The following is a 121175-nucleotide window of genomic DNA, read 5'->3' on the forward strand; positions in this document are numbered from 1 at the left end:
AACTAATTAATTGTTGAACCAAACTGCCAGCAAAAAATGAAACCCCACATTAGTGTCACACCTGTGCGCAGATCCTCTCCAATGAGTCATCCGACGGTTGGGCTGGTTGTGCATGCGTCGCGATGCATGCAGGCACAAATCCTAGTGCACGCCCAGCCGTTGGATGCTCATTGGGCACGCCTCTCATTGGAGAGGATCTAGATCCACTACACCTTGCTCGGCTTAGCTCGGCATGCACATGTGTATGTGAAAATAAACCCCAAACCCCCCAGGCACAAGAGAGCATAGTTGCATAATGGTACAAAAGCTTTTTAATTGGTGATAGTAGGTAAATTTTATGACAAGGTACATTGTGTTGTATACTTTTATAGTAATGAAAATAACGTATAAGAGAGATTCAAAACTTATCTGTAACGCTAGCTTAATTATCAATCCAATGTCTTTGTACGAGACTTTTGCCAAGGAACTTGATGATGTTGCAACTGGTACTTTAGTCGTGGGTGAATGTGGGCTGAGTCAAGTCCTTGATATTGTCCTTAATATCACAGACACCTCTATAGTTCAACCGGAAAAAGTGTGAATTGCTCTTTAAGATATAACAGTCCTTGGCTTCTGTGAGTAGTAGTGTACTCCTATTGTGTCCCTTCAAATTCTACAAAGATGTGTTCAGACTCAAACTTTGAAAAGAATACACATACATAAAATAGGAGAGAGCGAGAGGAGAAAAACATTTAGAATATCACTTTAAAGTGTCAGGGATGTCCTCTATTTACAAAGGACAAATATCTCTTGGAAACATCGATCCAAAAGGATCCAAAAGATGTTATAAGGTTATTTATGTAATCCCTTCATATGTTCTAATATAATCTTACTTGTATTAATACTCAGGCTATGAGGGGTAATCTAGTAATTAGTCCATCTAACCTAAACCCTAGTTTCCTATAAATACTAGCTGGAGGCAGCAGTCTAGGTATTCCAAACTAGATAATCAGGGTGTAATGCTTTAAGCAACTTTGTGCTTAAACCCTAAACCCTAACAATCTTAAAGCATTAAAATTTTTGTTTCTCTACGATCAAGATCGGCTTTGGATTTTTGGATTTTCGGATTCACGTTCGGCTTCGAAATTCACAAATCTGGTTTTGGAGATCGATTTTGCAATTCTAGTTTTATTGGCGTTTATCATTCACGGCAAGGTTTTCTCGGTGATCGACTTTGGTGTTTCTTCACTTGTCACGATTCTGCAGTTTTCTTTTATATTGAGAGATCGGCGCAGGTTTTTCTTTGGAGATCGAGTTCTGCTTCGGACGTGGCAATTGCAGATTTTAATCAAGTTCTTCTTGATTATTTTAACCCAAAAGAAATAATCACAATCGAAACCCAAGAGGTTGCAGGTATTGCTACTGACCGAAACCTTTTTGTTCGGAATCTTTAACCAAAGCTTCTTTGAGTACTTTGATTTTTGAAAAAAAAAAAAAAAGGAAGTTGTCAGAGAAGTTTTCTATTAAACAATTGTTTGATTGTTTAATTTGAGAAGAAGACAAAAGCAAGTTGAAAAAGCTTTTATCAAACGATGGTTAGTTGAAAAGGTTTTGTACGTTAGCTTTTGATTTGACAGAAAGTTTTGAAAAAAAAAAAAACAAAGGAGAAAGGGGGTTTTGTAGAATACGGATTTTGCAGAGTCTGTTGGCATAATTTTTTTTTTCTCTCTTGGATTCGGCCATTACCCACGTGCAGCCAACACCCACATCAGCGCCGACACCACTGCAACTCCGCGATCTTTTCCTCCGTCATCTAAATCCAGGGTTCTCCATCTCAGGTGTGACTGTTCCTTGAGCATTTATTTTTTATTTTTTATTTTTTTTGAACTTTTGCTTGGGCATATAAACAAATCACATAAATATGGAGAAACACGCTGTTCCAATTGAGATGATTAAATTGGAAAACTTTAGTGGCTTTGAGTTCAGTTCTTGGAAAAGGAGGACTCAGTTTGGACTGGAGTACCTCAATATTTTCTACACTGTAGTAAATAAGTTTTCTGATTGTACGGACCTAACTGAAGTCCAATGGATAAGTGATGAGGACTTTTGCAAAGACTATCTATTGAACTGCCTATCAGATAGGCTGGCAGAGACCTATAGTAAATAAGAGACTGCAAAAGAGATTTGGGAAAACCTAGAAGCCCAATTCAAAAAGGAGGAGGACCTATCAAAAACTCACTTGGTTGACAAGTTTATGGACTTCAAATTTCAAGAAGATAAGGAGATACTTCCACAAGTAACAGACTTTGAGAACTTGAGAACAAAATTGAACCAAGAAAACATCTCTGTTGTTGATGCATTCTTAGTGGGTGCAATTATCTTTAAATTACCCTCTACCTGGCATTCCTTTAAAACTGAGATGCACAGAAAGAAAACACAAGTGGGGTTGGATGATCTCAAATGGTTCATTAGAACCGAAGATGAGAACAGAGCCAGGAATAACTTGGAGATGGTGAAACAACAACAGGCATCTGCCAATTTGGTTTCACAACCCAAGAAATATCCTAGGCAGTCCAAGCCACCTAAGAAAGAACCCCAACAGTTGGAGGCCAAAAAGACTAATTTTAAAAAGAAGGGCAAGTGCCGCAACTGTGGAAAGTGGGGTCACTATGCATCTGAGTGTAGGGGTCCTAAGAAAGGGAACACTGACATACCACAGAATGAAGTTCACATGCTGGTGGACAAGACTGAGCCTACTAACTTTGTTGCCATGGTTGGCAAGGGTAAGGGGTTGGCCAGTACATCTTCAGATTGGTGGTTAGACTCTGGAGTGACTTGTCATGTTTGCAATAGCAAGGACCTGTTCACTGATGTTGTTCAAGTAGCAGAGACTGTCACTGTTGCAAATGGAGACATCGTGGAAGTGGCTCAGCAAGGGACAGCGAACCTGGTTCTATCATCAGGTAAAATATTAACTTTGAAAAATGTTAAAATCTTTCCTGGTTTTGAAAAGAATTTAATTTTCATTGGAATTTTGCTTGATGCTGGCATGTCTATTACTTTTAGTAGTGGTAGAGTAACATTGTCTGTTAACTCCTTTTATTTTGGATGTGCTTATAATTTGAATGGTATGTTTAGGTTGAGTTTAGCTAATGAGACAATAAACTAGGTTAACCATAATTCACTTGATCCCAAAATACTACATTGTAGGTTAGGACATGTGAACTATAGGAAAATGCTCAAACTAGCTAAAACTCATTGTAAGTACCACGGTCCTTCGGGACGAAGGTTTCCTCAGCCCTTTGTGGTATATGGCGACATAGGGTTTTGGGAGATACATGTGTGTGTGTATGGAATGTGGATAACATTGTCAATGTATAATATCGATAAATGGGGGATTGGGATCATACATTAAAATATGCTAACATAATGAGAAGTCGCCACCTAGGGTTAGGGCCTAGGACCCATTAAGTGTAGCCCTACCCATGGTGAGCGGAATCGGGCTACGTGACTCCATATGGTCAGACCAAAGGTTCGGGTAAGGGGTCAAGTTACGAGTGTGGGAAGGTGTTAGGCACCCACCTCGCCCGGCCGAAACCGATCTCTCTGTGTTAGATGCTACATAAGGACGAATGTTCTCTCTCTCTTATTACGGGGATGGGGATATTATAAACTACATTCAGATGCTATGAATTGAACTAAAGCATAATAAACTACATTATATATATGAAAAATGCGGACTAAAATGATAAAATATGAAAGGACTACATTGGATCAACAAAAATACAATAATTATACATGTATGGTTATATGCCCCTGGATTAGGGGAGATCGACGAATGGACCGACGCTGCTTCTTTCTCGGCAGAGTAACGGCTCTTTTGAGTGATTTGAAAAAGAGTAAACAGACAGAATAATGTCTATAACAAAGGAGTTTCGATGGTTATCCGTGTACAGAAAGGATACCAACGCCAAGGAGCCAAAGCGCTCCATATTCAGAGGGACAATCGAAGGATCTATCTGCCACAAGAAAACTTCAAGCACTCACACACTCATGAGAGAAGGAGGAGAAATGAGGGTGAAAAGGGAGGAAAAGAGGTTAGGAATCACTTGGGGACGGTCTCTCCACCCAAAATTCCTTGGGAAATGTGGGAGGGGACCCTCCTATTTATAGGGAGGGACCCCTTCTCTCTCCTGGTCGGATAAGTCCTCCACGACGCCGTGGAGATGTCCACGGTGCCGTGGGGGACTTTTCCACGGCATCGTGGGTGACGTCAGCAGGCTGATGTCACACCCCCTCATGGCACCGTGGAAATCTGGTACACATCCCCATGGTGTCGTGGGAAGGCATCCACGGCGCCGTGGGAAGAGTCCACGGCGTCGTGGGAGCGCAGTTTCATTTTTCCTTGTTTTTGGGCCTAAAATGGGCTATTTTGTGCTCAGCATGGTTCTTAGTCTTATGGGTCAAGTATCTTTGGGTCTGAAAAGAGGGAGAGTGCGTCGTCCATCGTCCATGTCCCATTGTCATCATTGCCAATTAGGGGGTGACAAAAAATAAGCGTCTACACTCATAATTTACCATTAGACATTTCAATTAGATTTAACAGATATGAAGTGTGTGCTCAAACCAAAATAACTAGAAAATCATTCAGACCGGTTTCTAGGAGCACTCAACTTCTTGAACTTATACATTCTGACATTTATGACTTTAAAAGCTACACAACTAGAGGAGGTCGGAAGTATTTGATAATATTTATAGACTGTTTTTCTAGATATTGTCATTTATACCAGTTAAAATCTAAAGATGAAGCATTTTAAAATTTTAAAATTTTTAAGAATAGGGTAGAAAATCAGTTGAACTTGAAAATTAATAGATTTAGAAGTGATAGGGGAGGAGAATAGAAATTAACAGAGTTCAAGGAATTCTGTGCCTCTGCAGGCATAATCCTTGAAACTACTGCTCCTTACTCACCTAAATCAAATGACATAGCTGAAAGAAAAAACAGGACGTTAACAGAGATGTTAAACTCCATGTTATTGACAGCTGACATGCCCTCTTGTTATTGGGGAGAAGCAGTGCTGACTGCAAATCACATTCTAAATAGACTACCACATTCAAAACTGACTTCTACACCTTATGAACTATGGCATAATCATCCATGTAGATATGACACTCTCAAGGTTTGGGGCTGTATAGCTTATGTTAGGATACAAGACCCAAGGAGACCTAAGGTAGAAACTAGAACAAACACTTATGTATATCTAGGTTGCGTAAGACAAGCACTTTGAGACCGGTTTTTGGATCTATCAACCAATGTGGTGATAGAATCTAGGGATGCTATATTCTTTGAGGATAAATTCCTTAGAGATAAAGGCCTGACCTTGCCTGGTTTGACTGAAGTGGTTACAGAATCACCTTTGGAATCTGAACCAATTGTTTCTGACACTACTCCCATAATGCTCCTTGAATTAGAATCTAGAAGAGTATCTACTAGAGATCGAGTACCCAAGAATTTTGGTGAGGATTTTGTGACCTACCATTTAGAGGCTGATCCATCCACCTATAAGGAAGCGATGAGATCTAGGGACTCACTGTTATGGAAAGAAGCCATTGATGAGGAAATGAGCTCTTTAATGCAGAATGAGACCTGACACCTTGTTGATCTGCCTAAGGGGCCAAGACAATAGGGTGTAAGTGGATACTGAAGAAGAAACTTAATCTGAATGGGTCTATAGCCAGGTATAAAGCACGATTAGTAGCTAAGGGTTATAAACAGGTGAGAGGGATAGATTATTTTGGCATCTACTCCCCGGTGTTCCATTTGGCAACAATAAGGATTCTTCTTGCCATAGCATCTATTGAGCACTATGTTGTGTATCAAATTGATGTAAAAATGACTTTCCTTAATGGAGACCTAACAGAAGAAATCTACATGAACCAACTTGAAGGGTTTGTCATGGAAGGTTCTAAAAAAAGAGTTTATAAATTAAACAAATCTCTCTATGATCTTAAACAAGCACCTAAATTGTGGCATGAGAAGTATGACAAGACAGTAAAGAGCCTTGGTTTTCAAACCAGCAACTTTGATAAGTGCCTTTATTTTTTGTCTGAGTCAAACAAGGTCGTGATTATTTGCTTGTATGTAGACAACATGTTGATTCTAGGTTCTGATCTCTCTGTAGTGAGTGACATTAAAGCAATCTTGTCCAAAGAATTCGACATGAAAGATCTTGGTGTGATTGACACCATTCTTGGGATGAGATTAAGCTTCAGTGAGCAAGGGATCACCCTTAGTCAGACTCATTACATTGAGAAGCTACTTTCTACTTGGGGATACAGTGATTGTAAACCAATTGAGACACCCTATGACTATAACAAATGGTTGAAACCTAATACAGGTGACACCGTGAATCAGTTAGATTATTCTAAACTGATTGATAGTCTCACGTATGCAATGAGTTGCACTAAGCCAAACATAGCCTTTACGGTAGGCATGCTAAGTCATTTCACTAGTAATCCTGAAAAAGAGCACTGGGATGCCCTATCGAGGCTGATGAGATACCTTAAGGGTACTCAAGGTTATGCCCTATGTTATACTGGGCATCCTCCAACTTTGGAAGGATATTCTGATGCATCTTGGTGCTCAGATTTGGGAGACAGCAGATCCACTAGTGGTTATGTATTTACATTAGGAGGAGCAGTTATAGCATGGAAATCCAAGAGACAGACTAGTATTGCTCTGTCATCTATGGAATCAAAACTTTATGCTCTAGCTTCTGCAGGAGATGAAGCAGAGTGGATAAAGGATCTGATCATGGATATTCCATTGAGGAGTTTTAAGTTAAACTCTATATCTATATTCTGTGATAATCAAGCAACAAAGACGATTGTGAATAACTTACTCTTTAATGGTAAGAAGAGACACATCAGGCTGAAACAGGTCATGTTGAATTATAAAATAGAACAAGGGATTATCACTTTGAATGATGTGAGATTAGAAGATAATACGGCAGATGCCCTTACAAAGGGATTGAACAAAGATCGAATATTCAAAACTATGGGGGAGATGGGGTTAAAGACCATTTAGTCAGGTCTTAACCTAAACCAGTATTATTTTGAATTATTCGAATCTCATCTAGCCTTGGTAAGCATTCGGGACAGTTTACATGTTTCAGATAACTTAGTTAGGTTAATAAGTATGGGAGTTTGTGAAACCATTCCAAACTTGATGGTGTAGCAAATTTTCATGTGAAGTCTCCTTATTTTGTTATTCCACAAAGGAATATGAAAAATGTCTGATATATTTCAATGATATTGTGCTAGTCTTTATGTCATTCCAAATTTGATGACATGTCTAAAATAGTATGGTGTACCATTCCAAATTTGATAATACAGCATAAATCTATGACTGATATGACAAACACAGTATTCCAAATGGAAATATGGTATGGTCCTTATGATAGAGACTATATAGGATCGAGTTCTTGTAAAGAAACTTGATGATGATGTTTATTATTTTTTGATTTACCTTCAGCCATATATGAAATATACTAAGTTCTTATTGTTGAACTAGATACTATTGTGCAAATGATTGAATTCATATTATCCTATGAAATTCATATTTGACAAATTACAGAGAATGATGAAGATGGAGGAGAACGGTTGAATCTGGATCTCGATGAAGATGACTTACTTGATGAGTAAAGTCACATGGATTGCAAGGACTTTTCTTTTTGATTATTTTTTTTGATTTAGGCACTTGCATGTGGAACTTCGGATTTATTGTTGGGTTTAGTTTTTTATCTAAAACCCTAGTTTTATTTCTTGAAGGTTTCTTATTGCTTATTTGATTTATTGGATTATTGCTATTCAATTTATTCAATTTATATTGATTCAATTACTGATTGAACAATGGTTTCTATACATGTGTGGTGGATATATGTGGCGGAAAGGAAAAATCGTCACTTGTTAGAAATGGCTAGGGCTTTAATGTTTGCGAGGAATGTCCCATCTCAATATTGGGGGGATGCAGTTCTCATTGCGGCCTATCTCATCAATAGGCTACCCTCAAGGGGTCTTAACTCCCGCAGCCCCGCTGATATTTTACTGGGTAATTCCTCTTTTATTGTGCCTCCCAAGGTGTTTGGTTGTGTGTGTTATGTTAGAGATACCAAATCTCCAGGGAAACTTGAACCTTGGGGGCTCCGTTGTATTTTCTTGGGTTATTCACCAACCCAGAAAGGTAATAAATGCTACCATCCCCCTTCCCGACGTACCATGGTTAGTATGGATGTTATTTTCCATGAATCCCTTTCTTACTATTCTTCGCCACCTCTTCAGGGGGAGAGTTCTAGTGAAGATGTGTCCTTTGAGATTCCTCTACCTAAGGTTCCTCTGGCTGCTGCCCAGCCTTCTTTACCACCCACGGTTGCTGCCCAGCCTCTTTTGGATGCTTCCCATCCTACTTTGGAGACTGTCCAACACCCTCTGGCTGTTCCTCCCTCACCTAATGGGAATCCTTTAAAGGGGGAGACCATAGAAAATAGTGTTGTTAATGTTCCTATCTAGGGAGAGCTGACTCCAGTCCAGAGAACTATTGGTGAATTTCAGAAGAGAATTGACAACTCCAACATGATCACCTATACAAGGGGCAGATCCAACAGAGGGCAGCTGCAACCCACTATAGCACCAGTACCCATCCAATTACCGAATCCAAACACGGATCCTACATCTCCTGGTAATCCCTCTTCTTCCGACCTTCCTATTGCACTTCGCAAAGGTACTAGGACTTGCACTTTACATCCCATATCTCATTTTGTTTCTTATAACTCTCTTTCTCCCTCTTTTCGTGTTTTTGTATCTTCTTTTTCTTCTATCTCGATTCCTAGAAATTGGCAGGAAGCATCTACAGATGGAAAGTGGAAGGCAGCAATGTTGGAAGAAATGAGAGCACTACACAAAAATAATACGTGGGATCTTGTGGCTCTTCCTCCAGGGAAAAAACCAGTGGGATGTAAATGGGTCTTCGTGGTTAAACAGTAGGCTGATGATTCGGTGGATAGGTATAAGACACGTCTGATTGCAAAGGGGATCACTCGGACTTATGGAATTGACTATCAAGGGACCTTTGCACCAGTGGCAAAGCTCAACACCGTCAGGGTGTTATTATCTTGTGCTGCAAATCTTGGGTGGGATCTTCAACAGTTAGAAGTAAAGAATGCCTTCCTCCATGGGGAGCTTGAGGAGGAGGTATATATGGACATTCCACCAAGCTTTTCTGATGATAGGACTAGGGGCAGGGTCTGTAAATTGAAGTGTGCCATTTATGGTTTGAAGCAGTCACCTAGGGCCTGGTTTGGCAGATTTCATAAGGCTATGATTTCAGCAGGTTACAAGCAGAGCAATGCTGATCACACTTTGTTTATCAGACGGCTTGGTGACAAGGTTACTCTTCTCATAGTCTATGTGGATGATATTGTGGTCACTGGTAATGATGATGCTGCAATCAGGGATTTGAAACTTCTTCTTGGCCGTGAGTTTGAGGTCAAAGATCTTGGTCCTCTAAAATATTTTCTAGGGATAGAAGTTGCTCGATTTTTAAAGGGCATCTTTCTTTCTCAAAGAAAAAATGTCCTTGATCTATTGACTGAGACAGGGCTGCTAGGTTGTCATCCTTCAGATACTCCTATGGAAGCTACTACAAAACTTAGGGAGAAAGAGGGTGAGCCTGTTGACAAGGGTGGTTATCAGTGGTTAGTGGACAAACTAATCTACCTTTCCCACACACGACCTGACATAGCAGTTGCTGTAAGTTTGGTGAGCCAGTTCATGCATGGTCCCTATTCCTCTCATATGGATGCGGTTCGTCACATTTTGCGGTATTTGAAGTCTACTCCAGGAAAGGGAATCCTTCTATCTCCCAATGGTCACCTTAAGATTGAAGGGCTGGTTCTACTGACAGGAAGTCTATCTCTGGCTATTGTTCCTTTGTGGGTGGGAACCTTGTCACGTGGCGTAGTAAAAAGCAGAATATTGTGGCAAGGTCCAGTGTTGAAGCCGAGTTTCGTGCCATGGCACACAACATCTGTGAACTTTTGTGGCTTAGAGGATTATTGCAAGATATCGGTGTTGCTGTCCATCTTCCCATGATGCTTTATTGTGACAATAAAGCTACCATTAGCATTGCTCATAACCCTGTCCAGCATGATCGCACTAAACACGTGGAAGTTGACAAACATTTCATCAAGGAGAAGCTTGACGCCGGCCTCATTTGTGTTCCCTTTGTGAAGTCTACTGATCAACTGGCTGATGTACTCACTAAGGGACTGAGTGACAAGCTGTTTCATCCTATCTTAGTCAAGTTGGGCATGCATGAAATATATGCTCCAACTTGAGGGGGAGTGTTAGATATATGGGCCAGAATACCGTGGGGGTATTCTGGACTTTTTTCCTTTATTATTTTGTTAGTTTCTTGCGTGTGGTTTAGTCCCACATTGCTCATGTAATTACGTTCATTCTTTCATTATAGTTATAAATACATATGTGCTTGGGATGAATTAATCATCCAAGCATCGAGTTCTAATTCTGATCCTCTTAACTGAAAACTACTTCCCAAAAAATTAATATATCCAAATTTTCAAATTTCTAGAAATGTCTAGAAACCATAAGATTCAGTTTTTTTTTTTTTTTTTTTGAAAAATTCATCATGATGTTTTTTTTGAATCTTGATCAAATATTTGCTCCTTGTGTAATCACTAATAAAATTCTATGAATCTTAAAAACTACCTGTCCGTTCCTACGATAGTTAAAATGGGAATGATAAGAAAACTTTGCTTCTTATGGCGCGTTTAAAACGGATAAAAAATGTAAATGGAATGGTAAAAAAATATGGTCAAACATTTTGAGAACAGTAATTTACTAGAATTTCAATATATCTGAAATTTCAATTTTTTTCCATACAAGAAAATATGCAATTACAAGGATTGATTCTAATAGAAGTTAAAGATCGATGAAACTCTGTGTGTTGTTCGACAAAAGCGAAGCTATTGATGCCTGAGTCCGGATCCTCTACTTTCACCTGCCCGTACTTCCATGTGCGCCCTACACACAATGGGACGCGCAAAGACTGCTTTACCTCTGCCCGAGCATCTTGCCCGAGTGGGGGTAAGGCGGTCTTTGCGCACCCCGTTATGTGTAGGGCGCACATGGAAGTAGGGGCAGGCGGAAGTAGAGGATGTGGATATATCGATGCCTTTGTTGAAAAGGGAAGGTCTAATAATTAGGAAGTGACCTCGTAGTTGATATCTTCGATCATTATAAGACGTAAGAGTATTTTGAATTTTCTTTTATCCCTAAGTTTAACAGTAGGTACACTCACTTGATATCTAAGTTTTGTAATTAACTTGGCTTCTCCCAAATATGAGTTTGCTCAGGTTGTTAATTTTTCACATTTTGGTGTTAGAGATTTTCTTAAAAAAGAGAAGAAAAAAATGTTCTAGGATTGACTTGCAGATGGTTTGGTGGTTTAGCATGTCTTGTCGATGCATGCTCAGGTTATGGTCAGTTGATCAAGCCCTCTAATCCGCATTTGGTGTAACCCCCTTGGAGCCCACCTAATTTCCTATAAGCCCTTGATAAAGATGTAATTTCCTAATTTTCTATGATTTGGTGGTGTAGCATGTCTTGTCGATGCATGCTTCGGCTTTGGTCAGTTGATTAAGTCCTTTGATCCGCATTTGGTCAAGGTTCATAGCTACTATCACAAATGAGGACATAACCAAACCCTTGTAATAGTCTGTGGTAATCTTCATATAAGTGCATTTGTATATCAAGTGAACCAGCTGTGGGGATTGGGCTTTAATTTTTTGAATAATAATGCATTGCCAGCCACAACTGTAATAATTCTCTGTTTTTCAGGCTTTAAGCACAATAGATCATTAATTAGGGAGTCAACCAAGGCTGGTAGGATGTGAGATGGCCAGTCCTAATGATCCAACAACAAACAATCTTTTAGAGAAATCACATGACAAGAAGATATGCCAATTACTATCAATCTCTTTCTTACACAAATAACAATAGGGATCGAAGGAATAAAGAAACCCCGTAATTTATTTTTCGTATGGGCAACAAGGCAAGTGATCTCTACTTGGTGGTGTTTCCTACGCTCTCTCACAAGGCACCGTGAGATGACGCCTCTGCCCACTGGGTAGATACCCAGATGTACTCACCCATTGGAGAGCATAGTAAACACCATCAAGTACAGATCTTTTTCCCTTTTCGCATTTACAACACCTTCCCCCCCCCCCCCCAACCCCCAAAAAAAAAAAAAAAAACTGTGTAAAATGCCACTTAAAATTCCACTCTTTTAGTAGTGCGTACAGCTGTACCTAAGTGTTCTTGAACTAACCACTTAGCTGCAATCTTAGTACTAAAAGTCCTTGTTTTACTTAAAAAGGCTCTGTTTGTTTTGGCATAAAATTTTACCTCAAAAATTTTCTATGGAAAATTATACATGAAAAAACTTTTATATGTAAGATTTTACTTGTTGAAAATTGTTCCAATATTGAGATTTTTTCCAATTTTACATGTTAGAAAAATTTTCCAAGTAAAATTTTACATCGAAACAAACAGAACCAATAAGGGACCTGAGTTATGAATAATGAGATGTATGTGCCAAATAGTTGTAACCATATAAGTTGAGAATAAAGTCTGCAAACATTAACATTCAATCTACCATTAGACAATCTCACTAACATAAGTATAAAAAGGCCGTACCCAATGCATTTGGCTCCTGTGCACGTTTAGCAGGATCTGGGGAGAGTCAAATGTACGCAGCCTTACCCCTGTTTCCAGACTCACTAATATAAGTATATACAGGATTAATTAGGTGATACAGAGGAATTCTAAAATTTCCAATAAATGATATCCATGGGTCATGCCAAATCGAAATGATATTACCAAAGCTTATTCTTAAAAAAACCAACCTCTAAAATAAAGTAAGGATGTTGACAATGCTATTCCAAATGAGGGACCCTTTCTTGGAGATAAGAGTGGATGGAAGAAACAAATTATGAAGTGAAAAATACCTACCTTTTAAGACCCTTACCCACAACAGATTGGGTTGAGTCAACATACACCAAGCCAACTTGAGGAGAAGTGCCTTATTATCATTGAACAGAAGGTGAGTACATTTCTTGACTTCCAACTTTGGATTCAATTGTGAATTATCTATTCATGGTTAGTCATAATAGCAATTCAAAACTTGTTATACTTTCTTAGGATATTGAGCCGTTTACTTGAACAAAACAATTGGTTGGCAATCTGATGGGCTTGGCCCAGTTCTAAATGTGGACCATACCATACAAGGTTTGCTTGCCAAAGATTTGAATATTTGAGCTGACTTGGGTCAGTGGGTGACACACTGATTTGATGCTGTCAGGTCCACATCTACCCTTGGTATCTGTGTGTGTTCATGAATCACCAAAAACTTCATTAATAAATAGTAAACCCATATCTAAGGGTGTAAATAAATAGCTGACCCGTTTTCGTATCCATATTCATATTCGTTTAGTACTATTTGAATCCGTTCGAAAGCTAAATGGATGCGGATATGGATAGGCTATAGCTATCCGAAAAGCTATATTTAGATGTAAACGGATAAAATATTCAATCCGTATCCGTGTCTGTATCCGTTTAGCACTATCCGAATCCGTTTGAAAGCTAATCAGATACGGATATAACACTATCCGAGCCGAATCTGATCTGTTTACATCCTTACCCATATCAAGCAACGAAAAATTATCCTGTCCAATTCCTTATAGGTCGGTAGTGCGGCAGTGTTAGTGTAGATGTCCGACATGTGGTAGCAAAGATAATACGTACATTGCTAACCAAACAAAAAGAAAAAAAAAAACAAGGCATGTGTTTATATTGAATCGGTTTGGTATGTGTTTATATCTTGTGATTTTTCTAAAAGGATATTGGCTGTTGGACCGTTAGGCTTAAGATCATAATCCTTCATGGCCCCCTTTTGTTTAGACTTTTTCAAGACATTTGTCTTAGATCCTAGGTTATTAAAGACAAATATATGGGCCTCTGAACTAAATGTTGTTCCTCAATGTCACTTCCAACTTTTATCTAAAGTTTAGATTACTGGTGTGTGGAGCATTGATGCATACCATAGGTTATTAGATGATCTTCATATCTTATTATTTGTGATGGTAGTTATGAGGTGATTTCCTAAGCTGTAGCATGGTCGTCTCTATTGGTGTTTTAGTCTCACTTTGTTGCAGTCTATATGAATAATGGTTTTGTGGGGAATTCTCAAGAATAAGAAGTATGGAGTGTTGGAAATGTGTCCATCAAATCCATATTTATATGGATTAAATAAATCAATTTAGATGATTTAATTATGGGTCTTGGTAGCAGTCCTTAGGTTTTAACCTAAAACTGTTCACGCGTGTACATAAAAGTAGAGATTTCAGGGCACAAGTCCGAGTGTACATATGGTGTGTACATTGAATCGGATCATACGAGAATTTCGCATGTACGTTATTGTCAGTTGATTTAGAATGGAATTCTCATCAACAGTGTACGGTCGGTCCCTTGACTTGAGAGGTTCTTATCAGTGTGTTTACACATTGTGAGTTTTGGCACACCATCGGTTGATGTTTGCCTTGATTATATATTGATGTACTGGATTCACAGTGTTTGGCCATATTTGAAAGAGATACCCAATACATAACCCATTGCCCTAATTGGAGAATATTGAAGAGGGAGAAAGTCTATAATTGATTAAACAAAAATCCGGATCTGATGGCATTTTGGAAAATTATTTACAAAGGTTTCAAAGTTTTATGGTTTATGTTGCCTGTTTTTCTTGTATTTTATTTTTCCATTTTTTAATATACATGATTTTTTAGTAAAAATAAAAAGTATTATTAAATACTATCCTTGTGATATTCTAAAATCATACATTAATATCATTAGACATGATTTTTGTAATTGAAATTATGATTGACTCCAATATGGAAATCCAAATCACAATTGGCTCCTAATATTGATTGAGAAATTTTAATGGAAAGAGATTAATCAATTAATAAATACACAATCTCTTATTTACCAGTATTCTCCCATCTTCTCCATATATAGAGAACCTCCATTAGAGCTCTTTCGAATTTGAGTGTGGGAGGTGAGGTGGTTGGTGGTCAATGTTGACAAGAATGGATTGCTACCATGGTGAAGAGAACTGACTATTGAAGGGCTAAGATTGCATGGAGGGTTTGCATTTGTAAACTTTAAGGTAACTTTAATCCCCTCTCCTATGTTGATATGAACTTTTGAATGGCCAACCTTATCGGTAGGATGATCCCCGTCCGGTCTCGCCTACAATTGGATGCCTCATTGAGAGATCTCCATCTAGATCTCCATCTATCTCTCGGATAGGGATCCTCTTCAATGAGGAGATCATCCAATAAGTGCCCAATGAGGCATCCAATGGTTGGGCTACTTGGCACACATCCCGATGCACCTATGCAGCCCAGCCGTTGGATGCCCACGATCCATAATAAACTAATTATGTGCCTCAAGAAAAAGCACTTTTTAATTTGATAAAGAGAAAAGAGAGCAAAACGAAATCCACTGTTTGAAGCTTGTGATTCTGAATATAACGGAGAAAGAAATATGTTTTCCTTCTTTCCATCCTGGAAGCACACATTGATAAGGAAGTTTCGTTAATGGAAATACCTATCCAATCTATTCAATGGGAACACAAAAACAAAAGCAAAAAATTGTTTGAACTTTAAAAAGAAGTTACAGAACTCTGTTAGTACAAGAACAAGTTTCAGACTAGGAGCGTATGTAAAGAATAATTATTCTTCAAATACGTGTAGAGGATCCTGATAATACATTTAAGGGTTGGCGTTCTCTGTGCAGGAGCATGGCTGCTGCATGTGCATGGAAGCCAATGAGACCAGGCACATTGGCATCATAGCAAGCAGGATTTCCCCCATGGGACGAAGCAGTCATTTCGTCCCTCTCTGTGTCCGGTAGCAGAGGGCACGTGGGCCAATGACCACCCTCTTTCGGTTCAATCAATAGAGGACAGAGATGTCATTTTATGGGAAGGAGAGATAGAGAGGGGGGGTGTACTAGACTGCTAGTGAGGAGAAAACATCACATTATTCAATTTTAGGGAAAAAGAAGGCTGTAGGTTGCACCAGACATAGGAAGGATGAAATGACCGTCCTACCCCCTATGAAATGAAAAAATCCCAACCTTGTTGAATGCCCCGCATGTGTCCTCTATTTTGGTTCTGTGTCAATGCAAGGGTCACACAGCCTGGTAGCAATCCCCTCCCTCAACCTCCCTCCTCAATTTCATTATCCATTAATGTAATTTTTCTATGTCATGAGTAAGTTTTAAGTGCAAATTCCAACTTTATTTCTATATGATTAAAGTGCATCCTATCCATTAGCATCCAAACCTAAAAAAACAAAGGCACATATAATTAGGTTTACAAGTGATAACATTGACCAAGTGCATGCGATACTGATGTGGCCCATATAATCAAATGGGAACTATGTATTAATAATGAAGGAAAAAGAACTTAATCCGAAAGTGCACGCTTCGCCTAAAGACATGGCAGCAAAGTGACCGTCCACCCCATAAAACATGCAAATGATGCCCTCACTTGATGTCCATGTGCGTAGGAGCCACGCTCTTGAATAGAGAATACTTCCGCAAATAATGAAGTTCTGAGCACAAATAAAAAGAAATGTCAAGTTAATAGATTCCATATCTTTATTGTGCCCATCGGATGTGACACTGTAGACAGCTTCAGAGTTCATTGGACAAAATGATGGCCCTCCTTGAACAGAACCTTTCTCCGAATGGGAATGCCTCAGATGATATGAGAGCTCCACAGGAGTGGGAGATGAGATAAAAAGACCCTTATAGGTCTTAAAAAGAGTGGTTTCAAAGGAATGAGACGAGAACAAACGAAAAGGAAAGCTCACCCACCCACTGCCTTCCCTTCCCTTCCCTTCCCTGACGAAAGTGTTTTATGTTTGGTGAAGAATTGAAAGAGAGGTGTCACTTCAACAGTCACCAACAACCAGAATTATGATAATATCTCGCGGGAAGAAAAATTAGAAATGAAAGATCCTGCAAATCTTTTCTTTTGCTTTTCGAACTAGTCCACAATGTGAGCTGTGAATTTAATTAGGTGTAGATGACTGTAATCGGCTGTGTTTTTTCTCTCTTTCTTTCCTAGTTTGGATAAGAATATATCCTCGTCAAACTTTTTCTCATCTTTATTTTCCCCTTTCGTAGTAAATTAGTTTTTTGGTATGATTCTTTCATTGTAATTCCATTCCCTTAAGTGCCTTTTTTTTTCTTCCTTTTCACATTAAAGTTATTAATAATATTTCTCAATTGCATAGCCAACTATGGGTACATGGCACTCAAATTGTGAGAGTGAAAGAGTTTAAATTATGTGGAGCCCACCTTCTCATCTCCCTAAGAAGAAGAAGGGTTAGGGTTGGTTGGTATGGAAAATTCTTTGACAACTTTTCATTGATCAACTGTTACTAATCTCAAAACTAAATACACTAATCAGTTATATCACACTGTATAGCTGTCCTAGCTAAACATGACACCTGTCCTAACTAAGTCAATTAGGTGATAGCATGAGAACTCGAAATAGCTGGAACAAGGTGGTGTGAATACGTGTCTAGAAGGGTATTTCACTAACACGCCACCTCAAGCTCAGCGGGGAACGTCTGACAGTGAGCTTGGACTTGAGAAGAGTAAACCTCTGTTTGGACAAACCTTTCGTGAATATATCGGCAATTTGATCAAGAGTAGAGATTAACCGAACATATAGCTAATTTGAAGCCACCATGTCATGAACAAAATGAAAGTCCACTTTGATATGCTTCGTGAGGGCATGAATTGGCCGAGAGATAAGTTGCCCCCACATTGTCGCACCAAATAACGGGAGCAATGGATAGAATTATGCCAAGCTCCTGTAAAAGTGATCCTAAGCACCCCAGTTCTATGGCAACAACCGCCACAACTCGGTATTGAGCCTCTGTGGAGGAACATGAAACAATTCAATGTTTGCGAGAGCGCACCATGATACAATATGATGTCCAGGAAAAACACTGTAACCAATGGTGGATTTGCGATCAGTGGGGCAACCAGCCCAATCATTGTCTGAGTAGGAAGGCAGAAATATAGAAGAGGACGGTCGATAATGCAAGCCATCAGAAAATGAACCTTTAACATAACGAAGGATGTGTTTTACGGTAGACAACTGATGTCAGTCGGTTGGTGCATGAATTAAGCCACTCTATTGACAGTGAAGCTTAGATCCGGACAAGTAATAGTTAAGTACTGGAGGGCACCTTCCACATGGCGATATTCGCTACCATCAGAGAGGGGTTCACCGAATGTGAGGAGCTGTGTACTAGAAGCTATTGGTGTTGAAACCGGTTTAGTAGCCAGCATATTGGTACTTTGTAACAAGTCATGAATATACTTTTGTTGACTAATAAAGAGTTCATCAGTAGAACGTGTAACTTAAGCCCAAAATAATAGTTTAAGTCGCCTAATTCCTTTAACGCAAAATAGGTCAACATAGTTCGAACAAGAGTGGTAATTGCAGATAAGTTATTACCAATAAGCAACAAATCATCAACATACACCAAAAAGAAAATTACCGTAGCACCTTTGCGATAAATGAAGAGTGATGTATCTGTCTTTGAAGCAATGAAGCCATATGAGAGAAGGAAACCGCTTAACTGAGTAAACCAGGCTCTCGACGCCTGTTTGAGGCTATATAAGGATTTGCGATGACAAACAAAATCTGGATAAGACGAATCAACAAATTCTAGTGGTTGTTTCAAGAAAACAATCTCTGTGAGGTTTCCACGTAAAAAATCATTTTGGACTTTGAACTGCTTCAAAAGCTAGTGAAATGTAATAAGCAAAGACATGATAACTCGAATTGTTGTGGGCTGTATAACAAGACTGAAGGTCTCGTTGTAATCAAGGCTTGGCCGTTGATGAAAACCTTTGGCAACCAAACACACTTTATAGCGCGCTACAAAACCATCAACATGACGTTTGAGTTAAAAGACCCATTTGCATCTAACCACGTTTTGAACAAAAGAAGGAGGAACCAAAACCCAGGTTCCATTGTGAATTAACCCATTGAATTCCTCTTGCATTGCCTGTCTCCAATGTTGTGATTTCATTACTTGTGTATAACATGTTGGCTTAGTAACAGAGAGATTAAGTCGGTCTAGGGGATTATGTGAACTAGTACGAGATCTTAATCATTGGATGAATTGAAGACGAAGATGGAACTGAGGTTGTCATAGGAAATATTATGGTGGAGGCTAGTACCAGTGAAGAAGACTCGGGTAGAGAAGACGACAAACCGGGTGAAGAAGATGTTGACCCAAGTAATGAAGTGGACTCGGATTCAGGATCCGATAGGTGTAACCCATTAAATGAATTCAAAGGGGAATTACCCTATTGGGGCCCAACAGGTTGAATAGCTTCAGCAGGTTGAAGAACCAAAGTGGGATCAGAGTTTGATGTAGGAAGAGGTAATGTCTGTGACAGAGGCAAAGGAACACTTTAGTGATTAGAAGAAGAAGCTGGCGAACTACGTAGACATGACGGAAGAGAGCAAGGAAGAATAACTGGAGGACAAGCGTTGAACCACGACGTAAGATTGGAATCATCAGCTGAGGGTGAAGGCCAAAAGGAAGAGTAAGAAGAGAATGGGAAGGTTGCCTCGTAAAAAATCACATGACGGGAACATAGAGAGGATTCATAGACGGATCCAGACATTTATACCCTCTATGGGTTACAGAATATCCTAAGAAAATGTAAGGTTTAGACCGAGGTTCGAGTTTGGGACGAGCATAAGGCCGTAACTACAGAAAGCAAAGACACCCAAAGGTAAACATCAATGAGAAACACATATGACCAGTGGGTTGGTGGAAGATTAGCATGAAACAAAAGTGCTAGATCAGATTCGACGATGTGGCGATGTTTCCTCTTGGCCACACCGTTCTACTCTTGAGTATGCAGGCAAGATATGCGATGAGATATGCAATGAGAACTGAGAAAAGGGTCTAACTTTTGAAACTCTCCTGGCCCCTCCGTCGGTCTAAAGACATTTGATACTACAAGAAAAGAAATTCTCAACAATTAAGATATTTAAAATAGGTAAGATGGAATAAACATCAGATTTCTTGGCATGGGATATAACCAGTTGTACTGACTAAAATCATCATAAAAAAGCACATAGAACCTAAAACCATCAACTGAATTCATAGGGACAGGACTCCAAACATCACAATGTAAAAATTCTAGATTTGTAGAACATATGAAGTCGACAAAGTAAATGGAAGCCTGTGGCTTTTTTAACATTGGCAGACACTACAAGTAGAAGAATGAAGAGATGAGGTCAGAAGCTTAAACGTAGAAACTAGCTGTCGAACCATTTTTATTGCCAGATGTCCAAGACGACAATGCCAGTCAGCAAGAGGTACATGAACAATGAAGAAAGCCTCGGCGAAAACCTTCGATGAAGTAGAGTTAAAAGACTGTGGCATCTCATACAGGCCATTATTACTCCTACTGCAGTAATGAACATGTTTCTTTGTTGATCTTTTTTTTGCTAAAGATCAGCAAATGAATGGAATTAAAATAAGAAAAAAGAAACACAGGAAAAGGGTCCAGGCATACCCGAACAGAAACAAGCACAACGAAGGGGCTAAAGCACCCTACCCACACCACCTCACACTAAGCCAAATCAGCTAACAAAATCTATACTTATACCGCCCTAGAGCATCATTTAGCAGTCGCCCATTTAAAGAGGGGGGGGGGGGGGGAGGATAGAATTCCAATAAGCAGTGGAAGCACTCTTGGCCAAGGATTTGGCCAAGAAATCCGCTACATGATTAGCCTCACGGAAACAATGACTAATCTGCCAAACAATTGAGTTAAAGAAGGGCCAAGTCGCAAGCCACATCTGACGCACCTGCCAGGGGATAAGACCACCTTTAAAAGCCATCTAGACTGCCACAGAATCGCACTCAATCCATAGCCGTGAGACACCCTTCTCCATGGCAAGGCGAATCCCATACAGAATAGCCCAAAATTCTGCCAAAAAATTTGAGGAAATCCCCAAGAAGAACGCCCCAATAGGAATAGCCTCATCATCTCTCAAAATACCTCCAGCTCCAGCCCTGCCTGGATTGCCTAAGGAACACCCGTCCGAGTTCAACTTCACCCAGCCTTCAGGAGGTCTACACCACCATACTTCCCTAACCACTTGTGCAGGCCGAGAAATAATGGGAATATGAAGTGAATGGGCACAGATCAGATCTTGTTGGTTAAGGATCGGCCTCTTAAAAGAAGGAGAAATGTCCTTGATGGAATTTAGAAGTGCATGGAAAGAAGTAGCCCTGGACCTCTCCCTCGCCTCAAACACTTTGCCATTTCGCTCCCCCCAGATTAAGAATGGGATCAGAACCACCCCAACGGCCCAAACATTAGGCAATGGCACCACCTTAGCTTTTAATCCCCACCACGATATAAGCTCCTTAAAGGAAGACACTGCAGGCCAATGCAAGCCAAAAAACCCCAAGAAAAACTTCCACAGAGACACTGCGAACTCGCAGCTTAAAAATAAATGAGAAAGAGACTCAAAATCACAGCGACAAAGGGCACACCTGGAAGCAAGATGAAACCCCTTCAACCACAACACCTCCTTAGTAGGGATTTTACGAAGCATCAATCTCCAAGCAAAAATAGAATGACGAGGGAGTAGGGCTGGATTCCAAACCACCTTTCCCCATAATACGTAAGGGTGCTTTGAGCGAGCAGACTGCCACATAGAATTAGAAGTACAAATACCCAAAAGAGAAGGGCCCCAACAACACTCATCAGCCACGTTGCAGGTAGGAAGGGGCACCTTAAGGATGTCATCAAACAATCTCTTAAGGGAGGCAAAATGAACCTGAGGAATAACCTAAGAATAATCCTTAATAAAATCTTAGACTTTAGCCTTCTTATCTTCAAACCAACTCTATGGCAGCCCTGAAGCCTCAGCAATAGAAGACACCCAAACCAATGGTCTTTCCAAAAATGAATCGAGGAACCATCACCAATAACCCATCTTTCATTGCGCTGCACCACCGACCACACTCTCCTAATCCCCGGCAGAATGGAGGAGGGAGTGGAGGGGGTTTTAAGCAACTTGTTACCATCAACAAACCGGCTATACAAGAAAATACTGACTAAGTTGTTCCCATGCTTTATAGACCACGCTAATTTATAGAGGAGGGCAACATTTACATCACGTAATTTCTTGATGCCTAACCTGCCTTCAGCTTTTGGTCTGCAAACCATATCCCACTTAGCCACCACCAGCTTCCTCGAATCAATGTTTTCAGACCAAATGAAATTACGGATCCATTTCTCCATAATCGAGATCAGAGAAGAAGGCCACCAATAAACTGAGAAGTTGTGGACAGGTATGCTAAGCATGATCGCTTTCACAAGCTCCACCCGACCTGCTAAGGACAGGAGTTTCCCCTTCCATCCTACAAGCCTGCTTTTGAATTTATCCACTAAAGGAAGGACCATAGCTGAAGTAACCCTCCCTTTGAAGATTTCCACCCCCAGGTATTTTGTGGGGAGAGAGCAAAGAGGAACAGACAACACCTCTGAGATTCTACGCCTTCTAGAAGGGATGATAGCTCCACAAAACAATTTGCTCTTTTCAAGATTCATCTTCTGGCCAGAGAAGCTTTGATAGCTATCAAGAAACTCCTTTAACACCCGAACATACCTGAGGGATCCATTACAGAAAATAAAAACATCATCAGCAAACAAGAGGAAGCCAGGAGTTTTAAACTCCCTAGGGCCTTTCAGGGGCAAAATTTGCTACATTTCCACCAATCTTTTCAAACCCCTACACAACACCTCCTCGGCAAGGATGAAGAGAAGAGGGGAGAGGGGGTCACCCTGACGTAGACCCCTTTCCACCCCCAAAGAAACCAACTGGCCCACCATTCACCAAGACCAAGATACGAGTGGAGGAAAGGAGAAATGGGAAGGAAAAAAAATCAAAGAAAATAACATTAACAAAAGCATAACGATTAACAGATAAAAGTTTATGATGAATGTTGGGAACATGAACAATATCACGAAGATGAAATGTATTTGTTGAAGTAGTAATAGTAGACGAAACTATGTTAGAAATTGATAGCCCTTGGCCATTTCCAACAATGATGTGATCGGAGCCATTATAGGGAGAAGCAATTACAAAATTACTGGTGTCTGCAGTTATATGGTTATTAGAACTCGTGTCCAGTAACCAAGAGAAACACAAAGAGGCTGAGGAAAGGATAAGATTAAAAGAAAGAGGATTCATACCAAGGAAAGCATGGTTGAATTACTAGGGACAATGAGTCGCATTGTGACCAGCCTAATTATAGATTTGGCAAGCAACAGAGCAATACGAGCCTAGAGAGCCATGGTGAGAACCAGAATCCTTGTTATCAAAATAATAACCTCATTGTGATAGAGGAAAATCCTATTGATTATAAGAATTCAGAGAAGACCTATAACCTTATTGGTAATAAGAGACCTAAGAACAAAAGTTTTGATCTGAAGAATTTTGTGAATTGCGGTGATTATCGTGATAGCCACAATAGTTACGAGAAAACTGCCAAGTATTCTGAGATGAGGAGTTCGAGCGTTGAAATGAATTACTAAACGCAACAGAGGCCAGGTTGGCTGTAGAAATGGGAGATTCATCAGTGGATTATAAGAAGCTTTCATGGCTAAGTAAAAGTTCAGTGACTCAATGTAGGTAACAGGAGTTGCTTGGAGTCTAATGGAGGTGGCGAAGTCACGGTAATCAGCACCCAAACCGTAAAGGACAACAAGAACTAAATCTTATCGTCGACTGACTGATCAATCGTAACCAATGTATTAGTGAAAGAACATATAGAGATCAAATAGTTGGTGATAGAGTCAAATCCTGTTTGAAGGCAGAATAAGTGATCTTTTAGATCCATCATCCATCACCCTCAGACGCGAAGAAGGAGCAAATGTACAAGCTAAAATAGTCCAAGCCTTTGTAGAAGTAGAAGTACTAACGACATGAGAGAGGCTAGATTTAGACAGAGAGATTCACGACATCAATTATCAAAGACACCAGAAGTTGCAGAGTTGCCGGAGGGCCGTAGAAACATGCCATCCATATAGTCGAGGAGGTTATAGCCATGTAGAAGTAGAAGAAACTGCGATGGCCATAACATATAGTTGGTTGCCGTGAGCTTCAGATGTAGTTGCGGCGATATGTTTGCAGAGAAAGGAGTGCGCGGCGAGGAGGAATCATAGGCTAAAGCAGGAAACGTTGCCATGAAAGAATGAAAAAAGCTCGTTAGAGACTAAAAGCTCTTGATACCATGTGGAGAATTCTTTGACAACCTTTTATTGACCAACTGTCACACACACATATAATATATATATATATATATATACAATACATGAATGAAGCAAGACTAATCTCAAGACTAAATACACTAATTAGTTATAACAAACTGTACAACTGTCGTAGATAAACATGACACTTGTCCTAACTAACTGACTAGGTGATATCGTTGAGAACTCGACACAACTGGAGACAAGTTGCTGTGAATGCGTGAGAAGGATATTTCAATAACAGTTGGGACTCAGAACCTCTCCAACATGTCAACTCCTCCAGCGCACATCCAACGGGTAGGAGCACTTGAGCACACACCTTGAGTGCCTCCAGCCATTGGATGCTCATTGGAGGGGCTAGCACGTTGGAGAGGATCTCTTTCTTGGGTTTAATGGGAGACTAAAGTAGTATCAAGCAGTGTTTCCACTCTACATGGAAGTATTCTCCCAACTGTGGGGATTCCAGTCATTGGGGAGTGTTCTATAAAAAAAAGAAACTTTGGCCATTGTTGGGAAATGCTCTTCTCCCAATAAGAGTTTTAATGATAAAAAAATATTTAAAATGACTAACATTATGATCAAGTATTAGAATTTATACTGATCAAACTCAAGTGAGAAAAACAAGGAGACAAGACTTGGAAGTCACCAAAGCTAAAGAAAGACTTGGAGAAAATTGAAGATCCGAAGAATGAAGTTAGAATATGTTCGTGTGCACCTAGTTTAGAATAGAACATTTTTTTTTGCATCGTGTAAATTTGCATATGTATATGACATCATTGCAAACATGCTACATTACCTAGATAATTCCTAGGTGATGCCAAATATGTCCCAAAATTGATCCAAATAGAGTAGGAGGTCATTAGATAAGAATTAGAAAAAATTAAAGTGAAATAGAGCCAAATTAGGACAATCGGATCCCCTTTCCTAAGATCCGACACATTGAATTTCTTCCCAAGAGTAACCAGTAGGTTCCAAATGTCGAAGCGGCTCGTCGGATTCCTGAAACGGGGAGTCCGGATGGCATATGGCGAGTCTGGATGACCCAGAACCTTCCAATGGCTATCTTAAAGATCCGGCGGGCGGGATGAAGAAAAATCTATTCGTTAGAGATTTTTCTCCACCAACTTTTGAACAATAAAGTGAGTCTATAAAGACAAACCTTGCATACCTTTATGACTATCAACTATCATCCGAACTAGAGCTTTATTGTTAAGAAATAAAATCACTTATAAAGTACTTTTTGTCATTGAGTTCAAGAACCTTATTCTAGTCTTCTTCAAGAGAACTCAAGCATTCAAGTCTCCATACTCGTCAAAGCTATACCACCAAGAGGATTGATCAAGGAGCATTCATTATACATTCAACTCATATCCTATTGCACACTTACAAGGAGTACTTGCCACACTTCTTGTTAGGTAACATCTTACCTTTTATTATTGTAATTGTTCATTGTAATAGTTGAAGACTATTCATGTTACACTTGGACTTTATTTTTAAAATATAAAATGATGTCTTTGATGAGTTTATACTTCTATGTACAAAGATAAAAAATAAAAAAGGATATCTAATAACAACAATTAGAAGTGATCATGGAGGAGAATTTGACAATCTAAAATAATTTAGAAAGTTTTGTGATGATGAGGGTATAACTTAAAACATTTTGGCTCCTAGAACACCTCAATCCAATGAAATTGTTGAAAGGAAGAATAGATCAATTGAAGAAACTGCTAGAACTATGTTAGATGAATATTCATTGCCTAAATACCTTTAGGCCGAAGTGGTTAATACGACTTGCTATGTGTTAAATCGTGTTTTAATTAGAAGATTCTTATAAAAACACTATATGAACTATATCATGGAAAAACATCTAAGGTTGATTATTTTCAAATATTTGGTTGTAAATGTACTATACTTAACACTAAAGATCAAAATGGAAAATTTGATGGAGAATTCGATGAAGGTATATTTCTTTGATACTCTACAAATAGTCGTGTCTATAGAGTATTTAAAAAAAGAACCTTAGTGGTAGAGGAGTCTATGAACGTCAAATTTGATGTATCTCCACCCAAGGATCAGTACAAATCATTAGTTTATGATGCAGAAGATGTAATAATTGAAATAAAGAAAAGAATAGATGATATGTCTTTAGAAGAACCAAATGAACAACCAAAGATCTACCTAAGAAGGATAGACCTTGGAAAGACCATCTCTTAGAACAAGTCACTGGAGACCTTGATAAAGGAGTTCAAACAAGATCTAAGGTTTAAAGTACTGCAACTATGTTGCATTCTTATCCTCTATTGAACCTATGAATGCTAAAGAAGCCTTGAATGATAGCCATTAGATCATAGCTATGCAAGAAGAACTACATCACTTTGAAAGAAATAATGTTTGGGTGTTAGTTCCTAAACCCAAGAACCATACAATCATTGGAATGAAATGGGTGTTTAGGAATAAACTTGATGATGATGGAATCATAGTAAAAAATAAGGCTAGCTAGGTTGGTTGCCCCAACCAACAAGAAGACATGGATTTCGATGAAACCTATGCACCAATTGCAAGATTAGAATCCATGAGGATGCTACTTGACATTTTCATGCCATAAAAATCTCAAACTTTATCAAATAGATGTAAAGATTGCCTTGTTTAATGGTTTCATAATGGAGGAAGTCTATGTTGCACAACCTACCAGTTTTGAAGACTCAAACTTTCCAAACCATGTTTTCAAACTAAAGAAAGCTTTATATGGACTCAAACAAGCTTTTAGAGCTTGGTATGAGAGATTAAGTAAGTTTTTACTTGAAAATGGACACCGCATTGTTTGTAAAACGAAAAGAAAAATACCTAATTATAATATTAATTTATGTTGATGATATCATATTTGGTGCCACTGATGAATCACTATGTCATGAATTTAGTCCTTATATAGGAAATGATTTTGATGGGATAATTGAATTTCTTTCTAGGACTACAAATTAAATAAACTCCAAATGGAATTTTGTTAAGTCATACCAAATATGTCAAGGAACTCTTGAAAAAGTTTGACATTACAACTCAAAATTCCTTTAGCACACCCATGAGCACCTCCTTACAACTCTCTAAGGATGATGAAGGGTTCCTATGGATCCAACTTGCTATCATGGCATGATAGATAGTCTCCTCTACCTAACAGCTAATAGTCTGGACATCATGTTTAGCGTGTGTGCTTGTGCTAGGTTCCAAACAAATCCCATGCAATAACATTTTAGTGCCGTAAAATGAATTTTTAATATCTTAAAGGTACTACAAATGTAAGACTTTAGTATCCTATGAACCAAAGTTTTGATCTCATTAGCTTTTTCGACGCCAACTTTGCCGATTGTCATATTGATCACAAGAGTATAACTGGCACTTGTCACTTCTTGGGATCATGTCTTGTTTCTTGGTTTAGCAAGAAACAAAATTCAAATGCCTTATCCATTACTGAAACCAAATACATTGCGGCGGGCAGGTGTTGTGCGCAAGTCCTTTGGATGAGACAAACCCTCATGGATTATGGAATCAAATTCAAAACCTCTCCAATTCATTGTGACAACACAAGTGCCACCAATCTTTATAAGAACCCAATTCTACACTTTAGAGCTAAACACATTGAGATTAGGCACCACTTATTAATAGATACCACTCAAAGGAGTGAAATTATCCTTGAATACATTGAAACAGACAAATAATTAGTGGACATTTTCATAAAACCATTGAGTGAGGAAAGGTTTTGTACATTGAGGAAAAACTTGGGAATTTGTAACCCATGAGTGATTTTTATGCTCTAGAATGCTAAAATCACCAAAAGTTAGCTCCTATCCCCTTGCAGCCTTTACTTTGCAAAACAGGGGAATGTGGCTCACCTGATTGTGTAGTACAATCTCAACCAGCTCGCTGATTCCGCTTGAGTTTAAGTGAAGGGTTATATTCGGGAAACCTATTTCATGACCCATATTTTTCCTCTCTTTCTATTCTTTTACTCATGTGATTCATTACAATCATGTTATACTAGATCATGTCCATACTATAACTCACATCATACTATGATCATATTCATACTAAATCATTGTGTTATACATATAATGTATATCATTTAAAAATGTAACTTCATTATACATGAACATGCTAGTTGCAATGTGAAATACTATAAAACATGTGCATTATAATAGAATTCCCCTCACCTTTTTGTGTCTCTACTGGACTTTTTTCTCTTTGTTCTCTAAAAGTTGTATTTTCTAATCCTCTACCACTTTCGGATCAAACTGGATCCCTACATAGCCATTAATACTTATTAAGCTCTCTTTAATATTCTTAGAATAGTGGACAAGGTCTCCCACCATTCCTACTTAAAAAACATCTCTAAATAACCCTACTTGGGGCATTTGGGTACTACCGATCGACCCCTAGGTCGAACCTGTAGACTGGTATGGGGAATCTCAACTCGAGAATAGGATCTTTGCTACTCCCCCCCCCCCAATATATAAGATTTCATTATAAATCACTTTAACACTTTAACACCCACCACTGATTGAGAATCACATTCAACCCAAAGCTTTGTCACATCCAGAGACATCGCATGATGGATTCCTGTGAAAAGAGCATCGAACTCTGCAAGAAAATTAGTTGTTGCTCCTATAGAATTTGCAAAGCATCTTATAGGGATCCCCTTATAGTCTCGAAATATTCCACTTGCCCCTGACCACCCAGGATTGCCAAGAGAGAAGCCATCTATGTTTAACTTGAAACATCCCTGATCTGAGAAAGGCCATTTGATCTCAATAATTTAAGATGGGAGGGATTGAACCACCTTCGCATTCAGCTATCTAGAAAGTCGAAACTCAGACACTGACTTCACAGTAAGAGGCACTAAAATGGAGTAATCAACTAATGCCTTCATCACTACCTTGACCACCAACTTATAGGAGTAGCAACGGTTGTCATGCCACCTTCTAGTCTGCTCCATCCAAAGGTGATAAGGAATCGAAATGACCAAAGGTATCCAAGATTTTCGCAGCAAAACAACCTTCGATTTTCTTATCTACCATGAGAGTAATTCCTCAATAGAAGGAAAACCACCCCACTGGATGTCGAACAACATGAACACCTCTTTCCAAACTTTAACATTGAAGTCACACTCCAAGAAAATATGGTTGATGGACTCTTGACTATTTTGATAGAGTTCGCACCTGGAAACCACAAGGACTTGCGCTTCATCACTAAATCATTAGTTGGAAAGCTAACCAGGGCTAGCCGCCACCCTAAAATAGAGATACCCGAGAGGAGACCTTTCAACCACACAATACCAGCCCAACCATAAATTGGAATTTGTTTTCTGATGCCTTCCCACTCTGATTTCATTGAGAAATTACTAGATTCTGAAAGAGACTGGAATCTCTTATCATTCACCGCCACCGAAGAGAGCTTAGTTGCACTAATCTTATCATAAACATCAGCTAGTTGAGGAGAAGAAACCGCTAGTAAGCACCAACACCCATCTTCAATAAATTTTGAAACTGTAGCTATCAAATGACGAGAAATTTGAACTTCATTAGCTAACAAATCCACTATTCTGTTACCCCCAAACCAGAGATCATATTGGAATTTAAAGGAAGATCCATCCCCAATAATCCAATGCTTCGATTCTCGTACAAATGACCAGACCTTTCTCAACCCGGGAAGAATCGAAGAAGAGTTCAGCTTCCTTAGAGACCCATCATTAGTAATGAAGTGGCCTCTCAAGAAAGTTGCAAGAATAGATTTATCAGATTTAATAAACCACCCCAAATTTTCTAATAGAGCCAGATTGATGTCCCTTAAACGACGAATCTCCAATCCTCCTTCTTGCATTGGTTTGTAGAGAGTGTCACTGATGAGGCATAAAACACCCCACCTATCAAAGGCTACCACGTGGCCGACCCGACCTTAGTCCGAGAATTGAGTTGGGCCGAGCACTGAAGCCGAGGCCGAGGCCGAGCTCGCACAAGTCAGCTGGGGCTAAGGCCGAGCTCACACAAGTCAGTCATAAACTCCTGACCGAGCATACACAGGACATCCTAGGCTGAGCTGACTGCCGAGACCGACCTAACAGGCCGACCTCTCAAACCGACCTCCCAGGCCGAGGTGACTGCCAAGACCGACCTACCAGGCCGACATCCTAGGCCGAGCCCTCCTCCACAGAGGCTACCATAGCGCCCCACCGGGGATCGTGGGGCCACGTCAGCACATCCCGAGAATCACGGGATAAGGATCGAGCCACGATCCCAGCGCAATACGAAAGCACAATTTACATGGACTCTTACCTTAATAAGAGTCCGACCCCGAAAATAGCTCTCCACTCCACTCTACGCGAGAGAGCCTTCCAAAAGAAGGACTCCTACCATACTAGGACTCTCCCAACCGCCTCATCTCATCCTCACTCAATAAATACCCAGGTATGGAGCACCATTCATCATCTTGCTTTCTACTACACAGTTACGCTGTCGCATTGGAGACCTGACTTGAGCATCGGAGAGTCCTAGGCCGGAGCCACACTGGCCCTCTTGCGCTCATTGCTTGGTTTTTGCAGGTTCATCCACGGGCGAACCAAGGACCGGAGGTTTTCACACGCAACAGTCCCATTTGATTGTGATGGACTTTGATGTTGTCGCAACCCCAGTACTCCAAATAAAATTATAAATCCACCTTTCCATAAGGGGAGTAGAAGATGATGGCCAAAGAGAAATAGAGAATTATGAATCAGAATGCTGCATATTACAGACTTCCCCAACTCAACTCTCCCTGCAATTGATAAAAGACGACCCTTCTACCCAGCTAACTGATCTTTTACTTTATCAATCAAAGGAATGACAAAATCACGTTTAACCCGGCCTTGGAAAATCTGAACACCCAAGTAACGTGTTGGAAATGTACATTCTGGAATCTTAAGAACCTCCTTGATTCGAATTTTCCTTGCCTACGGAATCGAACCTAGATAAAGTTTACTTTTACCCAAGTTGAAAGGTTGGCCAGAATAATCTTGGTATTTGTCAAGGAAACCCTTCAGGTTCTTAACCCGTCTCAACTCAACATTCATAAAAATGAAAATGAATATCACACATCTGTAGTGTCGACTACAGATTTGTTATGTTCTAGAAATTTAAATATTTCTATTCCTTAAGGAAAACCAAAATTGATGATGGAGTTTGGTGTCTTCCTCAACCGGACTGGTTTAAATTAAATGTTGATGGGTGCTCTCTTGGCAATCCTAGTAAGGCGGGTGTAGGGGGAATAATTAGAGATTCCAATGCTCAGATTGTTTCCTCGTTTCGTCAGTTCCTGAGGGTTTTTTACAAATTTTGTGGCTGAATTTTGTGTTTTAATTATTGGTTTGGAGTAGGCGAAAGACCTTCACATCTCAAAGGTCTAGATTGAGTGTGATTCGATGGCGGTGGTGTTCATGGTTTCTAAGCTTATGATTTTGTGGTTTATTCGGCAAAGGTGGACTGCTCTTCAAAGTTATCTTGACACCTCTAAATGGAAAATCACTCATTGTTATAGAGAGGGTAACCTGGAGGCTGATTTCCTCGCTAAATCAGCGACGAAATTTGAAGTATCATCTCATCTCACTTCTTGGCCTAGTTCGATTGAAGAGGACCTTAGAATGGATGCTCAGGGAAGACCAAGATTTTGGTCTTTTTAAGTTTTTCTGTTGTGTCTAAATTTTTTTTCTTTGTCTGCTAGTGGAGCCTCTGCTCTTGGCATGTCGATGGTGGGGGTCGCTATAGTGGATTTGTTTTTGTTTCTAGGCTTTCCAATATATTTGTAAATTCTTTTTTCTTCTTAATATACATGACCTTTTAGCCAAAAAAATATTTGGAAAATATAAAATGTGGCAACCTTAGAATAGAGTGTCCAAATATGTTCATAGTTATAAACGAGCAACGGTAAAAGTTGGCAATTGTACATATTGAAATTATCATAACAAACACATGAATATAAAAATGTATTAATTAATTTAATCAACTTAAAATGGGTTTGATGGATACATACATCAAATGTAATTAATCAAACACTTTCTTTTGATTCCGTCCAATGCTCGATGATCCAAGGACTTTGACTCACAATACGAAGCACAAATCCTCAAGTATTGACCTCAAATCTCTTCTCTTTCCCTCTCTAGAGTTCCAACTTTTAGAACAAAGTGAAAATGAATGGTCAACTGGTATGAGAAACCGATTGACCGACTCCATAGTTTACTTTATGCTTAGTCAATTGGATGATTACCAGACGATGAATTTCCATCTGGTTGACCAGTAAATAATCAGTTCCACACGGTTCAACTATTGTGAGCTTAACCATGGGGGCATTCGGTCGACCGAAAAATCCGATCATCCTAATTCTTTTTCCACTTGAAAGGTAACTCAATTACATTCAATTCTTGTGTTTTGAGTTTCTTCGAACTCTAACTAAATGGTCCTCTAAAATTCATGTGAATGTATTTCTAGATAAGCATATAACATTCCTATTATTTAAACTTGGCCACGAACCCACATACATAGTGGCAGCAGCCAAGTCCCTACTCTGCCCTAACTTGTTTGGACGTTAGCGAGTCAACCCACAGACCACATTAGCAATGTTTTAGGAATCGGTATTGATCATGTATTGGCCAATTCAAACCAATACCTATCAATTTGTATCGGTCATAATGAACGTTTTGACCTTTAAAGATTAAAGATATTGATACCATATTATATTTTGACTATTTTACCCTTTATTTGTATTTGTGCCATATCAACTACCCCGTATCGGCCAGCATCGATATCGGTGTCGGAGCCCGTGGAGAGCACGTTCAGCAAACAGTAATCTATCGTATTGTGGTTTCTTAATTTCTCGCACGAGAAATTGCCGGTAACCAATGCATAATTATAGCCCTGCATTGATGGCGGCATGGCTTTGTACGGAAAGCCGTCGCCACAAAAATAAAAATGAAAAAAACATATTCATTTTTGTTCATTCTTGTTTTTGCCTTTTTCTGATCTACTGACTACCGGTAAGTAAGGTTAAAAATTCAGGTATTGCATTCGGGGATTTAGGATCGGTCAAACTCGGCTTGGATCATAAAAAATGATAAAATCCAAGTTTTACTGAAACGGGTTTGGATCAGTAAAAAATATTAATAAAATATAAAAAATTGGTACTAAAAAATTCAAAAAAGGTCAAAATCCCTAAATTATTAGTCAAAAAACCCAAAAAATGGCTAATATCGAATTGGATTGTCCAATCCAACCGAGTTGTTTGCTCCAAGGAGCGACCCAGTAAAACCTGGATGGAATGGATTGGTCTAATCTCAGGATCGGCCTCAATCGATACTGATCCAATCCAACTGCAATCGACTGATCCAGTTTGAGATTACGAACCATATAGGTGAGTGATCAATATGGATCCTCTGCTACCAGCTGCTTGTACGGTCGGTGTGTAGCCTTACACATAGGATGTGGATTTCATGTGGACCCCACCCAGGCAGGGTGCTGAGGCAATCATTTCGTCCTTTCTTGTGTGAGGCTACACACCGGTCGGATATAGTTTTAGTGCACAATATCAGAACGGGTATCGTAACACCCAAAACCAATATGATACTGATACGATATCAGCCTGAATCAATTGTATCAGACAAAATTACCACTGAAATTCTTTTAAAAATGAGTTTTCTGACCATTTTACCTCTTGTTCGTACTGTGCTACCGATACGATATCGGTATCAGGGACTAGTAAAATTGATACATATTACCTGATATGGGCGATACAATCCGATACTTAAAACCATGGGTGGCAGAGTATCCCGATCCACTGAGTGATGACTGGTCTTAGCTTTTTATATTTAAAATAAATAATTTTGGATTTGGTTTCCTATTTTTATTTATTGACGAAGATTTTCCCACCAGATGCGAAAGATATCAAAGAAAGGAAAAAAAGACAGAGAGTGTGTTTAGCTATAAAAAGTAGTTTTGTTTTCTCATTAAATTCTCTTCACAGTTCTCACTCATTAACACGCATCACGAACGCCCAGACAAACTCTCTCACTCTCTCTCTCTGTCTCTGTCTCTGTCTCTGTGTCTTATACCCATTGGTCCATGGACTTCTGATGTTTGTAGTTGGCCAAAACTAAAGTGCTTTAATAGTTCTACCCTTTTGAAGAACTCGTGTTGGTGGGTATTCAGAGCTCCATTAGCTTGGATCAAACTTTCTTATCCTTTATCAGAGGTAGGGTTTGTAACTAGATTCTTGGCTTAATTAGGAAAAATTCTGCTCTTTTTACCTGAACCCATATTTTTCATTCCATTTTTTTTTCTAAAACTTCATTCTGTGCAGATAGAGTTGTGTGATTTGTGAAGAACTAAGAAGAATGGCAAGAGAGAAAATCCAGATAAAAAAGATCCATAACACAACAGCGAGGCAAGTTACTTTCTCTAAGAGAAGAAGAGGGCTTTTTAAGAAGGCTGAGGAGCTTTCTATTCTCTGCGATGCTGAACTCGCTCTAATCATTTTCTCCTCAACTGGAAAGCTCTTCGAGTACGGCAGCTCAAGGTTCCTCTCTCTTCTCTCTCTCTCTCTCTCTTAGTAACTAGTAAGAATGCATGTCTCAAATAAGGTGAAACATTTTCTCGCATAGTTTCATCTGAAGGTTTTGAAAGTTCTTCAGGTGATCACTTAGTTGTGCAGATCTTCTTGAAACGAAAGTTTTAAGTCTGAAAAAAAAGAAGAAATAGGAAAGAAGAAACTTGGAGGCACCGAAACCTAGGCTGCATTTAATTTGTTTGGTTCGTAAATAGAAAATCTCATAAGCCCAACACTTATAGATTCTTTTCTTTTCTTGGTAAATCACAACCATTTTTGGACTTCGAAAAAAAAGTGGTGGAGTGGGTTTGGAGACATTATCGTACAAACCCAAGGATTACGGCTTGGTTCCCTAGATAGCTGTTTTGAGTGATTTAGTGACTCAGAAACTTATTGATGGACCGTACAGCGTTTATTTTACATGAAATAAGGGATTTCATGGTAATTTTAAGAAGAATTAATTTCTTATTTTTCAGGATTTTCTCTTGTGTGTTGGCTAAGGATTTAATAGATATGTAATATTTCTTCAAGGGCTACTTAGGTTTTCGCTCTTTGATCTCTGCAAGTACTTGAAATGACCTTGGATGTCAACTTTAAACAAGGGTAGAAGTCTACCAGTAGGGTTTTCAAGATTTCCTTAGCTGAAATCTACTACTTTTCAGGCTTTGAACCTTCGTTGCAGATTCAAAAAACTGAGTTGGGATTGGAAGGAAATTTCATATTAATTGACAAGTTTTGAGGCATCTTCTAAGGCTTTCCGTGGTCCCTTCTTTGCCTGTTTACCTTTCATATTATTACTGCTTCTCTACCAGCTTACATATATTTATGGATATTGATTGCTGCCTTGAATTGGGTGATCTTTGCAAAGTCTGTACACGTCTGTTCATGTAACATGTCAGGGTTTCGGTTTAGTTTATGTGATATGTGAGATTATTCCCAAACATTACCTTTACTTATGATGATGAGATTTTGGGGTGAAGAAGGTAATTAAAGCTACAAAAACTTCTAGGAATAAGTGTTGGAAATATGTGAAGGACCATGCTTAACACTAGATTTAGGAACCCACATAGGATCAAGGATCGATATCTCGGTTTCGGACCTGGTTTCGGTAGATGTGCCGGATCTTTTTTCGAGGTTTCGATACTGGGTTTCAATCTTGGTGTCATTGAGTTGAAACTCAGGGTTGAAACTTGGGTTTCGAAACCGAGACAACTCGAAGATTTCGATTAGTTTCGAAAGAGATTTAGTTTCATGCATAGGATGGGTTGCTTTGGGTAATTTGCATGTGCTATTCTTCAATTTCTTTTCATTACTGGATGTCTTACATCTCTGATTGGAGGTTAACTCTTACTTCTTCATGGAGTATTATCTCTTTAGCAGGAGGGTGGAAATGGTGGTGCTCCTTGGGTAGAGTAGGAAGCTCAACAGGCAATTAGGGTTTTATGTTGATTAACTGTTATTTTGATAAGAACCAGTCTTCTTCTTCTCACCAGACTTTTTTAGTCTAATTTCATATCGATAAATACTTTTACTTTCATGAATATTTGGGGTCAGTAATGGAGAGGAAAAGAAATGGAGGCATAGCCCCATACCGAGAAAGAGAGAGAGAGATTCATTTTTTTTTTTTGGGTAGAGTACATCTTATGCAAAGATGCTAATTAATATTGAAAGGAAATGTTCCAAGAAAAAACATCCCTTTTTTAATTTCATAAATCGTGTAACTTGTCATGAAATTGCCAAAGATTAGAAGAAGCAAGGGCTTCTCCTTGCAATGTAATGCTATTATGTATTTATTTTCCTTCATTTTGGTTAATTTCCATTGTTCCTTTTCCATGCTGCAATGCCATATCTTTGTTGTAATTCTTACATCTTCTCCAATCTCAACAAAATTTTCTTGTCTTGATAAAATAAACATTGTTACATGTTTCATAATACATCATATAGGACCACTGAAATTAGAATAGCTTCTCACATTTTTTAGAAATATTGAGATGCTTAGCCACTGCAAATGAGTCATTGGGTCAGGTGGTGCATGAGATATGGGAAATTTTCAATAAAGAACAACAAGAAATATATATAAAAAAAGTACAGCAAGAAAATATAAGAGACAATCAGATGGTGCAAATGTGCAAAATCCTTGACCTTCACAGGTACACCGAATTCAAGTTAAACCAAACATGAACCAAACCTCCACCAATTGTCGCTCCCGATATCATTGATTGGACTAAGTTTTATCCAAATACTGGATGAGTTTTTAAGCATCATATTGAATGGCGGATTTCACATTGTTATAGGGAAGCAAACCCTATAGCGGACTTCCTGGCAAAGTCAGCTGCTAAATATGAGCTGTCCTCCATGATGATTGGTTTTCCCAACTCAATTGTGCATGACCTGCAGATGGATGCTCAAGGAAGGGCTCGTTTTCGTGCTTCTTAATTTTCTGCTTTTGTTTGCAGGTCAGTTCCTCCTGTTGATGGCATTGCCAAAGGTGGGAGAGGCTGACTTTGCTCTGTGTGTTTGAGTTTCAGGCGGTTGGCCTGTTTCTCTTTTGTATTTTTATTTTTCTTTTAATTCAAATCATCTTTTATGAAGAAAAAAAGCATCATATTGAAGCTTCCTAAGTACAAGAAGTTATATTTGACTAGGATATTAAATAGAGGGTTGGTCATATTTGTAAAAATCATTGAAGAAATAGAGACATCATGTAAATGCTAGGAAGTTTAATGGAACTTTTAAAGTGATAAAAATAAGCACCATTACACACAAACTACCCATTACATTCTAAGCAAGATGCCCATTTATAATGCTTTAAGAAGATGGATACATGATGAATAGTAGCATAACCTGCTCTTATGTTGGATTCCATAATCATCAATTAGTAAGCCAAATTAAAGTGAAAAGGCTGCAAAATAAAGTAACTCATAATTAGTTGCTTGAATACTGTAGCTCTTTTCTACCACATGTCTTTTATAGAAGTATACAAAAATACCATGAAATGATAATTTCATGATTAATAAAATATAAAATTAAAAAATTAATAAATAAACTATGAAATGATAATGACATGACATGGTTAAAAAAATTTGGTTTATCAGCTAACTAGGGCTAGAAGAATTCTAATTGCACATTGTGTCCTTGTGAGTCTTCTGTTCAAGTCTCAGCTGACTAGGGTTTCTCTCTTGTATATGTATTTATCAGTTGCAAAGTAAGTAATAATAAGAATCGTTTTGTGCTAATATGGTATCAGAGCCACAAAAGGCTCAAGCCAATTTAACCCTAGTCGGTCTTATATCCCTCCATTCTTCATCGACCTCTGTGTGTGGTTGTTCTCTCTTCTAGCCCCACCATGACTACGGAAACTACCTCAGTTTCCTCTCCCACAGCCCCCACCTGCTCATCTACTCCCGTCACTCTTTCACCCTCTCTCACTTTGGCTCATCACTTACTCTCTCTCAAATTGACTCCGATGAACTTTCTTTTTTGGGAGGCTCAAATTGTTCCTTTCCTCAAGAGTCAATTTTTTGGCTACGTTGATGGCTCTCTTCCTTGCCCATCTACTGCTTCCGCTGCTGCTTTCTGGCAACAACAAGATGCGACTCTCATGAGTCTTTTTGATCGCTTCTCTCTGCGAAGAAGTTTACCTCTCGTTATCGGCAAATGTACCAGTCATGAGATTTGGGATGCCCTCACAACGGCATTCGGCTCCACCTCCACTACAAGAAACTTGTCTTTGCACCTTGGTCTTCAAAATCTGTTTCACAAACTGACGTACCTATTTCCAAAATTTGCAGCGTGCGAAATTCATGGTTGACGAACTGGCTACTGCCAAAAAACCCTGCAAACTGAGAATTTTAATATCCATTTTTTTCGTGCCCTGCGCCACAACTTCAAAGACATTGTACCAAATTTACTTGCTCGCCCTAAGGGTCTCTCTTATTCAGAATTACATGGTTTACTACTTAGTCACGAGTTCCTGCAGTCTTCCTTCATCAGCAAACTGATGATATCAAAGAACCCTGCCCCTCCAGGTCCTCCCACCGCCATATCGTTAAAACGGGTCTCTCTGTTTGCTCACGATTTTGTTCCCCTCCACTACTGACATTTTGCATTAGAGACAGCCGTTTACCTTATTAATCAAATGTCATCACACATTTCTCAAGGTGTCTCTCCCTTCTAGCTTGTTTACCATTAGTCTCCATACTATTCTATGTTTTCCCATTCTTTTTCTATATAATAAACATAAGATGGACTAACGCTGTTCTCCTTGTGTTTTTTTTCTTGGTTACAGTCCATTCCACACGGGATACCATTGCCTTGATCGCGCAACCAATTGTCTCTACATTACGCGTCATGTCGTTTCTCTGAAACGGCCTTTCCTTTTGCCACCCCGACTCCTACCTACTCTACCCTCCCACCGCATGCCCTCCTTTCCCTGGGCTTTGGTGCCCACTCATGTTTCCAACTCTCTCACGGTCCCTTCCCACTCCCAAGGTGCCCGTACTAGCACTCTCCCCTCTCCCTCATGCAGATTTCGATCCCTCCCTACCCAATCTCTCTTTCTCTCCCTGTCCACCATTGTATCCCACCCCCTTTGTGCTCAACCTCTTTAGGACATTTATGCCCCTCCCCGGGTCCCCTCTTCTCAACCAAATCGGCCCTAGACAGTACTGCCCTTGCCACTCCCACTCTTGTTCACCCAATGCAACTTCGTTCTTGGCCCAACCCCCCTTATGCCCTCACCTCCAACACCCTCCCTATTGCCTCCCTTGAACCCACCTACTTCTCTTAGGCAAACAAACTACCTAAGTGGTGCGACGCCATGATTGAGGAATTTAACGCCCTTATTCATAATGGCACGTGGACTCTTGTACTTCATCGTGATGATATGAGCATGGTAGGTTGTAAATGGGTTTACAAGATAAAGAGGATGGCTGATGGCTCTCTTGAACGCTACAACACCCGCCTTCTTGCAAAGGGTTTTCATCAACAACAGGGCATTGACTACACTGGTACCTTCAGCCCTATTGTCAGACCGATCACCATTCGTACCTTTCTCTCTCTGGCCCTCTCATGGGTGGTCTATCAGGCAGCTTGATGTATACAATGCTTTCTTGCACGATGTACTTAATGAAGAAGTCTATATGGTTCAGCCCTTGACTTTGAGGATCCGAACTGCTCTAACCAGGTTTGCCAAATTCACCGCTCTATCTATGGTCTCAAGCAAGATTTGCGAGCATGGTTCCACAGGCTTTTTACCTTTCTTCTTTAGTTTAGCTTTCATGCATCTCACACTGATCGTTCACTCTCCATCTACAAAAAGGTTACGGATATTATGTATATACTGTTTTATGTTGACAATATTCTTGTTACCAATAATGCTCCCAGACAGCATTGCTCTACTCCACCGTCTTGCCATTGAGTTCTTTATCAAGGACCTGGGCCCTCTAAGCTTTTATCTAGTATCGAGGACTCAAGGTACATCAGTGATCTTCTTAACAAGGTTGGCATGAGTGATTGCTTTTTAGTCCTCACTCCCATGGCTTTAACTACAAAATTGTCTGCCCAAGGGTGTGTGCTCTTTTCCGGTTGTACCAAATAAAGATCAATTGTTGGTGCCCTCCAGTATGTTACGCTCACCCACCTCGACGTGTGATTTACAATTAATCGTGCATATCAATACAAGCATGCCCCCATCGAGGATCACTGGGCTTTGGTCAAGTTTTTTCTTCAATATCTCAAGCATAGTCGTACTTATGATTTACTCATTGAAAAACCACCTCAACTTGCCCTTCAGGCCTTCTCTGATGCGGATTGGGCGGCCTGCAGTGATGATTGCAAATCTACGAGGGGCTATTCCATTTTTGGGGTACCAATCTCATTTCCTAGAATTCTAGAAAACAAAAAATGGTGGCTCGCTCCTCCACGGAGTCCGAGTATAAGGCCCTTGTTGATGCGTCCGCAAAGCTCATCTAGTTGCAAATTCTCTTTCGGAAACTTGGGATTGTCTTCTTTGCCCCTCCCATTCTTTGGTGTGACAACATTGGCGCGACATATTTCTCCGCCTATCCTATTTTTCATGCTCTCTCCAAGCATGTTGAGATTGATTTTCAATTCGTTCATGCCAAGATCGCGAAACGGGAGCTTGCAGTGCAATTTATTTCTACTAAGGACAAGATCATCGATATATTGACCAAGCCTCTTTCCACTGCTCAGTATCAGTTCATGTGCAACAAGTTGAAGATCCGCTCCCTCGGATCTTCCACTTGAGGGGGTTGTATTGACCAAATGTTGAGTTTCCCTATTTTGCATGGAACTCAATATTCGGTTACCATTCTTGAAAGGATTCTGATTGCACATTATCTCCTTGTAAATTTTCCATTCAAGTCTCAGCCGACTAGGGCTTCTCTCTTGTATGTTGTATGTATATCTCAGTTGTAAAGTAAATATTTATAAGAACCGTTTTCTTTTTGTAAGAATTATAATAATCGTTTTATGCTAACAATATATGATGGATGTTTCCTAATTTAATAAACCTAAAGGGGAAAAAATAACAACAAATCAACTGAAAAAACAGCTACAAATTAAGAGGAGACAAGGAGCTACAAAGGCCAGAAGCACGCTAACAATAGAACCAAACAAAGGTCCCAAACACAAGGAAAGATAAAATGATAAATGGCTAAAAGAACCAAGGAAATAAAACTAGGGTCATTGGTGGGGGGGGGGGGGGACTACTGAGGGATATCCTAAGAAGAGCCAACCAATTTACTCCTCTCACTCTCTCTATAAGGGACAAGGTTACAGAAAGCCTTCTGCTGAATCTCAAAGCTTACGGAGGACCAGATTTTCTTACAAGTGCACGAACAGTTTGGCCATCTCCTTATGTTCCTATCCCACAAAATATGATGAATGGCAACACATAACGCTAACCTACCAATAGAATCACAAACGGGCTTCTCTCTGAAATGAGAAAGTACCTAGTCACCTACACCCACTTCTGGAGAAGGATCGGATCGATCAAAGGGAAGGCCAACACTTGGCAAGGATAGCCTCCCATATAGCCTTAGAAAAAAGAACATCTAAAGAATAGATGATTGATGTCTTGTTTAGCACTCCAACAGAAACAACAGTTTAGGAATCTAATTGACCTATATTGGAGGAGGGATTGGGAGGGTAGAGATGAAGTGAGGGCCCTCTAGGCAATGAAACTATGTCGAGGGATAAAGCCCTTACCCCAAATTAGGCTGCATCACGGAACCTTAGGCCTCAGATCTAACCAGATTCTAGGTAGAAGCGGAATCCAATCTACCTAAGGAGCACACATTTCCTATGCATTTTCACTTGCTGCGTAAATTTTATGTACTTAATTCAAGTTTTTTTTTTGAATAGAAATTTATTTCGAGAGAAAAATGAGAACTATACAAGCGCCTAAAAGGGGAAAAGACAAAGGGTCACCCAAACCCAATATAAGGGAAAAACAAAGGCTAGTTAGCGAAGCCGAATCTGAAGGCCCCATAAGGAAACAATGTGATAGTTCTTAACATAGTCTAAAATCAAAGGCTTGAAGATGATTCATCCTTGTCTTGATCTCAAATTCGATAAAACTTCATATCTGGTTGAACATACGAGATGTAGAAGTCTACCTACGTTTATTTTGCTCCCACCAAATATAATAGATAGTAGCACAGAAGGCCATCTTGACAGCAAGGTGGCAAATTGTTTGAATATCCTTTTGATCCACTTCCATTCACCTTCAAAGGAGGAAGATGGATTATGAGGAGTCCAGCATTTTTGAATCACTCCCTTCTAAATATGCATAGAGAAAGGACACCTAAAAAATAGATGATCAATGTCTTTGGTATCATTCTAGCAGAGGCTACAGTTAGGAATCCTTAAGTTCCTATAACAAAGAAACTCTTGAGTAGGCAATTAATGTATAGTTTAGGGCCCTCCAAGCAATGAAGCTGTGCCTTGGTATGTAATGTTGTAACCAAACGAATTTTCAACAAAGAACATTACTACCTTTAAATCTGACCAAATCCCAAGCCAAGGCAGAAGAAAAACAATTTGAGGAAGAGAGAATCCACTGGATAGCATCCCCGCTGCCAAGAGGTCTTCTAGAAATCAACTAAAGCTGGTCCCAAACCTGAGCCAGATCTGAGGAAGCCAGGGGACTTGGAGTCCACACGACATCTAAGATAATAGATGAGACTATAGCCATTCGGTTAGAACCAACATCATATCTAATTTTTTCCCCAAAGAGATAAGAACCCCACATGGGTGCCAATTGTCCAGCCATAACCAAGTAGAAGAGCCATTGTTTATCCGGGTTTTGATTGCCTTTGAGACTAAGGGTCTGATCTTAAGCATCTTCCTCTAGGTCTACGAAGAACCAGAGGCACAAGATATAGTCTAGATAGAGTCTATCTTGAGATATATAGAATATATCCAATTGAGTCAAACAATAGCTTTCTTCTCAGCAATCCTCGCGAGAAGCTTCACAAGGCCAGCCTCATTCAAATCCTTTTACTTGAGACAAACAAACAGGCCTTCCATTACCAAAGACCACAACAAAGGAGAGAGGGGCAACATTGTCTGATTCCCCATCAAAGGAGCAAAAATAACCTACAAGGGAGTCATTTACCAAAACTGACACGTAGATAGTGGAAATGCGAAGGTGAACCCAATGAATATAGGGGGAAAGTTCATTCTATTTAGGATCCTCAGAATATAATCCCATCTCAGAGAATCAAAAGCCTTCTTGATGTCAATTTTCAACATAGCTGATGATGGAGAGTTGGCTCTACCAAAACCCCTAGCTATCTCATTACAAAGTAGTATATTATCTATAATGTTTCTTCCAAGGATGAAAGTTGACCGATTAAGATTGACAAAGTCTCCAACTACACTCTTCAATCTATTGGCCAAAACCTTTGCAATGAATTTGTAAAGGAGATTACTAAGGAAAAGTGATTTGAAATTAATGACCTTTGAGGCACCTTCATGGGTTAATAAAGGATTGGTTTATACACCCAATCTGATTGGGTTTGAGAAAGAAGCTCCTGATGGCTTTAATCAGATCCCCCTTGATATCTTTGGAGGCATTGAAGAAACACATACCGAACCCATGAGGACATGGAGCCTTGAGCACTGGGATTGGACTTCTTTCAAGTGTTGTTAACTGGAATTTAAGAAATATTTGTTTTTGCCTCAAAATTGTGTTTCGTATACTCTATCTAACTTTGGTGTTAGTCTAGTAACATATGGATGCGAAGGGTAGCATGTTTCTTTTTTGATAGTTAATATCAAATTTATTATGAAATGAAAGGAAAAAACTGTACAAACATCAAAGGGAAGTCCCTGACAGCCCTTGAAGGACACCCATAAGCGAAACTCCAATAAGACCTAAACAACCTCTAGAAAAAGCAAGGGGTACTCCTTTGGCAAGCCCCAGGGAAATACTACAATAGCTCTCCTGCCACTCAAAACAAAGGGTGAAACCTACCCTCAGCTGAATACCCAAAACCCTATATCTGAGATCTGCAAGGGTGAACGTTCCATTTCTCCACTAGGTTCAAGTTTTTGAAAGATTTCGGCCTTGAGGGGTGATCTTGACACCGGTTCTCCAAACCCTATTTCTGAATGATCACAGAAATAGGCAGTCTTATTCCAAAAAACTCGTAAGTTCCTTTCTTGCTAGATATGCAATCGTGCTGCAGAATGCAAGTTTAGTAATGCACCCAATGGAGTCCCCCTTGAATGTATTTCCAACTCGCTAGCCTCCAACATAATACTTCTTCCCAGGCCTCTAGAAGGGGAGAACCGCTTCAAAATGTACCCCCAAATTTGGGAGGTGAATGGGTTGTCAAAGCAAAGATGTTCTCTATCCTTCAAACCCGCACAATAGAGACAACAATGGGGCCCAATCTAGATCAATCTCATCCTCAGCTGGTGCTTGGTAGGAAGCGCATCCATCATACATCTCCAGACTCTGAGAGATTGTCACGGGATACATGTTGTGAACCAAATAGAATCAACACATGGCACCTTAGGGTGAAGACTTCTTATAACTATTTGAAAAAAATAGAGAATTGGCATAATTATTAGTCTAATTGATTCTATTTGGACAGTTGGCCGTTTTCTGATGCTTCATGGACTTGGAGAAAGATCCTCAAGATTAGATCTATCGTTGGAGATACAATTTAAAATCTTATTGATGATAGTTTTTTTACCCATTTATGGCTCGACAATTGGCATCTTTGAGGAGTCGTCCTTACGAAGTTTGGGGAGCTGGTTAGATACGATGTAGTTTTAGATAGGCTGGCTTTGATTTCCTCCATTGTCTCTGATGGCTTCTGGTCTCTTGACCCCTTCTGTTGATCTTGCTCGGGTTTTTTATCAGAAGGCCTCCTAGTAGTGGGGATGTTGTTCTATGGGTTCCCAACTCTTCTAAGAAGTTTTCTGCAATTTTTGATTGCAATCTGGTCCGATCCAAAGGTGGCTTGGTTCTTTGGTGGAAGGTTGCATGGTGTAAGCATCATATCCCAAAGCATAGCTTCATTACTTGGTGTGCTTTGACTGGTTGCCTCCCTACTAAGTTTTTCTCCTCCATAGGAATATTAGCATCCAAACTGCTGCCTATATTGGAATGCTATTGAAGATATTGATCATTAATTTTTTCGATGCTCTTTCTCCTTAAGCATTTGGAAAGAGGTGCTTCTGAAATACTGCCCCTCTCATCAGCCTCTTCATTCATTCGAAGGTGAATGGAGGTGGTTCTGTAAGAAATTCAATGACAACTCGATTTATAGGCGGTTTGTCAAGATGGTGTTCCGTGCTATAGTATATCACATATGGTAGGAAAGGAATATGCATAGGTGGAACTCTTCTTCTTGTATTTTCAACCAAATTTGGAGTGCTATTGACTTCGAGATCAAGACCAGAGTCAACTATCTTCAAGTTACTGACTCGGATTGTGATTCATCTCGTCACATTGTGTCTTCTTGTGGTCTTCAGATTCGGCTTCTATAGTTACCTGTTTTTCTCTTTGTTGTGGTGTGCCTTTAATCTTGGCCCCTTGATTCACTTGTGTTCTTGTTTTGGAGCTGGTTTTTCTTCTCCTTGTTCCCAAATGGTGTCTTTGTATAACTCCTCTTTCTTTTAATATATTTTCATTCTCCCTAAAATAAAAAAATAAAGGCCCTTTTGGATAATTTTCTAAAAAGAAATGGTTAAAAGTCATATGATCATGCTTAATTCTTGGAATTGACAAGTAATTTATTCGGCTGTATAATGGTGATTCCTGATATAAGACTATGGGGATTAGGGGGCTCAAACATAAGACTATAACTAAAAAAAAAAAAGAACTATGGCTATAAGTTAATGTTTGTTGAAATCTATGTAAAATAATGGATGGAAAATCATTGTCCTCATTTATAATGGATCTAAATTGTATTTGAATCAATAATACATTTTTTTTTTTTTTTATTGGGTTATATATTACTCTTTTTTTTTTTAATAAAAAATTTATTGAGGATTAAAAAGGAGACAAACAAGCCTAAAGACAGACTAAAGGCAAAGAAAGCTAAAGCTTAAACAGGGGACTGAGTCTTAAAACATAATGGCGCATAATGGCGAGGGCAACAAGTCACTCGCTCACCCAAGAGATAATAAAATAAGGCTACAAGGGATCTGTGAGGGGCACCGAGGGGGTCCTTATCCTATTCAATCGTCGGGGGATCTCAGCATATAAACCAGGCCGATCAAGAGCCACACGGGCCAACAGAGCCTCCTCCTCTGACGAATAGGGAGATGGAAATTTTTGCAACCCCACTCCTAACTCCTTTTTAACCTGATGTTTTTCTACCGCCGCATCTACTGTCTTAACACCAAGATTTGCATTCCTTTGACTTCGAATTCTGCCAATAACTGGAGTTGCCATATGGGAACCCACACGACCACCTCGAAGAGCATTCCTACGATCATCACGATTTTTTTGACCCAACACTTGAGTCCACTTGCCTTGCACCTCCTCTTGGTCAGATTGGTCATAACCCGATCCACGAGACCCGGAACCAGCACTAGACCCGTCCATATTACTTGATTCTAATTCACCTTCATCGGCTCCAAGACCCGCTCCATCAAACCGTGGTGAATTTGAAACCGAAACACCTTTTGAAATATCCCCATTTAATTCTCCCATATCATGCACAGATTGCATAATCCTAGGAGATGGAACATAATCTCCACAATATTGCCTTTCCAAAATAATAGGAGGAGATAATTTCTCTCCAATTATATCCACCAAATTTGAACCCCCTAACACACCACGTCCAGCTGGGGAAGTTGCACCGTTAGGGATAGAGTTCCTACCTAAAATAGGAGATTCTCTAGATGATCTTCTCCCTGAGTTATGCCTGGGTGAACTCGGAAGAGCCGGGTTGATTCCATCTTCCTCAATGTAGTGCGCACCAGGAATAGGAGCAGATTTACCTTTCTGTTGTTGAAGCAGGTCATCGGCCTTTTTTTTTACGGCAAGAAGAAATTTGATGCCCCTACCTACTACAATAACCGCATTGCTGCATATCGTCTTCAAAGACCACTCTCTAAGAAAAAAAGAATTCCCTGGACAAACCAAGCTCATATTGCTCAACTTGAATTTCTTCCACTCGAGAGATTTAATCTCCAGCATCCACTTCCACCAAAACATGAGCAAAATGGCCAAGAAGTCCCTGATGGGTACGACGATAAAGAACCACAGGCCTCCCCACCACTTTGGCAATCGATAGCAACACATTCTCGTGCCAGTATTCAAGAGGCAAAGCAGGAAAACATACCCAGATGAGCTTGGGCTGCACTTGTTTCTCATGAATGTTAAAACCCGGATTCCATCACTGGAATCGAATCGCCTGGTCTTTGAAGCGAACTGGGCTACGTCTCCATACCTCCGCCATGTCCCCTTTGCAAGAGAACTGAAAAATCACAAAACCTTTCCTCAAAGGGCGCGTGAACACCCCTTGTTTCAGATTCCATTTCAATTTCGCCTCCTTCCTCAAGTCATCGAGGGATGCCAAGCGAAAATTGACTCTTCCGATTAGAGCATGATGGAAAAGCATGCGATTCTCTTCATAATCTTTCTGTGGAATCCTGACTCGAGTAATGTTGCCGGCGTGAATCGGCTCAGGGAGAGCATCAATGTCCGGCCAAGCAAAACCCCCTACTGCCTTAGCGTAAGACTGAGGAGGCACATGTTTGTCAATAAATGGGGGAATGTGCGGCCTGGGTATAGAGCATCTTCCATTTGGCCAGGTATTAGGAAATTGTGGAGTTTTGTGGTGGAGAAGGAACGTTGGATCCTGGGGAATGGGGTTCGAATAAACTTTTGGAAGGATAAATGGTGGGGTCCTGTCTCTATTCAAGAAAAAAGTCAGCTAAATGAGGAGTTCTTCAAGAATGATGGAACCAAGGTGAGTGATTTCATCAAGGAGGGAGAATGGAGGGTGCCGCCTGTTTCTTCGGGTGCTTTGTTAGAAGCTTTCCAAGAAATAAAGAAGCTGCCAATTCCTTGTTACTCAGTGGAGGATTCAGTGTGTTGGAGCTTGTCAAAGTCAGGGGAATTCTCGGTGGCGGCAACTTGGGAGGGTATTAGAAGAAGATCGCCTACTGTTCCTTGGGCGAACTTTGTGTGGCATCGGAATATCCATTCGCGACACTCTACTCTTGGGTGGAGGCTGGCTCATGGAAAGATCCCCACAGACGAGGAAGTACAAAAAAGGGTATTTGTATGGCAGCGAGATGCTCTCTGTGTAATAAAGATGGTGAGTCAATCCCTCATTTGTTTCTCCCTTGCGAGTTTAGCACTGCAGTTTGGAATTCTTTTTCAGCTTGGTTTGGTTTTGTGTGGGGAAATGCTTCCACCATTCAAGGGTTCTTTGAGTGGTGGAAAGGTAAGCTTGGCAGCACGAATGTGAAGGAGCCGTGGGCTGCAGGTGTTTCAATTATTAGTGCTATTTTGTGGGAAGAAAGAAATAGAAGGCGCCATGACGGTATCTTCAGGAATGTTTGGCAGGTTCTGGATTGTGTGAAAGGGGAGATTAGGGACTGCAATTTTGTGATTAAAGGGGTGAAAATTTTTCAGGACTTAAGCTGCGGTAGGAACTTGGGTTGGCTGTTTCTAACGCCTCTGCTCGCGATATTCTGGAGGTGTTTTGGTGCAGGCCCGATCGGCAGTGGATCAAGCTTAACATTGATGGCAGCTCTATTGGGAATCCAGGAAGGGTGGGGGTTGGGGGAGTTTTTCGAAATTCCCAAGCCCAAGTGGTTCATTCATCTTGCAGATACCTGGGGGTCTCAAATAGCTTTGCAGCTGAGTTCGAGGCTTTGTTAGATGGGCTGTTTTCTGCTAGGGAGAGAGGCTTCACGGATCTTTGGATAGAATCTGACTCGGCTTCCTTGGTAGTGTCTATTCAAAATTCCAAAATTCCGTGGTTTGCGCTCCAAAGATGGCAGGTGCTAAAACCTTTTCTGGATTCCTGCAATTGGAAAATTACTCACTGTTATAGAGAAGCAAATCCTATTGCTGACTACTTGGCTAAACATGCGGCGATTACGGGAGTGTCTTCCACAAGTATTCCCTTTCCTAGACATATTGACGATAATTTGGCTCGTGATGCTATGGGTATGCCTAGATACCGGTTCTTGTAATGGGTTGGGGGAGCTGGCTGGCTGTCTTAGCCAGTAGCAGTGTTCTTTGTTTTTTTCCTGTCTTTGTAGTTGGCTCTTTGTCGTTCTTTTAATGCAAGGATCTTCTAGCAAAAAAAAAGACTAAGGAGGCTCCTTATCTGCACCGATCCCGTCCCTAGCACCACTCCCTTTGGAAGCCGCCATCACCATAACACTAAAAGTTGGGCAGCGCCATACCTAAGTGCACTTTTGGTTGAATCAATAATACATTATAATTTTTTTAATAAAACTATTCAAAATGCCATTTCTGAATTGTTATTATTATTTTTAATTTTCAAGAAAGAACAAATTCTGCCTAAATTATGGATCTTTGATCCATGCCATGGCTTAAGAATGACTCAAGATCTGAGAAGAGGATAAAAGAAAAGGTGAAGGAAAAAAATTATAATGCCTATGAGAAACTGATAATGGATAACCAAATATATTCTCTCTCTCCCCTCCCCAACTCCTATCTTGGGCTCCCCCTAATTTCCTCTAGCCTTTCGGTGCAACCCATACTGCTCCCGAATTTTGGATTGACTCAAGAAAAGGCTTCAATTGTGGAAGTGTAAAATTTTATCCTTCTCTGGGAGACTGGAGTTGATTAGAGTGGTTATGTAGGCATCCTACCTCTATTGGACATGTGTTTTTGGGATCCCAAGCTCTGTTATTAAGAAGATTGAGGCCCTTATGAGTGCTTTCTTGTGCAAGGGGAGTGAATAATGTGAATAATGTTGGCCTTTTGAAAATTCTATGGAGGATTTTAGAGAAAAAAGATGGTTTACGGATCAAATGGGTTTATTCCAATTATCTCAGTACAGATTCCATCTGAATTGTACCCTGTGCTTTTGATGCCTACTGGACTTGGAGGAAGATCTTTGAGCTCAGACCATTAGCCTTGGAAGCAATAAAAAATTCGATTGATGATGGCTCTTCTACTTGGCTAGATAATTGGCTACCTTGTGGAGTTCTTCTCTCCACTTTTGGTGAGGATTAGATATGATGTAGATCGAAATGGATAGAGTGACTTGTATATACTCTATATCTTTGATGGTCTATGCGACTCTCCTCCCCCGGTTTCTACAGATCTTGCATAGGTATGGAATTAGATGCACTCTATCCCTAGAAGACCCCCTAACAGTGGGGATGTTGTTCTGTAGACTTGCTCTTCCAGGCGTTTTTCTTCTGCCTCTACTTGGGACCTGGTTCAATCTAAAGGTAATATTGTCCCCTGGTGAAAAGTGGTATGGTTCAAACATCATATTCCAAGGCACAACTTCATCATATAGAGTGCCCTGATCGGTAACCTTCCCACTCAAATATTTCTTCTTCAAAGGAATCTCAGTATCATAAACTGTTGCCTCTGCTAAAATGTTGTTGAAGACATTGATCATTTATTTTTTAGCTACCCTTTCTTTATAGCAATCTAGAAAGGTATGCTTCAGAAGTGCTGGTCTTTTCATAATCCATTACCTTCTTTTGAAGGAGAGCGAAGATGGATAAAAAGGAATATAAAGGCAATGTTGTAGCCAAGATGTCTTTTTGCACTACAGTGTATATTATTTAATGGGAAAGGAACATGCGTAGGTGGACCTCCTCATCTCATATGTTCAATCATATCTAGAGCTCCATTGATTTTGAGATTAAAACTAGAGTTATTGTGTTAAGAACCACTACATTGTTTCCTCTTGGGGTCTTGAGATACGGCTGCACTAAGTAGCCTTGATTGCCCTTTGCTTTTTGGAGCAAGGTTTTCCTCTCCTCTTTGGTGTCTTTGTATATATTTTTTAATATTTCCATTCACACACCCCCTCCCCCCCCCAAAAAAAAAAAAAAGGATGTAAATCTAAGGACAAACCAAATGCCGCCAAATGATATGGCTGGCTGTCAAGATGGCTTGTAGGGTTAATCTAAGGACAATTTAAGTTCTGCCCTTAGTTGTTTTTTTTTTGTGTGTGAATATAAATCTTTATTAAAGAAGATAGACAAAAGAATTACAAAGCATCAAACATCAAAGAAGCTAGCATAGACTAATCTGCAATGACCAGGAAGAAATAATGTGCTGATTCTTGGGACAATTTGTGTCCGATACATGAATTGAAGTGATTTATCTTTGATCTGACATCAAAACCAGTATCATTCCAAATCTGAATATGAGAACGAGAGATGGAGGTCCATCTTCGCTTGTTTCTCTCCCATCATATATGATAGATTGAAGCGCAGAAAATCAACTTAGCAGCCCTATATATTACAAATTGATTTTCATTTGAACTCCAATCTGATCCAACGACACTCACTATCAAAGGAATGGAGGGGAGAGTAAGGCAGCATTTTCTATTACCTCAGTCCAGATAGCTTTGGAAAAAAAGACAATTGAAAAATAAATGATCAATATCTTCCAAGGCATTCCAACAAAAGCAGCAGCTGGCAATGGAAATGTTTCTGTGAAAAAGAAAATCTGCCCCTAGTTGACTCCATCTGTGAGCTGGCTGTCAAGATTGCCTTCTGTGCTTGAATGTATCATATTTGGTGGGAAAGGAACATGCATAGGTGGACCACTTCTTCCCGTTCCTACAACCAAATTTGGACTTTTATTAAATTTTGAGATCAAAACCAAGATCAATGTCAGATTCTGATAAGAACAGTCACATTATATCCTCCCGGGGTCTTCAGATTCAGTTCTTTTTTTTCTTTGTTGTGGTGTAGGTATATCCTCTCCTGGTTCCCCTATGGGGTCCTCTGAATAGCTCTCATTTTTCCTTAATAAATTTCTATGCAATTTTTTTTGGTGAATACATATCATGTAATTTAATAAAATGTAACTATTGAATTGGGTTTGATGGACACATCAATTCCATCCAACAATAAGGTAGTGTTTATTGTGTTATAACTGTCAAGGTTTAAAGTATCCTTCCTTATCTGCCGATACTAATTGATACATATCTTATTTTTAAGGCACCGATACGATAGGATACCTTAAAAAATTGGTATTAGTACATGTAAGAAACTACATCTTTATATATAAACAATTGAATGCATTTGTCTCGTCGTATTTGGTTCTCCTTTTTATACATTATATATTTTACATATGCTTATTTATAATGTTTTATGCTTCAAAGCTGTATTTTGGATACATTCTAAGTATTTCTACATGTTTGTTGACCATTTCCATACTTATCTAGCGTCTCTCCGATACGATACGATACGATACATCTATTTCATATGACTAGACAGTTCTTTTATCTTCAGTGTTAGAACTAACTTTGTCATTGTCTTGTATTCCAAAGTATCAAGGAGATAGTGGAGAGGCGTAATCTGCATTCTAAGAACCTCCAAAAACTGAACGAACCTTCCCTTGAGCTGCAGGTAAGTGTTCCCTTAAATTGTAAAGTTTTGAACCATTTGGTATCATCCCTATGCAGTGGTAAATGGGAAAAGAGTGATTGTGCTATTTGCTTTGATATTAGTTCTATAATGTGCATCTTTTATTTTTTCTAAAAATTGATAATCTGATGTTCATTTATTTTTGGAAAGAATCTGAAGTTCCTTTAAAGAAAGAGCAGAAGAGATATATATATATATCCACTACCAGCCTTTAAGGAAAATTGTTAGACCAATGGCATCATTAACATAGTTCTTTACATAATTGTTTAGCAAATGGGTTCGGCTATGGAAATACACTTTCCTAATTGGAACTGGATTTTAATTATGGAAACCTTATTTCACATAGTTTCCTATTTGTAATGGTTCTTATATGGAAACTTGGGATTGATCACGAAGGAGAAGTTACCTATTTGGCAACGGTGACTCAGCTTAGAAGCTTCCATATGAAAGCTTCTTCGGATTTATTTCCTAATTGGGTGATGATCTATATTAGACAAGTCTTAATTCTGAAAGTCATAGCAGCGTATATACCATATGGAGATCAATATCTTCTATTTTAATAAGGTTTATATATGGTAAAATGTTGACTCCGAGGATAACTCAATCCTAGCAGCCACATGGGTTTACGATTTGGGAGATCCCCCTCTTGTCATAATTTTGATATGAAGAGCAATATGGATAGCATCCCCACTTGGTGCAATTTTCATGAAGATCCCTCTTCATGCTTGGATAATGTTGGAGTGAAGATCAGCCACCATTGCACGGTTTTGGAGGATAGAAAGAGAGAGAGAGTTTTTGAGCCCCCTTACCCTTGCTTTAAATATTTGGTTCTCAAGATGAAAAGTCAAGAATTTGAAGGCCACACTCAAGAGAAGTTGCCACATAGAAGACCCAACAACAGGTCACGATTTGAAGCCCCATTTCCCTTCCATTTATTCCTTGCTCCATTAATGAAAGGTTATAACCTCACATGGATTGACACATGGATTGCATTTAATTGCTTTCATTTAGATTGCTTCTCGATTTAAATTTTATTAGTAACATTAACTTGGGGTGGTTTTCTTTTATTTTAATAGCAATATTGTGTCAAGAATCTCATCAAGTAAGGGTTACTTTGATTAGGTTTATTGTCTCTACAAAATCTCAGTTGTAGGATCACTAGAAATAGGGCTTGAAATTAGGGTTTTGCGTTTCTTTAAATATGTAAAAGCTATGCTCATTAGATGGTGAAGAAACTGAATTTAGTTTATTCAACTGTTGAGTTGTTTATCCTCCGAGTGTTCTACCCCTATAACCTTGGAAAGTTACATTGCATCCTAGAAGAATTGCAATTTTTCCCGTGTCCTTGAAGAGTCACATTAAACCCCTTGAAATCACAGAGAGTTTCACTACAACCTCAAGAGTTGTAGTTTTCCCCTTGTGATTTCTTTGTTCTTGTGTTCGTGTTATGCTGTTACACATCTGGTAGAGTGTTAATGGAGCTCCATTAATGGTTCTAGCGAGGTAGTTAAGTTTTTCATTGAAATTTTATGTTATAGTTATAGCATAAAAGAGAAGAAAAAAAAAGAGGAAGAAGGGAGAAATGAAGGAAGAATGAAAAAATAAAAGAAGAAGAAAGAAAGAAAAGGAAAAAGAAAGGGGAGAAAAAGAAAAGAAAAAGAAGGAGAAGAAAGAGGAAGATGGTGGCTGCCCATACTGCCAGGGATCACTCAGGGACCCTAGTAATTGTGCAAGCTTGAAGATTCCAGTTCTTCATCAAATTGGGAAGAGTTGAAGATTCCAGTGAGTAGTTGGGGATCCTAGTTTCATCTCCGGACATCAGAAATCAGAGACACTGCATGGTTGTGAGAATTTCTATCTCTTGGCTTTGTATTTTGCATTTTGTATCAATTGTATATGCTTGCAGTAAGGATGCATGTTGAGACCTATGCTAGATGTTGTTTGACTATTGCATCTGGACATAGTGAGAGTAATCAATGGGTTTTGGGAAACATTTGGGGGTAACACCCTTGCTTCTATGTCCTGAGTCATAGGTGTGACTGAAATATCATTTGTCATGGGTGTGGCCTCTCAGTTTTTTTCTTAGAAAATAGTGATGAGTAGATGCTGAGGTCAGTGTGACCATTACTCCGTGCACATGTGCAATCTACCGAAACACTTATATTTTGTGTTGTGATTGTGCCTATGTATTTGGAGTGCTTGTTTGCATGATGGGTGTGCTCACAGGGTAGACCGTGCCACAGGAATTGTATGCCTGCTTGTAGTTGAGAAGAAAGGTGTGTCACACGATTGTGTATGTATGTACACCAAAAATGAGTGCCTCTAGTAGTGTTTGAGTTTGTGTGGTTGACTGTTACATTGTGAGAGGATCAGCTCTTAGCAACACTTTGTTTAGTAGCTCTTGGCAGCCGTATCAGTGACTATGGTTGTGTGTATGCCTAAGTCAGGATTGTCAGTCTGTGTTGGTTGTGTGTTTTTGCATTTGAGGGGACAGTGTTGGGTTAGTGTTGAGCGTAGGGAATCTCAATAGGAGAACTGGGAGTGAAACTATTGAGGGAAAGAAGGAAAGATATTTAGAGTCCACTGATTCAACCCCCACTCTCAGTGGCCATCACTGTTCAACACTTTAAACATAACCATGTGTTTATAACATATCTAAACAGTAACATGTTACTTTTCTTGTTATGTCATATCTTAGTCATCCAGCATCATATCTACCACAGTAGAATCTGAGTTGTAAGTTGGAATTGGTTGTAACAAAGTTGTGTATGATGTACCAGCCATATACTCACTCTCTCTGAAGTATTGCTCTGTCCATTGCACATATGGCTCCAGATGATTTCTCTTCTTGTAGCTTACAACAATTTAGTCTATTTATTAATATCAATATCTGACTGGTATGCCATGGTGTCTCTATAGCTAGAGAACAGCAACTGTGCCAGGTTGACCAAGGAAGTTGCTGAGAAGAGCCATCAACTGAGGTATGGAGTTATTATTAATCGATAAGGAAACATACCTTCGACTTAAAAAAAAAAAAAAAGAAGATAAGGAAAGAAAATGATTCCTATATGCCTTTTTTTTTTTTTGGGCTCATGTTCTCTGTGTCGGGGGCGCAGGCTGCGACCAGACACATGTTGTGCCCACCCTACCTCTCTGAGTGGCAGGTGTGTCTGGGCACAGCCTGCACCCCCGGCATAGAAAACATTCTCCCTTTTTTCCTTTCCTCATTTTTTTTTTAGTTGAATGTTGGAGATAAATGAACACAAATTTGTTTGATACGGAGGACGATCCATGCTGATACCGTATCACTAAAACCAGGTTCTTGTCGATCTCGTTGGTTAATGTTGAAATATTATGTGTATTTTAGGAGAATGAGGGGAGAAGATCTGCAGTGGTTAAGTATAGAGGAATTGCAGCAGCTAGAGAAATCCCTTGAAACCGGATTGGGTCGTGTAGTAGAAAGAAAGGTTGGTGTCCATTTTGTTTCTTAAGAATATATTATAATTACTAATTGACTCTAATTTGAATTTCAATTTGGGTTCTAGGGTGAAAAAATTATGGAAGAGATGAGGACACTCCAGAGAAAGGTCAGGGGTCAAACTTCAGAATATTTCAATCCCTGCACATAGTAAAAGAAGAGTTATCATTTTTCATTCACTGTAATTATTCTTTGTGGGAATCAACATTTTCTGTTTTTCTAAGAGTCAACAAAAGAGTATATTAATTGTGTAAAAATGTACGGCACTATAAGGGCTAGGAAAGATCATTGAGCCACTGCTAAAGCTTCGGCATTGCCATCAACGGAGCAAGGACTCAATCAGAAGAGAGAACAAAAATTATGAGAATCTATATCTGGGTCTCATTTGCGAATCCCATCTAATATCTTGAAGAACAAAAAAAAGAGCACAATCCTAGACTGAAGATATTCTTGTTGCTACCACATTCACTTCACGAAAAATATGAGTGATTTTCCATGAGATTCCATCTAAATAGTTCTTGTAAAATCTCCATTTTTGTTGGAAGTACCATAGAATATTTTGCTTGATAATGCAACTTACTACAGCTTGTGAGTCGCACTCTATCCGTCACAGGTTATCTACATTCATTAAATGAGCCTGGTGTAACCCTAAACAGAGAGCTGCAAATTCAACCATAAAATTGATACCCACACCTTCATAAGAACCAAAACATCGAGTTGAATTTATGAGTAAGAATGTATACTAGGGCTTTATCACTAGTCCTGAAAAATGGCCTGGAATATCTCCAAAAATTAGATATCTGTTCACGAAGGATTGGAATCAATTATGAAATATGTCTACTGTTTCAAAGAGAACTATACTGTTACCCATGGAATGATGAAATTTCCATCTTTCCATTTATGAAGGGATGATGAGTACAGTTTAGAACCCAATAACCTTCTTGACTTTTTCAATCTGAACAGAGTTTAAGCTGAAGTTTATGCTCCATATGTGTATATTGAATTGAAGTGCGGTGTGTTGAAATGAAATAAAATTTTATTGGTATTTTGAACTGAAGTGAAATTAAATAAAGAAATAAACTGAAAGAGGATTTTATAGTGGTCTTTGTCTGGAACTGGAAGTCATGAAGTGGAAAAAAGTTATTGGTATTACTGCAGTTTTGGTTATTTTGACTCCACTTATAATCATGTCCATTTCATATCTTCTATGTTTACGTTCTTTTGTTTTTAGGCTATGTTTGAAAGCCAAGAAAAGAAAAAAATTGAAAAAAAATTTAAATTTGATAAGAGAAATAGACTCATAAACCAATGATTGTATCATCATGTTTTTTGTCTTATTATATTTTTCTTTTCTTTTCTTGACTTCCAAACATAGCCTTAGGGTTAAGAACGATACAATTTCATATTCCTTAAGGTCTATGCAGGCATAGTTGGTTTCCTAATGCCCTTTGTCATCTTATATATATGGGGAAATTTTAATAATTAATTGATAACATTGTAGGCCAATATGAAGTAATATGGTATTGCCATTCTTTGTCTGCTAGTGGCGTCCTGTTCTTGGCTTGTCAATGGTGGGGTCGCTATAGTGGTTTTGTTTTTGTTTCTGGGCTTCCCAGTTTATTTGTAAATTCTTTTTTCTTCTTAATATATACGACCTTTTAGCAACAAAAAAAAAACGCTATTGCCATTCTTTCATTCCCCCTCATGTTTTATGTTTAATATTAATAAAAATGCAGGGATTACAATTGGAAGAAGAGAATGAGAGATTGAGACAACTGGTGAGAGTTTTTCACTAGAATAAATTTCATTCATTTTATCTTTTCCATTTATTATTTGCTCTACTCACTTTGTCTGAAGTTTTTGAAAATTTTTTTGGTCACAGATGAACGTATCTAAAGGCCAATTGCATGTCACTCATGAATCTGAAACCATAGTCTATGAAGAAGGCCAATCATCGGAATCTGTTACTAATGTCTGTAGCTCTGTTGGTCCACCCCAAGATTATGACAGTTCTGATACGTCTTTGAAGCTGGGGTAAGTCCTAATTTTAGCCTCTTTCTTAAAAAACTAAAAGTAAATATTGTAATAAATTGTATTTTACTTTTTTACAAAATTATTTGATTGGAATAGGAAAAGATTATAAGCTAAAGAATCTATTTTGAAAAGTTTATTTGCTATATTTGTAGGATTTTGATCTCATTAATGAATCATGAATCTTATAGTTTCTTTTCTTATAATTATTTAGGAGAATGTTTTCTGTGCTGGGGGCGCAGGCTGCGCCTAGACACATGGGGGTGGGCGAAATGACCACCCTGCCCCCTAAATGGCAGGCCCATGTGTCTGGATGCAGGCTGCGCTGCGGCACAGAGAACATCAACCCTAATAATTTTTAGAGAAAATTACTATTCCCTCCCCTCGATTATGCTTTAATGACAATCCCTTCCCCTGCATATTGAATAATAACTTTCCCTCCCCTAAAATCGAAAGATTCTATCAACCATAACCTTTCTGTCAAAAAACACGGTTAATGAAATGTGATTACACCAAACAAAAGAAAGTCTAAATTAATTTGGGTTTTAAGCCTCGCTCCATCTTTTTCTCTTGTTATGGTGTTTTGCAGGTTAGGAATTTGAAGCACGATGCTAGTGGAAATTACTTATTAAGTGTAAAAGGGGAAAGACTCTAAATTCTCTCTGTTCCCTTAAAGTCAAGCAAGTGTTTATCTGAAAAGAATGCAAACAAGTATTACTACAATACTACCCAACCAATCAAAATTACATTATGGCTAGTCTTGTTATTGTTACTGGAGAATATAAAACTAATCTTTGTTGTATGTATGCTTTGTCATATAAGCCTATTCGCTTCCTTGAGCCGGATATCTGTGTTGGCTTTGTGTTTACCTTTTCAAAATCTCAAGTCATTGAATCTAAACCTTAAAAAAATGAGGATGTACTGCTAATATCTGCTGGGATGACCATTAATGTAATTTAAGGGGTATTGATACTAGTCATTTTCTAGGATGTATTGTTGGGGTACGATATATTGTATTCTGTCGCTTGGGTTTGTGAGTTGATTCTGAAGGATCGGGCGGGTAAGAAGCCTTGAGGCCTGGAGGAATTGGTTTACTTGCTCATTAATCTATTGTATTGGCAGAGAGTTGATGAACTAGCGAGGGTATGTTGGTAAAATTTCTATATAGGGTTTCACTATAAATATATAGTGAGGGTTCTGTCTCTGTAAATGCAATTTTAGAATCGTGAGGACGAGTGATTGTAACCTTATTCTCTATTGATAGTGAATCGATCGCATTCACCATTGATGTAGACAATCTTGTCGAACCATGTAAATCCTTATATTTGTTGTGGGATTGTTGTTTGTGATTTCAGGCACTAGACATTCTTCATTTTTTGATCGATCAAGACCAAGGGTGTTTACCTTTGTGTTTTCTGATTCTTGTACTTGTGAGAGATCTCTTTCTGTATGTAATCTCTTCATGCAAGCTGTTTTACTTCCTTTGCCTTTCGTTCTTTACTCGTTTGGCAATGCCCGTCGGTGTGAGTGTGTATCCTAAGCCATAGTTTTCCTTCTTGTTGGAGTAGGAGTCTACTACATATACTATAATTTTGGATCTAATTAAAATCTAAATTTTACTTAAAGGACAGGATATAGAGATGTGTATTGAATCCAAATCTTCTCTTATTTTTTGTTTTTTTTTCCTTTAAAGTCAGCAAAGATTTATTTAAAGAAAGAATAAAAGAAAATACATAAGAACCAAGCTATAAAAGCCCAAAAACTCAGTCCTCATAACCACGTTCGGCAATGCAGATGTAGAGACCAATCAAAACAGGAGAAAACACCTCAACTAAACCTGAAACAAGGTTTATCTAAAGCATCCTAGCTTATTTCATTTATGATAAAATGAGGGGGAACAACGCAAGAAAACAAAATCCTTGAAGCAGCTACATGTTTAGCGAGTAAGTCCGCCATTGAGTTAATTTCAAGATAGCGTGCAGTGAGATATTTCCCAAGAGATCATGTCCAGATAGTTCTTACAAATCAACCATAGCTGACTGAAACACCAATACACGATGCTACCGATTGAGAGTCACACTTTACCAAGATCCACAATAGATTTAATGACATTGAAATTCGGATTGCTTCAAAAAACGTTGCAAACTCAGCCCAAAAGTTAGATGCAATACCTTGAAAAGAGGAGAAACATTGTACTCACTTACGCAAATGATCTCTAAAAATCCCTCTAGCTCCAGAGTTACCAGGGTTGCCTAAAGATCATCTATCAATATTGATTTTAGTACCTCTCCACTGGACGAATCCGAAAAATTTTTGTTATTTTTTGGGAGGAAACAATATATAGATCTCACAAGACGTAGAGAACTGGAAATTTGCAAGCTCCTTCATCAATTTAATCATCACTGGCAAAACTAGAGAGAAATCATGAAGGTCATTTATAGTGGCCTTAACAATTAAAGCGGGATCCCTACTGCAATTATCCAACCGTCTCTGATTGTGTTCCATCCAGAGCTCGTAGGGAATATAAACCAAGGAAACAATCCAAACCATCTTCAAAGGAGAAATAGTGGCTTTTAGTTTCCACCAAGAGAACAACTCCTGAATCGACGGAAAACCAGACCACTGGAGATCGAAAATTCAAAGAAAATTCGACCAAACCAAATGAGCATAACGACACTCCAAAAAAATATGCAAAATGGACTCTGAAGCTGAATTACACATAACAAAATGAGAAGCCAAAGGAATTGATCGTTTCATAACCTTCTCATCCATTGGCAGTCTATCATGAACTAGTCTCCACATGAACATAGACACTCTGGGTGACATACCCTTTAACCAAATAACATTAGCCCACCAACCCGAAGGATACTTACATCGGATCCCTTCCCAAGCCGAGAAAAATGAGAACTTACCAGATTGAGTAAGAGACCAAACCCTCTTTTCTGCTTGCAAAACTGATCGAAGAGGTAAAGCTCGAACTTGATCACAAATATGCCTCAACTCAATAGAATAAACTACCGGAAGCTCCCACCTACCTTCCACCCCAAAAATTTTTCCATAATCTTGAAGTCAGGTAGCCAGCGGTCTGTCCAAAAATTAAACTTGGACCCATCTCCAACCACCCATCTCTCCTTTTGATCCACAAATTCCCAAACTTTTTTGATCCCTGACCAAATAGAGGAAGAAAAGTATGTTATCTTAGGACTCCCTTCCTTGGTAAGGTAGCACCCCCTCAAGAAAGCAATAACCAAAAACTCATCTGATTTAATGAACCACAACAGCATGGAGAGCATGGCCAAATTCACATCCCTTAACCGACGAATTCACAAATCACCAGCTTCTTTTTTTGGATTGCAAATCTCGTTCTAATTTACCGTAATCGCCCTAGATGAATCTGAGTCTCCGCTCCAAATAAAATTCTTGATCCATCTTTCCATCAAAGAGATAGAAAAGGCAGGTCATAGATAGACCGAAAAATTATGAATAGGAATGCTACACATAATCAATTTTACCAGTTCAACCCTTTCCGCCATTAAGAGCAATTTACCTTTCCATCTTGACAACTTTGCTTTGAACTAATCAACTAGAGGCAAAATGAGGTCTTTCTTCATCCTTCCTTTGAAGATCTCCACTCTCAGGTACCGAGCTGGAAATTTGCACTCTAGGATGCAAATAATCTCTTTAATACGCCATAACCTAATAGCATAAAACTTTTCCAAGAAGATCTTGCTTTTCTCTATACTGATTTTTTTTACCCAAGTAGTTTTGATACAAGTCAAGAAATCACTTCAAGTTTTTCACTCTTCTTAATTCTGCATTTAAGAAAATAATCTTGTCATCCTCATATAATAAATGAGATGGAGAAGAGACATTCCTGGGACCCGGGATGGATCTAATTTTTTGCTCATGACGCAGTGCTATAACCCCTACATAGAATCTCCTCTGCAATAATAAACAAGATAGGAGAAAGTGGATAACCCTGAAACGCACTCAATCCTAGTCTGGTGGATTGTCATAAACCTTAATGAAACTTTCAAAACAAATTTCTATATAGCAACCACACACACTATAATGGGTTGTTTTTTTGGTTTTGTTCCCTTTTGGTAAAAAACATCATAATGGTTGTCATTGTATAGAAATTGCACTTCATCGTTTTTTTTTCTACCTTAATAAAACAAATAAATGGAGATGTAGGCCTTTCTATTTGCACATATATGGTATTCTTGATAGAGATTAGCACACGGTTCACGTCATTGGCCTTTGTCCGAATCCGAATTTGCTATTTATGTACAGGACACAAAATTATGAGGAAAGATCAGAATTAGAGAATGAAAACCAATTTGTGTTTAGGTCAAATGTTCTTTGTGCCGGGCGGGGGTGTATGTTGCGCCCAGACACATAGGGGTGGGTGACATGAATACCCTGCTCCTGAATGGCAGGTCCATGTGTTTGAGCGTAGACTGCGTTGCGACACATAGAACATCAGCCCTTGTGTTTATTACCGAAAATTTAAAAAAAAAAAAATTTGTGTTCATTACGAGAAAAAAAAAATAGAAAATCAATGTGTGTTGTAGAACTTGAATTGTTACAAAGAAGAGAGGATGGCTAGTAACTAAAGCAATGGTGTTTTCTTTTGTTTTGAATTGTTAAGGGCTTTGATAGGATAAATACTTCTTGCCATTATACTCAAGTTGAACCTTCAAAAGGTTTTTGATTCTATCATATGAGACTTCATTTAGGAAACCTTGACTCAGATGTGGTTCCGCATAATTTTTATTGAGTGGATATATTCTTGTATTTCTACTTAATAGTAGCCTGATGGGGTTTTCTGCGAGTTGAGTGGGGCTTCGTCAAAGGTGCCCCCTTTCACCCATGTCAATCACTCTTGACCATTTCCCTCCCAAAAGGTAGGGTTAGGATTATGTAGGATGATTCCTCATATCCTGATCGATTCTGAACTAATACGGATCGAAATTGGCTGAGATTGGTCTAGATCTCGATTCTAGATTTTTAAACCTTGGGAACAAGAAATAGTTTTTGTGGCAGTAAAAAAATCATAGCTAAGTTATGTTTTTTAAATTAAAAAGTATAATTAATATTAAATACATTAAATCATGGGTAAAATAATAAGTGAGAGGGTTGCCCTTTCGATTCTTCCAATAGGGGGTTTAGGAGAGATAATGTGTGGGGGATGCTATAGTGTGATAAGTGCACGGATAATCTAAAATAAAATAAGGACAGAGAAGAGAAAAAATAGGAAGAGAAAGAAGGAGAGAGAGAAAATAGGAGATGAGTCTGGCTTAATTAGGAGGAAGCTGATCCTCTTGACTTTACGGAGGAAGTCATGCCTCTTTCTCAATAGAGAACTTTTAGGATTCAATTCATATCCATTCACTTCATATGCTACCTATTAAATAGCTTTAAAAACAAGTAGTTATAAATCCTACAACTCCTCCACAAAACCACCCACGCACAACACAACCCCCATGATCTTTTAACTCCCTCCCATTAATTATACATAAATAACTAATAATAAATAAAATCTTAATTATTAAAAATATCCTAATTGCTAAAATAAAGGTACGTAACATTCCATCCCTCTTTGAATCGCCCTTGTCCTCAAGGACAATGAAATTGAGGAAGCGTTCGTCAGGATCCCATATCGTAATAGGAAAAATCCCAATGAATGAATAATGATTGGTTATCTCATGACACATTGATCTCATTGAAGGGAATGTTATCACCTTGAAAGAAGCGGAGCATGAATTGCATTGCTTGAGATTCTTCTTCTTCTTCACTTTCTCCTTCCTCAACTCCGCCAAACTTTGTTGAACACGTTGATAAATATTAACCATCTCGTTGGAGATTGCCATCATGTCCCGAATGGATGAACGCATGATCTCAATGATCTCAATCTTCGTACCCATGGCTGTAGGATCAATAGGCTCTGAGACTAAATGATAAGTGCACGGATAATCTAAAATAAAATAAGAAAAGAGAAGAGAAAAAATAGGAAGAGAAAGAAGGAGAGAGAGAAAATAGGGGATGAGTTTGGCTTAATTAGGAGGAAGCCAATCCTCTTGATTTTACGGAGGAAGTCATGCCTCTTTCTCTATAGAGAACTTTTAGGGATTCAATTCATATCCATTTACTTCATATGCTACCTATTAAATAGGCTTAAAAACAAGTAGTTATAAATCCTACAATTCCTCTACAAAACCACCCACGCACAACACAACCCCCATTATCTTTTAATTCCCTCCCATTAATTATACATAAATAACTAATAATAACTAAAATCTTAATTATTAAAAATATCCTAATTGCTAAAATAAAGGCACGTAACATAGTGCTTTGTGTGTTAGCGTGCAAAAGTGTTATGCATATTATTCATGTGTAAAACCTTTTTCCAACATATAATTTTTAAATGGGAGAGGGATAGGTATGCTAGAAGTATACCGTATGCTAGCATCCTATGTATCTCTCTCTCTCTTACACCCTTTGAAATGATTCCCTTACCCCTCAAAGGGAGGGAGAGAGAGATAGACACATGGGGTGTTAGCATACGGTATACCAAGCTCGAGAAAAAAAAAACTAGGTCAATTGAATTGGGACCGTTGGATGTCGCGCCTGTCAAGTGTTCAACTCTCAACCCCAAACTACATCACACTGCACCTTTAGGAAATTGGAAAGAATTTAAATCCATGCACAAGACTCCCACCACTACAAAGTCTGGAGAAAGTCATAATATACGTGTTGCTGCTTGATTCTGACCGAGCTGAGGTGGATTACCTGTAAGAAAGATGAAGAATGGTCGGATGGACCTGAGGTTAATTCGTGGTAGCTCCGATGATTCAATTAGAATCGAACAACTGTAAATATGAGTGAAATACGTAAGAGTAATAAATGTGCATACCTACCTCCGTCGGACACTATTCTTTATATAGTTCGGGTCGATTTGTATTACGATCCGGCTGAGTGGATGATGAGTTGTCACAGCCGACTGAACTACATCGATCGTTTTTAATCGTCCTAAAAGAGATTAGAAGTTAAGATATTTTAAGTATATTAATGATAAAAGGCCCACTTGATTGTATAGCGTTTTAAAAGGATTTTTTGTTGTGCTGACACCTGTACAGATATATTTTTATGTATATCCATACGCAACCTTACTCTTACTCTGCTTTGTTAAGTTGTTCAGGATTTAAAAGAGGGTCATATATAATGTATGTAATCTTACCTCTTCGAGAAGAAAGCATTCTTACATTTATTAAAAAAAAAAAAACAAAAGAGAAGAAGAGAGAGAGAGAGCAATCTATCCTACAGCAGGAATCTTGGGCCCCGTTTAAACATTCCTTGGAAAGAGGAAACACTGCAAAGTGGAAACACTGCTTTATGCTGCTCCATCTACTTCACCCAACCAACCCAACTATAGCCTTTCTAGTAGGTTGGAAGAGATGATTAGGTGGGCTCCACAGAATCCAAAACTGTGCCATCTATCATATATAAAGCAAGGGAAACAACTTTAATGTGAAAAAGTAAAAGCAACTTAAAAAAGAAAGGGAACTACTATGAAAGGGTGAAAGGCGAAAATAAAGTTGAAGAAATTTGGCTGCACATATATATTCTTCTCCAAAGCCCCCAACTAGGAAAGAAAACAATAAAACACACACCACAGCCGATCACAGTCACATTAATCAAATTAAGTTTACTACTGCTGACGTGGTGGACTTGTGGAAAAGAAAAAAAAAAAGATTTGAGGAATCTTTTTTTGCTTTCTTATGATTTTTCTTGGACCCTGATCTTCTACGGCTCCATGGGCAGAGCGGCCTGAGCGGTGCACAAATAGGTCACCCTGTAATGATCGCCTTGCCCTTGCCTGAGCACCTTGCCCGAGCGGGGGTAAAGCGATCATTGTAGGGATCCCTATTTGTGCGCCGCTCAGGCCGCTCTAGGCAGGGCGCTATAGACGATTTGAATATGTTTTTCTTCCCACGAGATATTATCATAAAATTAATGGGTGGTGATTGGGAGCCCAAATCAGCTCCACGTATGTGGACCATCCTTAGGATCCATCTCCACCCATAAGGGATCTAGAGGATTCGCAGTGGGCATGAGACTGAGAGGATGAACTTTAAAGGTGCATTGTCTAATACATCATTGGATGTACAAGTGAGTAGCACTAGGGCATGCACCACACTTGAGAGAATAAAAACCCGAGGTAATGGATCTCATGTGGGAGGAGATGGAGTCCCAGGTGTTAGGAACTTGGAAATCATCCTCAAAGCTAGCCGTTAAGGAGAGGGTGTCCAAGTACCTATTAACCACCCACATCCCCATTTATATTCGATGTGGAACTATTTTTTCTATCTTATACGTGAATATCCCAACAATCTCCCCCTCCACGTGCCTGAGATCAAACCCCGAGAATCCTCGGTCAAATGAAAATTTTCACGCCTCGATTCTAATACCATTTGTTAGGAACTTGAATCTCATCCTCCAAAGCTAGCCGCTACCCATTCATATCCAATGTGAGACTATTTTTTCTGCCTTATGTGTGGATATCCCAACACCAGGGACGATCCACGTGAGATAACGCCTCTCTCTCTCTCTCTCTCTCTCTCTCTCTCTCTTTCTCTCTCTCACTCACACACACACACACACACACAAGGCCTAATCTTGTCTCTCTCTCTCTCAAGGCCTAATCTTATTAACTCCTAAAACTGATAAACACAGTTTCATGTTGGGGGCCTGGAGCTCAAAAAATCTTCTTGGGAGAAGATTTTCGTCACATGTAGAGAGGCATTCTCCCGTCAATAGGGGACTGAATATACTTCTACTGTTCTCCAGATCCATTCTAAGATGCCATCAACGTAAAAATTCTATCTTTACCATCGGTGAATGGAAACTCGGTCTTATCTTCTTTGGCATTAGTTTTGTAAACATCCCACATTCCCATGCCCTTACGTTTTATTATTATATTATATAGGGACCGTTCTTTGTGGAAGAGGGTGGCCCACATAGGCCAATGAGAATAGGCACTAAAGCATCTTGGGAATCTTCCATTGTGTATGGGCGTGTGTGGTACACTCCCCATAGAAAACTTTTCTCTTATATTATATTATATATATCGGCTGAGTTTCCCTCCATCCATGGTGAATGAGATCCCATTCATTCAGGGGCGGGAGAGGACGGGAATCGGTATCAAGAGGGCATTTTGGAACATACTAAAACCCTAGGAACGGTTTTTGAACCCTAGGATGGTGGGTGAACCGTCCTCTATGGGTGGAGGAAAACTCTATATATATATATATATATATATATATGCATCATTTAATGTTTTACACTTCTGAACCCAATATGGTTTAAAGAATTGGATTCAAATTGGTAGAATTGGTTCATTAGAATCTTTTTGGTTTTTTGTGGTAGAATTGGTTCAGATTTCAGAACCCAATATGCTTTAAAGAATCGGATCCAAATTGGTAGAATTGGTTCATTAGAATCTTTTTGTTTTTTTAGTGGTAGAATTGGTTCATTAGAATCGAATCCCGATTTCTATCATGTTTGATTCTTTAAAATCTAATTTTGAATTGATCATAAATGTAATTAGATTTTTCTTTTAACTACTTTTCCCGTTCTTTTAAATCAAAAAAAAAAAAAGGTTTTTTACAATTACCACCCCAAATCTTTCATATTTATTATTATCCCCCCAAAAAACTTTCAAACAACTGTTACCGTCCCCTGTTGCATACTAACGACAAAATGACCCCCACCATTACAGACCAGTAATGGAGGGGGTTAGTAGTGATATTGTGTTATTGTCACGAATTTTATATGACCAAAATAACCTTCGTCCAACCCTTCCTCTTCAATTCCTCTCTTCACTTCATCACTTGCAGCAAACCGGAGGAACAAGAACATCGTCGGCTTCCTTCTCCGGCGAACACCTCTTGCTCCGACAGCGACCATCTGTGCATATAAACTCTCACACTCATTCCTTTTTTTCTGCACTCTCTTGTTCTCTGCTTAAGTGGACAACTATTAACCTCACACTACTACTTATTCCATCATTGGAATTGACCCACCAGCAGCCAGGATCTGTTGCTCCAGCCTGAATAGAGATTCAAGCTTGTTCTTCACAAGGAAGTACTCCTGTTTCACCTGTTGTAGACATCTGAGACACCCTTTTGTGTTCTGCATCTCACAAAAGTTGCGAAACGCAATGCAGGCATTTTTAACCCTCTGTGCACCTATGCTGGAGCTGCTACCCTTCAGCTGGTGAACATGGGCATCCACCTTCTTGAAATCTACAATCTGTTGATCAAGAGCTCAGCCCAAATCGTTGAGAAGCCTCTCAGAATTTTCAAAGAAGAGAGACACAACTTCGACAACGAAATCGGGGTTGCTTTCGTCTTGCAGTTGTTGAAGCTGAGTGAATTGAACATCCAGAAATCCCTCACGAAACAAGGATGCAGTGTAATCAGCAAACCGTCTGTGCATCTGATCCACATCCATGCGTGACTCCTCAGTCCTCTCTCCCCTCTCCTCTTAGACTGCCTTGCTCTCACGGTCTCACCAAACTGAGCTACCCCTTTGATTTTGCAAATCTTATATAAAAGAGGATGGAAATGAGAAAAGAAGGAAACAAAACCCCAATCTCACCATTGCTGGACTCACCGGACACCTTTGCCTCAACCATCTCATGCGAACTCAGAACCCTAATTTCCAAATGAACTCGAACCAAATGGGCATGTAAGACCCAACATACAAGAAGAAATCAAAGCCAACCATTGTGTGTTATATTTCTAAATGTAATGAAAACAAGACCAAATCAACAAATTAGAGAGAAAAGGTTGAACATTTCTCAATAAAGGTTTTCCCTCTTTCACTAGAAAACAGGATAAAGAATAGAAGATAAGCAAACAAAGACGAACATATTAATATAAAATGACATCTAAAATTTGTAAGTAGAAAGTTTAAAGACAAAGGAACAATCCAAAATCGAATAGAGAAGTTAGAAAATGAATGAACTTGTTGAAAATGACCTCCAAAGTCTCGAAATTGACAGGATTTTCTAGATAGAATTTCAACTCTGCAGCACGTTTCGCGGAGCTGAACCTCACAACCGGCGCCCTAGTCATCGCATCTTTAAGTAACACGCTGGTGGCACTACCAGATGTGTAAATGGCCTTACAACCCCTGTTAGTACTAGCCACCAAGCAACCCTCCGTGGTGGCCATAGGCACCGTATACTCCCTTCCGTCAAGCAACAGAGGGCATGCGACTCCCACAGGAATCTGAATATACCCAACGGGCATCTCACCTTTCAAACAACTTGAAAGTGAAGAGGAAGTGATGAAGAGCTGTTCGCCAGAGAAGGAAGCCGACGATGTTCCTGTTCCTCCGGTTTGCTGCAAGTGATGAAGTGAAGAGAGGAAGTGAAGAGGAACGGTTTGGCCGAAGGGTATTTTGGTCATATAAAATTTGTGACAATAGCACAATATCACTACTAACCCCCTCCGTTACGGGTCTGTAACGGTGGGGGTCATTTTGTCATTAGTTTGCAACAGGGGTGGGTAACAGTTGTTTGAAAGTTTTCTGGGGGGAGGGGTAATAGTAGATATGAAAGATTTGGGGGTGGTAATTGTTAAAAACCCAAAAAAAAAAATCAATGAAACTCATCTCTTATAACTAGATCTATACATGGATTTAGGATTCACTATCGCTCGGATCGGCCCATAAATATCGGTATCCACTCTCCACTACTGCATTATTGATATTTGGACGATATTGGATCTGCGGTAAAAATAAATAAAAAATGAGGGTAAAATAGTAAAAATTGGCATCAGAATCTTGGGGAGCAAAGTCATCCGATCCAGTCCGATACAGCCGATCCATATCTGAAATATGGATCTTTAAAATTTCATTAATAAACACATCAATAAATAATTGAAGGAGTAAATCTGAATTCCAATTATTGTCCGAAATAAGATCCCTAACAGAGTGAATAGAAAGATTAGTGTTCAGCGTATGGGGTAAAGAGCCTCCAAGAATGGAAGGAATCCAGGGCTCGAACCAATAGTTGGTATTATTCCCAGACCCAATTTTTCTCAAAACAATAGATTTAAGGGTTGGTAACATAGAGCAGATACTATTCCAAGTCCAAGATCCCTTTATTTCATTGTCTTTAAATAAAAAATAGAGGATCTGGGAAAGTACCTAGGTTTAAGGATTTTAGGTTTTAGCTCAGGTTGAGAAATCCTCAGTTAACAGCCTTCATCCTAATTTTAGGATTAAAGCTTGATTGTGGGTCAAAGCTTTCCTAAGGCCTACGCCACCGGTATTGGTTGGAGAACAAATCTTATCCCATCCAATCAAATGAAGTTTCCTGTTAGACCCAGAAATACCATTCCAGAAATGGAGACAAATGGAATCAAGAGAAATGCATTTTTTTTGTTTTTTTGGAAATAAAAAGCAAAACATAAGGTGTAAGAAGGAACAAAAGCAAGCACATATTGTATTAAAATTTTTCTACCTGCATATAATAAAAAGCAAGATTTCCAGGTAGAGAGTTTAGATCGTACATTTTTTACAATGTACTCAAAGTCCTTTACTTTGGAGCAGGATTAGTGGGAGATGTTTATTCTTAGGATTCTGATCCTCTACGGCTGGACAGGTAGCGGCCAGTGTGCTGCCTACACCCAACATGGGTGAAATGACTGTCCTACCCACTGCCTGAGCACCCTGCTCGGGTGGTCCACACCCCTATCTAGGTGTAGGCAGCCCAATGGCAGCTACCTGCCCGACCGTAGAGGATCCAAATTGTTATTCTTACCATTCTAACCATGAATGACTTAACTTACTATGTATATATTAATCAATTTACTTCAACAGTCTATCATCGGTTTAAATAGTTCAGTTCAATTTAAATCGTTTAATTAAACTCTCAATTTTTGAAACCAAAGCCAAACCATTTGTTAAATGGTTTGACGGTTAATTTTCGTTTTGATTTTAAATATTTTGACGCCCTTACTCTAGTTGCTAGATTGAGTTTTTTTTTTATGGGAAGGGAGGTTGGGTTTGTTTGGGAGTTTGTTTATGAATTAAAATCCTCTGTAGTTCAGACATCTTGCGGTGCCTTGTAGTTTGGGTCTGAGAGCTCAACACATGGAAGCCGCCATTTGGATCAAACAGACCATTTTGCGCACTCTATTGGACTTCTCAGAGATTGTATGCCAAGAGAGAGAAGCCACTTCACAGTAGGTTTAAGTGGGGTTTTAGACTTTTAGTCGTTGAGAGGCACTCTCTAACGTACACTGGCATGCGTTGAGTAACCAACCCCCAAAGGATGTGTCTGGAATGCCTCTCTATTTGAAACCTTCATTTCCATTCCCCTTTGTTTTATTTCCAAAAGTTTATAAATTGAAGGGTAAAAATGAATTTCAAACTAATTTGGAGCCATATCATTAAATAGATTAAAGTGCCACAAGAAAAAAATAGGAACATAAGTTCAACCGACCAATGAGATTACACCTTATGTGTGGAACCCACTAGAAATAAAATAAAAAAAAAATCTATTATTATAAAGAACTAATTTGATTTTATGTTAGGAAGATCCACGACAAAAAATATTTACTTAGGAGACTCATGAAAAGATTTAGAGATTGCAAGAAGGATATCTATAAGTAGTATAAATATCCTTCTTATAAGGATACATGGAACCAATCGTATCCTTAGTACTGAACCTTTATATATGTACTAGCTAGTTACGTCTGTACTTCAATTTTGAAGCTCGTAAGTGCCAAACACAAACACAGGCTCAGTATAAGCTGATGCTTTCCACACTGTAGACCAGAGCTTTCAGGACTTTTAATTAGGAGAAGGGTTGGAATATCTCAATTGATATGTTATATGATAAAATATCAGACCATTAAATATTGTATCTACAGTCTTGCACAATAGAACAAACAGTAATATTAATATCTAAATCCTATCCTAAATACTTTATTAGCCTACTAGCTTATAAGTAGTTTAAGTAGTATTCTATATGTGAATTTTAATCGTTTCCAATTTTCTAAAGTGTGTAGTGCGGCAATTTGAGGTAGAGATCGATGTCAACACCTGGCAGCTCGAACATCAAATTGTCCAAGCTAATTGACTTCTGTTTTTTTTTTTTTCTTTCTTCTTGAACTCAATTGACCTTTTTTTTTTTTTGGGTAAATTTCATGGACACCCCCTCTAAGTATGCAAAATGTCACAAACATGCCAAACCAGGGCAAAATATCAAACTTCCCCTTGATGTTAAGCTCAGTTAGTTCCCAAAGTTAAAATGTCCATTTTACCCCCACTCAGTTCTTCTTCACCATGATCGATCCAGTGAAGGGTCAGAGCCTTTTGCACCGGAAGAAAACTTCGTGAATGGCTCGACATCTCCATCCACAGAGTGATCGTTTCCCCTTTCCTTCATTGCATCCAGAGCCGCTTCAGAAGTCGTCTCTGCCCTCTGCTGCAGACAACATGACTTTCCTTTGAACGGGAGCTCTGGCTTTTAGGGCTAGCATGAAGCGTAGGAGATCTCTTAGGGTGATTAACTTGGTTTCGCTTGCGTCTCTGAACAACAGAGCATTGCTTGTGTTAAGTTTCTAAAAAGAGAGCCCACCGCAAATCAAAAGTAGACATCGTCTTTCAAGACTGATAGAATTTGAAGCTCGTGCTTGTATCTCATAAGCGAAGACCACGAATGGCATCCTTCCAGTCCCCTCCTTGTCTGTTGGCTACAGTCTTGAAATGGGTCCTCTCAGATCCCATTGTGATTTAGTACAGCCCAACAAGGATTCCATTTCCACCCACGCTTTGATCTCAGGTTATGAAAGCCGCTTTACCTGTCTTCTCCTCCTTCAGGTTTAGGTTCCTGCAGATCGATCCATGGTGGGTTAGTTCTAACTCAAGCTTTACTAAGACCGACAATGAGAACCCAAACCCCGTTGATGATCGAACTATGGAAGACACTGAGAAAATCTGCAAGATACTCTCCAATCACTCTGGATTTTCCGGCATCTAGTCCTCTCTTGATTGTTCTGGGGTCAAGGTCTCCCCATCCCTAGTTGAGGAAGTCCTTAAGAAGCTCAGCAATGCAGGAGTGCTGGCGCTGTCGTGCTTCCGTTGGGCCGAGAAGCCAGAAGGCTTCAAGCATACCACTGAGATATACAATGCCCTCATGGATGCTTTGGGCAAAATTAAACAATTCAAATTTCAACCCTAGCGCCCAAACCAGGGGTGCCAATAAGCGACGCCGTAAAGTAATCCATGGATCTCTTCTTCGACAAATCTACCACTGTGATTTTGTTGCTGGAAGAAAACAAGAGCAGACTACTCAGAATTTTCAGATTGAAAACCTTCTCGTGGAAATTGAAAATTTCAAAGACATTCTATTTTACCGAGTTCGGAGTTGCGTGCAAATGCGATCCCAGAGATCCATGATCTCTCTTCCGCACAGAGACTTCGAACCCCCTTCGAGTCCGTTGATGCAGAGAAGATGCCCAAATCCATTACAATGAATTAAACCATGCAGGAGGTGAGTTTGAAGATCGAAAACACCTCCTTCCAGTGGCCTAGTCCACTCGTCGTCGATCGAAATTATCAAATGGTATCCACGCTTCGACACGGAGTGACGACTCCATCCTGAAAGACATCAAGAACCCATTTCAGAATCAGAGAATCAACTGATTCCTTCCAATTCTAAAATTAAATTGAACGAAAACCACAATCGAACCCTGAAATTAAGATAGACTGCAGAAAAATTGGAGTGAGAAGTAAGCTCTGCATGATCTTGAGCTTCTTCTACAGACTTGAGAAGGACCCCACACTCCCCGCATTTGAGAGAGACCCGCCATTGAAGAAGCACCAGATATGGATTCGATTCTTCAGAAATAATAAAAAAGAAGAAGAAAAAACCCCCAAATCCCCCTTCGACCAATTTTAACTTTGGGTTCACCCTGTGGTAAGGGTAACTTTGTCATTATAAAAGAATTACAGAGACTTAACTGCAGATAGGGATGTAAACGGATATTCAAAAATCTGAATTCGATCCGCGTTCGTATCCATTTAGGAGAATTCGAATCCGTCTGAAACTAATCGGATACGAATATGATAATCCCCCTATCTGACCGATTATTATCCGATTCGTTTAGCAATCTGAAAATAATAAAATATCTAAAATATAACTCTGTGTTCGTCTATCCTTTTAAGTTACCTTATTGGATTTTGTTAACTTATTTTTATAAATTTATAAGTTAAGATAATGTGATTCTTTTTCTAGATTTTCTATTGGTTTATATATATTGTTTTATAAAATATTATAACATGGAATCACATATCTATGAAAATAAATACAAGAGAAAATCAAAAGTAAAAATATAAGAAAATCAAAGACTAAGAAGAGTAGAAAAAAAAGGAGTCACTGAACTCTTAAGTCTTAACCCTAGCCCTCATCATAAAAAGGGTAAAGATGTCAACAGATAGTCGAAATTTTGTATTCGATCCATGTTCATATCCATTTAGGAGAATCTGTATTCAAAAAATCACTATCCGAAAATTATCCGAATCTGTCCGAAAATCGATAGGATATTATCTGAATATAATTGGATACGAATATGATAATGCCACTATCCGATCGAATTCGATCCGTTTACATCCCTAACTGCAGAGACCTAACGGAGTGGACTAAGTTGAAATAAAATCATAAAATATAAGGTGTCTGTGATATTTTGCCCGAGTTTGACATGTTTATGACATTTTGCATACTTAAAAGGGGTATCCGTGAAATTTACCTTTTGTTTTTTACTTTTCTGACAATATTACATGTCGCATCTTCCGCATATATACCTCTTAGGCCCGAACTGCAAGGCACCACAAATTGAGAAGATAACCGTGGATTTTTTGTTTCCTTTTTTATGGCAATATTTAGTGACAAATAATTTCCACTTATGCGCGCGCTACCCTATTTAGTACAACAGGCAACCTAGAGAATCCCCCTAGTTCGGTCCCCATTTGGCCACCCTATTTAGTAAAAATAGTCAACCTGGAAAATCCTACTAAAGTTGCCCAAATTCGTCCAATAAAATTACACAGTGGCAGTAGTTCGCATAAGAAAGGCTATTATTACCGTGTCTACCACTCTACCTACGAGTCTACGACCACGTTAGTTTGTTCAGAGACTTGAGAAAAACCACGGTTGAGATTCCATCCGTACTGTGGGGCCATCTCCAATCAACGGTGAAAAGTATTATATCATATTAAGATGTTTTTAATTTCTCGTACGAGAAATTGCCAGGGAACAAGATATGGGTCATGATACAAAAAAGAATTATTGCTCTCTGCATTGATGGTGGCATTGCTTATGTACGGAAAAGCACACCTTCACATAAAAAAGAAAGAAAAAAAAAAATTTGAACTAAAAATTGTTTTTATTTTCTTCACAAATGGAATTATTTTTTTACCACTTGATGTGAAAGATTGCAGAGAAAGGAAAGAAAACCCTTTTTCCAGAATGAGTTCATTTCTCAGCCTTACAAATTCATTGATTGGTAAGCTTTCTGATGGTGTAATCAGTTATACCTCAAGAACCACTGAACAAAACCAGACAGGTAAAGAGATGTGTTTGGTTCCAAAAAAAAAATAAAATTTTGTTTTCGTTTTCTTTAAGGTAGGGTTGCTGCTAGATTCTTACTGCTTAATTAGGCAAATTGCCGCTCTTTTAACCTGAACCAATCTTTAACTTTGTTTCCTCTTTTAGTTCTATGGATATCATTATAGATTTCCTTTTTTTATTTTTTTTGGGTTTGGTTTGATATTTAGTTAGCTTCATGATCTGTGCAGATAGAGTTTTGTGATTGAGGAAGAAAGAAGAAATAAGAATGGCGAGAGAGAAGATTCAGATAAGAAAGATCACTAACACAACAGCGAGGCAGGTGACCTTCTCGAAAAGAAGAAGAGGGCTTTTTAAGAAGGCTGAGGAGCTCTCCATTCTTTGTGATGCTGAGGTCGCTCTTATCGTCTTCTCCTCAACTGGAAAGCTCTTCGAATTCGCTAACTCAAGGTTTCCTTCTCCTTCTCCTTCTCTCTCTCTCTCTCTCTCTCTTAGTTTCAGTGGAGATTCTAGTGATATAGTTACTAAGATTCATGCATGGATTCTATGTTGTGTGGATCTTCTGGTAAAGAAAGCTAGTCTGAAAAACAAATGGGAAGGAGGAATCTTGGGTGCACAGAAATCTATGCTGTTCTTGGTGATTCGTACATAGAAATCTCAAAACTCCAGCACTTTTTAGATTTTTTTTTCATTTTCTTGAAAATCACAACCCACTTTAGTTTCCTGAAATCGAAGTGAGAGCTCTTGCAAATAGGGTTTTAAGCTCATACTCATAGGTGGTACCACTTAAAAAACCCAAAGATCACAGTTTCCTTCTCTAGATTGCTGTTTTGAGTGATATAGTGAGTCAGAAAATTTCTAGCTAGACCGTACAGAGTTTATGAAGTAATTTACTTGTTCAAGTGCAGGAAAATATTTTGTGTTATTTTACATCAAATAAGTGATTTCATGGTAATTAGATATGTAATATTTCTAGGGCTACTTTAGTTTCCACTCTTTAATCCTTTCAAGTGTACTTGAAATGACCTTGGATGTGCCAACTTAATCAAAGGACAGAGAAGTCATGGAAAGGTGCAGTAGGGTTTGCCCAAGATTAGTTGCTGTGGGATCATAGCAAGTAGGTTTGCTGCGCCTTACATTAGTTATGAAGGAAATTTCTTCACCTGCAACTTTACGTACAAAATGAAATCAAAGTTGGTGGAGTCACTGCTAAAGTAACATTTTTCTGTTCTCTGAGCAAATCTGTAAGATTTCTAGGTTTCAGTTTGTGCTATGTGAGTTATTACCAAACTCTATATATATTTGCCTAGGATGTTGAGCTTTTGAGGTGGAGATGGTAAAGCTATAAGAAATTTTAGGATGAAGTGTCTGAAATATGTGGAGGACAATGCCAAAGACTAATAATAAGGAACCCATTAATGGATGGGTTGCTTTGGGTAACTTGTATGTGTGGTTTTCTTTTTATTTATGTACTTCCTAATAAGTGATCCGGTTCACGAGGCTTCTGCTACTGCAGGGTCTGGGAGAGACAAATGAATACAGCCTTACCCCTGCGCTGTTGCCAAGTTTTGAACAGCAACCTGGTAGTTGTAATAACGCAACTTAACCGTTAAACCATGGCTCGCCCACTATTCTTGGACTTCATACATGTCTGAATATTGGAAATTAAGTCTTACTCTGTTACGTACCTAATTATACGGTTATTTATGTATATTAACTATTATTTTATATTATTAATTTTTATGTAGTGTGGTGCGTGAGTTAAGTATTGAGTGTAAGTAAGTTAGAATAACCATCAATGTTAGTGGGTTAGTTATTTAGATGTGGAAGGAATCATGAGTGAGAAGTTATGTAACAGCTAAACAGCCCTATTTAATAGTGACTGTGAATGAAAATATAAGTAGATTATTATCCTCTAAATTATCTCTTAAGAGTTATCTTGAGAAGAGGATTGGCAGCCTCCCAATTGTGCTAGGACATCCGGCGGCTTCGTCCGTAAAGCCCCAAATTTATCTCTCTCTTCATCTCTTTCTCTCCCTATTATCTCTTTTTTTATTTATTTTATCTTCAGATTATCGTGCACGTAACATACTTCTTCATGGAGAGGGGAAAAGATGGTGGTGTTCTTAGCATATAGTAGGAAGCTCAACAAGCAATTAGGGTTTTATGTTGATAACTGTTATTTTGATGAACACCATTCTACCTAGCTCTTACTACACTTTTATAAAAAGTTTCATTTCATAGCAGCAATACCCCTTCTCACCCTATGTGACTAGTTGTTCCAATTATTAGATTGATAGGGCCTCCTAAATGTTCCGTACATAAGGGAAGGCTTTTATTTGAGGGTGCTTTTTGTTGTCACCAAAGTGGTGAAGTGAGAAGATAGGGCCTCCTATCTTTTTAGTCTCATAAATTGATTTCATGTCATTGCTTTTTCTAATCCTAGGCTTTTTCCATTTTTGCTGACTTTGTTCTAAAGGTTTTCTCAGGAAAAAAAAAATTTAACCAGACAATGTCAAACAAGTAACAAGATTTAACCACTAATGTATTGATTTTTAACATTATTTTTCAAAAATTACTACATACAAACAAAACAAAAAAAAAAAAAGAGTTGCGGAAGCTTGTGGCCTACAGAACATACAATCCTAGTTTTTTTCTTCTATGTTGGTTTCTACATTTTTCTCCAATCTCGACAAAATTTTATTGTTTTGATAAAATAAATGTTATTACATGGTGCATAATGAATCATATATGATCATTGAAATGAGAATAATTTTACCCATTTTTAGAAATGTTGGGCAGCTAAGTAACTCAGCTGTTTATGCATTCCATCTTCATTCCAGGGCATGCTTTGTTTACCAAAACCAGCTTTTTTGTTGGCAATTAAGCCACTACAAATGAGTCCTTGGGTGAGCCCGTGCATGAGATATGGGAAATTTTCAATAAAGAACATGAAATATCTATTAAAAAAAAGGCAAATCAAGAGTTTGTAAGCAGCTTATAGAACATAATGAAAGCACAAAATGTAAATATCAAGTTATTGTTTGGCACATATCTTCTTCTCCCACATCGAATTGCATATATGTTAATAAACCTTCCTAAGCACAAGATGTTACATTTAGCGACGGTTATCAGACCATATCAACCGTACCCGATTTTCCATATCTACCATTGCTTGAGTATTAAGCATACAATCCCATGCAATCCTCTATATTATCTCTCTCAATCTTTCATACATAGTATGACACAATATTGTAATCTTCTATTTATAGTATGTGTATTATAGGTGGTTGAGCTTCCAACATGTGGATCATGTGGATTCCTTCATCTAAATATACACTCATTATTGCCATCTAAATGTATGCATTATCACATAAAATATCAATCCCATTATGGTATCATGCGCCTCTAGCTCCACCGAGCAAGAGAATCCATTCCCTTTTCTTTTTTTCTATCTTTTCCACATCCTACCTTCCAACGGCCTCTCTAGCTTGGACGATATGGGCTCCCCCGGTAATGTCCAAAACTTGCATATATAGCCTTTACCAGTGATTTTTTCTTATATCGTTGAAAATCCATCGCTAAATGTGACGCAGCTATTGATATGTGGCAGTACTAGCTGTTACCCATGTATGTAGCTTCACTAAATGTGCTTTCTTTTTATAGGTAATATGCACCTTTATTAGAAAGAGAAGAAAAGAGAAGGGGGAAGAATATGTTCTTCACAAAGTCCCTACAAGGAGAGCGGAGGGTATGCCTATGTCGTCCTAGATATTGTTTCTTTAGATAGCTTTTTTTCATTTGGAGCTGGATCTTCCCTGCTTGGCCTTGTCGAAGGAGGGGTAGGTCCTTGCTCGGTGTTTCATTGTATTCGTCTGGGTATGCCTAGACGTTAATCCTGTTTTTCTTTTTTCCCTATAATTTATTCATTATGATCTTCTAGCAAAAAAACAAGGAGAGTGGAGAGTGATCGCCTTTTGACCAATGTCGAAGATGATAAAGGCCTAAATCTGAAGGTGAGTGCAAGAAGAGAGACCAACATCTATTATTGCGTTCCCACCAGATATGATGGATCACAACATTAAAGGCAAGTCTCCCAATGGCATCGCATACAAAGGACCCCTCGAACTGAGAGAGGATCCATGCTCACTTGTTATCAAGGGAACTGATAGGTCTAGGGGACGTCCAGCATTTGGCAAGGATACCTTCCCAAGTCACTTTAGAGAAGTGGTAGGAGAAGAAAAGATGATTTACATCTTTGAGGGCATTCCAACAGAAGCAAGAGTTGTTGTTGTCTATAGGCCTTCGATTCTACCGGGGTCTTCCGGTCTCTGAGAAAGGGGAGAACTACCTAACTAAAGAAGAATAGTGCTCTTTCTAAGAGTAGGCATGGAAAGCTTTTTGTGGGAAAACTTGCAAGTACAGTTTTAGGGGGAGGTGGGCATCAACCCAACCTTATGAGTATTCGGACTATAAAAGTTTTGATGAACACTCATTCACTTTTGACAGTTATTTGGGATGGAAATAGATCTATGCAAAAGGAACGATTGAGTGGGAAGAATGTGGGTCAGGGCATGCCAGGAGGTTAAGCTATCTCTAGGGATAAAGTCTTTGGACCAAATCACGGTGGCCTAGGGGACCGAAGGTATCTTATATCTAACCAGATTTCAAGTAGAGGAAGAAGAGAACCTACCAGAGGGACATCCTAACAACTTGACAGATCACCACTATCAATGGGCCTCCTCGGGATGCTTTGTAGCTCATCCCAAACTTGGATGAGGCAGGAGAGGTGGGAGGGTTGAGATCCCACAAGCCATTTGTCAAGATGGAAGCTAGAGCCTTTAGCTAGTCTGTCTGAGCCCGCATCATTTTTTATCCTATATTACCATAACGGTTGACGAGAATTCCTCTAGGGTATCAAGGGTCAAGCCAAAGCAGGGTATTTTCCCATCATTGATAGACGAGGTGATGACATCACTCATTAAGTGCCTAATCTAGATGATCTTTCTCTAGGACCAGAAGGAGTCTAAGGGGCAAGGCATGGACCAAATTGAGTCCCTACTGAGGAGGAAGGAGTGCACCCATGAAATCCACATAAAATCAGCTTTAGTTGTAATTTTCCATATAAATTTAATAAGGGAAGCAGAGTTGACATCTTAAACTTTTCTCTGACCCAGTCCTCCTTCAGCCTTGGGGAGGCAAATAGATTTACAATTGCAGGTACGAAGGATTCTGGAGCTGTTACAACCCTTCCAAAGAAAGGAGCACATAAGGACTTCAATCTTTTTAATGATACTACTAGGAAGCTTAAAGACACCCGCCCAATAGAGGTTAGAGGGCTGCATAATAGATTTGATGACCTCCAACCTACTAGCGTAAGATGGTAATCTACTTTTCCAAAGCTGAAGTCTCTTGCAGAGTTATCAATGATGGGCGTGCAATGGTTGGTAGAAAGCTTTGAAGAGATAAAAGGCAGGCCTAGATAAGAAAGAGGGAGGGACCTCAAGGGGAAGCCCTTGATAGCTCTAATCCTTGTTTTCCCGTCCTCAACCACACCAATGATAAAGATAGAAGATTTAAGGGGGTTGATGACAAGCCCAAACATACCAGAAAAGGTATTCAGGGAATCCATGATGGTAGAGATTGAGAGCATTGAGGCTTTAGAGAAAATAATGAAATCATTAACGAAGATAAGATGGGTAAGTTTGACGGGCATACACTTTAACATCGGAGTCAGGTGGTTAAGATCAACCATACATTGCAAGGATTTAGAGAGCCCCTCCATGGCACTAGAGAAAATGAGAAGGGAGAGGGGACATCCTTTCCTGAGCCCAAGCTTGGGCTGGTAGTAGCCCACAGGGCTCCCATTAACGAGTATGGGGAGGTGCACAGATGAGATCCATTGGAGGACCCAATATGTGAAATATGGAGGAAAATCCATTTTCAAAAAGATACCTTTAATAGAATCCCACCTAGTGGTGTTGAAATACTTGGAGCAGATTGTCAGGTAATGAATAAATAACATGTACCTAATGAGCTTAGCGAACATGAGGATTGAAATAGAGCATTGAATAAGTATTTATGGTTTAACTAAAAAAAAGGAAGGCCTTCTTGTAACTATATATCACATCTGAGTTGGAAAGAATAATAGAAGATTAGTAAAGTTTGGTCCTTGATGTTTCCTTTTATCTGATATATTCCTGAGACACTTGTAAGGGATGAGGACATTAAGGAGAGATGGAAAATTTACTTAAATATCTTATTGGAGAAATTTTGAGTAATAGTGTCTCAGAAGGCTGCTGCCAATCAAGACACCATATGTTGTAGATACGTAAGAAAAATTAGGGTAGCTTGCCTGAAGTAAAAGAAGTTTGAAGGAGGATGAAAGTAGGAAAGGCATTAGGTTCAGATAGGGTCCCAATAGAAGTGTGGAAGGGCTTAGGAATCTGTGGTTTATCTTGACCAGCCAAACTATTTAATAAGATTATGAGCACAAGGGAAATCCAGATGCATGAAAGAGAAGCATTGTGGTTCTAATTTGTAAAATTAAATGTGATATTCATAGCTGTAATAACCATAGGGGTATAACTAATGAATCATACTATGAAATTATGGGAGCAAGTTATTGAAACGTGTCTATGACAAAAACTACTATTACTGAGAAACAATTTGGTTTTATGCCAGGAAGATCCACGACAAAAGCTATTTACTTAGGAGACTCATGGAAAGATTTAGAGATTGCAAGAAGGATCTCCAAATGTATCTATTGATCTAGAAAAAAGGTTATGACAACGCCCCTAGAGAGTTAATCGGTAAGTACTGGAGAAGAGAAGCATTTCAAGTAAATATGTAGACATAATGAAAGATATTTCTAATGGTGTGGTGACTAGTGCAAGAATTGTTGGGGTCAGGGTAGTAAATCCTCAATTACAATTGGGTTACATCAAGAATCAACTTTAAGCCCTTATTTGTTTGTGATTAGCATAGATGAATTAACAAAAGAGACTCAAGATCAGGTCACTTAAATTTATGCTTTTTTTTTATGATGTTGGGTAATAGGAGAATATGTTGTCATTGTTTGCAACTATACAATATGTTCTATTGATGTGTAGGTGTAGACACTGAATTTTGTCACCCCCAGGCGATGATGACAACAGGACACGGACAGACATCGGTATCTCTCTCAAGAAGGACTCTTGTCCCTACATCTAAACCAGATTACCCTAACATCCCTAAAATGACTGATAAGACCGTTTCACCAAATGCTGAAGGAGGTACTGCTCACCTTTTTACCAAATGTTGAAGGAGGTCAGCAGAATGACGTCATCCACGGGGCCGTGGTGTCCTCCATGGCGCCGTGGAAGACCTATCCAGGGCCAGGTTGTGGGATCCCCTCCCTATAAATAGGAGGGTCCCCCTCCCCTCATTTTACGGATTTTTAGGGTAAGGAGATCCTTCAAAAGTGAGAAACACCCCTCTTTTGCCCTATTTGCTCTCTTGAGAGTGTCCGTTAAAGTATGGGTAGATCCATCGATTACCCACTTGAGTGAATAGCGCTCACCTCCTAGTCAAGATGTTATTCCGTTCGCATACGGATAACAAAAGCCTCCTTTTATAGCTATTATTCTGTGTGTGTTCAGATAACGAGAATCCCTTATACAACCGTTATTCTGCCCGAAGTTTGAGTAACGAAACCCATCTCATATAGTCCATACTCTGTCCAACAAGAGAGAGGCAAGTCGATTGTCCATCTCCACCTGAGCCATAGGACATCACATATTTCGTACTTGGTGCATTTTCATTATTTTCTTGTATTTCTTGACAGGTATCTGTCTCTTTCCTTCTTATTATTTTTGGCATAATGTAGACAATTAAAGTAACTCGCTTTAGTGTATATAGTAAATGATTTTTCTTTCTTTGTCATGATTAGTGTATCATAACTTAGCCTTGCATGTTAGTATAGGGGGAAAAAAAAATTTGCTAAAAGATCCTTGTATTAAGAAGGGAAGAACAAAAACAAAATGAACAAAAAACAACCAAAACAGCACAGACTAGCCTCCAAACATGGTAGAGGCACAACTACAATCAGAATCTATATCTCGGCAACCCCAAAGCATCATGAGCTAGCTGCTCCTCAATGGATCTAGGGAAAACTAGATTCGACGAGGAAACTCCAGATTTGACCGCAAGCTTTGCAATGTAATCCGCAATAGGATTCGCTTCTTTGAAGCACTGGGAAATTTTCCAATTGCAAGTCTCAAGGAAAGGCTTAATCACCTGCCACCTTTGGAGCACAAACCAAGGAATGTTCGAGGTATGAATGGCCGTCACGACCGACGGTAAATCAGATTCGATCCAAAGGTTACTGTAGCAACGATCCCTCGCAATAGAGATGCCATCCACAAGGGCCTCAAATTCAGCCACAAAGCTGTTCGACACCCCCAAAAACCTGCTATAAGAACGAACCACTTGCCATGGTTTGTCCGGGCTAGGTGGGTGCCTAACACCTTCCTACTCACGTAACCTGACTACTTACCCTGAATCTCTGACCAAACCATATGGAATCAAGTAGCCCTTTTCGCTAATCCCGGATGGGGCTACACCCCTTAGGTCTTAGGCCCTAATCTTAGGTGGGGACTCCATTTCTTTATGAAGTATGATCCCAATCCCCATGATGATATGTCGGAACGATATGCTGTTATTCATTGAAGCCAATCCTTGTCACCATAAGGCTGAGGAACCCTCATCCCGAGGACCACGGTACTTACAGTAGGAATGCACAATTGTTGTGGTAGAGTTGAAAGTGTCAAATAGTGATGTGGCAGTACAGGCAGTACAGTGGCAGTGAGATCTGGACATATGTCAGTTTAATAATTGTGAATTCACCTAGAGGGGGGTGAATAGGTGAACGTAGTGGAAAATAAAAACTTTTGCGGAAAAAAAATATTATTAATATAAAACAAATAAATTGCAAAGATAACACCGACATTTATAGTGGTTCAGCCAAAGCTTGCCTACGTCCACTCCTCTCGCCTTAGAGAGAATTCAACTAAAAACAATCTTGAGAATGAGCAAGAGAACTCGTACAAATCTAGATTAAAAGCAAAAGAACTCACACAAACAACTAATCTTGATTTCGAGCAAGAGGACTCAAACTACCATTAAAATAAAAGGTACTAAAGGAGTTACCTCAACCTTAGCAGTGTGTGTGCTACCTTTCAACTTGATGCTTAATGCTAAGTGAATTGAAAGAGCTTGTGAGGGAATGTGTTTGAATGAATGCTTGATGAAGAAAACACACTTTAATGCTTTGAATGATCAAGTAGCAATGTCTTTTAGTGCCTTTGATTAGCTCTAATTAATTGTGTTTAGCTTAATTAAGCTTACCTATTTGTAGGCAAGGGTGCTCAAAGCATCCATGAATCATTGCTAATTTCGGATACAAGTCAGTCCTGATCCGGTATGTCATTTTTCAATTCGGTATGCTGGAACATAGAATATATCCGTTGACCAACGGCTAAATTTTAGCAGACATAACATGATTCGGTACGCTGGATCATGATTTGGTACATTCCGTTTGCTCTCTATGAGCAAAACCCTGAGATTGCATTTTGCAGGCCAAATGGGATTCAGCATGCCGGTTCTTGATTCGGTGTGCCGGATCAGCTATTTTTGTTGAAAATGGTTAAGTCCTTAGTTGGACAAGTCTGGGTCATTTTCTTTGGTTTAGTCCATGTAGGATATGTCTAAAATAACCTTCTAAGGTCATACTACATGTATGTATGCGTGAGTGTGTGCATTACATTTGAATATGGACTTTAACTTAAATACAACTCAATACAATATTAAAACAAGTTCTTTAAGGTCTTGTATCCCATGAATTGTTTGAAGAAATGTCTTGAGTTGTGTTCTTCACTTCAATTGTCTTGAAAGCTTTGACTTGGCGCATCAATCTTTTAAATGCTCCCCCTCACTTGATGCTCTACTCTTGTGAAGTATCTCTGTACAACTTAACACAAGTTAGTACACAGAGTTTATTTGTTATCATCAAAACCACAATGGATGATGTGTGAGGACTTTACCTCAACAATAATGAATCTGGGCTTATTTGATAGTGTATTACAGTGTTTCGCAATGTACAAATACATTAGGTGGCAATTTCATAGGTTCACACTGATGTGTCAACTTTACAGGCAAGTTGAGTGGGCTGGTGGTATATTTGGAAGGAGTAATGTGCATTGAAGTTGTAGTGTGTCGAGTCTTCTTTCCAACGCAATTGGTATTGCGTTGATCCAATTCTGTATGGAGTTATGACTCTGTATCGTCGTATAGAAAAGATACAAAATGAGGGGGTTTATTTAATTTCAACATGCTCTCGGACATTGATTTGTATTGTTAGGAAAAACTAATAGTGGCTTCTCTCTCATCAATTGAGTTTATTAAAAAAATTCATTCTTAATACTAACCATGAGTAGTTGGGAGTACAGAACTACTATAACTCTACAAGTGTGCAGACACAATAAAGTTTTGAAAAAGTCAACGCAGTTCTAACGACGACTAAGATGCCATATCGTTAGATCCTAACTGGAAAGTTAAGGACAACATGCGCTTGAAGGCGCGGTCATCGACATAAAAGATGCCTTCACGAGTGCTTTCTTTCATTGTATCAAAGTTTCAGTATAAAGTTTCAAAAACAATTGGGTTTTGACAAAGTCAACGTAGCTCTAACAACCACTAAGATGCCACATCGTCAGATCCTGTGGGAAAGTTGAGGACAACATACGCTCGAAGGCGCGGTCATCGATGGAAAAGATGCCTTCACTAGTGCTTTCATTCATTGTATCAAAGTTTCAGTACAACACGTAACTTCTGATCAACTCGTCGATATGGTGTGACACACGCATAGGTGCTTGACTTGGGTAGATTCCATTTTGAGTAAAATCTGTAAGCCCCACATTTTAGCATCCCAATCTTACAAACCAAGATCAACCAGTGCTCGTAAGTGTGCACGCGACGCTGAAGATTCCAAATTGAGGAACCAAAACTCACTCATATTTTTTTTAGCCAATCCGACAGTTCTGGTTCGAGCCACCGACCATGATATGTCGCATGTCACGATGATGCCCTTTGGGCCTCATCCGAGCCCTTCCTCTGCATAAATATGACAGTTGAGCTTCAATATGAGTTTTTTAGCTCAATTTTAGGGCTTTTAAGCTCTACTTTTATTAATCAGCCTAGGAATTCGTCGTAGCACACCATAACCCTGCAAGTTGATTTTCTATGCAGCAAGAAAGCAATCAATTGTAAATCAACCAATAAAATCAAATTAGGGATTTGACAAATCGGATTACCTCGACCTATGTAATCTAATAATCGACTGCTTTCTTGATGCATAGAAAATCAACTTGCAGGTTTATGAAGTTCTTTAAACAACCTTGTTGAAGACACTGCTTCATCCACCGCCCCCAACTGTAACTTGTGAATATCAGCTGGTATCAGAGCACCAAGTTCCCTAGGAAGAAAAGTCTGAAAGCTTTGGGTATTTGAACTGAGAGATTGACAGAAGGCATCGAGTGATAGTCATCACATGCATAGTAAGGTTCAACTATCTGACAGGTCCGACTACAATTTTTGGAGGATCAAGATGGAAGTCTATCTAAAGGATTTGGGTTATGACGTCTGGTTGGCAGTCAAGAACGGATGCACAAATTTTACTGAAGATATTACAAATGCAACAAAAAAGAAAAAGTGTGAGAATGATTCAAGGGCAATGAATGCTCTACTAAGCTCTTTGGAGGACAATGAAATTGCAAGAGCCATCAGTCACTCTACCTTAAAAGAGATTTAGGACAAGATGAAAAGTGTTCTTAAAGGTGACGACAGAATTAGAAAAGCCAAGCTAAAGCATAACAAAGTACAATTTGAAAGTTTTAAGATGCCAGAGGAAGAGATAGTTGAGAACTATATGAGCAGAGTCAATGAAATCATAAATGCTATCTAAAGGCTAGGTGAAGAAGTCAATTATGCAATTTTTGTGAAGAAAATTCCTAAGTCTTTTCCAGATCTCTGCAACCCCAAAGTGTCTGCAATAGAAGAGTCTAAAGATTTGAATGCTATGAGTTTAGATAAGTTGAATGATACATTGACAGCTTATGAGATGAGAATGGTGAAGGTAAAATCAATAGAGATGGAAGTTGCATTCAAGACTATAAAGAAATTGAAGATCAAGCAATAGAGTGAATCTGAAGATTCTGATGATGAATTGATAGCATACTTGGCTAGAAAAATTCAAGAAAATAAGAGGTAGTACAAGGAAAATTTCCCTTAAAATGCTTCAACTGTGGAGGCTTTGGACATTTTGCATTGAAGTGTCCAGATAAAGGCAAGTTGGATGACTCACATGAAGACACTCAAGAGAACAAAGGCAAGAAAGGGAAAAATAAATTTGTCCATATAAGAAGCTACTTCAGGAAAAAAGAGCTTGATTTCAAAGAAGAGCAACACTTCTTAAAAAAAACATCAGATGATGAAGCATTTGAGACACTTTTCTTGGCTTTTTCAATTAATAGTCAACACAAGAATGATGAAATATTTGATGAAGAGGAGAAATCTTAGGCAAAGTATGATCTTGAGGCATAATTACTATTAGTTTTAAAAGAACTCAAGGGGGAGAGAAAGAATGATAAAAGAATTGAAAATCAACTAGAAGAGGGATAAGAGTTGATTTTGAAGATCACCATTAAAGAAAAGGAGAAAATAATTGAAGACAGTAGCAACAGTCTATCGTCAAAGGCAGATGAGTATACCAAAGTGGAAGAGGAGATTGTGATGTTAAAGGTAGAGCTTGAGAAGCTAAATGATCATCGAGCAGTTGCAACTTCATCTCCATCAGTTACTATATTTAAACCAAGTGGCAATGCAATGAGTACTCAAATGACTGAGGAAGATCACCCTTCATCTAACAAAGAAGGCATTATATTGGATGGAATTTTCAGCTTTCAGAGATCTCAAATTAAATTTGGTCTCGGTTATGAGAAAAGAGGATCATCAGGAATTGTAAAAACAAAAGGAAAGAGCACTATAGAAAATCCAGTGAGACTTGTCAGTGAGAATCAGAAGAGCTTTACAAATCTACTATAAAGAAAGTTGACAGAGATAGGCACACCACAATGAATAATCAGATTTTCAAAAGTCATGCAAGAAATTTTTGGCCTAGACTAAGCTTCTTCTATGGCATTGCTTTGTGGATGTAGGCAGTTTGGCTGAACCACATATATCTGGTGTTGTGTCTACTTTACTTTATTATTGCATATTGGAGTGTGTGTGACTTGCAAAGTGGGTGTGCACCATCTGGTATACATGACCACTCTGTTGTTGTGAGGTGGATGTGCATGCAAAGTGTGTGAGATTGGTACAATTGGGATTTCCCCCAACTAATCAATGCTTACGCTAGAAGACAGTGTTGCCAATGTGGTGATCAACAAGGTTGTTTGGAAAGAAGCAATAGTCTTTCTCAACATGGGAATATCAGATGATATTGTTTTGGTGGATGAAACAAAAGCAGGTATTAACACCAATTGGAATTATGGGGATCAACCTTGGAATAAAAAGTTTCTAAGATAAGTAGAACAAAAATGGAGTATATCATGCATAACTTTAGTTACTTTAGGACGGATAATGAGGTTATGGGAAGGAGATTCCGCCAAGTGATTATTTTAGGTATCTGGGCTCAATTATAAATAAATAAAGAGAAATAGATGATGATGTTATGCAAAGAGTTAAAATATGATGGATGAAGTGGAGATGTGCGTCCAGAGTGTTATGTGATTGACGTATTCCTTTAAAATTTAAAGGAAATTTTTGTAGGATTGTTATACAACCGATTATGATGTATGGTGCGGAATGCTAGGTAGTTAAGAAATATCATATAGATAAACTCAGTGTAGATGAGGATGTTGAGATGGATGTGTGGTAAATTAGGAAGGATAAAATAAGGAATTCATAAATTAGAGTTGATTTGGGAGTAGCTCTGATACATGATAAGCTACGAAAATTTCTTTTGAGGTGGCATGACTATGTACTACGTAGCCCTTTAGATGCTCTAGTACGGAGTGATTGGTGCAAATTAAAGGAGTTAAAAGATCCAGGGGCAAATCTAAAATGACTATAGGAGAAGTGGTGAAAATAGATATGCATAGCTTAGGTCGTGTATCAAGGATGGCTGTGAATAGAGCTGATTGGAGGTAAAGATTGATGTAGCCAATCCCGTTTAGTTGAGATAAGGCAGAGTTGAACTGAGTTTTATTCTTGAGACTAGTTTGTTTCTCGTTTTCCTTTATAATATAATTTTTTGGGGCAAGAGATCTCTACTTCGTCCCATAGTTTCTATACAAGCATCTGGACCAATGGGTGAGCACATCTGGATATCTACCTTGGGAGCAGAGGCATCATCTCACAGTGCCCTGTGAGAGGGCGTAGGAAACACCACCAAGTAGAGATCTTTTTCTCAATTTTTTGTTTACCCATAAAAGAAATATATGATCATTCTTATTCTTGGAATTGACAACTAATTTGTTTGGTCACACAATGGTGATTCCTGATCTGGACTATGGGGGCTAGGGGACTCAAACCTAAGGCTATAATTAATACTGGTAGAACTCTGTGCAAAATCTGTAAAATGGTGGGCGGAAATCTTGTCTTTATTTATTAAGGATTAACTTTTATACAAATCCATAAAACATTATAATAAAAAGATTTATAACGTGGTTGTAGATTTTTTGTTTTTTTCCAATTTCAAAATAGAATAAATTCTGCCTAAAGTATATTTGATTAAGATCCTAAGACAGGATAAAAGATAAGACAAAGGGGGAAAAATTATAACGCATAATGAGTATAGGTAACTATATCATGGGCTTGTAATTTAAATTATATAATTAGGTAAGTAAGTCGGCTTGTAATTTGAATTATATAATTAGATTGGGAGTCTAACTATACTCATAATGATATAATTAGATTGAAAGTCTAAGGTTGTGTTTGGTATGCATTCTTGGAATGCATTTTAGGTCGATTTCACATTCTCAGATGATAAATTAGTGATTTGAATTTTATAATTAGATTGGGAATCTAAATTATCCTTGTTGGTTTTTTAAAACACTTTTTTTTTGTTTAAAATTTTGATGTACCGTCAAGTGAAAAATAGTGAAGTGTTATATTTCACTAGGCATAATGAAGCCTAGCAGGACTTACGCTGTCACGCAATGCCAATATTTGACTTGAATATGAATTATCCAAAATAAAAACTTTTTTCCTTTTTGTTAACAAGGATGTCCGGACCTTTGACCCGACTAATCCCACGACATGTACATTGGGTTAGCATCGGATTCTATGAGAACCTTAGTAGCTGTGTGGCTAACCCAAGGGGGTAAGGAGAGTTGGATTCAGGACACATGTTGATTTAGGCATGCTTCCCAACTGAGCTACACACTTGGGATTTAAAAAAAATAAAAAACTTGACATGCATATAGCAACCATTTAGATGTGATTGTAATTATTTTTCTCTTCATGGCACTCTATAGTTATTTTTCCCAGCAGACAATCCCCCCCCCCCCTCTCTCTTTCTCCATATATAATGAATGGGAGAATGTTCTCTGTGCTGCGGCCCAGGCACATGGGCCTGCCACTCAGAGGGGCAGGGTGGTTATTGTGCTCAACCGCATGTGTCTGGACGCAGCCTGCACTGCAGCATAGAGAACAGCGCCCCATAATGAATTGTCTAATAATTTGAACACTGGTGGTTATGGGTAGAAAATAGAGAAATAATAATTGCTGGCCTGTTTTTTTTTTAGATTCAACTATTTCATATGACTAGACAATTCTTTAATCTTATAAAATGGTAGAACTAACTTTTGTCATCGTCTTGTATTCCACAGTGTGAAAGACATAGTGGAGAGGCATCGTCTGCATTCTAAGAACATCGAAAAATTGGATGGACCTTCCCTTGAGCTGCAGGTAAGTGTACCCTTAGATTCTAGGTTTTTTTGGACCATTTAATATCATTCATGTGGAACATTAAATTGGAAAAGACTGAAAGGGCTATTTCCTTTCTTTAGGGGTGCAAGTTTGGCCGTGATAGCCCGAGCCCATCCTGAGCTCAAACAGGGCCTGGGTTGAGATACCCTGACCTTGAGGGCAGGTCAGGGTTGGGAATTTTTTGCCCTGAGTCAGAGCTAGGCCGGGTCAGGGTTGAGGCCTTAGGCTGAGCTCGGCCCGATCCTTCTTCTTCTTCTTGTTCCTGTTCTTTCTTCTTCTTTTTTTCCTTCTTCTTGCTCTTCCTCTTCCTTCTTTCTTCTTCTTCCTCTGGGGCCACTTTGATTCGGGATGTGAGAATAACAACCGGATCAGAAATTTCTTCTTCTTCTTCCCAGCAACCTAAAGAGTCATATGCATTTTCCTTCCCCCCCCCCGCCCATGGTCAGGGCCAATCAGGGTCAGCCCAGCCCGACCCTAAGGGCGCAGGTCAGGGTTGAATTTCTGGCCCTGAATCAGGGCCGGACCGGACTTGAGCCCAGCTAAGATGATTCAGGTTTGGGCTGGGGTTTTAAAAGACCCAGCCCGACCCGACCCTATTGCAGCCCTACTCATAATCTTATTTTGGTATCTTCATGCAAGTAAAGGGTTGTCAAAGATATTAGTTATAGATTAATTTTAAGATGCAAAACTATGTTTTCAAGACGTAGGAATACACTTCTGTTTATGTGTGTTTCTTTCATATTATTCTTGTTTATCTTATACATAAAATGAAAAACCCAGAAAATTCATGCACCTTGATTAATTAAGTTTATAATTCAATAACTTCCCTAAATTATTATCATAACTTTATTTGTTATTTAAAATTTTGATAAACTGTAGTAAAGCATAACAGATATATCCACCACCAGCATTTTTTTTTATTTTATATTTTTGTTAGATAATGATATATAATCAAAAAGCCCAAAGAATATACGGAGGACCCCCAAATAAAGGGATTCCAAAAAGGTAAAGGAAGATACATATATACCATCCTCTAGGGGTATTCTTGTTCACAACATGCAATTGGATAGGGAGGTCCCAAAACTGAACTACATGCCTATACCTAGGAGTATCCAAGCAAGACCCAACATAAAGATCAAGCTTGCCCTGAATTTCAATGGTTATAGTGTTTCAAATCTGATGAAAATTTCTAGATTTCCTGGTCTATCTCCTAAGGTTCATTTCCATTCAAATGTGAGAGGATTGCACAACAGATAAGCTTGCCCACGATGTTGATCACAACAAGATTTCCCATTAACACTCCTAACCCATCTACATTCCCCTTCAAGATCAAGGATTTATCTCCTAGATGGCCAACATCTTTGTAGAAGTCCTTCCCAAGAGAGGATAAGAGAAAGGGCAAAGAACAAGGGATGAATATTCTCAATAGCATTCCAGCATAGGCAGCAATTTGGGAAGGGAGAGATCTGCCTCTGATTTAGAAACCATTGTTGGAAGAGAGTCAAGGGACAGAATGAGGGCTCTCAAAGAAATGAAACTGTGGCGAGGGAGATAGCCTTTGAACCAAACAATATCATACTAGGGAACTTTAATTGAGCACGGAAGTGCACCAAGCTCCACGCAAAAGCGGTATAAAATGCCACAGAGGCCATAACTTGTCTCTATCCAAACCACATGGTCACCGCTCCCCCTGTGTTCTTCTGACAATACACAGAATAACACTCCAAACCTCAATCAAACTAGAGGAAGTAGCAAACCCTTGCCTCCAGACCCATCATAGATGATGTCCAAAATCTTGGCCAGCCTCTCCCTTCCCAAGTCAAACCTGATTCTATCACCATAGACATTGAGCAGGACTCCATGAGGGTGCCAATTGTCTAGCCAAAGAAAATAAATATTGGACCCATCATCAATCCTAACCTTAATCACATCAACCACCAGAGCCTTGTACTTTAAAATATTCGTCCAATCCCATGAGAAATCACGGGAGTAGAATACAGTCCAAATGGAATCCTTCCTAAGAAATTGAGAGTATATCCAATCAACCAAAAAACTTTTTTCCTTTTCAACCAACTTCCACAAAGAAAGAGCTTATCAAAGATTCAAGCTTCTTTTTTTTTTTAAAAAAAATCAAGTTTACTTACCTTTAGATTTCAAGTAGGAGATTGCTACTTCAAATCAAAGCTTAAATCCTTCAATTACATCCCTAAACTTGCTTCAATCATCTTCAATTTCACCAAAAAGACCTTCAAATCTTCAATCCAAAGCAAAATCCACTTCTTCTCTATTTTCCCCTCTTTCTCTTCTTTAGCTAAGTGAATAGAACTCAAAAATGTCAATTTTCTTCTCCATAAGGATTATTTATAATCCATGGCACTTTGGTAAATATCAAGTCTCCATTTAGAAATACCAAAAAAAACATGTCAAAAACCTAAGCCCTAATCCTAACATCTTTTTTTTTTTTTTTAAAGAATAAATACTTCTTTATTTTTTTAAAAATGAGGCAAACAAGCCTAAAGACAGACTAAAGGCAAAGAAAGCTAAAGCTAAAAAAGGGGGGACTCAGTCCTAAAACAGAATGACGAGGGCGACAAGCCATTCGCTCATCCAAGAGAAACAATAAAATAAGACTATAAGGGATCTGTGAGGCTAAAAATGATTCAAGCTTCTGATTGACAAATTAAGGCAAGCCAAGCACCCCAGTCCAATGATGAAGGAGCTTTGCATGGCTGACTGAACCAGCTCCAGATTACCTACATAAGATAGGAGCATTGCTTTCCACAACTAAAGCCTTTTTCAAAGGTTGTCCAAGTGCAATAGTGATGCAAGCCCAGATCTATATTCTAACATTGCTATGGGTCAATGTACATCAAGACATGTCAATGTCCATGACTAACCCTTTTGCATTGAACCTGTCCTACACAAGTTCAACTATGAAGCTGAACCAGCCCATCAACTTGGAAAAGCCCACACTAACCAGCCCAACCGAGTCCAAGAAAGGATGGGCCAGTCAGCCAGCTCGGCAAGCCCATCTGCAGTCTATTTCGATCACCCAAGGATGATCTTCTCCCTCACCTTCTCAACGCTCCCCCTCCCATGATACCTCTCACTCCCCCCCTGTGCTACGAACTCGTACACTTCAGGATCTATACAACATATCAGCCCCAGCCTTACCCGCTCTCCCTCCACATGCAATACCAGCCCTCGCCTCTCCAATACACTCACCCCCAATGGGTCTCCAAATTCTCTCTCCTATCCTTGCACCACCACCATCCCCTGCCGCTCCCTCATGCCTTCATCAAATACAATTACGCCTTCATGTGTGTCCTATCCCTCCCCCCTCCCCTCATGCCCTCAATACCATAGCTCCTATTTCCGCTGAACCAACATGCTTATCCCAAGAAAATAAAGACCCAGAATGGCACACTACCATGAACGAAGAGTTTAATGCCTTGCTTAAGAATGGCACTTGGTCCTTGGTTCCACGTTCACCACATATTGATCTAGTAATCTGTAAATGAGTTTACTATATCAAATAAGAAGCTGAAGTATCACTTGAATAGTACAAAGCATGCCTGGTTGAAAAGGGTTTTCTTCAACAGGGTATTGATTATACAAATACATTCAGCCCTGTTATTTAACCAACCACCATCATGTCTATTCTTGCCATTGCAATCTCTCAAGGGTAGTCCATTTTGCAGCTGGATGTTCATAATGCATTCTTGCATGGTCTTCTCACTGAAGAAGTTTTTGACACAACCCCCAAGCTTTGAAGATCCATTAAGACCAAATCATGTCTGCTGCCTTCATCGTTCCTCATATGGGCTAAAACAAGACCCTAGGACATGGTTCCACTGGTTATCTATGTTTCTTCTCCAATTGGGTTTCATTGCATCTAAGAATGATCCATCCTTATTTATCTCCAAGCGGGGTGTGCATATTCTTTACATACTTGTTTATGTTGATGATATCCTTGTTACAAGTCATTCTCTTACGCAGGTTATTGCTTTACTTGCTAAGCTTTCCGTAAAGTTCTCAATCAAGGACTTGGGTCCTTTACATTTTTTCTTGGGCATTGAAGTGGTCCAGCATTCTAAGGGAATATTGTTATCCTAGTCACATTATATTCATGACCTTCTCCAACGGGCTTGTATGATTGACTATAAACCTATGCGTACCCCGATGGCTATCACTCCCCCAATATCGAATTCAGTGGGTGGCACCTACTCACTACCGCTCTATTGTTGGAGCCTTGCAACATGTCACCCTCACACCCCCTGATGTTGCCTTTGTTGTTAACAAGGCAGGTCAACATATGCATGCCCCTACTGAAGATCATTGGGCTCTTGTTAAATGAATTCTCCGATATCTCAAGCACAGTTGCACACATGGTCTTCTTGTAGAACATTTGCCCAATACATCTTTCCAAGCCTTTTTTGATGCAGATTGGGCGGGAAGCAGTGCTGATCACTGATCCACATGTGGCCATGCTATCTTTCTTGGACCAAATCTCATTTCTTGGGTCTTCTCGAAAGCAGAAGACTGTTGCACGGTCCTCCACTAAAGCAGAATATAAGTCACTAGTTGATGCATCAGCTGAACTCATATGGCTAGAATCCATCTTTCAAGAATTGGGTTTTCCCCTACGTGGTATCCCAATCTTGTGGTGTGACAACATTGGTGCTACCTATCTCTCCACCAATTTGGTGTTTCATCCCCGCACCAAACATGTTGAAATAGATTTTCACTTCGTTCGTGAACGTATTGCAAATCGTCAATTATCAATGCCTTTTATCTCTACCATTGATCAACTTGTCAATGTTCTTACAAAGGCATTATCAACGGCATGTTTTCAGTTCTTGCGAGACAAGTTGAAGGTTTGGCCTCCTCCACCTCCAACTTGAGGGGGTGTATTAACTGTTCTAGGAGTCTTCCCATTCTAGGAAACTCTTAACACGGTTTTCCTAGGTTTCTACCCCACATCTGATATCAATCCATACTTTGAGTTGTAATAGGATTCTCTTCTTTCTCTTTGTATAGATTTACTAGGAGTCTAATACATTGTAAATCTATATAATCGCCTATTGGAGATCAAATCAATTGAATGAGAATAATCTTAGAATTGATAGGCTACAATAGTAGCCCAGTTTGGCAAGGACATGTGAGCAGCCTAGACCGATCAAGGGCGCCTCCCATGCACCGATGATGACTCAGCCTCCTAGAAGATCTCCAACCGATTGCAACCAGCCCCTCTTCTTTCCTGCATCAAAATAAGGATGAGCCAGCACCATGCGGCTTTGGAAGCACTCTATCTTTTTTCGCTAAAGGGTCAACTTTATTAAAACAAACAAAAGAATTACAAAGCAAACTGAAAATAAAAATGTGAAACACATATTACACCCCAACCCCCAACTTCGCAATGGCCATCAGCAGGGGAGGAGGCAAGTCAACAAAGTAAAAGTTAATGTCACTAGAACCGATATCTCGGTCTACTTTGGGTATCACTCTAAAGATCATCATGAATAGAGGACAGCAAGGTTGGAGAGGAGGAAGACACCAAGGACTTTGCTGCTTCTTTAGCCAAAAAATGTGCGATTGTATTGGCTTCTCTATAACAGTGTGAGAGTTTCCATCAAATGGAAGCACTCCATCTTACCATTGCTATACTTTAGGATCTTTCGTGTTAACGATATGGATTCCAAGTCATCATCTAGTAACCAGCTGGTTCAAGAGATTCCCATATCATCTAAAGATGGGAAAGAAATCAATCAACCAGACAATATTATCAATCAAGACAATCATGCTAACGATTATAGAAAGGGTATCAATCACAGCAATTGGGGTCTCAATCAAAAGGATAATAATCAAGAGAATAACAGCAAGGCTGTTCCCTTAATTAAATATCCTATTTCTGTAAAGAATTTTTCCAGCATCCTTTTATGAGGATTGTCACACAAGGAAGAAGAGATAAGAAAGATTTCCTTGACTGTGGACGTAGGTCTATCCAAGACTGAACCACAATAATTCTCTTTGTGTCTTTTCTTTTCCTCTCTGTTGCTCAATCTCTCTCACGTTACTTCGTCATGGTATCAGAGTAGGCAGGGGTCACAGTATCGGGTCCTCTTGGGAACGGGCAGATGTTGAATTATTTATCCACCCGTCTCCCCCTTTGGATAGTCCGCCGTGTTAGAGCTCTTGTATGATATACATATTGTTTCCTCCCTTTCCTACAAGGTCAACCTTTTAGAGGAAGCGGTTCCAACATGACGAAGTAACGTGAGAGAGAATGAGAAATAGAGAGGAAAAGAAAAGACAAAGAGAATTATTTTGGTTCAGTCTTGGATAGACCTACGTCCACAGTCAAGGAAATCTTTCTGATCTCTTCTTCCTTGTGTGACAATCCTTATAAAAGGATGCTGAAAAATTCTTTATAGAAATAGGATATTTAATTAAGGAAACAGCCTTGCTGTTATTCTCTTGATTATCCTTTTGATTGAGACCCCAATTGCTGTGATTGATACCCTTTCTATAATTGTTAGCATGATTGTCTAGATTGATAATCTTGTCTAGTTGATTGATTTCTTTCCCATCTTTAGATGATATGAGAATCTCTTGAACTAGCTGGTTACTAGATGATGACTTGGAATCCATATCGTTAACATTTCCACTCCTATATTTGAATAAATTCGATATTCACCCCCCAAAAAAAAAAGGATTTGGAAAGTGTAGCCTTAAAGGTCTCCTCCTCAATGCCATCTCATATGGTAAGACCATCTGAGATTGCATCATAAACACAAACATGTTATTTTCCTTGTTATGTTGCATCTTAGTGATCATCCAGCATCATATCCACCACACTAGAATCTGAATTACAAGTAGAAAATGGTTGCAACAAAGTTGTGAATGATGTACCAGCCAGATAATCACTCTCTCTTTGGAGTATTTCTTTGTCCATTGTGAATTCATTTGCCCCTGAAGAAGAATTCATTTAAAAAATGTTTTAGTTGAATTTTGTTCATTGTCATTTAATTCTATCTGAATGGTATGAACGTGGGTGTCTCTTTAGCTAGAGAACAGCAGCACTGCCAGGTTGAGCAAGGAAGTTTCTGAGAGTACCCTTCAACTGAGGTATATATGGATTTACTATTAATTGATAAGGAAACAAACCTTTTACCCAAAATGTTGAAAGATCATGTGGACATTTTAGGAGAATGAGGGGAGAAGATCTCCAAGGGTTAAGTATAGAGGAATTGCAGAAGCTAGAGAAATCCATCGAAACCGGACTGAGCCGTGTTTTAGAAAGAAAGGTTGGTATCCATTTCATTTCCACAAATTATATAGTATAATCACTAATTGACTCTAATTTAAATTCCATAGTCTTACCTATCAAGTTCATTATATGGGTTTTAGGGTGAACGAATCATGGAGGAGGTCAGCACACTCCAGAGAAAGGTTAGTAGGGATCAAACTTCAAATATTTCAAGCTACATAATCATTCTTTCTGGCTATTTTCACTCACTTCACTTCTACTCATGCCTATTTCTTGCTTTCTATGTTTGTGCTCTTTTGTTCTAGGGCTAGGAAGTATAAAAGATAACAGAATCAAATTCATATAAGAGCAAGCCTTGTCTTAAGGGATACACCTTATGTCAAGGTTCCAGTGACATCTGATATTAACTATTAAAAGTTAAAAGAGGAACATCCCTACTTTAGCTTTGAACATGATATCTCCACTTCAAAAGAAATCTGTCTCTAAATTTCTTGACAATCCAAATAGAGTTAGCTCATTGGCGACAGGCTATGGACTCTGAGTTCATTGCCCTTATAAAAGATGGGACTTGGACTCTTGTTCCACCATCTCCCTTCCAAAATGTTGTGGGTTGCAAATGAGTCTTCCTCATGAAGCGGAAGATTGATGGGAGTATAGACCACTACAAAGCCCGCCTAATGGCTAAAGGCTACAATCAGAAAGATTCTACCTTATAGCTCCCAAATATCTAGAATAAACTAAGTTCACCCACAAACTATTTTCCTTCAAGGCATGATTCTCCAAATAAGTTCCATGATGGAGGCTTTGTTGATATCTTTAACTATTCTTAAATTAAGACCTTTTTATTGAATGGCAAACAATCTCTTTCCCAACTAATGGGGTGGAAGAAACTTGTTATCATTTGAACCTTCCCATAAGAATGCAGACATAAGAGATTCTATCTTCTTAATAATAGAGCTTGGAAGAAAAAAGATAATTGTCTAGTAAACAAAAGAAGATTTCATTACTTATTTGACAAGAACAAGTTTCCATAGTTTCAGGCATTTTCTCACCCTAATCCAAAATAGAGGTATAATGATGAGCTGAGAGTTCCAAATACTCTTTATCATTGTTGTATTAATATGAAGTAATGAGCTATTGTCATTCTTTCATTCACCTCATCCTTTATGTTTAATTTTAATAAAATGCAGGGATTACAATTGGAGAAGGAGAATGAGCAATTGAGACAGCTGGTGAGAACTTTCACTCCATTCAGTGTGTTTTTTAACTAGATCTGATTTTGGTATGCATTCTTGGAACGCATTCTAGGTCGATTTTGCATTCTCGGACTGTTTTTATCGTCCAAGAATGCAAAATCGACCTAGAATGCGTTCCAAGAACGCATACCAAACACAGCCTAGGTTTACAAATTTCTTTTACAATGAGCAGGTCAGGTAACTCTTTCCTCATTTAAGAAATCCCCAGCTTTTCCAACTATTTCATTGGGACCTCAAATTTCCAAAATCTTTTGATCTTCTTTCAAACCCATCCAAAAGAAAACAGCATCTCCCCTTTCACTTGCCAAAAGTAAAGGAGGAAGGGCAGGGTGGGGGACTACTTTTCTAGAGGACAAAATAGTCAGTTTGATAATTTACATGGTATCAAATTGAAATGGGTGAATTTAAGGTTGTGTTTGGTATGTCATTCTTGGAATGCATTCTAGGTCGATTTCGCAATTTCGGACGACTAAAACAACTATTTTATCATTTGAGAATGCGAAATCAACCTAGGATGCATTCCAAGAATGCATACCAAACACTGCCTAAGAATCTAAGATATCATGTCAAAAATGTAAAGAGATTTTAGCAGATTGTGAAAGAACAACCCTGACTTCATAGCAAACAAATTTGTGGATTTGGTGAAGAGTAAAGGCTGGTAAGCTGGTGCTGTGTCCAGCCTGAGTCTGTTTCTCTCCCACCCTCTACCCCTACCTATCCCCACTACCATCCCAGCCTTTCCATTGGACACAGCCGTTAGCTCCAGGAAAGCCAGCAGCGTGCCCAACCCTCTCCCTTGGTGAAATACTAATTCTTCCCTGTATTTGTTCCTACTCTTTGCTTGGAGTTGAAAACATTTTTTTTTCTCACAGGTGAATATGCCTAAAGGCCAAACGCTTGTTACCCTTGAATCTGAGAACATAGTCTATGAAGAAGGCCAATCATCAGAATCTGCTACTAATATCTACAGCTCTGTTAGTCCACTGCAAGATTATGACAGTTCTGATACTTCTTTAAAGCTGGGGTGAGTACTAATTTTAGCCTCTCTTTTCTTTTTTTCCCTGCTTGGAAAGTTTATTTGATTAGAACCAAACTTAAGGTTAGTTTGGTGGCTAGAGGGATAGAAAAGAACGGTAAAGGAAATCAGAGTTTTAGGCAGCAACATTACCTGTGTATGAACAAGAATTAACGTCCAGGCATATCCAGGAAAAAAATATATAAAAAATAGCTTATATTTCACCTTCATAATCAAAAAAGAATAGAGGAGGGAATATGATAATAGTAATTTAAAATATATATAAATCTGAGATAGATAGAAATTGAGACGAGAAGAAGAGATGCACACAAAGTTCTTGGCAGTCAACAATAAGCCTCAAGTTTTGATTCCACAATTCCTCCCTCAATCATGTATGTACAAGCCATTTTAACTTGCATTCAAAATTAAAACACATCTTTAACTCTTCCTTGTTGTCAATGATTTTAACAAAATAAAGATTAAAAATTATTAAAAAACAAATTGCGAAAGGGATGGGATGGGGTTGCGGCATTTGGGGAGGGAGGGGAATGGAACGCAGAAGAAGAAGAATGGTAGATTTTATTTTTTATTTTTTGGGTAGGAAGAATAATGGAAGATTCGCATTAATTAATTTTGGGTTTGAAGAAAAAGAATGGGAGATTTGCTTTAATTAATTTTAGGTTTTGTATTTCCGGTTTTAGATAAAATAGTAAAACATGAATTAAAAATTAATTAACGGTATGAGTAAAGTAGGTTGTTTGGTTAGATTGAGTTTCAACTAGGGGTGAAACAGGCCGGGTTGGGCCAGGTTTTTTAAAACCCCAGCCCAACGTTGAGCCCTCTTAGCCCAGTTCAAGCTCAATCTGGCCCTGAGGTCAAGCTGCGATATCTCAGCCCAGTTCCAACCCTACCAAGCTCGGCCCAACCCTGATTGACCCTAACTGCGCTGAGCTGGGCCGGATTGGCCCTGATTGACCTTGATCCTATACATTAAAAAACAAAAACACAACTACTTGGCATTGCATCTTGAACACATACAGTTTTACATCACAATTCTATAGAAATGAAAGCTTCTGGTGAGATTATCTTACAGTTTAACCCCAAACTTTCGTTCAATAGACAATTATACTTTAAACAAAAATTGTAAAGGTAAAGCATAACCTAACACAGGGGCAAACCAGGGTGGACCAGGCCGGACTTAGCCCAAGGCCTCAACCCTGGCCTAGCCCGACCTTGACCTAGGGCCTAAAATTTTGAATCCTAACCTACCCTCAAGGTTGAAAAACTAGCCCAAGCCCTATTCAGGCTCAAGGCGGGCTCGGGCCGACAGGTCCAAACTGACACCCCTAATTTTAACCTTAAAAATTGAAGTTATACAGATGGTAGCATTGAGGCAGGGCCATGTAGAGGTAGCAGCTAAATTTTTTCCGTAAAAATGCAGCTTATGTCCTTCAAATGCGTCCTCTTTTCACTAAAACTAAGACCCAGAAAAAACCTACAAGACAGATTTTAGTGGGTGATATTGATATTTATCATTTCTTTATATTAGAAGAATTTGAAGTTTTTTTTTTTGTTTTTGCTAACCAGGATGTCCGAACCTATGGCATATGACCTCATACGTGCACTGCATCAACACCGGGTCCTATGAGAATCATAGAAGCAATGGGGCTGGCCCCAAGAGAGTTTGGTTCCTCTACACGTACGTACAGGTGCACGTACATGTGAGAGGCAACCACCTGTCCTATTTTTTCTATTCACAAGGGGAGGAGGGGTATTTATGGAAACAAAATAAACACGTGATTGGCTCTAAGATGTACGTTCACCTGCACGTACGTGCAAATGATCCATTTTTGCTCTAATGGGGTAAGAGGAGTTGAAATTAGGACATGTTGATTTAGGCATGCTCCCCTATATGTACATGGAGAGTAATTACTCTACACATACATTCCAATACTGCCACTTGTCGTAACCACCATGATGGGAAAACTTCAATTAGTTATGTCGAAATTTCTTTTCATAGTGATAGGACACATGGCAGCTTATGCGTATGGGAGATGATTTGGATTTGTAGAATTGGTCTCCTAACTGATCTTAGTAGAAAAATTGTCCAATACTTTGGTTTGCACTAAATGGACCGCATATGTCATAGGGATATGTATGTGTTAATATAGTGTTCTTGTAACATGACTTGTCTATTTCCTTGTGTCCTGTTAAATGGCAAATGGTTGCACTGGTCTGTTTTAAAGATATTAATGTTTGGTATGGCTTGCACAAATATGGTGATACCACTATTCGAAACAAAGGGACCTATTTTGATATTATCAAAAATGTCTATTCTCCATTCTGACATGTATGGTTAGCTAGCTATGGTCTTTCTACAAATATATGTCTATTATCTGTTCCCTTTGTTTCTTTTGACCAGTGGTGGCTGGTATTCCCATCACTATATGCTTTCCTGCTTTTTCATTACTTTGCCTGTGTTGGAGTTTAGTTCTACATCAGCTACTAAAACTCTTTTATCTACCTGGAAGTTTGTCCACCTAATAGTTTAAACTTTTGGCATGAAAACTTTACATGGCATCAAAGTGGGTTTTCATCATAGCGTGTCCATAGTATCTAGTGCAACACATGCAAGAGAGTGTTTAGAGTTTAGTACCACATGGGCTACTAATTAGTCTATAGCCCCCTTTTACACATGAGAGTCCTTTTTTGATAGATAATATCGCTTTATTGAAAAGAAGGAAGCTATATAGAGAGAATGCAAGGAAAAATAAGAAACAATCCCTAGAGGAAAACAAACCAGCCTTCCCATATCTCGGACATGCCCACGAAGGGAATCAAAAAACTCCACAACAACAACACTCCTTGATGAGAAAACTCCTCCCAGCAAACTCAAGGACAAACAGAGTCGTAGCCCCATTAGTTGCTCGCCTATAAGGCAAGGATAGCCCAATTTCAAACCAAGAAACAATTCGTAGTAGACTCGTTACCTTTAAGCGATTGACCTAAACATCTATCTTTCACATCTCTATGAATTGCCGAGACAATTTGGGAAACTGTTGGGCAATTAGAGCATTCTGGAGTTGTGTTGTCATTGTTGGCAACGTTTCTAGACATTTTGATGATGCGGCAATGGTTTTTGGTGAGTTGGAAGAGTTGAAATGGTCAAACAGACTTCTACACAGTGTCAAGGGCAATTTGGTCATTTGGCAGGGTTATACTGACATCTGAGTATGGAGGATGTACATTGGCAGTATTTTGGATCCCTAAAAAGTGTTTGGCAAAGGCTCAAAGCAGCAGGTGAAGGTTTCGTTCATCAAAAATTGCAATTTCATAGGATCGTGCAGTGGGGTTCACTTTGAAGCTATTTTTGGAAGCCTTAATGACTTAACTGGGCAAAGAAGTCTTCACAAGGATTTCAGTTCGTCGAGTCTTGGTTCCAACGTAATTTGTTTCACTTATTTTCGATGTCATACGAAGAAGTTATGGAGTTTTTTGTGTCATTGCGCGAAAACGAAGCGAATCTGTAGAAGGATGTTTTCTCCATACTTAGCCAAATTTTTTGGCTTAAGTTTAACGACCATTCTGTAAACAGTCATGTCCCTTTAATTTTAAAATTTCCAGAATCACCACGAGCGTCGGATCAACATCTAGTGCAAGATTCCTCTTGGACGTCGCGGATTGATGTAAGATTTTTTTAAAAAAAAAAGGAAGAGAGAAAAGAAATAAGGGATTTGGTAGTGGAGTGTGACATCAGCATGACATCACATCCTATTTCAAACGAGTATAGCATTGTGAATTTCTTTGACATGTGTCCTTGTTACACATGGTTTTGTCACGAAGAATCTAGTTATTTACGATTCTGTCATTGGTTACTCGTTTTGGAGTATCCAACTTTGGAAGGCCATATCTTGGTCATCCGAAGTCCTAATGGGACGAATTTTTTTTTGAAATTGGGTAATTTTTCGAGAGGAATCCATTGAAAGAAGTTGCAGCATCGTTTGAGCACAAAAAATAGACGATATCATTGATTTATGCTCGATGACTCCGTATTGAAGATGGTTTGAGCAGTGGAGCGAACATAGACTCGATTTCTATGCGTCAGAGGCTTCATGATTGTTGGATTACTTTATAAGAGATAATCTTCGATTGCAAATCCCATTGTGAGTTTCTAGGTTGCATGTTTAGTTGAAAAAACCTAGTTTGATTGTAAGCCAATATTGGCCATTGTATTGGAGGATTTGGTTATGTTATTTGCAATTAATTATTGTAACTCTGTCAAGTGGGAGCTTGTACAGAGATTGGGGTAGTTGCCCTCATTTGTGTGGTTACACAAACTGAAGCAGGGATTGGGAGTTCCTGGGTGGTTGTAGCCATCAAAATTTGAGTAGTGTATTGAGGGAATACGAAACCCTATATGGGTATTCCTTTGTGGACGTAGGCACTCTGGCCTAACCACGTATATCTGGTATTCTGTCTTGCACTTATTTTTCAACATATATTTGAAGTATGTGTTGTGCAGAGTGGAGGAACACTGTCTGGTAGACCTAACCACGTTGTGGTGTGTGGTGGACGTGTCTGTGTGTGATTGGTAATTACGGGACTGCCCCGGCTAATCTTGAATTGTACTTGAGAAAACATCACCAGTGTGGTATCTATTAGAGATTGGAAGAAAGTTTTTGGTGACCCTGATTCACCCCACCTCTCAGTGTCAACCTGAGTTTATCAGAAACACCTTTGAATTTTTGGCGAACATTTCTGGTATTCCTTTAATTCCAAATATGGTAGATAGAAGAACAAAATGCAAGGCACACAACTCTTCCGATAGAGCCCCTCCCAAATTTATTGGCCACCCACTCAGCTTCCAAGGGTACAGACGCAACGATCCGTCTGGAAGGGGAGCAAAGCAATCGGATCTCTTTCCAAATTGCCTTAGAAAAGGGATACTGAAAAAGCAAGTGATTTCTATCATCCGACCTAGTCGAACACAAGTAACACGAAGATGGTTCAGAAATGTTCCTTTTCCTAAGTTGATCCATTGTTGGAAGTGCATCCATAATGCACCACTAAGCGCAAAAAGATTGTCTAGGAATAGTACCATAGAACCAAATGGCTTTAGACCAAGGAACAATCACTCCACAATGCCTGACAACCTCCCAAGCCGACATAAATGAGAATTGACCAGAACTAGAAGGCTTCCACACAACACGATCTAAGCATTCCAAGTTATGACGGTGGTTGGAGGGCAGAGAGGACCAAACCTAAATCAAATTTGAGGTAGGGGAAGGCATAGGAACCCAACTAGCATCATCTAAAATGGACTGGACCATCGCCAATCTATCCAAATAAGAATTCCACCAGATGTGATCGCCATAGATATTCACCAATACACCATGAGGATGCCAAGGGTCCAACTAGACTTCCGTGTCATGCCCATTCCCAATGACATGTTCAATCAACCCTTCTACCTTGCTTCTGAGCTTCAAAATCTTCCTCCAAACCCAAGAACAATCTGTAAGGACTTTCACACTCCATAAAGATTCAACCTTCAAGTATCTATGATGGACCCATTTCACCCATAAGCTACCCTTCTTTGAAACAATCCACCAGACTTGCTTCAAGATCCCTGCCACATTCATATTTTTAATTAATTTAATACCCACCCCCTCCGCCCGACTTTGGCATACAAACTTTTTCCCAAGCAATGTAGTGAATTTGTCGATCAAGAGAGGGGTTGGACCATAAGAAATTACAAAAAAAAAAAAACAATTCCAGATTCCGCATGACCTTATTAGGAAGGCCCAAAGTCCCAGACCAATAAATATACCCTCCGTACATAACTGAATTGATGAACTGCAAACATCCAACGAGAGAAAGGAACCTACATTTCCACCCTTCCAAACATCTCTTCACTAATTCAAAGAGGGGGGAACAATCAGCCAATGATAACTTACTAGAAATCCCGTCCAAGATATCTAATGGGGGGTGGATTCCTGGAATCCAGTCACATGCAATTAGAGTCGTTGAATCTCAGGAGTGATCCCTCCTAAAATAATTGTAGATTAGAAGTATTCAAATGCAAGCCAGAGCGTCGGGAAAAAGCCTCCAAAGTTTGAATAATCTCAACAACTGACTTAATCAGATCATCCTTGAAGGTAAGATGGGAAAGTGGCATTGCCTTACATTTGGGGAGAAGGCTAATCTTCCTGTTAGAAACCAGCTTACACAAGAGCACTCAAAGGGCCTCCATAACCAAAGAGAAGAGTAGAGGAGACAATGGGTTACCTTGCCTAATGCCTCTCTTACTGGCAAAATAATCAGCCAAGTTGTCGTTGATAAGAATGGAAAACATAGCAGACTCCAAACAAGCACGAATCCAATCAACAAATACACTTAGAAATCCCACCTAGTTCATAACCTCATATAGGAAAGGTCTACTCACATAAGCATAAGCCTTGTACAGTTCAATCTTCAAAAAGCTGTCAAAAGAAAGAATTTTTAATGGTTAATCCCACAGACAATGCCATGGCACACAAGGATGTTATCAAGAATAGACTGGCCCTGGATAAAGGTCGGTTGATGATGGGAGGCAATATTATCCACAACCAACCTTAATAGATTTGCAGTGGTAAAGATGAGCATATCTAATTTAACTCTAGATAAAAAATCTTAATTAACGTGATTTCTTCTTGTTTTGATTTTATTTGTCTCCTTGTAAGCATTGGCATGTTTCCTATTCATAAGATTTTTTTGTTGCTTGGAATTTTAATTCTTTGGGTGAAAGGATTATTTTCCCTAATGGCGATGAGTAGATGTTTCTTCTTGATAGATCATAAATTGATCTCTATATTATTGATTTGATCTCCCAAAGGAGAATATATATACACTTACAAGATATTGGGCCCATAAGTCCATAACCATAGTTGATCTATACAAAGAGAAAGAGATTGATATCACATGTACAATAGAATCATATTACAACTCAAAGAACCATGCTAAGAGTTTCCTTAATTGAAAAGAATCCTAAAACGGTGAATACACTCCCTCAAGTTGGAGGTTGAGGAGACCAAACCTTCAACTTGTCACACAAGAATTGAAAATGCATCCTTGACAATGCCTTTGTGATAACATTGGGAAGTTGATCAATGGCGCAGATAAACTGCATTGATAATTGACGATTTACAACCTGTTCACGAATGAAGTGAAAACCTATTTCAACATGTTTGGTGTGGGCATCAAACACAGGATTGGCGAAGAGATAGGTGGCACCAAGGTTGTCACACCACAAGATCAAGGGACCATGAAGGGAAAAACCTAGTTCCTGAAAGAGGGATTCCAACCATATGAGTTTGGTTGAAGCATCAACGAGAGACTTATATTTTGATTTAGTAGAGGACCGTGCACAGAGTAGATGATCAACTAGGGGATCACAAAAGGCAGAAGAGGCTCATGCTTGTGTGGAGCATGATTGCTTAGCATGATTTACAGATATGATCAAAGGGAGGGATGTTGGGTAATAGTGGACAGCAAGTGTGGATGGATTTTGGGATTGTATGGCTGAGATTTGGGACGGTGTAGGCCGTGCAGTGAAATTCAGAGATGACGACCACAATCAGCTTACTTGAAGGAAAAAAAACAAAGAATTAAGGGATGGATCAATAGCTCTGTGGAGCAATTGGCTCTGATACCAAGTTAGATCTGAAATTGTTCTCTATATTATTGATTTGATCACTCAAAGGAGACTATGTATGTATGTATATATATATATATATAATATTGGATCCATAACCCTAGTTGACCGATACAAATTTAAAGAGATTATATATATATATATATATACATATATATATATATATATATATATATATATATATATATATATATATATATATATATATATATATATATATATATACATATATATATAATATTGGATCCATAACCCTAGTTGACCGATACAAATTTAAAGAGATTAATAACACATGTAGGATAGAATCCTATTACATCTCAAAGAACCATGCTAAGAGTTTCTAGCTTTAAAAGAATTCTAGAATGGTTAATACTTTCTTGTAGTACTTGTTCTTTTTTACTGAAATGTGATTAACCCCATCACAGGAAGTCTAATTTGACTTGGTTCAAACCTCTCAACACTCATTTTCTTGAGCATGCAATTACTTAATCAACATTTTTTCTCTTGATTTGTTGTGTTTCTTGCAGGTTAACCTTTTTCTAGCTGAATTTGAAGGATGATGTTGGTGGAGATTACAGTGCAAGAGGGGAAGGCTGCTCTAAATTCTCTATGTTCCCTTCAAGTCAAACTAGCTTGTATTTCTTTTCCTTGTCTTTTGAAAAGCATGTAAACAAGTAGTGCTACTCAACCTATCAAAATTACATTACAGTTGTTATAGTCTTGTTATGGTAGAATACAAAACTATTCTACCTTGTATGTATGTATGTTTTTCATAAAACTGGATTTGCATCCTTAAGGGGAATATATGTGTGTTGGCTTGCATTCTTCTTTACATAATCTTAAGAGTTACATTGTAATTTAAACAAAAAAAAAATTAAAATTAAAAATAAAAAGTATGAATCAGAGCATAGCTTTGGTAATGTGTGTTGGGATGACCATTCATGTAAATTATACATGTAAGGCTACTGTTGTCGGTTATTTTATATCTTGTATTCCTCAAGAAGTTCCATTTGGTGGATTGTTTCATTTTGCTAGATTTCAAACTTTCAATTTGAGGATGAAAGCGGAAAACCTTGTAGGTTCCTTGAGTCATTTTCTTGGGTGTGAATATTATTCTTCATGTTAGGCTACTGCTATTTTATATCTTGTATTCCTCGAGAGGTTGCATTTGGTGGATTGTTTCATTCTGTTAGATCTCAAACTTTGAATTTGAGGCCAGCAACATGAAAATGAAAGCCTTGTAGGTTCCTTGAGTCATTTGCTTGGGTGAGAATACCATTTTTCATGTATTCTCACCCAAGCACATGGGGTAATGATTACAAAAATTTCTTCTAAGGCCAGCAATATGAAAGTGAAAGCCTTGTTTATACAATCACATGGGGTAATGATTACAAAAATTTCTTTTTCAAGTATGAAAATTTCACTTCCTTTCCCTTTAATTCCCCTTGCAACCAAATGGAGCCGTAATGTCAAGGTACTGATGTCAGTTATTTTATATCTTGCATTTCTTCAAGAGATTGCATTAGGTGGATTGTTTCATTCTGTTAGATCTCAAACTTTGAATTTGCGGCCAACAGTATGCAAGCGATAAGCCTTGTAGGTTCCTTGAGTCATTTGCTTGGGACATTATTGCCTCCATCATTGACAATAGTAGCTCTACACTCTTATGCTTGACCTGTGGCACCCCCTCGGACTGTTCAATGACACCTATGGATACAAGATCAGATACAATGTAGGTTCCGACCATAGAGCCCTGGTTTCGACCATGAAGGCTCTTGGCATACAAAGTATGTCCCCTCCCCTCTTCTTCATGCTACTTGGGCAACCTTGTCATCGGTTAGGAGGAGGCCTCATTGCAATGGGCCTTGACTATTTGGGGGCCCAATGCCACAAGAAGGGTCTCATCGTTATCCGCATGTGAGCTTATTCGTTCTAGGAGGCCAACGGCTCCTTGATCTTTTGTGATTTGGTTCTTGAAGCACATCTTGGGATTTTAATCCGTTGTTGTAACTGCAACGCTGGTGTATTTATCATGCGGCGCTGTAGGTGCCATGTGTGCACAATGGGTCCCACATAACACACATGGCACCTACAGTGTCGCACGATGAGTACAGCAGCGCTGCAGTTACAGCAACGGATAAAAATCCCACATCCTGAGGCACAACTTTGCGGCTTCGTGCACCCTTACTATGGAAAGACAACAAATCTAACCAATAACAACACTGAAACAGGAGGGTAAAATAATAATCTTTTTTATTTGGTAAAGATATATCTATTCACTTCGTGTCAAACACGTGGTAGATGAATTAATACAAAGCTCCATCAACCATGGAGAGGAGTTCGGCAAAACTATCGTACACGATATGGACAGGGCCTTCCGAGCTAAGGGATCAGCTAAAGAATTAGCTTCCTTAGGAATACAAACAAATTTACAATCCAGAATAAGAGAGGAAAAGAAGGTGATGTCTTCTATAATAGGCTGGCTGATAAGAGGAACCGTTTGACCTTGGTTGTGAATATATGCGATAGCCTCCTTGCAATCTAATTCAACTATCACATAATCCAAGCAAATGGAAAGCGTCTCAAGTAGACCATTTCTAATAGCCAGAGCTTCTCCATCAGTAATACTTTCAAAGTGTGATACCTCAGTTCCATGCTACTCTTTCTTAGTGAAAGCATGTATTGGTACATGAGTGGACTTCCTACAATAAGATCACATCATCCAAACAAAAAGCATATGGTAAACAAACTAATTAGCAAGAGAATCATGTCTTGGTATATCAATCTCCATATATGTCTATGCGCATCTACAATACTCCAACCACTATTTTGCATTCTCCTATAGTCCTGAACTGCCAAATCTGTTTTTTTTCTACATGACAAACTGTATTTGAGCTAAAACTTAAAATGAGAGTAGGTGGCGACGGTCTACCTATCCACAAAATTTAGGTCCCGTTTGACATGCACTTGGTAGAATTTTGGATCGACCAAGTAAGTATATATATGAAATCAATCTGATATACTTTGTCTGAACCTTGTACCTATGAAATTTATATTATTCATGGAAAAAAAAAAAAAAAAAGGCAAAATCTAGTCCACTTACATCAAAAAGCTTGAGAAGTGACTCGATCTTCAATAATGGATTGATAGATTAAAGAAATGACTTTTGATGGTCAGATAGTAAGATCAGACATTGCCATCATGTCTGTTATATCTAAGTTGCTTTTGGTATGCATTCTTAGAAAGCATTCTAGGTCGATTTTGTGTTTTCAAATAGTAAAAATAGTAGTTTTTTATCATTTGAGAATGTGAAATCGACCAGAATGCATACTGATACATCCAATATTCACGGGGCCAATCAACGAGCGCCACGTGTCATAGACGACCCGCCCCATAGCCAAGGGGACCGGAGTCAGCACCATTCGGGGCGGCCACTACTCGGCGCGGCCACACATCGGGCGTGGCCTCTCCCAGCGCGACCTCCTCACCGGCGCGGCCTCCTCACCCGGCGCGGCCTCCTCACGGCCTCACCCGAGCGCGGCCTCCTCACCCGGGCGCGGCCTCACCCGGGCGCGACATCATGGGCACACGAGGTGGGGGCCACCCATCTACGACCCGATCGTATCGCTAAGACTCATGTCACTACCAGGACTCTAGACCCTTAGAGTCACGTCATCCAGGCGGATTCAAGCACCAGGGCGTTATCACCACACGCGGATATCTATCCACCAAGGATCCCTGATGCCACGGACACTCCCTCCCGCGGGGAGATGGCCAATCAGGATAGAGCCCCGTTACCAGGGCCTCTATCCACTCAACGGCTGTCGTCAATCAAGCGGGGACTCTCCACACCGCCATATGCTACTATAAAAGGCAAAGGTACACAACCCCATGGAGGACATCTAAACTCATCTTGAATAATCACTATTCATCTATTTGCGCCAGAGATCTAACTTTGGCATCGGAGAGCCCTAGGCCGGAACCCACACGGTTCTCTCTGACCCCTTTGGTCCACTTGCGGTGGCGGCACTCGCGGAGGACCGCTCGGCGATTTCTTGACGCAGATTAGCGCCGTGCGTGGGAGCAGCGCTAGCCATTCTGACTACTAGCTCGCTTCTATACTCATTCAATGGCACGAAGGAAGACTACCACCACCAACAACGGACCAAGGAATGGATCACCACCCCCAGAGTGCTCTCGCCGCAGGCCAACGACCAGGACCATGTCCCTCACGGAGGAGGAGATCCCCCTTAATGACCGATTCGTGATCGCGAGGCCCAACAATGACGAGGCCAACGATGTGGTGGTGGAGGTGACACCGACCCCAATGCTCCAGCCACTTTGTGGGTCGGATCAACGACTGCAACGGCGGATCCTCGATGAACAACGACTCTTTCGAGAATACTGACGCGGCGTGCGACATCTCACCGTCGGAGGACTTCACCAAGAGCAAGGGTGGAGTCCATACCTCAACAAGAGCCAAACCCTAGGAGATCATCTCCCGGGGCGCGAGATCGAGAGAGACTTGCGCGACGAGGCAACCCCCACTCCGCGGCGGGGAGCCTTCCCGCATCCAGGAGAACAAGAGACCTCTCACCACGGTCGGAGAGCGTGGGAGGACGCGTAACACCGGGCGAGGTGTCTAGCCCGCAGAGATCGGTCTGGAGGTCCGTGTTCGACGGACATTTGGAAGAAAGTCACCTACCACGCGAACCGGACCTACGAGAGAGGAAAGCCCCTCACCTTCACGGTAGGATTCATCACGGCGTGACCATTCCCCATCCCACCAACACTCAAGGCGGGAGGGGACATCCGAGAGAGAGGCGTGAAGCGGAGTCGCGGCGAGCGTCCGGCTAGGCGTGGGAGGCGGCCGGGACGAGGAGCTCAATCAAAGACTCCGTGACCTGGATGAGAAGCTAGAAGGGTTGAAGAAGCAGACCAAAGGCGAGACACATTCCATACCTGGACAACACCCCTTCTCAGCGAGAGATCATATCAGCCACACTACCTTCCAGGTTTCGACTACCCACCTTTGAACTCTTGATGAGTACCAGCTGACCCTAATGACCACATCAACTACTTTAATGGCATGATGACGTTGTATGGGGGTGGACGTGGTTTCTGTCGGGCATTCCTGCGTCCCTCAAGGGAGCAGCCACATCATGGTTCTCCGGCTGCGGCCGAGATCTATAGGCTCGTCGCAGAGCTATGCGGCGATTCGTCACCCGCTTCCAAAGCAGCGTCAAGCGAAGAAGACCACCGTCAATCTACTAAGCGTGGTACGAACCTCGGGGAATCTCTCGGGGAATACGTTACCGAGGTTCACCAAGAGTCCACTGGAGGTTCGAGACTTGGATGACCGGACACCTGACATACAGCCCTAGCGGGAGGTATTAGGGACCTGGACTTGATCAAGGACACAGCACGTCATGAGACCAGGACTATGAAAGAGCTCCTGGAGGCGGTGCAACGAGTTTGCAAATATGGCGGTACTACAAGCTAGAACAAAAATAATCGAGGCCAAGCCACGGGACAACAAGAGGTCGGCCACTGATGGCCGCGCGAAATAGAAGGTCGGGACGAGCAGGGCAAAGAAGAAGCGACCGCCCATCTAGGAGGACGGACGCCAAGCTGAGCACCGACAAGAGAAGAAGCGACCGCCCATCTAGGAGGGACGGAGACCGCCGCCCGAGAGAGAAGTGAGAGGGCAAGCACCCCTGAGTTCACACCCTGAACACCACCGAGGTCCCAGGATACTCATGCGGATCCGAGGACCGTGACCTACTCCTTTAGCCCACGACCCATGCTAGCGGCACCAGAGAAGCGAAACCTAACAAATATTGTCTCTTCCACAAAGAGAATGGGCACGACACTGGAGGAGTGCTATCAATTGAAGAGAGAGATAGAACAAGCTGGTAAAAGCGAGAAGCTTGAACAAGTATGTGAAGGGGAGACGTGACAACCGCTCGAGGCCAAGGAGATAGAGGTCGCGACGGAGACAGTGGGCCGAGGCGAGAAGAAAGAAGAAGCAGATTGAGAGAGAGACCGCCCGAAGAGCGGAGAGATGCCTGAGAACCTAGTGGCACCAAGGGACCTCCTATCCTCACCATACTTGGAGGACCGAGGGCAAGAGTCCACGAGGAAAAGCTAAAGCTCATGCCGAGGTTCGTGGGGTGGCGGAGAAGCTTGACAAGATAGCCAAGGCGGCGGTGATCTCCTTCTCGGATGAAGACACGGAAGGACTAAACTTCCCGCATGAAGATGCCTTGGTAGTACAGTGGAGGTAGCCAATCGACGCTGTACACGGTAGCTCGATAGACACGGGCGTCGGTGGCGTACTCTCCTTGGACGCCTATCGACGTTCGGGTTCGGGACGACCAGCTCAAACCGAGCCCACTTATCTCCATGGATTCTCGGTGCCACCGCCTCCATCGAGGTACCATAGAGCTACCGTCACCTTCGGGTACACCCTCAACAAGTAACCATCATGGTAAATTTCATGGTAGTCAAGTCCGTGGTGTCCTTCAACGGCCTCTAGGGCGACCATCACCGATGACCCTTAGAGGAGTCATATCACCACTTCACCCGAAGATGAAGTTCCCCACCGAGAATGGGGTAGGCGAAGTCCGAGGAGATCGAAGAAAGCAAGGGAGTGCTACGCCACCTTCATGAAAAAGAATAATGGCAACACCCGTGGAATGGTACTCTGCCTAGAGAGCATGGTCGGTGACGGAGAGATGAACTGAGAGAGAAGGGGAAGGCGGTGGAAGACCTCATCCCATGGCCCCTCGGCCAGGGACCCCTCCAAGGTCGTCGGTCGGCTATTGCTAAGCAAGGAAAGAAAGAAGAAGCTTGGACACCTCCTCCCAGCGAACATAGATGTCTTCGCATGGTCGACCTCCGACATGCCAGGAATACCACGTTCCATAGCGGAACACCGACTACATGTCGACCCAACCAGGAAGCCCGTTCAACGAAGCGGCGTAACCGCCCTCGGCCAGACAAGCGGCAATCAAGGAGGAGGTCGAGAAGTTAAGCCGTCGGGGTTCATCGAGAAAGGAGAAGTTCCCAACCTAGCTCGCCAACGTGGTCATGGTACCAAAGCCAAGTGGGAAGTGGAGGATGTGTGTCGACTACACCGACCTAAACAAGGCATGCCCAAAAGATGAATACCCCTTGCCCCGGATCGACCCTGCGATCGACGCCACCGCCGGCCATGAGATCTTTGAGTTTCATGGATGCCTACTCTCGGATACAACCAGATCCTCATGTATGAGGATGATGAGTCTTACACCGCATTCGGACGGACAAAGAGACCTATTTGCTACAACGTCATGCCGTTCGGGTTAAAGAATGCGGGGGCCACCTATCGAGAGAATGGTCAACAAGATGTTCGAGGAGCGGATCGGGCGCAACATGGAAGTATATGTGGATGACATGCTCGTGAAAAGCGTCCACACCAACCAACACGACCGACCTAGAGGAAGCATTCACGATCGAGGAGGAACCGGATGAAGCTAAACCCTGCAAAGTGCGCCTTCGGTGTAACGTCGGGAAAATTCCTGGGGTTCATGGTCTCGATCCGTGGAATAGAAGCCAACCCATCCAAGATCAAGGCCATCAAGAGATGGCACCTCCTCGAAGCAGTCGGGAAGTGCGGAGGTTGAATGGAAGGGTTGCCGCCCTTTCCGGTTCGTGTCACGATCGAGGTGATAAGTGCTTACCATTCTTCAAAACATTGAAGAACCTCCAGAAGCCCTAAGGACTTCACATGGACGGAAGAGTGCCAAAAGGCGTTCGGAGATTGAAGGAGTACCTAGAGAGCCCACCCTTGCTTGGGCGCCGGAACCTAACGAAGAGTTGCGGCTCTACGGCCGCCACCCTGTCGCGGTCGGCGTGATCTGCTAAAGGAAGAAGACAAAGTCGAGGCCCCTCTACTACGTGGCCATGTCCGATCGATGCGGAGACCAGGTACACTAGGATCGAGAAGGTAGCCTATGCATTGGTAATGGCAGCCAGGAAGCTACGACCATACTTCCAAGCCCATACCATCATAGTCCTCACGAGACCTACCCCGAAGAAGATACTACACAAGCGCCGGACGTCTCCAGGAGATTGATAGCATGGGCGGTGGAGTTAAGTGAGCATGACATCGAGGTTCCAACCCAGGACTACCATCAAAGGCCAACCCTTGCGACTTCGTCGTTGAATGCACCTTACCGAGAGAGCGAGCCAAGAAAAAAAAAAAAAAAAAAAGAAGAGAGAGGCCAAGTGGCTACGGCCAAGAGGCCATGGCCAAAGACCACGACCAAGGGGCCACGGCCAAAGGGCTATGGTCATCATCAATGGGCGTCACCTATCAAAGAGAGAGGCCAAGTGGCTACGCCAAGAGGCCATGGCCAAAAGAGCACGACCAAGAGGCCACGGCCAAAGGGCTATGGTCGTCACCTATCAAGAAAAAAAAAAAAAAATTTTTGGGTGCCATCCGTCAAAGGCATTGCCCAAAAGCAAAGAAGAAAAGAGAGAAGAAAGAAAAATAAAATGGGGGTCTTTGGCCATGGCCAAGGACCACAATCGACAAACCATGGTAGAAGTTCAAGGTTCGAGGTTCGAGGTTCAAGGTCCGAGGTCGGGAAGTTCGAGATGGTTCGAGTTCTAAGGATCGAGAATGCATTGTTGATGCCTTGTCCGGGCTAGCCAATGATGAACTCGAAACCTGGCCAATGCGATTAGTGTGCGTGGAAATATTACATGAGCTAACATGCCGGGAGAAGCAAGTTAATGAGATTGAGGAGGGCCTAGCTAGATGGACCCTATACTCAACTACCTACGGGACGACGTCTTACCGGAAGACAAGGCCGAGGCAAGGAAGATCGGGATGAGAGCTGCAAAGTACACCGTCCTAGACGGGGTACTATACAAGCGGGGCAACGGCACCACTACTCCCGGTGCCTAGGACCCAAGGGGGCGAGTATGCCCTAGCCGAAGTCCATGAGGGGATATGTGGGAGCCACATGGGGGACGAGCCCTAGCCTACAAAATCCTCCGCCAGTGAGACTATCGGCCACGAATGCAAGAGGAGGCCATCCAATATGCCAAGAAGTGCGAGCAATGTCGGTTGTTCGCCCCGTGACCCATCTACCCGCCACCAAGTGACATCAATCCTCAACCCCATACCTTTTGCCATGTGGGGACTAGACATCTTAGGCAACTTCACCGCTGACACTAGGAAAGCAGAAAGTACCCGGTCGTCGCGATCGACTACTTCACCAAGTGGGTTGAAGCCAAACCCGTGGCCAAGATAACAAAGCGAGATGCGAGAAGTTCGTCGCATACGCGGCGTCATCTGAGTTCGAGGTGCCACGAATCCTCGTCTCGAGACAATGGAAAACAATTCAACAACCCTAAATTCCAAGCATTACGTCACGGCTACAACATCGACTATCGGCTGTGTCGGTAGCATACCCACGAGTGCCAATGGTCGGTGGAGGTCACCTGTGAGCAGCTCTGGAAGGAGTCAAGAAAAGGCTAGAAGGAGCCAAAGGCAAGTGGGTAGAAGAGCTACCAAGCGTCCCGTGGGCATACCGAACTATAGTACGGACGCCCACAGGAGAGAAGCCCATTCCGCCTAGCATATGGCCTTTGAAACATTGGCGCCGGTAGAAGTCGCTCCATGTCCCATAGGGTTACGTACTTCAATGAACGCACCTATGTCGGAACGGACTGGCGAACCTAGACTTTATAGATGAGGTCCGCGAAAGAGCACTACTAAGGAACGTCGCCTACCGACAGCGTCTTGCGCCGGTACCATGACGCAACAGGGTCAAGGAAAGGCTATTCCACCGGGGAGATTTAGTACTACGGAGGGCAAGTGCATCACGACCACGAAGGGAAGCGTCACCCAACCGGGAAGGACCCTACATAGTCTCCAAGCAAATACGCCCAGGGACCTACCGCTTGAAGACTCCAGGGGGCAAGAAGGTAGACCGTACCTGGAACTCACTATACTTGAAGAAGTACTATCAGCAGAAGTAACAACAGCGGAGTTTGGCACCACGATGGTGAGTAGATGGCATTACGGTTTCAAAGATGAATTGAAAAAATTCGGGAACACTCGGCTTCTTCTACTACTCAACTGAGGCTTCGTGCCTAAGGCAACATGCCAACATTGAGGCTTCGTGCCTAAGGCGACATGCCAATATTGAGGCTTCGTGCCTAAGGCGATATGCCAACATCGAGGCTTCGTGCCTAAGGCGATATGCCAACACTGAGGCTTTATGCCTAAGGCAACATGCCAACACTGAGGCTTTATGCCTAAGGCGACATGCCAACACTGAGGCTTCGTGCCTAAGGCGATATGCCGACACTGAGGTTTCGTGCCTAAGGCGGTATGCCAACACTGAGGCTTCGTGCCTAAGGCGATATGCCAACATCGAGGCTTCGTGCCTAAGGCGATATGCCAACACCGAGGCTTCGTGCCTAAGGCGATAAGCCAACACGAGGCTTCGTGCCTAAGGCGATATGCCAACACCGAGGCTTCGTGCCTAAGGCAACATGCCAACACCGAGGCTTTATGCCTAAGGCGACATGCCAACACCGAGGCTTCGTGCCTAAGGCGATATGCCAACACCGAGGCTTCATGCCTAAGGCGACATGCCAACATTGAGGCTTTATGCCTAAGGCGAGCATGCCAACACGAGGCTTCATGCCTAAGGCGACATGCCAACACCAAGGCTTCATGCCTAAGGCGACGTGCCACCCGAGGCTGTATGCCCAAGGCGTCATACCAACATCGAGGCTCTACGCCTAAGGCGTTAACCCACCAAGGTCCAAGGATCACCAAGGCACGACGCCACTACCAAAATCCTATGACTATCAAGGTTCGAAAGCATCAACGCGCAACGATCACCAGGAGACAATGCAATCAATATCAAAGCGACAAGGATCAAATCATATCAACATCTAAAGAGAGAGTCAAGTACATACAAAAGCAAGCATCACAATCCAAAAATTATCATCAAAAAAGTCAACATCCAGAAAGAACATTTATAAAATCAGGGGGCATCTAGTGGAGGAGCAGCCTCTGATCCAGAAGGAGACATCATATCAGCCTCAGCCGGACAAGCAACACTCTCCTCTGGTAAGACCACACCCTCCTCTGTCACCACAACATCATCCTCAGGAGAGACACGAGCCACTATAGCAGTCTCAGGTAGCAGCGTAGTGACCTCAGGGAACCTTGAGAAGTCATAATCACGGGTCTTCTCCAGGATGCGAACCGCCAAGTCCGAAGAAGTCAAGACGCTAGGAATGAAAGCCAACTTACTCCTAAGGTCACCAACAGAAATAGAAGCTCCGGAGGCCCTACGACCCCTACTAGGGGTGGAATCTCCGAAACCTCCTCCTCCCCTTCACTACCAACGGGGAAGGCAAAGAAGAAAAAGTATCCGCGGGGAAGAAGACTCCTCAAGGGATCCAACCACGACCGTGATCGGTCGAGTCATTAGGTGATGACATGGATAAAATAATGAAGCAGGCTAGCTAC

The 121175-nt window shown here is 40.0% G+C and overlaps 2 protein-coding genes, 1 long non-coding RNA gene and 1 pseudogene across 4 annotated transcripts; 2 read left to right on the top strand and 2 right to left on the bottom strand.

Moving 5' to 3' along the window:
- The first annotated feature begins 30357 nt into the window (after positions 1 to 30357).
- LOC122662530 (MADS-box protein JOINTLESS-like) lies at positions 30358 to 110263 on the top strand. Its single transcript, XM_043858187.1, has 9 exons — positions 30358 to 30368; positions 34867 to 35082; positions 53118 to 53196; positions 56134 to 56195; positions 56582 to 56681; positions 56760 to 56801; positions 58429 to 58470; positions 58575 to 58726; positions 110158 to 110263. Exons 2-9 carry the CDS (start codon positions 34901 to 34903, stop codon positions 110171 to 110173), a joined length of 675 nt encoding a protein of 224 aa, XP_043714122.1. The 5' UTR covers positions 30358 to 30368; positions 34867 to 34900; the 3' UTR covers positions 110174 to 110263.
- On the bottom strand, positions 59292 to 110313 carry LOC122662533. The gene is made up of 3 exons (XR_006333049.1): positions 110207 to 110313; positions 71324 to 71336; positions 59292 to 59347 (listed from the first exon to the last, which is right to left on the bottom strand). It is a non-coding gene; the product is annotated as an uncharacterized LOC122662533 (long non-coding RNA).
- On the bottom strand, positions 68733 to 69330 carry LOC122662532 (annotated as a pseudogene).
- On the top strand, positions 76601 to 110293 carry LOC122662531 (MADS-box protein JOINTLESS-like). 2 transcript variants are annotated; one of them, XM_043858188.1, is made up of 8 exons: positions 76601 to 76820; positions 92300 to 92378; positions 99466 to 99527; positions 99607 to 99706; positions 99810 to 99851; positions 100860 to 100901; positions 101798 to 101949; positions 110158 to 110293. In XM_043858188.1, the coding sequence occupies exons 1-8, from the start codon at positions 76639 to 76641 to the stop codon at positions 110171 to 110173; spliced, it is 675 nt and encodes a 224-aa protein (XP_043714123.1). In that variant the 5' UTR covers positions 76601 to 76638; the 3' UTR covers positions 110174 to 110293. The 2 variants fall into 2 exon arrangements, with proteins under 2 accessions (XP_043714123.1, XP_043714124.1); XM_043858189.1 differs by lacking the exon at positions 110158 to 110293 and having other exon boundaries at positions 101798 to 101953.
- Positions 110314 to 121175: the final 10862 nt, after the last annotated feature.

The sequence above is a fragment of the Telopea speciosissima genome, chromosome 5 (genome assembly GCF_018873765.1).
Source record: "Telopea speciosissima isolate NSW1024214 ecotype Mountain lineage chromosome 5, Tspe_v1, whole genome shotgun sequence".
In the NCBI taxonomy this organism is placed as follows: Eukaryota; Viridiplantae; Streptophyta; class Magnoliopsida; order Proteales; family Proteaceae; genus Telopea; species Telopea speciosissima.

What these genes read in the sequence shown, in the direction of transcription:
- LOC122662531 (XM_043858188.1), top strand. Translation starts at nt 76,639, where the DNA reads ATGGCGAGAGAGAAGATTCAGATAAGAAAGATCACTAACACAACAGCG. An exon ending in TTCGAATTCGCTAACTCAAG is followed by an intron (nt 76,821 to 92,299) that starts GTTTCCTTCTCC and finishes TGTATTCCACAG; the next exon opens with TGTGAAAGACATAGTGGAGA. An exon ending in ATGAGCAATTGAGACAGCTG is followed by an intron (nt 100,902 to 101,797) that starts GTGAGAACTTTC and finishes TTTTTCTCACAG; the next exon opens with GTGAATATGCCTAAAGGCCA.
- LOC122662530 (XM_043858187.1), top strand. Translation starts at nt 34,901, where the DNA reads ATGGCAAGAGAGAAAATCCAGATAAAAAAGATCCATAACACAACAGCG. An exon ending in GTCGTGTAGTAGAAAGAAAG is followed by an intron (nt 56,682 to 56,759) that starts GTTGGTGTCCAT and finishes TTTGGGTTCTAG; the next exon opens with GGTGAAAAAATTATGGAAGA. An exon ending in TGAGGACACTCCAGAGAAAG is followed by an intron (nt 56,802 to 58,428) that starts GTCAGGGGTCAA and finishes ATAAAAATGCAG; the next exon opens with GGATTACAATTGGAAGAAGA.